The following is a 141,521-nucleotide window of genomic DNA, read 5'->3' as shown; positions in this document are numbered from 1 at the left end:
CTCACAAGTCTGTTTCATATCCCACACCTGGTATCAAAACAAAAACATTTCCATCCCTACAGACTTGCTTTTCATGGCTTAGTCAGCCTGCTTTCTTACACAAAACAGGGCACTGTCCCACACCAACTGTTAATGGAGAAAATTCCCTACTGTAGTCTTTGATTTTTTTAAACCTACTTTATTTGGGGTTCCTAAATTCCTCTGCCTCCCTTCAAATCCACGACCCTAGGTAGGAAAGAAAAAAAATTTAGTAGGGACAGGGAATGTAGACCTCTTTAGACTTAGTCCAGCTAAACAGCAAACAGCAAACAGCCTCCTAGAAAGCATTCTCTGGAGCATTTCTCTCTATGAGTATCTTGAAGGGCTCTCTCTCTCTCTCTCTCTCTCTCTCTCTCTCTCTCTCTCTCTCTCTCTCTCTCTCACACACACACACACACACACACACACACACACACACACACACACACAGAGAGAGAGAGAGAGAGAGCAGGCACAAGGAACCCAGAGCTGGCAAAGATCACATGCACTCTCTAGAGGCTTTTATCAGCCGTGGATAAACTTAAAGCATTCCTACTTCCTACACTTTGGATTAAAATAAAAACATATTTACATAGCACAACTGAGCTTTTAAAGAAACCAAAACTTCCACTACACCCTACAGACTTGCCTACAGGCAATCTGGATAAGGGCATTTTCTCAGTTGAGAGTCTTTCTTCCCAAATGACTTTAGCTTATATCAAGTTAACATAAAGCTAACCAGGACAGAGCAAAAGCTACTGTGCCCATCAAAGTGCGTTCTAAGTATTTATTTAGCCTACATACTGGTGCTATTCTCAACCTTCGCCAGAGAAGCTTCTTCTTGCAGTGGACAATAGTATTTACAGGTGTCCATAATTGGTCAAAGTGATTACAATACATGATGGTTGAATACTCAGTCATAAATGGCATTTGTATCACCCCCCTGCAAGGTTCCAGGAACATCACAAAAGAAGGGCCAGGGGGCTATAAGAGGCAGATAAGTGACTGGAGTGCTGTGAAATGCTATCCTCCAAGCGGCTGCACTCTTGAACTCACAGCAGCTATGATTAGCGACCTAAGACCAGCACAAAATGGGTCCTGCCAACATCCTGCCGTGGAGTGGGAGAGACGCACAAGGCTTCACCCTTTCCTGATGGTCTGTAGGCAGTAAATGGTTGCTGGGAGACGGGAGACAATTTCTTTAGAGGTGTAGCCTAGGGTAATGTGCACACGCTCTCATAAATAACCTCTCACCCACGCTTCTGCATTCAGCCCTAATAGAAGCCACCAGAACACACACAAAAGACACGACAGGCTAGCAAGGGAGCTCAGCAGGTGAAGGTACCTCCTGCCGCACCTGGAGCTGAGTTTCCTGCCTGGGGCCTCCGTGGTGGAAAGAAAGAACTGGCTTCCACAAGTTGGATCTAACCTCTGCACACATGCCACAATATGTGCATGCACACAAACAGATAAGTAGGTAAATGGATAATCCTTAAAGGCATGGAAGAAGACTAGCTAGGCAGGGGGAATAAATGAGAGAGGGACAATGGCAAGTAACGAAGAGTGATCATGTCAAAATACATTATATGTGTATGAAGTATAACAATGAAACCCATGAAACACATAACCAACATTCTTCAAAGCAGTCAGTCAGAGCGTTATTCAGTAGCTGGCATGTGGAGGTTAAGGCCTGAAAGAAGAGATGCAGTGATAGAGAGGGCGGGTCAGTATTGGCTAAGAGGGGGGATGCTAGAGATGTAAGGGATGGGGCTGGAAAGCCACGTGACTGGGAGAGGCAGACCAGAGCAAGAGTGAGGTTGAGATGTATCCAAACCTGGAAAAAAAAAAAACCTCATCCTGAGACCTGCAGGAGTAGAACTGTTCTGCAGAGAAAATTTAATTCAGAACATGGGTCTGCTAGCATGGGTTCACATCCAAAGACTTTCTAGGTCTGTGTGATCCTAACGGAATACAAACATGCCTTTAATCCAGGAGACAGAAGCAAAGAGATCTGAGTTCAAGACCAGCCTGAGACAGAGCAAGTTTCAAGTAAAGAAAAGCTTGGGAACAGCCATGTTGGGACATGCCTTTAATCCCAAATGATGGAGGCAAAGTGAGTTTGTGGAAGAAAGCACACGTGTTTGAAAGTGATGTCTAATTGAGTGGCAGGAAAAAGTGACAAATCGGAGAAGGATACACCCAGCTCTCATGAAATCAGAGAGGAAAGGGAAGCTATTTAAGAAAGCAACACAGAGATGTGTGTGTGTGAGAGAGAGAGAGAGAGAGAGAGAGAGAGAGAGAGAGGCAGTTTTACCAGGACTCAGGCGAAGACAAAATAATCCAGAGAGTGAGTAGGAGCCAGAATATTAGAGCAGATTTCTGGAGTTATTTTGAGTCCAAGCAGAGCATTCAGGGCCCAAGAGAGAAGCCAGATTGAATAAGCCAGCTCAGAGAGGAGTTTCAGTCAGAACAGCTGAGTTGAACCAGCCAGCCCAAAGCTCAATAAGAACAAGTAAGGGTGAGCTTATTCAGCAGTAAGTCTCAGAGGTTGAAAATGCTCTAGGCCTAGGTTAGATTGTATGAAGGCTAGAAGCTTCCAGGACTAGGCCTTGGTTAGCAGACAGAGCCAGCAAGCCTCCCAGACAACAACTAAAAGGTGAATAGAAGTTCCTCTTACACTGTTCCCTCCTTGCTCGGGGCCTGAATGTCCCAGCACACAAAGCCTGTCTGGCCTCCACCTCTGCCACCCTTGAGGTAGTCACCCAGGCTGCAGGTTAAATCTCCTATCTCACCTGAAGCATTCCCAGCATGTTGGCTCCAGCCAAGAGTGTGCACTCACCCCCAATACCTCTACCTACTCCCTAAGGTTTATATAACCTTTATGCTCCCCCAATAAGGAGAGCAGTTTCACTGAAAACCTTCTCCAGAGAAGGCTGTTTCCTCAGACCCTTTGTAGCCCACCCATCTGGCTAAGCTTCATTTCTCCCAGCCCAATTCACAACGATGCATAGATACCCCAAGGCCAGAAACAGACCTGGATCAGCAGTTAGGACCTTTGAAGAATGTTGAGCAACTTCCTTTACGGCATCTATATACAGGGTTCAAAAGAGTTGGGTATAGGGGGCTGGAGAGATGGCTCAGAGGTTAAGAGCACTGACTGTTCATCCTAGAGGTCCTGAGTTCAATTCCCAGCAACCACACTGTGGTTCACAATCATCTATAATGAGATCTGGTGCTCTCTTCTGGTGTGTAACCTCTGTATTTTGATCATGTCTGGAGACAGTTGTGATGAATGCTATAGTAAGTTAACCAATGACTCCTGTCTCCCACTTGGGGTGCCACCGGGTCCTCAATTAGGATACAAAATTTATCATTCTGCCCAAAAAGGTAGTATGCTTTCCCGAATATGCATCGTGTCTCCGGCAAGACCACTAAGGACAGCATCCGTTAGTCTCTGTCCAACGTTGACAGTAATCCCTAGTGTGATCATAGAAAATAAATAAATAAAAACAAGCATGGGGCAGGTGTTTAGAAACTGGCTGAGATTTTATAGGAGTTGACATCTCCCTTTAGCAATCTGCTGGTGAGCACTCTCCAGGCCCTATCTAGAATAGTCTAGTTGAACCATTGAGTATAGGCTTCCTGAACCTCAAATCCCCAAGCATTGTGTTCACTAACGACGGGAGCAAGCAAGAGCATGCACGAGAAGCAGTAGGGCAAACCAATAGGGTTGGTCTAGGGTCTCAACAGATGTGCAGTGCCTCATTCTTCTGCCATTGGAGGCAAGCTGTTCGACCTTGCTGTCTTCTGAAACTTAAGAAAGCAAGGTCCTCTTGGGGTTGAGATGTAAAAAAAAAAAAAAGAGGGTTGCCTTGAGGTAATTGAATAAAGGGCTTTGAGATGAGAAAGATGAGGGAAGACATCAAGTTGGTTGCTGTTGGGGTAGTACGGATGACTCTGAAGGGGGCCTGACCATTTAGAAGAAAGAGGAGAGGGGTTGTGACCAGGAGGAGAGAGGAGGGCCAAGTCCCCAATGTTGACTGAGGAGGACAGGGTGTCAGGATGAGGCTGAGGCAGGTAGCCGTGAGTATAGTTCCAAAGGAGGATGCAAATAGGGTGTAATGAAGGAGTAAGGAGGTGATCAGGGAGAAGTGATGGTCCAGACATGAGGCCAGGAGGCAGGGCCACCTGTCCACACGTGGCCTGGAAAGGCACGATAGAGAGAGGCTTCTTTGAGATGGCTCTCATTCTCAGGCGAGCCAAAGGCAGAAGTTGTATCCCATTGGCATCAAGTTCTTGGGAGAGTTTGAGAAGACTGTTCTTAAGAGAGCGGTCAGTGGGGCTGGAGAGATGGCTCAGAGGTTAAGAGCACTGATTATTCTTCCAGAGGTCATGAGTTCAATCCCCAGCAACCACATGGTGGCTCACAACCATCTATAATGTGATCTGATGTCTTCTTCTGGCCTGCAGGTGTGCATGCAGGCAGAGCGCTATATATATAATAATAAATAATTTTTTAAAAAGAGAGGGGGGGCAGTCAGTTCATCCAAGCTTGCCTAAGGACTGGGGTAGTAAGGGATGTGGAAATGCCATGGGATATTAAGGGCTTTGGCTAAGGTTTGGGAGATTTGAGAGGTAAACTCAGGGCCATTATCTGATTGAAGGGAGATGGGAACTCCAAAAGGGGTATCATTTCTCTGAAGAGGAGATGAGAGATTGTCTGTGATCTTTATGTATCTACCAGGACCAAGAAGTATTTGAAATGCTTCACTGTAGGCATGTGGGTGAAATCAAGCTGCCAGTCTGATCCAGGGAGAGATCCGGGACCTGGTGAGTGGCAAAGGGAAATTCTGATGCTGTGAGGTAGGATTAAAAGTTTGGCAAATTTTGCAAGAGGCGGTGATGTTTTTTAGGGAAGATAGATCCTCAGGGGTAGGTTTCAAATAGGGTTTAATAAAGTGAGACAGAGCCTGGCTGTTAGGGTGAAAGATCTGGTGCAGATAGGGATCTGTCAAGTGTCCAGAGATGGTAGTGAGGAGGCACGTTGTAGAGCAAGTGTGACTTGTGGCTTGTGGCAGGAACTCAGGCTTCCGAGAGCTGCGGCTCCAGCTGCCTGGTCAGCTTGGCTATTTCCTTTAGAGATAACGGAATTGTTCTACAATGTGTGTTCTACAATGGTGAGAGGCTTTTGGCGGGGCCAGAATTTGGTCTGAATTAGTATGGGCCCTCTTTTTGTTGTTAGTGGTCCACATTTCTCCCAAACATCTGCATGTGAGGAGAGGATGTGGAAGGTATATTTGGAATCTGTATAAAGGTTTATGGATTCTCCTTTTACGAGTAGGAAGGCACGAGTGAGTAAGGGCTATTGACTTGGCCTGTTGATCCATAGTTTGGGCTGAAAGGGCCTGTGTTTCAACTGCCATGGTATCAGATTACAAAACACATCCTGCTTTTTTGTGTTTCCTCACGTAAGAAGGAGCCCCCATCTGTGTACCAAGTGCAGGTGGCGTGAGGCAGTGTTCCCCTCAATTCCTGTAGGGTTTCAATCCAAGAGTGAGATGGGACATATTCAGGGATTGGCAGGGGTAGATTTGAAATGTTGAGAGGTGGGCATGGTTGAAAGGTAAGTGTAGTGTCCTCTGTCAATGCTTCGGGGGGGGGGGGGGAAGAGAGAGAGAGAGAGAGAGAGAGAGAGAGAGAGAGAGAGAGAGAGAGAGAGAGAGAACTCAATATGGGGGTAGTGTTTGGAGGCTCTTGGATGTTGTTAAAAGGTAAAACAAGTGATGAGAAGAGAGGACAAAATAGATGGCCAGAAAGTTAACTTCTTTGACTCAAGACCCAGGAACCACGCAGCTCAGAGGGGAGAAGGTATCCCCCAATGGAAGTGGTATAGCTCTGAGGAAGGTAACCCAGGGACTCAGGAGGCCAGGCACCACACAGCTCCCGGAAGAAGCCTCCTCAGCAGAGGTGTTGCAGCCCTGAAGGGTGTCCTTGGCTGAGCTGGAGTGCTACAGTGTAGCACTGGTCCCAGGGGAGGGTATCTCCAGCTGAGCTCAGGAGCTCAGGAGTCGGCCTCCCCTCTCCTCCTCTTCTTTGTTACTTCGCTTCATTGCTTCTCGACTCCTTCCGAAGAGAGTCGCACCAGGCAACAAACCTCATAAAAGATATTTATTGTTAGGGCCAAGGTGTAAATCTGGGATGGGAAAGGGAGACAGGAGGTAAAGGCAGCTTGAAGCAAGTTTGCACTCTGGATAGGCAGTGTTCAGTTCTGGACAGAGACTCATCACATCCAAAGTGAAGACCCAGGGCTGTCTCTGGAGTGTGAAGCCTGCACTACAGTCTGGGTCAGGCCTGGGTACTGGGCGGGGAGCTGTGACGCCGACAGTGAGTACAGGTGGCGCAGATAATTGCAGGCACAATCAATGGTGTTTCTCCGGCTTTAGCACCAACGCTTGCACACACACACAGCACACATATGCACGCATGCACATGCACAAATGCACAGACGATGAGATGCGTGCCGGCCCCTCACCTAGACACATTCAGGGTCACTGGTGCACACAAGCCCTGGCAAATTGGCAGGTGTTCGCAAGAAACATGGGAATTCTAGGAGGAAGAGCTGGTGTCTCTGACCAGCAGAGGGAGCCTCTCACACACATATGAGAGGAACAGAGCGCCTCTTCGCCAGGCTCATTGTCTTAAAATAATCGGTCACACAAACTGTGTGTGCCCAGGCCTAGTGATGTACTCCTGTAATCTCAACACGTGAGAGAATGGAGGCAAGAAATCCAGTTCAGGGTCCCCCTTAGTGGCCATATAGACAGTTCCAGCCAGCCTGTTTGAAGAAAGAGGGTGAGGACAAGTTTAAAGATGTGACCTCAACTGTGTCCCCATCCCTTCCCTCCTCTTTTTTAGTCACCTTCACAAGGTTCATGAATTGCGAAGCCTGTAAACTCATGGTACCGGGGGAAAATCGAGGAACAAAGAGGAGCCGTCCAGTGCCCATGGCCATCTCTAGGAAAGGGCCCTACCAGGATTAGATCTCACAAATATTGGCTCCCTAGACCAAAATGGTGTGGTTGCTTTGTTTCGTCATGTTGCTGGAATAACACCAGGTTGAATAGGGGAGAACAGAGAAGGTCTTGGAGGATGATGAACGTGTGAAGCCATCCTTCCCGCCCCCCCCCCCCCGCCCGCCCCCATCGTGGTGAGAATGTGGGACCAACAACAAACACTGTTTTAACACAGTTTACCACTCAAGTACCGCGGACAGTGGACATCGGCCGACGATCCCACAACAGGCCATCAGGGGTCGCCCTAGGACAAGAGGCTGCGCTGCCGCTGTCCCCGTCCTCAAACTCAGTTCAGCAGATAGATCCTCCAGGCCCCTGCTGACCCTGGATGTTAGACAGAGCTTTGGCCATCCACCCTGCCTGAAGAATGTTATGGTAAAGATCTTAGGATCTGCGCTGAGACCCCAAGATAACCAGAAGTCATCTAAACCGTGCGGCAGTGCTTAGATTAAATGAGAGCACGTGGGAAGACAATGGAACCAAGAGGCAAGAGTCATTCCGTCTCGAGTTCAAGGCCAGCGTGGACCAGGTGGAGACCCAGTCTCAAAGGACTGGGGATGTGTTCCCGGTAGAGTACTTGCCTACTTGTACCAAGCCCTGGAAGAACACACGGGAAGCATTAGGCCTCGTTTGAACTTCAGTGCATTAACTGTGGAGACCTCCAAGGCTTATCTTTGAACCCTTCTTCATGCACCTGGCTTGTGTGTGCCTTCCAGTGCACTCACCAATGTAAGTACACACAGACACGTGCACACACCGGGGCGCTAACAATCTTGGTTGGGGGATGGTTTGTTGTTTCTTGCAACACAGGGATCAAACTCAAGAGCTCAGATATACAGTGGGTCAAGTGCAGTGCGCCTCCACTGAGTTACAGCCCCCCCACCCCTGCACCCCCTCACCCCCTCACCCCCTCACCCCCGGCCACCCTACCTCCTTAGTCCCTTTTTTTTTTACTTTATTTATTTATTTTTACTTTTTTTTTTTTAAGATAGATTGTCTCTATGTAGTCCTGGATGTCCTGGAGCTCCCTATGCAAACTAAGCTGGTCTTGAACTCAGAGATCCTTCTGACTCTGACTCCACGGTGCTTTGATTAAAGAAGATATGTGCCACCAAGCCCAGGCTCCCTAAATCTTTAGATGCTATCTAAATACTAGACTTCCAGAATGTGTATCCCAGCCTGGAATCCACCCACATTTAACCTCAAGAACTATTATGAAATAGGGGGATAGCTCAGTGGCTGAGTGTTTGCCTAACACACATTAGGTCCCAGGTTTGATTCCCACCCCCCACACTACGCTTCTAACAGCTGCTTCATATTTTAAAAACTGACATCCGGATCTCACCAATACCATCTCCTTTGCTCTGCACCCCACGTCAGCCTGCGGCAACAGACTGAGCCCAAACCTACAGCCCTTCCACTTGCCAGAACTTCCTTCGTGGACCGGTAGTTCCTGACTGGGATGCTCTCACCCTCATCAACTCTATAGCCTCATCTTGGTTCAGCCACCATCAGAGCCAATGCAGCCTCCCCACCTGAATACTTTTGCCTCGTGAAGTCTCTGTTAACCACAGCAGCTGGCAAATTGTGTTCCACCTCTGTGTAAACTCCTCCATAGCTTCCCCATTTTTTTTTTTCCCTCATGAGAGAAGATAACATCTGTACAGTGTCCTCCAGTGTGACTAGTGGATTTGCTGACTCCTTTACATTTCTATTGTAAATCATCATCTTGCCCTCCAGATGTCACATATGCAGAGTCATATTAGAGATGGATTTGTCAAAATCGTCATCGCCCCATCTTTAATATTCTGCCTGTCAGCGATTCCTGCACAGCCTGGCTCCCTCAGCCAGGCCTGGGCGCCTCCTTTACTTCCTCCCTCCTTTCAGTCTCCACAGCTAGCTAACCCTGACCCAGAGCCTTCCTGCCTGGACCTCATTTCCATCTTTCCCAGGACCCTGACTCACAGGACGCCTGGGCTAATCCTGTCTTTCCCTGGCCACGCCTCCTATGACGCCCTCGTGCTGTCTGCTCTCCGTCCCTACCGTTCCCCCATTCTGCTCCCACCACCCAGATGCAAACACAGTCCGTGTAATAACAAGATTCCGACGAGGCCTAACGCTTCCTGTGTGCTTTTCCCAGGCGTGGCAGAAGTGGGCAAGTATGCTACCCAGAGCACATCTCCAGTCTTTTTGAGACTAGGTTTCCACCTGGCCCACGCTGGCCTTGAACTCAAGACGGAACGACTCTTGCCGCTTGGCTCCATCATCTCCCCACGAGTTTTCATTTAATCCAAGCACTGCCAACCCCTCTCCCTCCCCTCCCCTCCCGTCCCCTCCACCCACCCCCACTCCACTCCACCCCCGCCGCCCAGTTTGGATGACTTGTGATGCTCTCACTTAACAGCTGCTGACACTGCTGTGAGTTCCAGAACTCTTGATGCTCTCTCCCAACCCATGCCTCTGTTGGCATTGCTCCTCTCTGCCTGGAACACTCTTCCCTCCCCACCATCCACTCAACTTCTGCTTTACTTCAGCCTCAGACTTCCCCCTAACCCTCCACTCCCCACACCTCTGTCATGTTCACACAGAACCAGGGGTGTCATGTTTGAAGCCTATGTACCTCATGTACCTATGTACCTCAGCGGGTACCATTGCTCAACATCGGCTCCTCCCCCCGCTGAGGATCAGAACTAGGCTGGTCTGTGCTCCTGATCCCACACCAGCAGACACTCAATCAATATTCAATCTATTGACCAAATAAACAGTGCATAAACTGTCCTCCCCAAAAAAATCTGAGTTTAGTTCCAGAACACTTTGCCCCGGTGGCTTCCCAACTGCCCACCTCCCCACCAGATCTGGGATGGGGTGAGGGGGAAGATGTCTGCACCGTCTTGCTGAGCAAAGGGGCGGTGACTAAGGAGGAAGGGACTTGCAAGGGTCCAGGTTTACAAAACAACAACAAAGCAAACGGCCTAAATCCTGAGATTCAGCTGCAACAGTCCTTCCACGTAGCTGTGGGTCTCGGAAAGGTAATGTTGAAGATTCAGGGCTGCAACCTCAGGCTCCAGCTTTTAAATCCTCAGTTTAGAAGCTAAGGATCAAGTCCCAGCGGTGAGTCTAAGGAAGTTACCGCGGGCCCGACCTAGGGACCGGAATCCTCTGGAACAGGGTAATCGGCTTCATCTTGAGGGCGTGGCCCTAGTCCGAATGGGCGGTGCCTAGCGTGATTTCCCTCACGCAGAAAGGCAGGTGAGGGTAATTCAAGGTGGAACTTTGACCTCAAGGGGTGGAATCAGACCCCGAGGGGTGGGGCCTTGTCCTGCGGGACGAAGTCAGCATCAGCAAGATGCTCTCCACAAAGCTTCCTCCTCCCGTACTTTGGAGGAGCGTGGTCTTCGCCCTCAATATCTTGGGGGCGGATCCAGGCCATTATAGGCGTGGCCTAGGCCTGGGTGAGCGGAACCCGAACCCGGGGATCCGCGGAGCCCGGGCGCCCTTAGGCCCGTGGAGGTAGCGGCTCCACGTTGAGCCAAATGCCGTTCTCCGTGCGCAGGATGAGCTCCGGCTTCCGCCGCACCTTGCGGGTTCGGTCCACGCTCAGGCGGAAGCGCAGGAGTGTCAGCGCCACAACCACTCGCATCTCTGCCATGGCGAAGCTCTGCCCGATGCAGTTCCTGCAAGGAAGGGTTCAAATGAGATGCAAGAATTCTTAGGACGTGCCACCCCGGAATCAAAGGTTCTACCCAGCACAGCCTGCCACTATCATTGCATTCTAATGAATGGTGGTCCGAGCTTCATTCCCTCCTCTGCGGAACAGGATTGACAGCAGCATCCCACAGCTGTTGAAAGTATGTGAGCCCACAACACGGGGTCTGACGTACAGGACAGGTACCTTGTTCTCAAGGACACAGTTGCAGTCTGATTCCAAACCTCTTGGTTCAGTCAAGAGTGCAGAGGGAATTTGAGTCGCCAACTATTACTCGTGGGTGGGGCTTGGTCTCTGCTTCTATGGGACACTCCTGCCTTGACACTGGCCCCGCCCCTCCCATTTGTAGGAAAGGCCTTACCTGGGGCCTGCTGAGAAAGGCACGTAGGCCAGCGGGGAGCGCTGCTGTGGGTTGTCCGGGTCAAAGCGGTAAGGATTGTACACCTGGACAAGAATTGCCTGGGTGAGTCGAGGACTGGCCCAGACATCCAGCCTGGCCTGCAGCTCAACCTTTGAGGACCCCCTGTGTCTGGAACACCTTGGAGACATCTGTTCTAATCTGCCACACACACTACAGCCTGGCCATGACGTCACCTCCTGTTGTCAAGCACCCAGGCTCTTTTTTTTTTCCCCCCTATATCAGGGCTTTTGTACTTGATGTCTCCTCAGCCTGGAACAGGCTTCGCCCTGTTCCTCACTATCTTATCTTCAAGACCTCTCCCGATCCCCTGAGCTTAGTGCCCCACCCCCACCCCATCTGTTTTTACTTCCTTGGAACATTTAGCAATGCCCCAAATTATCTGTTGGCTTGTTGCCAGGAGTTTCACTTCAAGGCCCATGAGGGCAAAGGCAGTGTCACTATAGGTTGTCACTGCTGAGCTCAGAGCGTGCCACGCAGTAGGTGCTCAATGACTCTCTGGTTGGGAAGTAAACGAGTTAACAAGGACTGGGTGAATCAGTGGGTCAGTCCCTCCACACAGCCCTGAGAAAGAGCCATGGCCAAAGGACAGCGAAAGCAGAAACTTACTTTAGAGTCGGGCCACACTGTGGGGTTGTGATGGGTCCCATAGATGCTGACCAGGCAGATAATTCCTGGGGAGGAACATTTGGAATCAGTGGGGCCCAAGGGAGTCTCTGGAAACACACACACACACCACCACCACCACCACCATCACCACCATCATCACCACTACCACCACCACCACCACCACCATTATCATCACCACCACCACCACCACCACCACCACCATCACCACCACCACCACCACCACCACCATCACCACCACCACCACCACCACCACCACCACCACCATCACCACCACCATCATCACCACCACCACCATCATCATCACCACCATCACCACCACCACCACCATCATAGTAATATTTTTGTAAAGGAGCTCGCCCTCCACCTCTGTACCTACCCAGCTCCAGCCCTGCCTCGCCCACTCCTTCCTTTCCATCCAGACACAAACACTTCTGCCTCCTCTACACACACCCAGGTTTCCCTCAGGTGATTAGTTTTGTCAGCCTGACACAGTTAGAATCACCTGAAAAGGGGTCTCAATGAGGGGTTGCCTATGTCAGCACTATGGGCTGTAAGTGTGCCAGTAAGAAATTTTCATGGAATTTTTTTTCTTTTTTAAAATTTATTTTTATTTTATATGTGCTTGTGTGTGTGTTTTCACACACACACACACACACACACACACACACCCGCTCACATGACACACATGTGTTGGTGCCCATGGAAATGAGTGTCACATTCCCTGGTTCTGGAGTTATAGGTGGTTGTGATCTGCCTAGCCCCGGGTGCTTAGAACTGAACTGAGGTCCTCTGGGGGAACACCAAGTGCTTTTATTGGTAGGTTTATTTATTTATCGTGTATATGAGTATTTTGTATGCATGTATGTATGTGCACCTCATGTGTGTCTAGCGCCTGCAGAGTTAAGAGCAGGGCGTTGGATTCTCTGGAACTGGAGTTACAGATAAGTTGTAAGCCACCACTGGGGGCTGAGAGCCAGTGCCCTTGAAGTGCTGAGCCATCTCTCCAGGCCCCATAAAAAGGTTTTCCTAAGCTGGATTACTCAAGGTGGAAGACACACTGAAGGTGGGTGGCACTGTTTCATGGCCTATGACCTGGACAGGATAAAAAGAGACACTGAACACTGGCGTGCATGTGCTCATCCACTGCTCTTTGCTCTTGTCTGTGGCTGCAATCTGACTAACTACTTCAACTCCCGGTCTCCCTGACTCCTCTGCCATGATACACTGTAACCAGGAATCATGAACCAAATTAACAACCTTACCCCTAAAGTGTGCTTTTGTTTGGTTATATTATCACGTTGACAGGAAATGAAACTAAGAAACCCTCATCGCTCCAAAGGCAACACACAAACAGGCATGGTCTCCATCAATCATAGGGATCCTCCCCATCATAGGGACCTTGTCCCCACAGCAGGCAGGGCCAGACCCCTCTGTGATCCACGCCACAGTGGCCAAGGGAGAAAGAGCGAGCACCTTTGGGAATGACGCGCCCATCTGGCAGTTTGATGTTCTCAGTGCAGCGACGGGAAATGAGGGTCACCGGCGGGAACTGGCGAAGGCTCTCCTTGATGCACATGGTGGTGAAGGGCAGCTGAGTCATGTCGTCCCTGAAAAGAGAGCAACTGTGACTCCCTGAACACGTGCCCCACGTGCCAAAATGGCCCCACAGCTTCTGCGGTTTGCGATGTTCCCGGCAGGATCCCCTGTGTGTGACTGTCCAGGAAAGAAGGAAGATAGTCATAAGAAACACTGCACCCCTCACTCTGCACCCCTCATTCTTACTATGGGACGACTGAAGCAATGGAGTCCAGGAAACTGGGACCCCCCTCACCCCCACCCCTGCAGAGATCTAATGCTGGGAGAGAGGGAAAAATATAAAGGCCGGGCCATGCAAAAGGGAAGCTTCTCTCCCAGAAAGAGACTTACAGCTGATAAGGCCACCTTGCAGAGGACACGATGGACCAATCTCATGTGGGGCCACACTTGACAGGGACTGCTCAGACACGCATAAAGCAGGCCTCTACTTAAACCTTAACCTCATGCCAGAACTCGAAAGATGGAATTGGGAAAAGGTCACTGTTACTCTTTATCATGCCCCCCCCCAACCCCTTCCCAATATGGCCACACTGAATAGATTTCCTTTCTCAGTTTTCCGTTAGTAACTGGGCTACCTTAATTGCCTAATTGGTGGCTTGAATTAGAATGGGACCCTATGGGCTCCTATATTTCAATGCCTCATCACCAGGGCGTGGCACTGCTTGACAGAATGAGGAGGTGTAACCTTGCGGAGGAAGTGTGTCGCTGATGATAGACAGGTTTTGAGATTTCAAGGGCCCAAACCGGGCCCGCTGTCTCTCTCTCTCTCTTCTTGCTGCCTGTAGATACAAGTGGACAACTCTAAGCTACTCGTCCGGAACCATGTCTGTCGGCATGGTGCCATGCTTCCCACCGTGATGAAAATGGAGTCACCCACTAAAAATATAAACCAGCCCAGTTAAATGCTTCCTTTTAGAGAAGTTGCCATGATCATGTTGCCTCTTCACAAAAATACAACACTGACTAAGACATGGATTTTCTTTCATGTTGCAAGGCAAGCATCTGAGGCATCTCCTAGCCTTCTTTTTTTTTTTTTTCCAATAGTGGTTCAAATAGCCCAAGCTTGCCTCAATTCAATACCTAGACAAGGCTGGCCTTGAACCCCTGATCTTCCTGGTCCAGCCTTTCTAAAGCTGGAACGGCAGCTGAGTCACCATGCCTGGCTACAGTGCTGTGCTATCTGCATCACTCAGAGTCACCTTACATGTTAAGACCGTCTACCCGTTCTCTAATCTGCAATTCTTCTCTACATCCGGGTCACCCTGGCATGCCATTCCTTCCATATTGAAATCTACCATCCCACAGGGCAATGTGTCTTTGAGCATCGTTTACAAGACAGTAGGCCCTTTCTGGCCCCACTCATGTTGACCTTCACCATGTGACTTACCTCCTCCACAATGTGTCAGTGCACACAGAACTTTTTCACACTTCTGGAATCCTCACTGAGAACATGCCACAGAGTAAACACGTGCCCCCCCCCCAAATCCTAGGAGGTTACTGACCAAAAGTTTGGAAGCAGCCCCACTTCACTCAACTGAGCCTAGTAGCCACAAAAATCGTGTGCGCGAGTAAACGCTGTAACTAAGTGCTTGCCACAAGCCACTGAACTTGAGGGGTGTTTGCTATGTGGTGGACCCCAAGAATCGCTGGTGAAGCTGTTCTGAGAGTTGCTGAAGTCTGGATGGGCACCCCAGTCATCCCCATGGCGTGAGTTGGAGTTCTCACCGCTTAAGGGGCTTGTCTAAGACCGCATAATCAGAAAGTGGTAGAGCAGAGATTCACGCCCAAGATGCTGGCCTCAGTTTTCTCCCTTCAACCCTCCTGACCCCCCAACCTGACCAGTCCTGACCCTCCAAACTGACCAGTCCAGTTCTTCCAGCTCTCGGCCTTTCATGACTTCTTGGATCTCCTCCCGGCACTTCTCCTGGTACTCTGGATACTTCGCCAGGTTGAACAGCGCCCACGACAGCCCACTAGATGTTGTGTCGTGACCTATGGGCAGAGAGGTGTTGGAAGGCTACCACCTTCAGGCAGATTATAGTGTTCCCGCGGCGTACCCAGCAAGAGGGCAATGGTACCTCTTCCCACCCGCCCTCAGCCTCACTTGGCATGCTTACCTTCAAACATGAAAGTATCTGCCTCAGCCCGGATGTCCTCATCAGATAACTCTTTTCCATCTTCATCCTGAAGAGGACAGTGAAGGATGCTGAGCCTACTCTACCCCACTCCCTATATCCTCGGAGTTCCCCAAAGTCAGATCTACCTATTTTCCCATTTGTCTTTTTCTTTTCTTTCTTCTTCTCTTTCTGCTTTTACTTTTTACACTTATTTACTTATCATATGGACACATTTATTTAGTGTATGGATTTAGTACATACACATGAGCACTGTGTACACATGCATACACTATGGTGCACATATATGAATCAGAGGGCAACTTGCCAGGGTCATTTCCCTCCTTTAAACATGTTGGACTCAGTTTGTCAGGCTTTGCAGCAAGCATTTTCACCTGCTTAGCCACATTCTCACCATGTCCCTTCCACCCCCACTCTCTCAGGGACTCTATATGCAGCCCAGACTGGTTGCAAACTTGAGGTCTTCCTACCTCAGTCTCCCAAGAGCTGGAGTTACAGGTGTGCACCGTAGTACCTGGCTTGCCACCCACCCCCCTCTGAAACTAAACTGGGTATAAATATTCCCCGCAGAGTAACGGATGCAACATACTATTATTATATTAGAAAAACAAAAGGGAGAAAGGAGGAAGGAATGTCAAAGGATGTGCAAGCATCACTTGATTAAAAAAAAAAAAAAAAAAGAATTAGGGGAACAAAAAGATGGATCAATAGGAAAGGGTATCTCCTGCTCATGCTGGTACACTGACTGCAGTTCCCAGAACCCACATGGTAGGAGAGAATCAACTCCTACAATCTGCCCTCTGAGCTCCGCATGCATGCTCATACACTTCACTGACTCATTAAGTAAAGAAACAAACAAATAAATGTAAATAGAAGAAGAGGAGGAGGAGGAGGAGGAGGAGGAGGAAAAGTACTAGGCAATTTGACCATTCTGTGACCATCACAGAGTGTATTTTACATAAACCAAGATAGATATGATGTCACTAAGTGATTAGAAGTGTGTGTGTGTGTGTGTGTGTGTGTGTGTGTGTGTTGCTGCATATGGAGCCAGGACTGTGTATATCCTAGGCAAACCTACCACTTGAGCCTCTGCCTGGTAGATACTGTCTGTGAAGGGCAGAGAACAATTTTCAGGAGTTGATTGTCTCTTTCCATCATGTGAGTTCTGGGAATGGGGTCAAACGTGCTGAGACGTTTCCTTAGCCACCTAGTCACCTAGCCAGCCTTTCTCCTCTTCTCCCTCTTCCTTAGTCATTTCTATCCTTTCCGGTTTTTCCACAGGTTATGAAGCCCAGAATAGCCTCAAACTCACAATCCTGTTTCAACCTCCCGAGTTCTGGGAGTATGTGTCGCCACACCCAGGTATCTGAGTTACCTAGAGATGACTTAAATCCACACAAGGACCAGCCTCATATTTGCACGCTGCCCATCTGTATTTAGTGAGCAGCTCCTGTCAGCCGTTTATCCTGCTGGATATCCAACAACTCTGTCCTCAAGTCTCATCAGCCCCCAGAGACAAGAGACAAGGACCGTGATCTCAATCAAATACCCTTTAAGTGTCAGCACCATGGCTGGAATATAGGAAGAGATGGGAAAACCTCACACAAGAAGCTGGGCGTGGCGCCACACCCCTGTGATGCCAACACTAGGGAGATGGAGGCAGGAGGACCAGAAACTCAAAGCCATCCTCAGCTCCACAAGGAGTTCAAGGTTAGAATTAGCTAGATGAGACACCGACACACACACACACACACACACACACACACACACACACACACAAACCCAAACTTTCAAAGATGACAACAACAACAAACAAGGAAGACTGGGAAGACAGTTAAGAGTGCTTGCTCTTCTTGTACAAGACCTGGGTTTGGTTCTCGGCATCCACATCCAGTAGCTGACAGCTGCCTGTAACTCCAGCTTCAAAAAGCTTGACCCTCTTCTGGACCCTAAGGGCGCCTGTACTCAGACATGTACATACCCACATGTGTAAATGTAAAATAAATGTAAAAAACAAGGGGTTGGAGGGAGGGTTCAGCAGGAAGGAGCACTTGCTGTGCAAATACGAAGACCTGAGTGTAGATCGCCACCATCCACATCAAAAAGGGGAAAAAGAAAGAAGAAGAAGGAGAAGAAGAAAAAGAAGAAGAAGAAGAAGAAGAAGAAGAAGAAGAAGAAGAAGAAGAAGAAGAGCAGAGCAGCAACAGCAATGGCTTTCGTGCATTGGGGACAGAGACAAGCAGCTCTCTATTGCTGGGTGAACAGCCAAACCAGATGAAATGACAAGATGCCAGTCCCATGAGGCGACCTACCTTAAGGCACTAAGTCAGAAAGCAAAGAAGAAGACACCAGACTTCCTGCTCTGGCTGCCAAATCCAAATGTGCCTACCTTGACACAAACCTTCACTCACTTACCCAGCATACACACAAACCCAGAGAAGAATGATCTGTGGCTGAAAACTAGGGCACTGGCCTAGTATTCTTTATGTCCCCTGTTCAATTCTCAGAACTCCAATTACAATAAAAATAAGAGTATTTTAGCTGGACTTCTGTTCAGTGGTTACAAGCCCTGGTTCTTCTCCTAGTGAATCCTAGTTCATTTCCTAGCACCTGTGTCAGGAGGCTTCCAACTCCCTGTAACTCTGGGGTATCTACTGCCCTCTTCTGACTTCCAATAGCATTTGCACTTGTATGCGCATACCCACAAATAGAGACACGATTAAAAAATAAGAGTATTTGCACAGAACCTACAAAACGTCTTCTTGCATACTTTAAGCCATCAGTGGAAACAGAACAGCTGAGCATGGTGGCATACACCTGTAATCTCGCCATCCGGGAGGCTGAGAAGGAGGAGTGTAGAGTGTGAGTTCGAAGTCAACCTGAGAATTGGAGCAGGACAGGAAGGGAATGGGGGTGAATAGGTTCATCTGGCAAGATGGCTTAGCAAGGGTCGACACCTGATGGACCTGAGTGTGATCCCCGGGAGCAGATCCACATGGTGAAGGAGAAAACCAACTCCCACAAGTTGTCCTCTGACCTCCACAAGAGCTCTCTAGCATTCATGTGCACCCCGTACACAGATAGAACACACACACACACACACACACACACACACACACACACACACACACATCCAGTTGTGTAACTGTTTTTTGAGACAGAGGGTCTCAGAATGAAGCCCTGGCTGTCCTGGATCTTGCGTGGTGGACTCCTCTGGCCTCTCACTCATAACACTCTTCCTGCCTTTGCTTCCTGGGGAGTGGGATTAAAGACATGCACATTCTTAGCCAATCACTGTGATTTACAGGTTTTGTTTTAGCCAGCCGTGGTGGCACCCACATGTAACCCCAGCACTCAGAGAGGCAGAGGTGGGCTGAGCTCTGTGAGTTCGAGGCCAGCCTGGTCTACAAAGCGAGTCCAAAACAGCCAAGGATACATAGAGAGTTCCTGTCTCTACAAACCAAATATTTTTGTTTTAAAAGAAAGAAGCTGTGCATGTGTCCAATACAGACCTTACTGTTCTGACATCTGTTGTCCGAGCAGTACTGACAGCCTACTTTCTTTTTATTTTTTATTTTTTAAATAATTTATTTAGACTACATCTCGATCGTTATTCCAATTACTGTGTAGCCCAGGCTGGCCTCAAACTCATGATCCTCCTGCCTCCGCCTCCTTCCGCAAATCCTACCAGCGTGTGCCACCACAACTGGCCAGCCTGCTTCCTTAAGCTTACACGAATCTTCTACAAGACAGACCACGCTCCAGACTATAATGGATCTCATTTAAATTAAAAGACTGAAATACTCTATTGTGACATCTGAAAGAACCCACCCACATTATGTGCCTACCCTTGACTCCTTTCTGTAACTCCTACGAGTTTGAGAACTTTTTCCCCCCAGCGGTGGTTGCAATTCCCATGCCGGCCTTTAGGGGGCAGAAGCCCTCTTCCACCAAGCCTCACCTTGGCCAGCAGCAGCACGTCTATGAAGTCCAAGGTCTTGCCCTGCTTGGTCTTCAGCCATTCCTCGGCGCCCAACTTGCGCAGCGCCCGCCGCCGCTCCTGGATGACTTCGGTGGTGAAGTTGTGCACCGTGTCGCAGGCCTGGCGGAAGCGCCGCCCGTCGGCGGTGAGGTAGTAGATGAAATCCAAGTAGTGATGCAGGCGGTACTGGCGACGCACCACCAGAGCGCTCAATTCGATGATGGAAGAGATGTAATCGCTCATTCTCCTGCAGAGAGGAAAGGCAGTGAGCCCCTACCCGCGCTGCCCAGAGACTCACATGGGGCTCAGTCTCCGGGGCAAAAACGACAGAGGCCTTGTATTAACCGTATTTTGTTACATTTTAAAGTATTTTTATGTCCTGTGTTTGCCAGCATGAACGTCTGTACACCAGCTATGTGCAGTGCCTGAAGAAACCAGAAGGAAATCTGTCCACTGGGGCTGAAGTTACAGATGATAGTGAGCTGCCATGTGAGTGTCTGAACTGAGGGCTGAGGGCTCTCTCTGTCTCTCTGTCTCTCTGTCTCTCTGTCTCTCTGTCTCTCTGTCTCTCTGTCTCTCTCTTTCTCTCCCCTCCTTCCCTCCACCGTGTGTGTGTGTGTGTGTGTGTGTGTGTGTGTGTGTGTGTGTGTGTGTTTTGCTGGAGATGGAATGCAAGGCTTTGTATATGCTAGGCAAGCACTGTACCAACTGGGCTACATCATCAGCATTTTCTCCTTCTTTCTTCCTTTCTTTTTTTAATACAAGGTTTCATGTTGCCCAGGATGGACTCAAACTCACTATGTAGCAAAGAATTACCTTGAACGTCTAATTTTTCTCCCTTTACCCACCCACCAAGTACTTGGATTACAGGCATATTCCACCACACATGGCTTGTGTCATTTAAAGGGTTCTTGTATCATCATCATCATCGTCGGGTTTTTTGAGACAGGGTTTCTCTGTGTAGCCCTGGCTGTCCTTGACTCACTTTGTAGACTAGGCTGGCCTCGAACTCACAGAGACCCACATGCCTCTACCTCCCTTGTGCTGGGATTAAAAAGCGTGTATGGGGGGGGGGTGAATGTTTTGCTTGCACTTCTGCGCACCACATCCATCCCTGGTGCCTTCAAAAGTCAGAAGATGTTGGATCCCCTGGAGCTAGAGTTACAGATGATGGTGAATCGCCAGATAGATGCGTCCTCTGAAATAGCTTAATCACTGAGCCACCTCTCCAGCCGTATTTTCATTATTAATCCTGTTGTCTATGTGCTGGGGGTATGAGTTTATGCGTGCTTGCCACATGCATGCAGGTACCCTTGGAGGCCAGAAGAGGGCACCAGATCCCCTAGAACTGGAGGTAGAGTTGTTCCGTTTTTAACTGCCCATCCTGAGTGCTTTAGAACCAAATTCTGTTCCTAGGCAAGAGTATCATGTTTTTGTAAGCACTGGATCGTCTCTTCACCCCTCTACCTGCCTTATTTTATTTTGCTTCACAAGACAAGAGATGGAGTGGAGAGCTTTCTACATGGGAGGCACACCACTTCAGAGTCATACACCAGATGCTGAGGAACACAAATACAAACAGCCCCAAACCAAATACTGAAGAATGAGTGAACCCAAGTCATTGTTATTTTATTAGCTCACTCAACAAATATTCGCTGGGCATGGTGGCATACGGCTTTGATCCCAGCACTTAGAAGGCAGAGGCAGGAGGATCACTGTGAGTTCGAGGCCAGCCTGGTCTACAAAGTGAGTCCTGGACAGCCTACGCAGAGAAACCCTGTTTCAAAAAAAACAAAAAACAAATAAGCAAACAAAAGACAACAAATATTCACTGAATGTTTTTTACATGCCAGGGAAAGTGCTACATCATTTTATCCTTAATGAATTTCTCAAAGTCAGGTATTTTCATCTTTGCCTGATGAAGAACTGAGTGCTGTGGCAGCCTCCTGTAATCCCAACACTCAGAAGGCAGAATCACGAGGATCAAGATGCCGCCCTGAGGACAGTGAGATAGCCTGTGTCAGAAACCAGGTGGGTAGGATGGAGGTTAGGAGCATGTGCTGTTCTCCCTGGGTATTCAAGTTCAATTCCCAGCACCCCTGTTGGACAGCTAACAGCTGCCTGTAACTCCAGCTCCAGGGTACCCGACACCTCTAGGCTCTAAGGGCACCTGTACTCAGTGTGCACATACCAATGCACGGACACACAGGCATAATATTTAAAGATAAAGTAAGCTTTTCGTATATATTTTAAGGAAGAAAATGAAGTGGGAGAAGGAAGGAGAAGGGGGAGGAAAGGGATAAAGAAAAATAACAACACAGGAAGCAGATGAAGAAAAAGAAGAGGAGCCAGGCGGTGGTGGCGCGCGCCTTTAATCCCAGCACTCGGGAGGCAGAGGCAGGCGGATCGCTGTGAGTTCGAGGCCAGCCTGGTCTACAAAGTGAGTTTAGGTCAAGGCTACACAGAGAGACCCTGCCTTAAAAAGGAGGAGAAGAAGAAGAAGAAGAAGAAGAAGAAGAAGAAGAAGAAGAAGAAGAGGAGGAGGAGGAGGAGGAGGAGGAGGAGGAGGAGGAAGAGGAGGAAGGAACAAGAGGGAAGAAAGGGGTTGGGAAGGAGAGGAGCGGGAGAAGAGAAAAAAGGAAGGAGAACTGTGAAACGAAAGAATGAGGTGAACATTTCTAGGCCAGACCTCTCTGTGGAGAAATGGGGAGAGTAGTGTTTCCTGAGCGTGTAACTAGTGCCAAGACACCAGTTAACATCCTTCTACTTACTTGATTACGTATGCATTTGTTTTTGTTGTGATTTGTATTTGTTCGTTGTTTGTTTGTTTGTTTCTTGCTTGCTTGCTTTTGAAACAGGTTCTTCTGAGGTGGCCGAGGCTATCCTAGAACTCACTCACGCAGGCTGACCTTGACTCAGAGCAACCTGCTCCATAGCGCTGAGATCAAAGGCGTGTGCACCACGCTGTCTGGGGTTTTTGAAACATGCTTTCACTAAGTTGTCAAGGTTTAACTGAAACTCGGGGTCCTATCGTGTCAAGCTCTCAAATGCTGGGGTTATGGATCCAGGCATGGACTACCACACCCAGCCAAAAATCTCACATAATCCCTTTTATAAGAGAAGCCGAAACTGAGAGAAGAGACGTCACCTTGGGGGCCACCCAGGAAGAAAAACCAAGGCCGAGGGTGCGATGGTCCTGGCTTCTCCCCTCCCGCACCCATCCACCCCGAGGGCCACACTCACTCCTGGCAGTCACTGTTGTAACTGAACACGCATTTCTGAAGGCTGTCCAGGGTCATGAGGCTGATGTGCTCGAACATGTCAAAGGAGGCCACCGAGGCCCCTGCCAGATGCCGCCGCCATTTAGCCTGGAAGGGAGACAGACACGGCGCACCCAGGCATGAAGAACACAACCACGGGCTGGTCAGACAGGAACCAGGCAGGGTCCTCACTGCCAATCCCAGGTCACACATAGCAAGGGACATTGCCTCCTGCTATATGTGGAGGCCTCCCCAGCTAAGGCCAGCCTCTTCCCACCAGCCAGTCTCAGGACTCACGTGCATGGTGTTGGAGCACTGGTTGAAGATCTTCATGTAAGGCTTGAGGATGTCAAAGTGGAAGGCGGGCGTGAGCAGGCGCCGGTGCCGACTCCACTTGTTTCCCTTGCTGATCAAAAGTCCATCCCCTGAAGCCAGAAAAAAAACAAGGCTGAAGGCCTCTTCCCCCGCTGAAGCCCTCCAAGGAAGCCCAGGCCCTTCCCTCATTCCCCTGTGTGAAAGATGACCAGTATGCCTCTGCTTTGGGCATGACGTGTGTTTAGGGCCCGTTAGAGAATCACACAGAAAGAGGAGGCACGGGCCCCGACTTCCCCAACTGCTAGCTGGTGCCTGCTTTATACGATCTCAGGTCACCCTGAAATTGAAAAGTTATAGGAAGTCTAGGCCCAACTATCATAAACAGAGGGAATCTTCAGTCCCAGGATGTACATCAGACAGGGCTTAGGAATGTGAGGAGAGGACAATGCTAAATACCAGAAGAATAGTGCCTCCCTGAGGAACTCACGCAATGAGGAATGTTAGAAATAGAAATGCCAATTTGGGGATCAAACTTAGGGGGTGGGAGGGGGTAGGGGCAGCCATTTCATCGCTACTCTAGGCTCACACCCAACTTTGCCCAGTTGTAGAATGAACTGGTTTGGTCTCCCTGCTCGGAGTCGTTGGCACCCTTTTCATGAAGTGAGGTTCCTTATTTCTCACACCAGAACCTCCAGCTTCGTCCTCTGCTTCAGCACTCACCTAACCAAGGCTTCAGGAAACTGTAGAAAAATTCATCCTTGGGCGCAATGGCAGCTGAGGAGAGAAAAGAGGCAATGCTGATTACAGGCAGAGTTCTGACCCTTGACCTCTGCTTATGACTGCCTCGGACCTCTTCTCTGGGCTCCTGCCTCCCACCTCACCCCACCTTCGCATCTATCCCTTAAGAGATTTATAACACGCTGATCTAAACTTGAGTCTCTCCTGCTCAAACCCCTTCTATGGCTCTCCACTGCTCCTGTAAAAGAGCTTTGGAGTTGGCCACTGTAAATTTCAGGACAGCATCAGTTATATGCAGAGTGAGTTCCAGACCAGTCTGAGCTGCTGTGTTTTCTTGAGAAAAAAAAACAACAACAACAAAATCAAGCTTGTGCCTGCGAGATCGCTCTGTGTAAAAAGGTGCTTCCTACCCAGTCTGAGGACCTGAATTTAATACCTGCCGTTCAGAAGGGAGAAAAAGAAAACTGATTCCCACAAGTTGTGCCCTCTGCCATCCTCATACATGATGTATACTCATCATGTGTGCAATGTATACTCATGCTAACACACACACACACACACACACACACACACACACACACACTAAAATAATACATATAAAAGAAACCATAGCCGGACATAATAGCACACGCCTTCAATCCCAGCACTCAGGAGGCAGAGGCAAGTGGATCACTGTGAGTTTAAGACCAGCCTGGTCTACAAAGTGAGTCTAGAACAGCCAAGGCTACACAGAGAGACCCTGTCTTGAAAAAAAAAAAGAAAGAAAGAAAGAAAAAAGAAAAAAAGAAAAGAAACCCTAGCCTTAGGAAAATACTTATTTATTTTTTATCTATCTATGTTTGTATCTGTAGGTACACACATACCCTGGCACTTGTATAGAGGTCAGAAGACAAGTTCTAGGAATCAGTACTCCCCTTCCATCTGGGTTGCAGAGATCAAATTTAGTCTGTCAGGCGTGCCAACAATCTCCTTTACCCGCTGAGCCATCCCGCTGACCCTCAATGCTGGACTTTCTCATATTAACAAGTAAAACTAAAAAAATAACTCACTCTCGGCCTGCCACCGATGGCTCTGTCTCATCCAGTTCCCACATGCCCCTTCCACTCAGCCCTTCAAAAACCCCACAGCACATCAGTCACTCACACAAGCACCCAGGCTGTGTTCTATAGGAAGGAAGGTACCTCATAACCCTCCCTGCTCTTTGTTATCAGCTCTGGCTATCTGAATCACAGCTGTAAGCCTACAGCCAGCCTCACCTTCCTTGTGTGTCTGTCTGCCTACGCTGGCCCCAAAGGGATCTAATCTGTCCACACTGACAGAGTCTCTGCCCAGCCACACACTGTCACCCACCAGCACCATGACAGGGCTCATTTTCAAAGCCAGCAGTGATCAGTCCTGGTCCATTTGCTCCAAACAGACAGCTCCACCCTCCAAGCCCCAGCCACTCTGTCACACAGGACCAATAGCGCAGAGCCCCTCTGACCCTATACAAGGTCAGGTGCCCCTGGTTGTTGGGGTGCATGCCTGTGTTCCCCAAAGTCCAGATACTGAGGCAGAAGCTTGAAGTCAGCTTGTTATAAATACATAGTGAAATTCTTTCTGATTTAAGCCAAAAGCTGGTTGGTAAAGCACTTACCTTGCAAACACAAGGTCCACAGAACCCATATTTAAACAATAACAACAAAACCAATGAAGTTGTGACTCAGCAGGTAAAGACTGAAAACCCAAGTCCCCATCTTGGGTCCCACAAGGTGGAAAGAGCCAACTCCTGTGGCTTCTTCTCTGACCTCCAAACATGTGCTACGGCACCAGAGTGCCTCCACTCCACTCCCCACATACAAAATTTAAAATGTATTTACCTTTTTAAACTGCATTTACTATCCCAGTTATGTAAGGATTAAGAGAAGTAAATGTCTGGGGCTCATGGGCCAGCCAGTTTTGTTCTACTTGGCAAGCTCCAGGCCAGTGGGAAATCCTGTCTCAAAAAATAGGGTGGACAGGCCAGGAATGGTGGCGCACGCCTTTAATCCCAGCACTCGGGAGGCAGAGGCAGGTGGATCGCTGTGAGTTCGAGGCCAGCCTGGTCTACAAAGCAAGTCCAGGACAGCCAAGGCTACACAGAGAGACCCTGTCTCAAAAGAAAAAAGTAATAATAATAAGGCAGACAGAACCTGAGGAATGACAGCTGAGCTTGTCTCCAGGCCTCCACATGCACACATGCATGTACACACGCGCACACACACACACACACACACACACACACACACACATACACACACACACAAGAGCTGGACACAGGTTAGAAAATCAGGAAGACCCCCATTCTCCTTTTCTAAGCTTTCTGGCTGGATTTGGCTACCATGATGGCCAAGGGGCTCCCGGGAAAGTGACATGGCAGCTTTAGGAGGCCAGACTCCCAGCAGTTCTTCAAGGGAGGAGACACCAGGGTGTCCTGCACCAACTGGATGTCAGGGTGAGTTTCCTGTGACTGGTGGCTTTGGTATTTCAGTGCTGTTTAGTTTTGTGGAGTGGCAAATCATAGGCTTTGTGATGAAATCTAGGAATGAACCCCATGTCACTGTGGGACACCATGTTCCCCAAGAGCTTCAAAGAGGGTGGTGTTATTTGGCACTATGAGCTTCAGAATACCAAGTGTGGATCCCAGCTCTTTGTAGATGATGTTGCAAAGACTTCTAGCAGAGGAAACCCAGAGAAATCGAAGATGATGCAATGAGCTGGGCTTGGTGGCACATGCCTGCAATCCCAGGAGGACGCAGGAAGTTCAAAAGTTCAAGATCACCTTAGGCTATACAGTGAGTTCAAAGTCAGCCTGGGATACCTGGGACTCTGGTTCAAAAAAATACTTTTTCATTCAGTCTATGAATGAATCAAAGGGTGGATGGATGAAAGAAAAAACAGGAGCTGGGAAAATGGCTCTGAAGGTTAAAAGCACTTGTACAGACATAAAGACTGAATGCCGGTCACCAGAACCCAGGACAAAAGTCAGGTGCCCGTGATGTGCTTCAGTGGGTAAAGGTCACCAGGCCTAAAGACCTGAGGTAGATCCCCAGAAGCCCATGGTTGAAGGAGAGACCAACTCTTGCAAATTGTTTCCTCACCTCTGCCCATCTGCTGTGGCTCACACCTACCCAAGCACACAAAATAATACAGAGTATACAAAATAAATACATAAAAATTGTAATTATAAAAAAAAAATAAGCCAGACATGGCTGCATGCACCTGTGACCCCAGTGCTGGAGAGTGAAAACAATATCTGAGGCTCACAGGCCACCAGCCTAGCCGAAAAAACATCAAGCCTCAGGTTCAGTAAGGACATACTCCTTGGACTACAAGTGTGTGTGTGCACATGCGCTCTTGTTGTTAATTTAAAAAGAATAAAGCAAAGGAAGCAAGGAAAGGAGAAGCGGATAGTTGGATGGATGGATAGGTAGACGGATGTGTGAGTGAAGGAAATGGGAAGAGGGATAGGAAGATGGGCACATGGTAGGTGAATGTTAGGTAGATGGATGATTGGATGATGGAGTGGATGGATGGATGGATGGATGGATGGATGGATGGATAGATGGATGGACAGATGGATATATAGGAAGATGAATGGGTTGGAAGTGGGTGGATAAATGGGTGAATGGATCACTGAGTGGGTGGGTAACTGGATATATAAATAGATTGATGTATGAATTTAAAGAGGGATAGGCAGATAGGTGAATGGACGTATAAATGCATGGATGCATAGATGGGTGGACAGTCGGGTAGGTAGATCAACAAATGGATGGATGGACGGACGGACGGGTGGATGGATGGACGGGTAGATATACCCTCCTTGTACACCATAGCAATATTTGAGTAGAGAAGCACCCAAGAAGGAGATACATACACCCAATGTGACTCAGCCACCAACGCACACTCCCCTGCATTGGCAAACTGTGTGCACAGTCATCCTTCATCAGCACACCTTTCTGTTGCCTTTCTGTGCCCAACCCATGCAAGGCGATGTTAGTGATCCAAGGATGGCTCAGCTCCACTCCCTGACTATAGGTGCTCCAGGGTAGGGTGGGAAAGGGAGGGAGTAGTCCACATAAAGCCAAAAGGCAGAAGGTGTGCCCTGTGCTAAGAAAGCCACAGAGGAAGAGCTACTGAAAGGCAGAGGCGGCTTCCTAATGGAAGTGGCACCAAAAGCAAGATGGCAGGATAGTCACCTCTCTCCTTTCTTGGGTTTGGAATCCAGGCTGAACTAGTCAGGAGTCTTACTGACACCCAGATCTGGCCAACTGCTGCCTGGCTCGTATACCCACCATTGTCTCTAGCACCCTGGGATACAGTGCAAGGCCAGCTTCTTTCCGGTCCAGCTTCTGCTGAACTCTCAGCCTCATTTCCTGCTTCCCCCTGCGCATGCCATCAACTTCACCCAACCCGGCGCACCTGGGTCCCATTGGTGCCTTCCCACATCGATAGCTCTGGATTGACAGGCCTCTCTGGCTTGAACTCTACCCTTGACTAACTCCTACACATCCTTCAAAGCCCTGCCTTTATTTACCCTTTTTTTCAGGAAACTTTCTCCCCGATGAACCTCTGCTTCCCTATCATCTGTCCCTTCCCCAATTTACCGCTTTTCCCTCCGCGGTGGTCATGCTAGAAGGGAAAACTACCTCTACCAGGCCGGTAAAGCTACTTCAAAAGAAGGGGCTTCAGAAAGGCTCCTCTGACATGGCAGCCACATCTTTCCTGCCAAGCCATATCGCTTTCCCTCCATCCTGGCACATGGTGGATGCTCCTTAAGTCTGCATATGTCTTAGTGACTGAAGAACCGACAGTTGGCTGACTTGTTACTCTGATTACAATGGTCACTTATTTGTGAGATGACTAATCGGGAGGTAATGAACAATGAATGCACTGCCACTGTGGAAAACACAGGGCTGGGGAGTGTGGTTCAGTAGGTAAAACACTTGGCCCACAAGTGTGGGGCCCTGGGCTCAGATATCCTGGAGCCTTTTAAGGCCAGCCAGGGTACCTACAGTAAGATGGAAGGTGCGAACATTGTTCATTGCCAACAGCAATGAACAAGAGACCCTGGGCCCGAAAGATAAGTCAGCAGATAAGTGTGCTTGCTCCCAAGCCTCACACCCATGCTTACACAAATAAAAAAATAAAATGACAAAACATTTTTAAAAGTCAGCTCTAGGACCGGGGCTCAGTAGCAGAGTGTTTTGGCTACCATGCTCAAGGCCCTGGACTCTACACCTAATATCAGGCGTAGAAAGATAAGAGAAAGGCCAGTAAGATGGCTCAGTGGCTAAAGGCACAGCCGAAACACAAATAGTCTGAGTTTGATCCCTGAGACCTACATGGTAGAAGGAGGACTGATTCCCACAAGTTGTCCTCTGACAGCCACACACACAAATAAAAAATAAATAATAAAAATAAATAAATAATAAAAATTAAAAAGTACTTTAAAAAAAAAGTAGAAGGAGGACTGACTCCCACAAGTTGTCCTCTGACAGCCACACACACAAATAAAAAATAAATAATAAAAATAAATAAATAATAAAAATTAAAAAGTACTTTTAAAAAAGGAAGGGATAAAGGGACAAAAGGCAGGAAGGGAAGGAACGTGAGAAGGCATCCCTGTGTCTGAGTGCTGGCAGCAGCCAGCAGGTAAGTGAATAAACAAAGTGTGACCCACCTATACGATGAATCATAAAAAGCACTGATCTGGACAGTGGTGTGGCAAACCAGGAAAACCAGAGGCTGAGAGAAACCACACACCAAAAAGTCTAAAAGCACCCAGCCCACCGAGACAGAAAGCAGGTTACGGGAGCCAAGAGATACAGCAGGGAGGAACCAGAGGCAAAAATTGCCTTCCAGCACACGCTGTCTGTGGGATGATGAAAAAGCTTTTGAGACTAGAGAGAGCACGTTGTTGCACAACCTTGTGAACACACCCAACCATCACTGAGGGTTCACCTAAAAGTCCACTTGGTGGGTCAGTTCTTCCTCAATAAAGAAAAAACACAGCAGGGTGTGGGGGCACCCCGGGCAACAGTGGCAGTGGCAGATGGGCAGGCCCACAGGAGGGGCAGAAGGGTTGGAAGCTACTGAGGCCCCACACCCCCTCCAGGCTGACTCAGCTCCATTCAGTCCCTCTAAGCTCTCCATCCTGCTCCTCCAGTGGGGGCAGCCAGGGCTCTAGACCTGAAAGCGGAGGAAAGAGAGAGATGAGAACCAGACCTGTTTGCCAAGAGCCTGAGCGCCAGTTGAGGCTCTATTTGGAGAATTAAAACCGGTCCAGAAACTTGAGGAGGAGAGGAGGAGGAGTATCGGGGAGGAAGGGAGGGAGAAAGAGAAGAGGAAAGGCAATAAAAAAGAGACAGGAAAAAACAAAACAGTGAGGTGGCTCTCAGGGTAGAGGTGCTTGCTGCCGAGCCGGAGAGACTCACCTCTACCCTCAGGACTCAGCGTGGAAGGAGAGAGCAATTTTATGGATATATGTACGCATGCACGCTAAAATGTAATAACAAACTTTTTAAGGCACAAGAGAGCATGGTGGTGGCACACACGTGAGAGGGTCGTTGGTGTGAACCAGACTGAGCTATAGAGAGAGACTCCGTCTCCAAGTACTGAACGGGTCCTCTGTTGACTGTGAAGATGACCAGCTCCACCCACGCAAGGTCACTCAAGGGCCTAGAGCAGGCCAGCCTCACCCACCCTGCAGGATTAAGACTGAGAATGGTACATCTAGAAGTCAGAGATCCCCGAGTGACTAGGGAGGGCTTCCTGGAAGAGGAAGCCCTTGGAGCTAGGAGGTGAGAATGAGTGAGAACTCACCAAGCACACTCGGGGGGTGTGGGGACAGCGGGCAGGGGTACCGACATCTGCCTCCCTGTCAGCAGCTGCTCTCTGGGCCACTGAAATGCTTGGTCAAGGTAGGCATGCCACAGGTTTTGGTTTTTTGTTTTGTTTTGTTTGTTTGTTTGTTTGTTTGTTTAAGGCTGTCCCGGACTCACTTTGTAGACCAGGCTGGCCCTGAACTCACAGAGACCCTCCTGCCGCTGCCTCCCGAGTGCTGGGATTAAAGGCGTGTGCCACCACGCCCTGCTTAAAAAAAAAAAAAAGAGCATGTCACAGTCTTATTGAAGGGACTGTCATGGCCTAAAATTGATTGAGCAGCACTTACTTACCAAAACCTTGGATGAATAAACTGCTAAGATGTGACTTCCGCTATCACTTTGCCCCTGTTGTTCTCACAGCCTCCGTTGCCTGGCCTGCTTTAGTGAACTTTTATCCATCCCTCAAATCCCTACTGAGGAGCGCTTCCTTTGGAGCACCCATATATCTATAACCCTGGGTGGGGGTGAGGGGAGGGAGTTCTGGGAGTTTAAAGCTGACTCATCACTCTGAGGTCCAAGCTGCCTACCTGAGGCACCCAACACAGGCTTGATGTAATCAGGATGTACAAGCACCAAGAGAGGCAGGAAAGGTCCAGCCCACGCCAGGACGATGTGGTGCAAGGTGTCCAGCACTTTCTTCTCATTTTGAAGGCCCTTCTCATTGGGAAGATACTGTGACAGATAGAAAGGGGCAATGAAGACATGACAACTCAGCTTATTCCAGTCCTCCCTCCTTCCCTCCCTCCTTCCCTCCCTCCCTTCTTCCCTCCCTCCCTCCTTCCCTCCCTCCTTCCCTTCCTTCCTCCTTCCTTCCCTCCCTTCTTCCCTCTCTCCCTTTACTGCCTCTCTCCTCCAGAATAGTGAAGATGTGGTCTCCCTCCACTAAAAAGAGAGAAAGGAAGGAAGGAAGGAAGGAAGAAAGAAAGAAAGACTCAGCTCACGGCTCAGGGATAGAGCCTCTGAGGAGAAGCTCCAGTGAGGGTTTGGAAACAAGCCTGAGGAGTACAACTCTTTCCTAGTATGTGTGAGAACCTGGATTCCAAAGCCAGAATAGCAGAGGGGGAAAGAGAATAGTAACGATAAAAGGTGACATTAATCAAATATTTGATATATGTCACCTGGACAGCAGAGAAGACTTGGGGGATTGGCCAGATCTGGCTGGCCTGTAACTATGTGTCGGGGGAATAATTGTCTTTCTTGTTAATTGTTGTAGCAGGGCCCACTGTGGGCAGTACCACCTCTGGGCAGGTGATCCTGGGTTACACGAGAAAGCTCCCTCACACAGGGGGAACAAGCCAGTAAGCTGTGCTTCTCTGTGGTTCTGCTTCGGTTCCCGCTCTGCTTCCCTCAGCGATGAACTGTGACCTGAAAGTGACGTCAGATAAGCCCTCTCCTCCCCTAAGTTGCTTTGCATCAGAGTGTTTTATCACAGCAAAAGAAAGGGAAAACAGAATACAGTGCTAATAAACAACAACAACAACAACAAAAATACTGTTAAACCATGTATGGTGGCAAATGTCTGCTCTACCAGCACTGGGCAGGCAGAGGCAGGAGGACCAGAAATTCCACATCATCTTTAGCTACATAAAAGGTTTGAGATCAGATGATGTTGTATGAATTTTGTGAGGCAGAGAGAAAGAGAGAAAGACAGACAGAGACAGAGAGAGAAAGAGACAGACAGACAGACAGACAGACAGAAAGACAGACAGAGAGACAGCGCACACACAAGCTGGGCGTGGTATTGAACACCTGTAACCCCAGCTCTCAGGAAGGTAATAATAGCTGTTGTAACTCAGGTTGCAGAGTGAGTCCCTGCAGAAATCCTCTTGGAGATTAGCATGAAAATTCATCTAGAAGATAAAGATATTTGGAAAGAAGATGCAATTTCACAAAGGACCAGAGAGAGAGAGGAAAGTTGGAGGTGAGAAACAGGAAGTCAGTTCTGGAGACTGCAGGGGGGTGCAGGGACATGTCAAGAGGTTGGGGTTCCCAGTTCAAAAGGCTTTGAACCCTACCCTTCTTCTAGATCAGTGGTTCTCAACCTTCGGGAGCTGCGACCCTTTAACACAGTTCTTCATGTGGTGGTGGTGGTGGTGACCCCAACCATAAAATTATTTTCGTTGCTACCTCATAAGTGTCATTTTGCTATTTTTATGAATCATGATATAAACGTCTGTGTTTTTCAATGGTCTTGTGTGACCCCAGTGAAAGGGTCATTCGACCGCCAAAGGGTTGTGACTCACGAGCTGAAAAACCACTGGTGATGGGGAGGGATGGCGGTGTGTGGGGAGGAGAGGGTCATGATGAGAACCCAGAATTTCTCCGGAGAGTTAGGAGGTCGCAACCTCAAAGCCAGCCTAGGTGCAGAAGACGAGGTCTTCCAACATGAGCTCCTGTGTTCAGATGATCATTCTTACTCAGCTCCCTGAGTAACTTGGACCAGAGGTGTGTCATCATACAAACCAGGCTTTATGCCTTGAGTGGGTCGTAGGTGTGGCCCCAAGCTGGCCCTCTCCATTCGTGCTTAGTTCCCCATCTTTTTAAAGAGACTTTTGCTGTCTCAGATATGGTTGCTCACAACTGAAATTTCAATACTCATGAGGCTGAGGCAAGAGGATTCACTGTGAGCTTGAGGCTAGCCTGGGCTACATAGGAATTCCAGGCCAGGCTGAGCTACAGAGCGAGACAACCTCAAAGTAAAAACTGAAGACAAAAATGGATAAGTCAGGCATGCTGACGTATGTCTGTAATCCCAGCACTCAAGGGCGAAGGCAAGAGTGTCAGGTTTGGGTTAGCCTGACCTACATGACAAGACTTTGTTTTTTAAATCAAATATAAGGAGAGAGTTTGAATCCCAGTGAGTGTCATAGTGTAGCCAGGTATGATAGTGTACATCTTTAATCCCAGCATTTGAGAAACAGAGGCAGGCAAGTCACTGTCAGTTCAAGACCAGCCTGGTCTACATAGCAAGTTCAAGGGCAGTAGGGGCTACGTAGACAGACCTTGTTCAAAACAAACAAAAGAACAAGAGAAAGCCAACCCCAACAGGTAAGGTTAAAGAAACAAAATCTCCAGTAGCCCCCTCCCTGACCCCACTCTGGGCCCTGGGACTCAAATATTGTGGGTATCAGTATTTCACTGCTTCGTTGGTAGCTCTAGAACTACAGAAAGAACTCATCGTTATTTTTATTTGTTTTATTTTTTTTAAATAATTTATTCTTAGGGATGGGATAACAATTTAGATGTAATATGAATAAATTAATAAAATGTATTTTAAAATAGTAATAATTTATTCTTATTTCATGTGCACTGGTGTTTTGCCTACATGTATGTCTGTGTGAGGGTGTCGAATCTTGGAGCTACAGACAATTGTGAGCCACCATGTGGGTGCTGTGAATTGAATTCTGGTCCTCTGGAAAATCGTTCACTGCTCTTAATCACCACTGAGCCATCTCTCCAGCCCCATGTTGTTGTTCTAGGCATGGATAATTTTCTGCTAAAAGCAATTGGTCACGCTCATAACTGTAATGCATGCCACAACTGCACAAGTGGGTCCACGAAGTGCCTGGTATGTCTCTACTGTAACAGTCGGCTCTGAGTACGACACTGATGGCACCACTCAGCCCTCAGCGACCTGCATCACAGCTTCCAAGACTATGAAAGCTAGCCAGCTGACTTAGCATTATAGTTAGCCCTGCCTCCTCCCAACGGTGTGCCCCTGGGAAAATTGCTTGCCCTACTCCACACAGAGAATCTGCTTCTAACCCGGTCTTCCCAGCTCTGTTCCTGGACACTCACCAAGGTCATATGGCCCAGCAGCCAGTGGCGGCCGGGAGGTTCCGGGAAACAGCTCAGCCTGCGACAGGTGACTCGGAAGTCCCAGAATAATTTGAATAACTTCAGCAGCAGGCGGAAGAGGAAGAAAAGGAGGGAAAGCAGCAGAGCTGACACAGCATACACTCGGAAGGCCGTCTTCTCCAGTCCCAGCAGGTGCAACAGGTAGTCCGTGATGGGCAGCATCCTAAGAGACACACCAATCAGCGCAGGCGGGAAGGGAGCAGGCTCCAGCTTGCCTGCCTCATACACAGGAAGCTCCTCAGAGTCTCTCCCGGCTCAACCACAAACTTCACTTTGTCACCACAAACATCTTTCTTTAACAAACAAACAAACAAAAACAAGACTGGCGTCCAGCAATGGTGGCACACACCTTTAACCCTAGCACTTGAGAGGCAGAGGCAGGCAGATCTCAGAGTTCAAGACTATCCTGGTCTAAATCGTGAGTTCCAAGACAGTCAAGGCTGCACAGAGAACCCTTTTCTCAAAAGAAAGAGAAAGAAAGAAAGAAAGAAAGAAAGAAAGAAAGAGAGAGGGAGAGAGAGAGAGAGAGAGAGAGAGAGAGAGAGAGAGAGAGAGAAAGAAAGAAAAAAAGAAAGAAAGAAAGAAAGGAGCTGGAGAGAGAGAGCACGGTCTATTCCTCCAAAAGTCCTGAGTTCAATTCCCAGCAATCACATGGTGGCTCACAATCATCTATAATGTGATCTAATGCTCTCTTCTGGCAGGCAGGCACACATAAGGGAGAATACTGTGTAAATAATAAGTAAATATATCTTGAAAGAAAGAAAGAAAGTTAACTTTTAAAAAAAGGTCTTAATGTTTAATTATGTGTATATGTGGGGTGAAGGGGTTATGCCTTTGAGTGTGGTGCCTCTAGAGGCAGAGTACTTAGCGGTTGCAAGGTGTTGTGAGCCACCTGTAATGGATGCAGGGGGCCTCAAACTCAAGTCCTCTGGAACAGAAGCAAATGCTTTTGACTGCTGAGCCATCTCTCTGCCCCTACTTCCCCCTTATTTTCTTTTCTATTTGTTTGCCTATGTGTTTGCGTATTTATGTATGTGTTTATTTGTTATTTATTTTATAGTACTGGAGATGCTGTACCCAGCAGGTGCTCCCACCTCCCTCCATGTCCCTTGCCCCAGAGAACCCTCTTGATCCTCCTGTCACAGGGCTTTCTCTGCCTGAACACAGATAGTCAGAGACCTGGGAAGCAGCACACACACAAAGTAGCACTCAACCAACGGCCCAAGGGTCTTGGCAAATCACACTCCAGAACTCCCTCTCCCTCTCTCCCTCCCTCCTGTCTGGTGTGTGTATGTGTGTGTGTGTGTGTGTGTGTGTGTGTGTGTGTGTGTGTGTGTGTGTGTGTGTATTAGCACTGAGACGTGTATTCTAGCATATTCTATGTGATGGAGTTTCCAGCAGGATTAACTCCAGCAGGCCAAAGCAAGAACTTTCCCGATTGGCTTTCTCCCTTCCCTTTCTTATTTTTCCCTCTTAACTTCTTTTCAATTAAAGTGAACGTTCATAAAATACACAGCATCATTGTTCTTAATTTTTGGAAACGTAAATGTTTGACTGTGTGTATGTGTCTGTGTGTGGCTATGTGCACTCTTGCACAGGTGCCTTCGAAGGCTAAAAGTAACGGACTGCAGGTTTGTGGCACAATGCAAGGGAAATAAGTCAAACGCAGAAAAATAAATAAGTGGCAGGCCAAGCATGGTGGCTCACGTTTATATTCCCAGTCCTCAGGAAGCTGAGGCTAAATTTTCTCTGACAAGAGAAACCAGCAAGAAGACAACACGAATTCTCTCTCATATGTGCAATACATTTGGTTTGAAGTTCATTGAAATATAATAGCGATACGTTAGAGTCTGAGAAGGAAGTTGGGCATGGAGGCACAAGCCAACAGTCCCTGATACTCAGAACACTGAAGCAAGAGGATTTTTTTTAAAATCCAAGGTCTGAGGGACTGGATAGACCGCTTAGTGGATAGTGTTTGAAAAAAATTTTTTGAGACAGACATAGTCTCCTGTAGCCTCAGCCTCTCTGTGTAGCTAAGGCTGGATGTGATCCTCTTGCAGGACAACCTCCTAAGTTCCGGGATGACATGGCAGGCCATCCCACCCAGTTCTCTCAGTGTCTGGTCTCCCTCACGTTTCGATGGGCTTCTTCTCTTTCATATGAATGGCCCCAATCTTGCTTGGCTTAACCCCTCTACCTGCTCCACGTCAGCCACACTTGCAAGGATGGTCTCTGTGGTCTTTGTACTGCTGAGTAACGTCCCATTATCTGGACGAGCCACACTTTGGTTCACCCACTCATCTGTTGATGGATATTTGGTCTGTTTCCATCTCTAGGAATGGGGGAAAAAATGTGCTGCTCTTGGGCAGGTTCATACTCGTGCTCTTTTGAGTACCTGCTTTCAATTGTCTTGACTTTTTTCTTTCTTTCCTAGAATTTGCTGAAATTGTTCTCAGAGAAGTTACTGGCACTCGGATTGTTGACTTTGGGTCAGCACCTGCAGGAGGTAAAACAGTGACATGAACTGGAGAGTGAGGAGGGCGACAGTGCTCTCCGTACATAGCACCAAATGCCACAGGCCTGTCGGGCCATCATCTCACCCAGACCAGGAGGTTGAATCCCAACTCATTTCCAATTCAAGGAAAAAATGAGTCTCGAGATCACGTATTAGCTGTAGAGTGTCTGCCTAGAATGTCCCAATAAGAGGTGGGGGAGGCGGTGTGTGGCTCGGGGTGGAGGGTCAGTGGCAAGGCCGCTGCCTCACCATGCCCAGAGCTCTCAGCTTAATTCCTAGCCCTGCAAAAATAAGGTTGAATAAAATAAAATGTCAGTGAGGAAGTGGAGAAACCGGAACCTGTGTGCACCACGGAGGAGAATGTAAGCAGTTGAACCACTTTGGAAAGCCCGCCAACTGTTCCTTTGAGCACTAAACAGAAGGCCACGTGCGGTGGTGGCACCTGCTCTTTTCAGCACTCAGCAAGTTGAGGCAGGAGAATGAGGAGTTCAATTCCATACTCAGCTGCTAGCCTGAGGGACATGAGACCTTATCTTTTTATTAAACACACATGTGCATGTGCACGCACCCACCCCCCCCCCACACACACACACAAAGAGATGACTCCATGAGTAAAGACACTCAAGATCAAATCTAATGACTTGAATTTGATTCCTGGGACTCACAAGGAGGAAGGAGAGAATCAAGTGCCATAAGTTGTCCTCTGACCTCTGCCATGGCATGTACACAAGCACACGCACGCGCACAAGCACACACACACACACACACACACACACACACACCATACACACAACTGATATAAACCTAGAACAACACAATCCAGCAAGTCCACCTCTGGGTGTATATCCAGATGAAAAACATCACAAAGAGGTCTTTGTACAGCTTGTCCACAGCAACTTTTCCACAACAGACAAAAAGCACAAAGCACCGTACAGTTCATAGACAGGGGAATGGATAAGTAAGAGATGCTATATGCGTTATTCGGCAAAGACCAGGAAGGAGAAGTCAGGCATGTGCTTGATACGGATGAATCCTGAGGACATGACACTCAGCGAAATAAGCCCATTGCAAAGAGATCAACAGCTAGACATCGTAGCTCATGACTATAACCGCAGCATTTAGGAGGCTGAGGCAGGGGGATTGTGTATTCAAGGTCAATCTGAGCTGTATAGTGAGACTCTATCTTGTAAAACAAGCAAGACACAAACACACAGGAAAGCAGACCTGTAGTGCCGTTCTATCTATAGAAGGTTCTAGAGTCATTTGAGGTGTGGAGACGGGAAGCAGAGTGGAGGGGTCTAAGGACAAGGGAGAGCCGAGTGCTCTGAGTGTGTAATGGGAGCAGCATTTTCACAGCGTGGAGATGGCGAATGGGCGAGCGGTCTCTGTGCTTCTCAGCTCTGCCCCAAGCCAGTTCCAAAGGGAAAACCTGCGTGGATTGCCTTCGGCTACAATTTGAAGCTGTTCATTGGACATGCTAGGTAATAGGTCAGATGCTCTTGAAAGCCTGATGGCCTAACTTTGACCCCAGATCCCATTGTGGAAGAAGAGAACCACAGCAACAAGTTGTCCTCTGGCATGTCACCCAGGAGCCATGGGTAAATGCACATACACAAAATAAGTGGCATGAAATAAAAAAGAAATAGAATGTAAAAAAAAAACAAAAAACAAAAAACCCCAGCTGTGACCATGTGAACCTATAACCCCAGTGTTGGGGGACAGACACAAACACGGGGCTAGAAATGGACAGAATGACAAACTCCAGGTTCAGGAAAGACCCCGCCCTCCCCCCCAAGAAGAAAGTAGAGAGCAGGACAGACAAAGCCCTCTTTTGGCCTCCACATGCACTTACCACACTCAGGCATGTGTGCGCGCACACACACACACACACCTACACACACACTTTGATGACAGGCCCTGGGGCATGGGCAGAATGGAAAAGTAAGCAGCTTCCCAAACTGAAACACGGCAGCTCTGCGTTTCAAGTCCCAGGCTCAAGAGGGGTCATGCTAGCCAGACACGATGGCTCACGCACTGGTCATGCCAGCAGTCTGGAAGCTGAGACAGGTGAATCATTCTCAGCTTAAGGGCACTCTGAGCCTGGGTTACAGAGTGAGACTCTGTATAAAAAAATAAAAATAAATAAATAAAAAAAAGAGGGGGTTGAGACTGCAGCTCAGTTGTTAGAGCGCTTGCCTAGAGCGCACGAGGCCCTGGGCTTCATCTCCAGAACTGCACTACAGGGTCGGTCGGACAGAGGGGTCAGTTCCTGTGGGCATAGCACTTTAGGCAGGAAGGTCAGGGTTCCAAGGCAATCCTCAGCTACATTGTATGCTAAGGCAGTGGTTCTCAGCCTTCCTCCCACTGCGACCCTTTAATACAGTCCCTCGTATTGTGGTGACCACAACTATAAAATTACTTTTATTGCTACTTCATAACTGTAATGAATCATAATTTTTTTAAAAAAATCTGTGCTTTCTGATGGTCTTAGGGGACTCCTGTGAAAGAGTTATTCGATCTCCAAAAGGTCACAACAAAATAAATAAATAAATAAATAAATAAATAAATAAATAGCTAACAAAAATAACTATGAGGGCCATACTGCTTTTCCATAAAACCTGGGTTTGACTTCCAATGCCAGACAGCTCACAACCATCTGTAACTGCAGTGCCATGGGATCTAATGCCTCTGCCTCTGTGGGCACCTGTATTAACAAGCACATGCAGACACAGACACAGACATGCATACACACACATAAATTTTTTAAGTGATAAAAATAAATATTTAGCCGGGCATGGTGGTGCATGACTGTAATCCCAGCACTCAGGAGGCAGAGGTAAGAGGATCGCTGGGAGTTCAAGGCCAGCCTGGTCTACAAAGTGAGTCCAGGACAGCCATGGCTACACACAGAAACCCTGTCTTGAAATAAGAATTTTTTTTAAAAGTAAAATAAATCTTTAAAGGCGGGGTGGCTGGAGAAATGACTCAGAGTCTTAATAGAGTGTCAGCTGCTCTAACAGAGGACCTGGGTTCACCTTTCAGCACATATATGGTGGCTCCCAACTGTCCACAACTCCAGTTCCAGGAGATGCAATGCCCTCCCTCTTCTGACCTCCTTGGATGCCCGGCATACATGTGATGCACAGGCAAATATGCAGGCAAAATATTTATATGCTTAAAATTAACCTTAAAGAAAAGAAAAACTGAGTAGCATTTCACCTGGCCCGCTCCCAGGGGCACACACCCCTAAGACATATCCATAACTCTTTATTTGTCTAATAACTTAAAAGGAGCTGATGAGAAAGTCAGAGAGTAATTGATCCCATCCATTGAAACCTTTCCCAGAGTGCCTCCGCCCACCACACCCTCACTAAGTACCCCACATGTTTTTCTTCAGAAAGCTGGTTAGTTTTCAGAAGCCCTGCAACATGTGTGACTCAGTTCTAGGCGTCGGGATTAAAGTGATGAACATGAAAGACATAGCCCTGGCTCTTGAGGGAGGAGTCAGACCACTTACGGCAGTGTTGCAGCCAAGCACAAGGTTGCCAAGTGAGGCTGCCAAGAGAGCAGGGAGCATGGCATTTAGGAACATTCTTTTGGTATGTTGGTTTCTGTTTTGTTTTGGTTTTTGTTGTTTTTGTTGTTTTTTTTTTTTTTGAGACAGGCTTTCTCTCTGTAGCCTTGGCTGTCTTGGACTCACATAGTAGAGCAGGCTGGCCTTGAACTCATAGGGATCCACCTGCCTCTGCCTCCCAAGTGCTGGGATTAAAGGCATGTGCTGCCACCATCGCCCGGCTCTTTCGGTAAATTTTACACATATTTATTTATTTGTGTGTCATGGCTCCATGCTGAGGTCAGAGGACAGTTTGCAAAATTCAGTCCTCTGCATGCACCATACAGGATCAAGGGATCAAACTCTGGCTACCAAACATATATGGCATGTAGATTCTCCTGTTGAACCATCTCTCCAACGTGGTACTTTCTAATCCCCGGAATCTGCCTTCCCTTCTTCTTTCCTTCTTCCCTTCCCCTCCCTTCTTCTTCTGTCTTTGTCTTATTTTTAAGTTACACATATTTATTTCTGTATTTACTGAGGAGGCAAGTACACCACCACCATGCGCGTGTGGAGACAGAAGCCAGCCTTCGGCAGCTGCTTTTCCCTGGTCAGCCCTAGGGAGTGAATTCAAGTGGTCAGGCTTGGCGGCAAGCGCCTTTACCCACTGAGCCGTCTCCCAAGATCCATTTCTTGTGTGTTCATTTATCGGCTTGTTTGTTTACTTTATGTAGCCCAAGCTAGCTTTCAACTACAGCTTCTGCTTCTTCGAAGTGTAGGGATCACAAGCATACACCGCCACTGATAGCTTTCTCTTTTCTTTCTTTCAGCTCCTGTGTGTGTTTGTGTAAAGCGCATCAGACTTCGTTCTCAGTTGTTCTCCATCTTCCTCCCAGGGCTACCACTACCACTGTTTCTCGCTGAACCTGCAGCTCGCCGGTTCAATAAGCTAGCTGGCCAGCCAGTGTCATGGATCCTCCTGTCTCTGCTTCCCCAGAGGGGAAGACTCAGACTTTGGTACCCAGCTTTTCCTGTGGATGCTGAGAACTGAGCTCAGATCTGCATGCCGACCAGCTAAACCCATCTCCCCAGCCCTACATTACCAGCTTCCTAAATGCTTGCTCTAGCACCCTCCATGGATCCGCACCATCTTCAGTCTGGCTCCAGAGCCCCGTAGGTGTTCCCACTTGCAACACTCTCTTCCTCACCCAGGGTCCTGTCCCCCAATCCAGTGTACAGTCTTCTTTGTCATACTAGTCATAGATGTTGGGACTTCTTAGCTTTATTCTCTCCCCTTCTTCCTGTGCACATGTCTGGGGAACCCCACACCACTCCCAACCCCACACCATTCCCAGGCCTCCAGCAATCTCATAGCAGAGCAGATTCCCATGCCTTGGTACCCAGCAATGAGTTTTTCCCTAATGTGTTTGGGAGAATCCCAACTCTTAGATTTCACATCACCTCCTTTTTACATTCAAACTAAACATGATTTTATTTAAAAAAATAATAATAATAAATCTCTTGGGGCTGGGGAGATGGCTCTGCAGTTAAAAAAAAACAAAACAAAACATTTGCTCTTACAGAGGACCTGAGTTCAGTTCCCAGCACCCACAATAACCAGCTCACAACCCCGTATAACTCCTGCTCCAGAGGATCCCCACACTCCTGGTTTCTTTTATTTTATTTTTTAAAGATGTATTTATTTATTATGTATACAGTGTTTGGCCTGCACACCAGAGCCAGAAGGGGACACCAGATCTCATCATAGATGGTTGTGAGCCACCATGTGGTTGCTGGGAATTGAACTCGGGACCTCTGGAAGAACAGCCGGTGCTCTTAAGCATCTCTCCAGCCCACACCTCTGGTTTCTAAAGGCACTGCATTCGTGTGTGCTTGCGCGCGTGTGTGTGTGTGTGTGTGTGTGTGTGTGTGTGTGTGTGTGTGTGTCTGTGTGTGTCTGTGTGTGTGTGTGCTTGTGTGTATCTTTAAAAATGAATATTTAGCCATGCGGTCGTGGCACACACCTTTAATCCCAGCACTTGGGAGGCAGAGGCAGGCGGATCACTGTGAGTTCGAGGTCAGCCTGGTCTACAAAGTGAGTCCAGGACAGCCAAGGTTACACAGAGAAACCCTGTCTCAAAAAAACCAAAACCAAACATACAAACAAACAAACAAAAATGAATATTTTAAAATACTAGAAAAAAATCATATATAGCAATACAATTTCCATAATAAACACCACTACAATAGAATGCTTTTATATAGTTTTAAGCAAAAGGAAACGGAGGACGTTTTAGGTTACAAAGCCCCCTCCTCAAAAAAAATTCTCTTTTTTCCAAGTAGGTCAACTCAACAAATGTATTCAGTGACTAGTCTTGATCAGTTCCAGTTGCATCAATGATCAACAGAAACGCAAGTTTCACAATCCTCACCTCAAAGGCATGTGATACGTGATATCTACGCTTGCAATGCGGAGCGGTTCTTCTTCATGTTCATCTTCCCACTCCACAGCTGCCTGCCACAGTGGCGCTCTCCCACTGGTTTGCCCTTGCTCCCACAGTGCTCCGTGCTACACACAGAAGCTAAAAGCATCTTCTGGAAATAAATTCAGGGGCCGGCAAGATGGCTCAGCAGATAAAAGGGCTTGGGGCTAAACCTGACTACCTTGGGTTCTATTCCTGGGACCCACATGGTGGAAGACAATCAACAGCCAAAAGTTGTCCTCTGATCTCTATACCTGCTCCATTACACACACACACACACACACACACACACACACACACACACACACACACACGCTACATATGTTTTTTAAAATATAAAATTTAAATCAAATCATAAACACCCCCTGCTCAAAATCCTCCCCTGAGTGACATTCAGACACCTTGCCTGGACCATGACACACTGTATGACCTGGCCCCTGTTTTTCCTAATTCTGTCTTCCACCCCCTCCTCTTTATTCATGGTACTTGACAACTCCTTCCCACTCCAGCCTCAGGCCAAGCTGGTTCTTACCTCTAAGCTTTTGGATAGGCTGTTCCCTTCGCTCACATGCCTTTCCCCTGCTCTGCCCACATCAGCTCCTTCTCCCTGCCAAGCCCAGCCCCATCAACATTGCCTATTTCCTTTCACCCCAGTCAGCCTCCGCCCTCCCATCACTCTCAGAATGAGTGAGCACCAGCCGTAGGCTGTAGCTTTTACACTCATCCATTTCCTCTGGCCAGGAGCCTTAGGAGGAAGCCAGCTGACAACTCAGTGCAAGCACAGCAAAAGCCACATCAAGCTGAGGTCTTGGCCCTGGAAACCCAGATTGCCATGTGAAGGGATCTTGGCTAAAGGACTCCTGGCTTTGGCTCTCGGGGCTGGGTACACCAGGGGGCACTCACTGCACAAGGGTAAGAAGGGTTCTGCAGCCCTGTGCCTGCCTCACCTCATGCCATGCCAAGTGTGGGCTCCAGCCCACCTGAAGTCACACTCCCAGTTCTACCCCTGGGAGGAGGAGGAGGTGCTGTGCTCTCCAAGTGAGCCTCTTGTGTGAGGTGGCTCCTCATCTGAAAAAGTGTGAATGATGGCCATTGTTATGGACAGTCCAAAAAAGGGACATTGTATGCCCAGGAAAGGCCTTGATAAACAACACATTCAGGGGCCTGGTTCAGCAGATAAAAATGCTTGCTTCCAAGTCTGGCAACCCAGCCAGGCAGTGGTGGTGCACACCTTTAATCCCAGAACTTGGGAGGCAGAGGCAGGCAGAATGCTGTGAGTTCAAGGCCAGCCTGGTCTACAAAGAGAGTCCAGGATAGCCAAGGCTACACAGAGAAACCCTGTCTTGAAAAACCAAAAAAAAAAAAAAAAAAGAGAGAGAGAGAGAGAGAGAGAAAGAAAGAAAGAGAAAGAAAAGAAAAACCGAGTCTGGCAACCCAAGTTCACCCTCCCAACTCCACATGTAGAAGTAGAGAATCAACTCCTGCAGGTTGTCCTTTGGACCCCACATATACACCAAGGCATATGTGTTACCAAAGCAATATAAATAGATGCTTTGCTTTCGTCTTGTTGGATTGTTTTTAGATAGAGTCAAAATATGTCAAAATAGAGCTTACTCTATAGACCAGGCTGGCCTTGAACTTGCAGAGATCTGCCGGCCTCTGCCTCCCAAGTGCTGGGATTAAAGGCAAGGGCTAACAAATACAATAAGAAATTTATCTATAATTCTAGGACAATCATGACCTCCAACCAAGCCTGGGCTACAGATTCAGACCCCATTTCAAAAGAAAGAAAGAAAGAAAGAAAGAAAGAAAGAAAGAAAGAAAGAAAGAAAGAAAGGGCTGGGGAATAGCTCAGTGGGTAAAAGCACTTTATAAGCAAGTATGAGAGCGCTCAGATCAGGTGTCTAGCCCCCACAGCTGACATGGCTGCATAAACCTAGAGCCCCAATGCACCCAGGAGGGTAGGTGAGGCTTGTTGATGGTCAGTCTATCCCAACATTAGTGAGCCCCAGGTTTAGCAAGAGATCTTGTTTCAATTGGAAATAAATTGGAGAATGAGTTCCTTCTCTGGCCTCCACATGCACACCTACAAATAGATTCTCAGGCGTGCATTCATACGCATGTGTGCACATGAGTGTACACACATACACAAAGTTTTGAGGGTCAGCAAGGTGACTCACAGGTAAAGGTGCTTGCTGACAAGCCCAACAACCTGCTGTCAATCCCTGGCATCCACGTGGTGGGAAAAAAAATATTCTGTCAAGGTGTTTGAATCTTTCAATCTTCCCGTGGGCCTTTAATCCCAGCACTTGAGACTCACTCTGTGAGTTTGAAGCCCACCAGGATTGTATAGTGAGTTCCAGGTGAGCCAGAGCTATCCTGTCTTTAAATTTAAGAAAATCACCAAGTGTGATGGTGCACACGTGTAATCCCAGCACTCAGGGAGGCAGAGGCAGGCAGACCCCTGTGAGCTCAAGGCCAGCCTGGTCTACAAAGGAAGTCCAGGATAGCCAAGGCTACACAGAGAAACCTTGTCTCAGAGGGAAAAAAAGTTGTTTTGAAATATGACTACCACAGGAAAAATTTCATTGGTTCTCATAAAGTTAACCCTTAAATTAGCATGTAACCAAGCAATTCCATTTTTAGGTGTATACCCAAAAACTGTAAGGAAGTATCCAAAGAATTTTCATACCAGTATGATTTACAACTGTCAAAAAGAGGAAAACTCTAAGTGCACACCAGAGATGAAAAGATAGATCACCTATGACATAATCATACAATGGAATGCTATTCAGACATGAAAAAGAATGAGGCTTTTCTAATGCTAGAACATGAGCAGGCCTGAAAACATGATTCTAAGTGAAAGATGCCAGACATAAAGGCCACACATGCCATCTATGACCCTAGAGGTAAGAAATGTCCAGAATACAAAAACCCACAGAGATGAAAAGCCGACTAGTGAATATCGGGGATGGGGGGGGGAGGTGGGGGGATGGGGGGATGGGAAATGACTGCTAATGGGCAGTGCCCACCACTTTTCAAAGGACTAGAATCACATGTCTGTAAACTGTGCACTATAACAGAGGTCTTTCTCTCCACAATGGAGGAATACAGATAAGGGGTAGAGTGTGAGCACAGCATGTGCAAAACACATGACAGATTGTGCAAAGGCCTAACAGTTATGTGCAAGGCCATGGATTCAGTCCTTAACATCAAAAAAGTTCATTTCATAGTGATTAACTAAGCCTCAATAAAAGATACACATGTGGGGGCCAAAAAAGATAGTTGAGTGGGTAGAAGTGTTGGCCACACAAGCCTGATGACCTCAGGGCAATGTCTGGGACCCAGATTAAAAGCACGTACTACTCTTCAAGAGGACCAGAGTTCAGTTCCCAGCACCCACGCTGTGTTTCTCACAAGTGCCTATGACTTCACTACAGGGGAAGCCAACACCCCTTTCTGGCCTCCACAAGTACCTACACTCATATGCACAACCACACGCGCTCGCACACATCATTAAAAAATGGAGGGGGGGAGGGGGAAGGACACAGCAGCACAGTGGCCAGGTGTGGTGGTGCAGGCTGCAACCGAAGCATTTGGAAGGCTGAGGTAGAATGCAGTCTGACCAAGAGTCTGAGGCCAGTCTGGGCTATACAGAAAGAAGGCTCAGGCTCCATGTGTAAAGGCACTTGCCAACACCACACACACACACACACACACACACACACACACACACACATGCACACCTATAAATGAATGTAATAACATTTAAGAATTTTGGTCTGGGTTCACTCAGAAGGCAGAGGCAGGTATATCTCGGTGAGTTCAAGGCCAACCTGGTCTACAAAGTGAGTTCCAGGACAGCCAAAGCTACATAGTGAGACCTTGTATCAAAGAAAGAAAGAAAGAAAGAAAGAAAGAAAGAAAGAAAGAAGAGAGAAGAAAATATAGCAATATTAACAGCAACTGGGTTTATCTCTTGAAGTTGTTGGAGAGAGTTCAGTGGTTTGGTATTGAGATAGTGTCTCACTGGACAGTGGTGGTACACACTTTTAATCCTAGCACTCAGAAGAGAGAGGCAGCCAGATCTCTGAGTTCAAGGCCAACCTGGTCTATAAACCAAGTTCCAGGACCGCCAAGGCTACAAAGAAGAAGAAGGAGGAGGAGGAGGAGGAGGAAGAAGAGGAGGAGGAAGAGGAAGAGGAGGAGGAGGAGGAGGAGGAGGAGGAGGAGGAGGAGGAGGAGAAGAAGAAGAAGAAGAAGAAGAAGAAGAAGAAGAAGAAGAAGAAGAAGAAGAAGAAGAAGAAGAAGAAGAAGAAGAAATAGAGTCTCATAGCTCAGCCTAGGCCAAACTTTATAATCCAGGCTGGCCTGGCCTGGAACTCAATATCCTGCCTCAGCTGCTAAAATGCTGGGATAGCAGGCATGAATCTCCTCCCACAGCTTAGTAGCTCAGTTGGTGGGATGCTCGCCTAGTATTCGAGAAGCCCTGGGTTTATTTTAGAGCATCATAGAAAACCAGCCGTAGTGGCGTATGCCTGTAATCCCAGCACCTGGGAGGTAGAGGCAGGTGGATCAGAAGTTCAAAGTCATCCTCAGATACTCGGTTTGAGACCAGCCTGGGCTTACAAGAGACACTCAACAAAATACAAGTTGGAACAAAGTCTAAGCCTGCACCCTAGGAAGGCTGGTAGGGCCATTATTTCCCTGAACCAGCCCCTACTGTCGTTCCAGTGTCATCAAGATGCCCAGCCTGCCTTGTCACAACGCTCTGCCCATTCTGCCGACACTGCCTTATCTGGCATCAGTAGCACCAGCAACCAGCCTTACAGCCCAGCCCAGCCCACACCCAGGGAGCACTGGTTTGTCAGGTTGGGCTGGCAAGCTGCCAGCCAGGAACTTGTTATACAAGGTGTGTGGACTCACAAGAAAACTCGGGATATGGACCCTAGCCAGTGCCAGATACTGCATACATGCCTCTTCCTGAGTGCCAAGCATTGGCCAGAGCTTGACATAGGAACATCCTGAAGTTGATACATCACCCCACAAACCAGCCTCCCTCTCCAGGCCAATAGTCAAGGCAACCTGCTTCCTGTCTCACTCAGCCTACCCTTGATTCCCCGTAGGGACTCCTCTCCTTCACCAAAGAACCAGACTCCAGGACTGAGTTGAAAATAACTGTTTAGGTTTGTTTCTCCACACTGGGTGCCCCAAATTTCTGAAAATCTGGGGAAAAGCTCAGGATCAATGAGGACAGAACCAAGTTGTCAAACTGAGTAGAGAAGAGTCCCATAAAAGTTTGAAGCTTGTGAGCCGGGCGTGGTGGTGCACGCCTTTAATCCCAGGAACTCAGGAGGCAGAGGCAGGCAGATCTCTGAGTTCAAGCCCAACCTGAACTACAATACAAGTCCAGGACAGCCAAGGCCACCCAGAGAAACCCTGTCTTGGGGGGAAAAAAATGTTTGAAGCATATGTATTCTTTGTCCCAAAATAGATCCTGCCTTTAAAAGAAGTTTTAAGGTAGTGGCAACCTGGGATGTGATGACCTCTGCATGCCATTGCTAACATGGCCACACTTGGACATGAGCCATAGAAAGGATTTTATAGAGCTTTCTCCCTTGTAGCTGTGTGGCTTGAGGCAAGTGTCCACACCTCTCTGAGCCCCAGTTGCTTCAGACAGAAACCACATTTCTCCACCTCACAGAGATATGATGACATAGAGAATATTTATGAGCCACCACAACGGCTCAGTGGGTAAAAGTACCCGCTGCCAAGCCTGACAACCTGGGTTCAGTCCCTGACACCCACATGCTTGAAGGAGAGAACAGACTGCCAAAAGTTGTTCTCTAGCTTTCACACTTGTGCCGAGACACACACACACACACACACACACACACACACACACACACACACACACACAAAGTAAAACAACAATAACAACAAAAAACACTGAATATTTAAAGTGCTCACTCACTCTCAAGCAGAGTCTCACTTGTTACTGTCAACATCTTTATCCCTGCTACCTGAACATCTGGGATTTGCAGAACAAAGTCCAAGGCTAGTTAGGGAGGAGAGATGAAGTCTCATTTTCTGAATGTCTCCCAGGTCATCCAAGCCACTCTGTGGTTACCAACTCTGGTCACAGCCAAGACATGAGCCCACAGCTAATGTTACCCTCAGAAACCCAAGCTGGCCTCTATAGAGATGCCGGGGCCATCAGAAAGTGGCCCAGGATTTTGAGGTCAGCCAGGGTTTGTTTGTTCCAATCCCAGCTTGCCCACTGAGTGTCCACAGATATGTGGTCTCTTTCTCCAGTCCTCAGCCCCACCCCCCACGTGTGTGTGAGACATTAGACATTTCAAGCTGTTCCTGGAATCAGCTCCGAGGCACAGAAACTGGGAGAGGAGGGAATGCATGGAAAGGGAACTTAACTGTGTGGCAAGGGACACACAATGAACTGTGGAGGCAGATCAACCAATAAAGGGACTCTGAGTGGACCCCCTACTTGCCCATGCAGAGGCCAAAGACAGCCTGTCCCTCTCTATCTGTCACTCAAGCCAGAGATCCTGCAGGTAGTAAGCCACACAGCCCCTTGCAAGGACCAAGCTGACCAGCCCATCAATGGTTCTAAACGGCTGTGAGCCAGGACCCTAAGACACCAGACAACACTTATGGAACAAATGCCACCTTTATCCGACTTCTAGAGCCAAAAGCAGAGGGGCTGAGCCGCGATTTTATTTTCAAAGAAGGGAACTTGGAAATAAATGTTGACATGTCTATGGATGGACACAGCATTCCTACTGGAGTCTGGACCACAAGCAAAGAACCATTGGCAAGATAGACAACTTCAAGTATGCTGAAAAAAAAAATTTTACCACGTAACTAAAGCCCCAGCTCGGGGCCTCCCCTTCAAGACAATATTTCGGAGACTCAGGCAGTCCCTATAGGGAGGTGTCCCAGAGCAGGAATCTTTGGTCCAAGAAGCATCCCACCTCCACCACCAGCACTCAAAAATAAGTCACTCCCAGGACATCAGGGCTCACTCGGAAAATTAAAATGGTCATAACCCCAGCAACCTTCGGGGATACACCGGCATCTCCCTACACCTACTGTCCTGGTCATTCAACCTCAGCGTTGGTTGTGTCAGTGGGGTCCTGGAATTGGCTGTGCCCTCAGATGTTTGCCCCACCCGGCTCAGGCCACAGCCGCTGGACCCACACACTCACCCAAGACACTCACCCAGGTTTCAGCCTGCCTCGCTCAATCCAGATCTGCAGGTGCTTTGACAGTGCAGTCTGACAGCTCCAGCCCTTTAAACTGCCTGGCTGAGCCCCAAACCTTTTATAAGCTCCAGGCTGAGCCTTAAACCCCGCCTCACAACACGGGGCCACGCCCATACATGCAATGTCCCTGCTCTTTCCCAGGCCCTCAAGACCCAGTGTTGCTTACTGGGACAGGCACAGAAAGAAAGAGCTTTACAGACAGAGATGCAGACATGAAAATTCAGACAGCTGAACCTTCAGACTCCTGAGTCTTGACTCCTATTGGAGCCTCATTTCCATTCTGGGTCACTCATCTCTCTCATCAGCCCCTCAGACCCCAAGGCAGGACAGGTCACCAACCTTGCATACCTCTGAGACTCTCACTGTGCCGCAGAAGTGTTCTTTGGGGACTCTTGAGAGTTCTCATACTCCACTAGGGCAAGGTGGAGGACTTCCTGCTTTTCCTGGACCCTGCCCTACCTGCCCTCCTAGGTAGCATTCTGAAGCTGTTCATCCGGTGTCCCCAACCTCTCAATCCTCCAATCCCGCCCTATCCGTTTTCCCAGTACTTGGAAGCAAAAGAATCACAAATTCCAGGCCAGCCTGGGCTACTTAAGGAAACTCTGGAGAGAGGGAGAGGGAGAGGGAGGGAGAGGAGAGGGAAGAGGACAGGGAGAGGGAGAGGGAGGGAAGGGGAGAGGGAGAGGGAGGGGAGGGGAGAGGGAGGGGGAGGGAAGCAGAGAGGGAGAGGGAGAAATTGGGTGCTGGAGAGATGGGTCAGAGATTTAAAGCACTTGTTCACAGCTGCCTGTATGTTATTCCAGTTCCAGGGCGTTGGAGGGGCCAGAGGCTCTGCACTCATGTGTATACATATATTCATAGTAAGAAAATGATAAGAGCAAATCTTTAAATAAGAATAATAAAAATCTTCAAAGGGAGAAAGGGGGTCGGCCAGATGCCTCATCTGGTTAAAGTCATTTGCTACCGAGCATGACTTTCTTGAGTTCAATTCCCAGGACTCACATGATAGAAGGAGAGGACCAACTCCCACAGACCAACTCACCACAGACCACTGTGACCCACATCCTACATAAATAATATGGAAATGTAGAGATGACTCGGAGGCTAAGAGCACATGTTGCTCTTGCTAAGGACTCAAGTTCAGCTCCTAGTACCTACACAACAGCTCACAACCATCTCTAACTCCAGCTCCAAATGATGCAACACCATCTTCTGACCTTGAGAGCATCAGGCATGCATGTGATGCCCATGCACACATGCAGGCAAAAACACTCATGTACCCAAACTAAAATAAAAACAATAAATATAAAAATAGATGAATATTTAAACGAGTACATGCAAAATAAAAAGGTACAGGGAGGACTCAGAAGCATTAGACCATTCAGTTCCCATTTCAACCCAATCCACCCACTCACAGGCACGTCGATCTTGCACCAGGATGTTGTCCTTGGCCAGCCCATCTGCTCCAGAAGTGTCCAGTCAGACCTACCCTTGAATGTGAAACAGACCTTATGGCTGGTCTGGGCAGGCAACTGACTTGGATCAGTGAGCAGAGAGAGGAGAGGGACAAGTTAGGAAGCCCCACTTGGCCTCTGCTCCAAAGATTTCGGTCTTCAGTAACCTCTCATTAGGCACTCTGCCCTGGGAGGGTAGGGATTTGAAGCGAAGAACCAGAGATGGAGCTAAGGCTAAGTGAAGCGTTCCTGCATGGAAGCCTCAGAAGGGAGTGCAGACCAGGTGCCCTGAAGCTTGTGACATTCGAGGAGGCCCGTGGGGAGAGGTTGAATTTCACCAGGTCCATCAGAGCAGGGGGGGTGGGGTAGGGCTCAGAAGGTATAGCCTAGCAGGTAGCTTTTCCTGGCCTGGGGAGGGCTGTGAGGGCCAGTTTCAGAGGCTGGGGGTTGATCTGGCTGCCAATGAGGAGTCATGGAGCTGTCTGAGCAGGGGAAGAGCCCCATAGTTTTAAAAACATCTTAGAATCTGCTTATCTGTTTAGCTGCGTGAATTTAGTTTTGCTGACGATGGTAACAAAGACCTCGTTGGAAGCCAAGTGTGGTGGCGCATGTCTGTCATCCCACCACTCGGGAGGCAGAGACAGGCAGATCTCTATGAGTTCCAGACCAGCCTGGTCTACAAAGGGAGTCCAGCACAGCCAAGGCTACACAAGAGAAAACATGTCTCATAAAAAAAAAAAAGAGCCAAGAAATTCCCAAAGGTGGAAAGCTTGGGAAGGATCTATCTAGTGGCTGAAGGTGGGTAGTGGAGACCTGGCAAGGGTTGGGGGGGGGGGCAATTTGATGGAGCTAGGCTCAAGACCCTTTGCCACCTCAGTCACAGGCTAGATATGGGACTGGGAGAAACAGAAAGATGAACAGCAAGAAAGAGACTGGGGTGTAGAGGCACTGACAGTAGGCTTCCTGGCTGTGTGATGTTGGGAAAGTCACACAGCTTCTCTAAACCACCCATCCTTCTACAGATGAAATGATGATGAGATGAGGTGCTGTTTTCAGGATGCTTAGCCCTCCATCTGGAGCAAATATTGACTCTTTGAGCTTGGGGACCATTTGTGCTAGATTAACAGTTGCCAGAGCAGGCACGGACAGCAAGTATCTCTTGATACTTTGGGTCATCACATTGGGGTAAAGGATGCCACTGGCATGTCATCGGTGGAAATCAGAGGTGCTGTTTGATGTCCTACCACACGCAGCACACCCCAGCAACAGAGAATAATGGGTCACAAATGTCAGTAGTGCTGAGGAAAACAGTGTGGGTCACCATCAGCCCACAAAGGCCGTGGGATGTTGATGTAGGCCGCAGGATGCATGTGAAAGTATGAATCACTTGCACTGGAAAGAAAGTAGACAACCTGGCAGTGGGTGGATGGATCACTTGGTTGAAGTAAGAGGACAGAGCGGTTGATGGAGACAAGTGTGGGCGACAGCACAATTACAGTGAGGACAGGCAGAGGCAGGCCTGGAGGTGGAGATTAAGGAAGGGTAGTGACCAGTAACATCACATGAATGGTCCATCACAGGACCTGGGCCTTCAGAAAGTGTAAAGCTATGAGGTTACCAGGTCACAAAAAGGCTCCCTATGCTGAGCCCCTCACTTTCCGCCTTCTGTCAAAAGCCTGCTGTGGCTCCCTAGTGCTCGGATGCAATGGGAGAGTCACAAGGCCCACACGGAGGAGTTCACATTGTCACTTCCCAGTTCACAGAATCGGGGTGGGCAAAAGAGAGGAGACGGGGATGGAAGAGAGGCCAGAGAATTGGATGAGGCAGAAGCAATGACTAGACTCAGGAGATGGTTCGGGACAACCGTGTGGGCCACAGAAGCAGAACATAGCAGGGTCTTTCAGTGCTCCAGAAAACAGCATCTCCCCAGCACATGCTTATACAAGAAACCCTTATTAAATCATAGAAAGGCAAGAAAGTAGGAAGATTGTTGGTGAGAAGGAGGTGAGAATAAGATGGAGGGATAAATATGCTCAAAATATACCATACACATCTATGAAATTCAAAGAATTAGTTTAAAAATAATTTTTGAGTCAGGGACTTACTATGTAGACCAGGCTGTCCTCAGACTTCCAGAGATTCACCTGCCTCTGCCTTCCATGGAATAAGAAGCATGTGCTACAATACCTAGCATCACTTTGTTGTTGTTCTGTTTTGTTGAGACAGGGTTTCAAAACCCTGGCTGTCCTGGACTTGTTTTGTAGATCTGGCTAGCCTCAAACTCACAGAGATCTTGCTGCCTCTACCTCCCAAGTGCTGGGACTAAAGGCATGTGCCCCCATGCCCAGCTGCTCCATTATTTTTTTAAACCCTTTCCAGGGTCTAGAGAGATGACTTAACTGTTAAGAGCACTGCTGTTCTGAAGGAGGACCCAGGATCAGTTCACTGTCCTCCTGCTAAGCAAATCACAGCCATCTGTAACTCCAGCTCCCTCTTCTGGCCTCCATGGGCCCTGCACTCATGTGCACACACATACTCCATCACATAAATAAACATAATTAAAGATTTTTTTTAATCTTTAAAAAAAATAAAGTAAGAGATAGAGGCAAGCTGATCTCTGTGAATTCTAGGCCAGTTAGGCTATATAAAAAGGCTGTGTCAAAAAATCTTTTAAAAGTATTTTTTGGGTCAGAAAGAAGACTCAGTGGGTAAAGGCACTTGATGACAAGGCTGTTGCCCTGAGTTTGATCCCCAGGGCCCACATTGTGCTGGCTAGTTTTATGTCAACTTGACAAAAATTTGAGTCATTAGAGAAGAAGAATCCTCCATTAAGAGAATCCCTCTCCAAGATCAGGCTGTAGGCAAGCCTGCAGGTTGTTCTCTATAATAGTGACTCATGGGGGAGGTCCCAGCCAATTGTGAATGGTACCACCCCTTGGCTGGTAGTCCTGGGTTATGAAGAAGAAGAAGAAGAAGAAGAAGAAGAAGAAGAAGAAGAAGAAGAAGAGGAGGAGGAGGAGGAGGAGGAGGAGGAGGAGGAGGAGGAGAAAGAGGAGGATGTGAGGAGGAGGAGGAAGAGGAGAAAGAAGAAGAGGAGGAGGGTGAGGAGGAGGAAGAGGGCTGAAAAAACCAGTAAGCAGCACCCTCACCATGACCTCTGCATCACCTCCTGCCTCAAGATTCCTGACCTGTTCGAGTTCCTGTCCTGACCTCCTTCAGTGGTAAACAGTGATGTAAAAGCATAAGCCAAATAAGCCCTTCTCTCCTAGGCTTGCTTTTGTTCACACTGTTTGACCACAGCAATCGTGACCCTAACTAGGACACACATGATTAAAAGATAGAACCAATTCCTGCAAACTATCCTCTGACCTCCAATACACCTCTTTCAATAAATAAACATAACATTAAAAATGAAATTTAAACATTTCCCCCCCCCCGGGGCTCCCAAAGCTGACATCAGATGAAAATGAGAGCAAGGGTTTGCCCTCCTCTGACACTGCTGGTAGGAATGTAAAAGTGGAGCAGCAGAAACTCCAGAAGTTCAGCACAGAATTATCATGCTACTCAGAGACACTCGTAAATACTGATCCCAAAGAATTGAAAACACAAACACGTTGTTCCCTTTTGTACTTACAATAGCACTTTCATGATCGATAAAAAGATGGAAGCAACTAATCTACCTATCAAAGGAAAAAGGAAAGCAGCTTGTCCATGTGATGGAATAGTCACCAGTCAGTCATAAAAATTAATCATCTGTCTTTCTGTTTTTGAGACAGTGCCTCATGTAGTCCAGGCTGACCTCAAATTTACTATGTCTCTGAGAACAATCTTGAACTCTGCCTCCACCTCTCATGTCCTGGAATTACAGGCCTGTGCTACTACATCTAGCTCCAAACTCTTTCACTTGTTTGGTTGGGTTTTTTTCTATTCTTACATTTATTTATTTATTTCTATGTGTGTATATACATATAAGTTGAGGAGGGAGCAAGTGTGCATGGAAGTCAGAGGACAACCTCTGGAATTTGGTTCTCTCCTTCTACATGAGTTCCAGGGACCAAACTCCAAGCGCCTTTATCTGCTAAGCCATCTCTCCAGCCTTTTTTTAAAAAATGTGTGTGAATGCTATGCTTACATGCATACTTGTACACTATGTGAATGCTTGGTGCCCAAGGAAGTCAAAAAACAGTGTCAGGTGTCCCTAGAACTGGACTTACAAGCACCATGTGAGTGCTGGGGACTGAACCGAGTTCTCTGCAAGAGCAACAGATGCTTGTAATCACTGAACCAACTCTTCAGCTCTCATTCTTTTCTTTTAAGACAATATCTCAGCCGGGTGTGGTGGTGCACACCTGTGATCCCAGCACTCAGGGAGGCAGAGGTAGGTGGATCTCTGTGAGTTCGAGGACAGCCTGGTCTACAAATCGAGTTCAGGACAGCCAAGGCTACACAGAGAAATCCTGTCTAAAAAAAAAAAAAAAAAACAATAACAAATCTCCCACCTGCTCCCCCTACCCCCCAAAAAAAGACAGTATCTCACTTTATATCCCATACTGGCCCTGAACTGATCTCCCTGCCTAAGCATCCTGAGTTCAGGCATTAGATGTATGCAACACCATGTCTGATTTAATTTTTTTTTTTGAGATTTTTATCTATTTTGTACATTGAGGAAATGCTTCCACAAGACCAGATCTCGCTGGAGGGCACTTTCTTATTTAGAGATTGATAGGAGAGGTCTCAGTCCATTACAGTTGGTACCACCCCTGGGCTGGTGGTCCTGGTTCTGTAAGAAAGCAGGCTGTGCAAGCCATGAGGAGCAAACTAGTAAGCAGCATCTTCCAGGGCCTCTGCATCAGCTCCTGCCTCCAGGTCCTGTCCTGCTTGAGCTCTGGCCCCAGCTTTTGAAGATGAAGTTATATGGAACTGTGTGTGAAATAAACCCTTTCCTCCTTGTGTTGCCTTTGGCCATGATACTTTATTGCAGCAACCATAGCCTTAACCAAGACAAGATGGAAGGGACCTGGAGAGTGGGGTATTGCCGTGACAACCCTGACCGTGTTGGTCAGGGGAGGATTGTGGAAGACTTTGGAACTTTTGGCTAGAAAAGCCATTGAGTGTTGAGAACTCAGTGACCTGTTCTGTAGGAGCTTGGAAGATAAGACTGTTGAGGGCAAGACCAGGAGACCAGGGATGGGGGGTGGGGTGGGGTGAGGTGGGGTGGGGGCATTGTACACCTTTGTTCCCTGCGCTCAGGAGGCAGAGGAGTTCAGATCGCTGAGTTTTCAAGGCCAGTCTGGTCTCAAGAGAGAATGTGCACGCTCCAGAACAGCCAGGGCTACACAGAGAAACCCTGTCTCAAAAAAAAAAAAAAATCAAAAACAAACAAACAAAAAAGAATGTTGAGTACAATGCAGACAACAGAGGCCTGCCTAGTGAAGTTTCATAGGGGAGCAAAAAAAAAAAAAAAAAACTTTCCCAGTTCTGTGGTGTCTGGTCAGGTGGAGCTGTGACTAACAAGAGACCAGAACCACTGAAGTAAAACCTTTGCTTTGTTGGGTCAATGGACGCTGGCATGTGGAGCGGAAGAATCAGCTGTGATTAAGGTGAGGCCAGGATCATTAGCATGAAATCTGGGAAGTGTTTCCTCAGAGTCAGAACACAGAGGCCAATATTGTACGTCCCGCTGGCAGCCAAACTTGGTAGGCTAAGAGTCACCCATGTGATACTGGCTTTGAAGTGGTCATGGAGAGCAAGCAGCTAAGGTTTGCCACTGGGTGGCAGGGCTAGAATCCAGAAGAACCCAAGAGAGGCTACTGGTGAAAGTGCAGCCCAATGGCAACAAGGGACCCCAGCAGTTTTGCAAATGGTAGGGCCACGGGGTGACCACCAGAAATAGCAGCAGGAGTGGAGTGGAGCCAGCTGGACCCTAGAAGCCAGCTGTGTGTGCTGCAGAAGGTGGAGCCAGAGAGGTGACCCAAGCCCTAAGGAGGAGCCCAGAAAATCCTGAGTAAATCCCAGATAGTTTGACACTGACTTACTTAACACTCTTGGAGTCTGGTTTTACTTTGTTCAAACTGTGACTGAGCCACGGTTCTTCCATCTTGAAGTAAGAACATATTTAGCTTAATTTTGGTTTTTATGGGAGCCCACAGTTGAAAGGCTTTGAACTTTTAGAAGAGATTCTGGACTTTTAAAGAGACTGGATCTTTTAAAGAAACTGAGCATTTCTTTAAATTTGTGCTTAGATTTGTAAAGAATGTGGGACTTTTAAAGGGATATGTTTTACAGTGTGATATTAATATTAACATGGCATCTTTGAGGAAGGAAAGGTTTTAATTGAAAAGTGATGTGCTTGTGTGTCAGGTTGCCAAGGGGTCAGTGGTGCTGGCTAGTTTTATGTCATCTTGACACAAGACACAAGCTATAGTTATCTGAAAGAAGGGAACCTCAGTTGAGAAAATGCCTCCAAGCTGGGTGGTGGTGTGACACACCTTTAATCCCAGCACTCAGGAGGCAGAGGCAGGAAGAACTCTGTGAGTTCCAGGCCAGCCTGGTCTATAGAGTTAATTTCAGTATTATCAAGGAGAGAGAGAGAGAGAGAGAGAGAGAGAGAGAGAGAGAGAGAGAGAGAGAGAGAGAGAGAGAGAAACGATAATTTATGCCTCTATAAGATTCGGGGTATAGGTAAGCCTGTAGGATATTTTCTTATTTGGTGATGAACGGAGGAAGGCCCAGCCCATTGTGGGTGGTTCCATCCCTGGTGTGGTTGCCCTGGGTTCTATAAGAAAGCAGACTGAGCAATCCATAAGGCAAATCCAATAAGTAACACTCCTCCATGGCCTCTGCATTAGCCACTGCCTCCAGGATCCTACCCTCACTGCTTTTGAAGATGAACTGTTTTACAGCTGTGAGTGAAAAGAACCCTTTCCTCTCAAAAGTTGCTTCTGGTCTTGGTGTTTCATCACAGAAATAGTAACCCTAACTAAGACACCTCCTGAGCCATCTTACCTGCCCAGGACTGAGATGCTCACTCTGGGGACTGCAAGCGCTACACAAGGTTCTCAGTGGAGAAGGCTCTAGGCAAAGGTTGTAACAGGCGCCCTCTGGCTGCAACATTATGAATAGGTTGAAAGAGGAATAGGTGCTCACAGTGCCTAACCCTGGGCTGGCTTAAGCACTGGGAAAGGAGTGAGTGGAAGTTTAGTTTGGGGGATTGTTGTGGTTGGTTGGCTGGCTGGCTGACTGGCTGGCTGGCTGGCTGGCTGGCTGGCTGGATGGATGGATGGATGGATGGATGGATGGATGGATGGATGGATGGTTGGATAGATGGATGTTTGGTTGGTTGGTTGGTTGGTTGGTTGTTTTTCAAGACAGGGTTTCTCTGTGCAGCTCTGGCTGTCCTGGAACTCACTCTGTAGACCAGGCTGGCTTCAAACTCAGAGATCTGCCTGCCTCTGCCTCCTGAGTTCTGGGGTTACAGGTGGGTACCACCACTGCCTGCCTATCTTGGTTTGGTTTGGTTTTTTTCCCAGGGTTGAAGGTGGAACCCAAGGCCTCGCCCGTGTCAGGCAACCACTCCACCCCTGAATTTGCACAAAGGTGAAACAAATGAGATCCCTGACAAATAGAATGCAGGGATCAGAAAAGAACTCATAGTGATAAAAAAAATTTTAATTTTTTAAAAATAAGCTTTTGACCTTAAGAATATATAGGCTGAAGCTTTTGAGAGGAGATTAAAAGAGAAAAGGTTAAGAAAGAGGAACAGAGAGAAAGGGCAGAGCGAGGAGAGGATGGAAACGTTTCTGGGTGAGAATCACAGCAGCAGCGAAAACCCAGGTGAGAGCTGAGCATGTGGGACTTGGTGAGCTGGGGCAAACAGGGGAGCGTTCTAGGCCAGCCTGGACTACACAGTGAGATCTGGAAGGGACATATAAGTGTTCCTGGAGGAAGTGCTATTGTGGGTGGGATCCGACGGTTTAATGAGAGCCTGCATTGGGGGAAAGAGCAGGGAGGTGCAGTAAGGCCTTGGGATGGCAGGCCTCGTCCTCAGAAACCACAGAAAGGAGCTTGAGGATAATGGTGGCTAGAGAGGGGCGTCAGCCCCACCCCATCTCCCATCTGAGAAGTCTCACTGGCCTGTGCTGCTGAGCCGGGGAAAGCCCTCATCTTTTATAAACCCATTTAAGAGGAAAGAAGATCCATATTTAGTAACAAACTAACCTGAGGGAACTGTGGGTATTGCTCAGATGGAGGAACATCTGCTTGGGGTGCATGAGAGACCCTGGGTTCAATCCTCCAACACAGAATATAATAAGTACAGATGGTCAGTCAGTCAGTCGAAGGACAGTAGACTGCTGGAGAGATGGCAGGTGGCTCACGTTCAGCTCCCAGCGCCCACATCAGGTGACTCACAACAGTTTGTAACTCCAGTTCCACAGGATCCCATGACTCTTTTTGGTCTCCAAAAGCACCAGTACACAACACACACACACACACACACACACACACACACACACACACACACAACCTCTTTTAAAATTAAAAACTAAATTCAAAGTTGTCCTGCAAGAGGCCTTACCTATTCATTAATTAATTGATTTTTAAAAACGTCAGATAAGGATCTATGTAAATAGGATGAGGTCCCCCAGGAAGACCCAGAAATCTAATGTGGAGTATTGTTAATGTATCCAGTCCAGGCCAGTGAGAGAACAGCATCCTCAAGAAGACTAGAGTGAGCAAAGCCTGGAGGAGGAGACAGTGGAAGCCGCATTGCCAAGGTTCTTACACGATGCCAGGAAGAAACAGGAGGGAAGCGGGTAGCAGGAAAGGGCACTTGCTGCCAAGCCTGAGGATCTGAGTTTGATCCCTGGGACCCACATAAAGGAGGGAGAGAACCAACTCTCGTAAATCGCCCCGTGACCTCCACACAAACGCGGCATACAGACCCAGTGCAGAACAGACAGATAAAATGGAATGACAGAAAGAGGAGAGAAATGGAGGGAGCCAGAGCAGAGCTGGGGCTTGCAGGAACACAAGCACCTGATCTATTGCCCCATCTGGAGTGCCTGAGGTTGCTGGGCTGTGGCTGGGCAGATATGGACAGGGAGGGGGAGGGAGGAGGTTGTGGCTTAAAGCCACCCAGCACCTCTGCCAGGGACACAGCCTCTGCTCTTCACAGTCAAAAGCTACTCTAGGCAAATCTGCTAGGGTATGATGTCAAAGGTCAGCTCCCAAAAAAAAAATTATACCAGGACAGTAGCAAGTCCCCTTGCTGGAGAATCTGGCTTCCGGAAGGGTTGGGAGGATTCTAGATATCGGAAAATACTTGCAGGGTGAATGCAGGTTTTGTCAGTTGCTAAGTAGCTTTAAAAAAAAAAAAGATTTATTTATTTACTTTATGTATATGAGCGCTCTTTTTGCATGTACACCTATATGCCAGAAGAGGGCATCAGATCACACGATAGATGGCTGTGAGCCACCATGTGGGTGCTGGGAATTGAACTCAGGACCTCCGGAAGAGCAGTCAGTGCTCTTAACCATTGAGCCATCACTCCAGCCCCTGCTAGGTAGCTTTTATCATGTTACTTCACCACACTGGGTCTCAGTTTTTGCTCATCACTTTGCTCACCATTTTTTGCCGATCAAATACACCCTCCACCTCCATCTTTAATCTCCTGCCCTGGCCGGGGTTTCTGTTGAGGTAGAGAAACTGCTTTGGCTCTGGATAGAGACGGTGCTTGCCTAACCCTACTAGAGAGTGCCAGACCCCAGGAGGAATCGCAAAGAATCCCAGAAGTTGAAGTGGTTTACCCAGGTTAGCAGTTAAACTCAGCTTTGTTGTCTCCAGGGACCAGGACACTTTCTGGGGACTGGCCCTAAGATCCTTCCCAGCAAGAGGCTGACACACAGTCTCAGGCTGGCATTGGGGTCACCTCTCTCCCCCTCAATTGCCTTGTCTGCAAAATGCAGTTGTAAAACAGTCTCTACCTAGTGCTCTCCCACTTTGCCTGGGAGACAGCAGGGATACAAATTGTGTAAAAACTAGATGGTAGGCCTCACTAGTTCCTCAGAGTGTATGTCGCACATGGGGACTACACATCCCAGCAGAGCCTCTCTTCCATGCCTCTCTTCCATGCATGCCCAAAAGAACTGAAAGCTAAACCCGGTGGTACACACCTGTAATCCCAGCACTGGGAAGAAGCAGTTGAGTGATCAAGAGTTAAAGGTCATGCTTGGGTACATAGTGAGTTCAAGGCTGGCCTGAACTACAAGAGAGCCTGTCAGTAATAGTAATAATAATAATAATAATAATAATAATAATAATAATAATAATAATAATATATTAATAATAATAATAGTGGTTGAGTGGGTTAAAAAAAAGCACTTGCTGCATAACCTTGACAACTTGAATTCAATACCTGGAACCCACAATGTAAAGTGAACCAACTCCAAAAAGCTGTCTTCTGACCTCCAAAGATATACCAAGATACATACACGAGCACACACAAATATAATAATAATAATAATGTTTAAAGGCAAACTTGGCAAAGCAGCACGTGCCTATAATTCTAGCACTCGAGAAGAATGAAGCTGAGGGGTCAGGGTTTGAAGCCACATTAGGCTACATGGCAAGTTCAAAGCCAGCCTGGGCTCCATGAGACTTGGGCTCAAGAAACAGTAGAAAAAGAAAAAGAGGTGGGGGAGGAGGAATGAAAACAAACAAAAAAAGAATAAAACTAGGGCCTGGTGGCACATTTTCATTTGGTTAAACAAGCACTTGGGAGGGTAAGACAGGAGGATTAAGAGTTTCAAGCCAGTCTAGGCTACCTAGTGAGTTCCTGTATTTAAAAAAAAGAAAAAAGGACCAGCAAAATGAGACACCTCTGCCAACCCTTAGAATCTGAGTTTGATCACCACAACTCTTCCTAGAAGGAGAAGACCAACTCCAAAAGTAGTTGTCCTCTGACTCCACACACAGGTGCACACACAAGCGTTCTTACACGCACACACACACACACACACACACACACACACACACACACACACATACACACACACACCCTGTTCCTGCATCCCCTTCCAACACGCCCCCCCCCCCCGGGTGTTGTGAGAACCTGTGTACATAGCACTGCTCATCGATGCACAGTTCAAATGAGCAAGAACTCAAGTGAGCACCCAGTAATGGGTGAAAACAGTCATCAAGCCGTTCAGTGTGGCTGTGCAAAGGAGCATCACTCTGCCGTATAAAGGAACGTGCCAACACGCCCCGTAACATGACTGAACCTTGAAAGCACAATGATGCTGGAAGAAGCCAGACCCAGGAAGCTAGACCGTGTACAGTGCCATCTGTATGACCTGTCAGCACAGGCAGAGCACAGAGCACAGAGCGGAGGCTGCCTGAGGCTGGGGTGATGGGGACAGGGAGCAGTATGGCTGGGGTTTCTGCTAGGGTGGAGAAATTGCTTTTGGCTCTGGATATAGATATGGTGCTTGCCCAACTTGACTGGTGTGCTAAATGTCACTGATTGCTCAGTTTACATGTTCAAATTGTTTGCTTCACACTGACTAATTTTGGTGAGCATGGTGGCACACACTTGCCATCCCAGCAGTTAAGTAGATCAGAAGGTTCCTTCGAAAGTTCAAGTCCAGGCTGAGCTCCATGACGCTCTGTCTCAAGGAAACAAAATAAGGCAGCAAAATCGCTCAGTTGGTAAGAGTGCGTGCCTCCGAGTATAACAACTTGACTTTGATCTCTGAGACACATGGCAGGCCTCCACATGCACACACACTAAATAAAATATCATTTCTATGTTATTCACTTATTTAGTGTGAGTATGCAGAGGACAACGTTTGGGAGTCAATTCTCTGCCTCTATCATGTGGATCCAGGGTGTGGAGGCTGAAATCAGGTTGTGAGGTTTGGCAGCAGAGCCTTTATTTCCCTCCTCCCCGCTTCCTCTCTCCCCTTCCCCTCCCCAGCCATGGTACCAGCCAAAATGTAAGGTCTTTAAATAAAATAGACTGAGTATAATGGTTCATGCCCATACATCACAGCACTTGGGAGGCAAAAGCAAGATCAGTCTCAGGATATATTAAGCCAAAGGTCAACCTGGATTTTATGAGCTCCTGTCTCAAAACATAATTAATTAATAATTGATTAACAATAATTGATCATTAATTAACTAATAATTGTCCCGTGAAGTTTTCTCAGTAAATAGCAGGTAAGTGGTGGGAAATGAGTTGATAGCTTTACACTCCATCAGTTCCTTTGCCACATCCAAGAGATAAGCACACTACTGTACCCACTGTACAGATGGAGAAAATGAGGCACACAAAAAGGAAGGGCTCCACCAAGGCACCTGGGAAGCCTTTATTGTAACTGGGGTCTCCTTGAACCTTACACACACATTTCTTCTGGCCAATGAACCGCACAGGTAACATACACCCACGGTGAAGCCACCGTCCAACACAATGACTCAGAAGAAGGACAGAGAGCAGCATTCAGGAGGCCAGCCATCTTGACCTAGAACTTGTTCTTTGTCCAGAGGAGCCCAGTCAGGGAAGCCCACAGCTCAGACGGAGGCTGGCCCTTCATCCTGGAGATAACACTCTACAGTGTTTCCCACTCCATGTCAGCCTTGTCCAGAGCACTCTCAGCATCGGGCCCGGGCTGCATCTCAAGAATCTTAGGGTCTGGAACTGACAAAGGTGACAAAGTCAGAAGGTCTCAGGTTCTCAGGGTCGAGGATAAGAGCCTTTCTCAGAGTCTCAGGGAACAGAGGAACTGGGAAGACAGAGAGGAAAGGAAGGCTTTCTGGAAAAGAGGATATTGTCAAAGGACTTTGATGAATATATAGTATAGAAGCCTACAAGGTTTAAGTTTTAAAAAGCTTGTGGGTATGTTTTGAACTTTTCTTAGCACATATTTTTATTCAGCATATTGGAAACATTATAGGATATGCCATGTCGATCACTCAAGTCAATCAGGTTCTTTGACTTTATTCACCACCATTACTGCCTTTTATCCATCCTCCTTCTTCTTCCCAAATAGCCCTTCTACACACACACACACACACACACACACACACACACACACACACACACACACTTTCATTGTCTATTCATCTACTGATGCACACCTAGGTGAACTCCATTTCCTAGGTACTGTGAATGCAGCTGCAGTGAACATGGATGAGCAAGTGTCTCTCTGCTATATTGACTTAGGCTTCCTCTGATACATGCCCAGGAGGTGAATCCTACGGAAATTCCTCTTTCAGTTTGTTGAGAGAGAGATTTTTTTTCAAATTTCCGAAAGTGGCTGCGCCAGCTTAAATCCCCACCCCCCAGCAGTGTATAAGGCTCCCCTTTCTTCTTGTCTTCTCCAGCATTGGATGTCATTTATTTTCCTCTAAAAATTAGTTAACTAATTAACTTAGAGTATATGCACATAAGCATTGCCTTGGTGCTTGGAGGTCAGAGGAAAACGCGTGGGAGTCCAGTCTTTCCTTCCACCATGCCAGTTATGGGTACTGAAGTCAGGTTGCCAGGCTCGGCAGCAAGCATGTTTACCCACTGAACAATCTTGCCTGCCTCTGTTTTCTTGATGATTGGCATTCTGACTGGCATATGATGGGGAGTGGAGGTATTTTACACACTCATTTTATTAGTTGGCATATAAAGTTATAAAAGCTATGAGGAAAGGAAATTGGTATTATCTGGCACAATTCATTCACGTAGCCACTTATAAGGATATAAGCAGTCTATCATAATCATACTTTATTCCTATAGAGTTCCACTTTAAGTAGCAAAAATAAATAAATAAATAAAAGAATATATGCTACGTCGGTAAGATGGCTCAACAGGTACAAGTACTTGTTGCCCAAAGCTGATGGCCTGATTTAATTTGTTGCACCAACTCCACAGAGTTGTCCTCTGATCTTACATGTATGCTATAGCATATGCATGCTCAAACACACACACATGTACACACAAACACACACATACACACACACATAAAAAACTTAAGACAAGGTCCAATTATACAGCCCTGCTTGGTTTAGAACTTGCTATGTAGACTAAGCTGGTCTCCAACATATAGAGATCCTCCTGCCTCTGCCTCCCAAGTGTTGAGACTGAAGGTGTGCGCCACCATATCCAACCTAAATAAATAATTTCACATCTGCAATTCCTTGTACTCACTGAGCAGAAGCAAGAGAATCACCCACAAATTCACGGGTGGCCTGGGTGATGAAATAAGTCTAAGCTAGCCAGAACTACCCAGAAGATCCTGCCTCAAAACAAGTAACAAACAAACAAACAAAACCCAAAACAAAAAGAGAATTTACACCAATGATTCGCATGCAAAAACACACATTTTACTTTTTAATTTGTTTTTTATATTATGTGTATTGGTGAGAGCATTGAGTGCCAAAGGCCAGTCTGGGCTACGCAGTGAGTTCCAGGCCAGATCTGCTACTGTGAGACTCTGTCTCAAAAAACAGAATTCAGGAGTTCTGGGTAAGGTGGCAGACTAGAGGCTTTGCCACTTAAACTCTGTAAAACACTGAAGAGAGCGCCTAATAAGCGTCTTCTTGGCAAGAGACAACATTAAAGTTCCTTCCACTGTTGGCCAGAGAAGATTCTTTCTGCAGTGGGCAGCAGTTAAAGCAGAGACTCAGCCCATCAGAAGGCAGAGAATAAGTGACTGTGACTATCCAACTCTAAATGGGGCATCTGCACAAACCCCTCCCACCAAGGCTGGGGGAACCTCTCGGAAGGGGGGGGGGGCAAGAAAAATGTAAAAGCTGGAGGATGGGAAGGGAGTTGTCCTCTGGATGTGACATGTCCGCTACACCCATGCACTCACAGCCATGGTTTCCTGCACAAGATCAAGCCAATTAGGAACTCCATCATGAAAGGAGGAGGGTCTATACTGCAGCTGATGGCTCTAAGGGAGAGAAAGTGGGGCTTTTTTCAAGGGTGTGGCCTCACACAAACCAGGATGGCAATGAACTCTATTTGTAACTGAAGCCTGCCTTGAACTTCTAATCCTTGCGGCTCCACCTGTCTGGTAGTGATGGCTCTAGCCTGTGGGCATGGGGTGCTATTCGCCCAGGGAGCATCACCATCCAGGCCCACTCACCTCACCCAACCCGGGCCCCTAGCACTCCATCAAGGGCTGAGCTCAACACACCTGCACAATGCGCCACATCTTCAAGGACAAAACTTCTTCTCAACTCCAGGAGGAGGCGCCTGGATATTACATCTCTCCTCTCCCCTCTAGAAACTCCTCACAAGCCACTTAGTCCTTGCTGGTGGCTGCTGGAGACAGAGTGGCAGCAGCTCAAAGCAAACAGCTGTTTTCCCTTTGGCACCCTGGGCTCCTCTAATTCCTGGGCTGGGCCTAAACCAGCTTAGATGGCTTGGCAGCTGCTCTAAATGGGCTCTAGTCCCAGCCCCAAGGCCCGGCAGTCCGCAGGAATCTGGGGGTGCTCCAGATGTGGAAATAATGGAAGTCTGTGAGCCTGGATTTGCCTGGGATGTGGGAGACATCCGGTAATTAAATTAATTACTCCCATTAGCTAAACCCTGCTGTAATGGGGCCTTCGAGACAGGTGTGTAGGACACAGATCCTTGCCCACACTCTCCCGGAGCTCTGCTCCTCAGCTACATGCCACACAGGGTTTGACCCCTATGTTACGTCCTGATTTCACCTTCACTGTGACCTGTAGGAGGTCCTCTCTCCTTCCATCCTCAAGGCGGACAGAATGAAGGCAAGGCATGAAACTACTTACTAGAATTAGACGCTGACTAGAATTTGTTAAATTTTTTTATTTTTATTTTTTACCTGTTTAGGAATTTCATATATGCATACAATGTGTTTTGATCAAATCTCTCATTCCATCCAACCCCTCCCTTATCCTTGTACTCAGTTTTCTCTCAATTTCATGTTAATTTCAAATTCTCCCAATTTTTTTTGTCTTGTTTTGGGTTTTTGGGTTTTTGTTTGTTTGTTTGTTTTTGTGTTGTTGTTGTTGTTGTTGTTGTTTCAAGACAGGGTTTTTCTGTGTAGCCTTGGCTGCCCTGGACTCACTTTGTAGATCACACTGGCCTCAAACTCACAGCAATCCTCCTGCCTCTGCCTCCCGAGTGCTGGGATTAAAGGCGTGCACCGCCATGCCTGGCCCAATTTCTTTTTAACCCAGTGAGTTAACACTAAATGCTCCCTGTACCTGCATGGATATAGGGCTATTTGCTGGAGCGTGGGAAGCCTCTCAGATGCCACAACCCTAAAGAAAACTGACTCACCACCTCCCAACAGCCATCAATTAGCTATTGGCAAATAGCCTCGCAGCTAGAGTGGGACTTCCTGGCCATCACTTCTTGCCGGGATTTTTGTCTGGCTCTCTTGTGCGTGCATTCCAGCCACCATGACTTCATGTGTGTCAGGTGTCCCTCTGCTGTGTCCACTTATCCACGACCTCTGCTTCTTGCAATCTTTCCACCCCCTCTTCTGCCAAGATCCCTGAGCCCCGGGAGGACGGTGTGTGGCCCATTTAGTGCTGAACACTCTGCTGTCTCTTATTCTTCCCACGTTGACTGGTTATAAGACTCTGTATTGGCCCAGCATAATGGCACGCGCCTTTAATCCCAGCACTTAGGTGGTAGAGTCAGGCAGATCTCTGTGAGTTCGAGGCCGGCCTGGTCTACAGAGTGAGTTCCAGGACAGCCAAGGACTCTGTATTAATACTTTTACGTTTTCTTTCATTTACGTATTGGGAACGGCATGCACATGGGATACATAATGAGGTCCGAGGACAATTTCAGGAGTTCCTTCTTCCCTTCCACCATGTGGGTGGAACTGAAGGCTTCAGGCTTCAGAGTGATCCCTTTACCAACTGAGCCGTCACAAAAGCCTCTATATACATGACTTATGTATTTTGTTTGTATGGGTATTCCCCACCCCCCCACCCACCCCCCACCCCCCCGCATGCATGTCTGTGCAGCACATGACTGTCTTGTTCCTGCAGCGGTCGGAAGTAAACATCAGATCCCCTGAAACTGGAGTTACTGATGTTGGGAGGCAGCACGTGTGTTCTGGGCATCCCAAACCCAGGTCCTCTGCAAAAAGCAATTGTTCTTAACCTCTGAGCTACCTCTCCACACCTGAAGGTATCTTTTTAAAGGGTGTTTGTTTGCATGAGTGTGTGCATACTTATGGAGGTCAGAAGGCAGTGTGAGGGATTAGTTCTCTGCTTCTACCATGTGGATCCAGGGACATGGGGGGAGGGATTAAAATCATGTTGTCTGGTTTAATAGCGGGGCCCAGCATATGCTAAGCAAACACTTTACCACTGAGCTATATTCTTAGGCCCCCAGAGCAAATTCTTGTAGTGGAAGTTTTGGTTTCTTTAAAAAACATCTTAGCCATATTCTGCATGTCTCCGGGGTTTTTGAAGACCTTGTCTTTCTATAGAGTCATATCTATCTGCTATACCTAAGATGTATATTCTTGTGATAAAAGTAGACTAGCAATTGAGATGACCATGATTTAATCTACTAATATTTAATTTGTATAACTTGTTTCTCCTAAGCAGCTTGATAGCACTTTCAAAGCATTGGAAGGAAACCTTGTTATTATAATTGAGTTATATGAGTACAATAACTCATATTAGAGTAGAAATATATATAATGTGTGTGAAGAATAACTTATTTTGCATCTTATATAAAATTCTATATCAGTGAATTAAAAATATCTTGTGAGTGACAATTGAGGAAGATTCATTGACAATGAGACAGGTTAACTCCTGGCAACACCCAGCCTACCTCAAAAAAGATAATGAGCATCAAAGAACCTTCTTATGGAGATGGCTTCAAATGTGGCAAAGTAGCCACTGGGCAAAAGGTCCTCATTTTTACCATAGACAGAATTCTGGCTTTAAAAAAAGGGGGGGGGCAAACTTTGATGCATGCAGAGTCAATGGCCAAACTCTGCCAAAACAGGGTAAGCAAGTCCTCAATAGTTCCTGCCTCGCAAATATGTCTGTCAGATATATTGGACCAGAAGGCTGAAGAAGATGCTCCAACATTATGGAAAGTTTTGGGTGGCTATTCAGGTAGAAAACTGTCTCTGTCATCTTTTTATTTGGAAAGCTACTAACCTCCACTCTCAGCATACTCAGAAATCAAGTTTACTCCTTCTCGAGTCTCTGAGGGAGTTGAAGACCAGGTACCTTAGTTTTACAATGAACCTTAGTTGTTTAGGGGTTAAGATGTTTTTAGGTCTAGATAGGTGTTCTAAGTTGATAATGACAATATGTCATGGAGATTGATTTACGTTCAGAAATTTAGATGCACCAAGACAGGAAAGATGTCTTCTTCAAGGCTGTCAAACAGAAATAGCCAAAACACTAAGAATGTAACATTTATATAATTCCTGATTGTGTCACGGTTCTTCTTGCCATAGGTAATCTATTGTGCATATGTGTAATAACATAAATGTATATGTACAAAAATAAAATAAAAATTTAAAAAATCTTAGCTGAATCTATAAGTTCTAAGCTGATTGAAAGATCCTGTTTCCAAAAGTAATGTGAGAAGAACTGAAGCATAATCCATGTCAACCTCTGGCCTCTACATGCAAGAGCACACATATGCATGCACATACACACATGCCTACATCCATATGAACACATCCATATAAAATACACATTCACAACCATTTTTTTTTTAAAGAGAAGTTCTCACTATGTAGCCCTGGCTGGTCTGGCACTCACTATGTGGACTAGATTGACCTTAAACTCACAAAGAGCCAAACGCACTGCCTTCTGAGTACTGGTATTAAAGGCCGTGCCACCACACCTAAGCAGAAATTGTTTTCAGTTAAAAAGACCGAGAACACGGCTTAGTGGTAGATCACTTGCTCAGCATAGGTAAAGCACCAAGTTCCTAGTACTGATGGAGAGACGGAGGAAGCAAAAGGAGAGAGGGATGGAGGGAGGAAGATAGGGAGAGATAAATTAAGCATTGTGGTGCATGCTGGTAATATTTTGGAACTCAAATGGTTTATGCAGGAAGATTGTCATGAGTTTGAGTCTGTGTATCAAGAACTAGGCTAGCCAGTTCTCTGTAATGACACCCTATCTCAGGAAACCAGGAAGCACCGGGTGGAGCACATGCCTTTAATTCCAACACTTGGTGGACAGAGTCAAGCAGATCTCTATAAATTTGAGGCCAGTGTGTGGTCTGAGAGTGAGTTACAGGACAGCCAGGGCTATGTAGCAAGACCCTGTCTCAAGAAACCAAAAAAAGAAAAAGGTGGAGGAGGAGCAGGGAGAAACAGAGAGAGAGAGAGAAAGAGAGAGAGAGGAAATGTTGGCCTTTAACCTTCATACAAGCACACAGGAGTGCATGCAACTGCATATACCAATGTGTATACCACATGCATGCGTGTGTGTGTGTGTGTGCGCGCGCGCGCGCGTGTGCGCACACACACACACACACACACACAAATAAAAAGAAATAATTTGGGGGGCTGGAGAGATGGCTTAATGGTTAAGAGTACTGGCTGCTCTTCTAGAGAACCCAGGTTCAATTCCCAGCACCCACATGGCAGCCCACAACTGTCTGTAACTCAAATTCCAGTGGATCTGACTCCCTCACACAGATATTCATGTACAGCAAATGCCAAATGTATATAAAAATAATTAGATAAAAATTATTTTTTTAAAAAAAGAAATACTTTTTAATGAAAACATAGGGAGTTCCTTTCTATTGGGGTTTAGCCCGTAGGTTAGCGAACACTTGCCTAATGTGTGAGGCCCTGGGTTCCACCCACAGCACAACAAATAGTAGCTTTGATATGAGTCCAAGCGACCAACACCAGGAAACACTGTACTGTAGACTGTGGACTCAGAGTGCCTGATGTGTAAATAGAGGCTCATCGATTCTCGCCACTGTGTTACTCTGATGTAGGATGCTGACGTGTGGGGGCTGGGGCTTATTTAGGGTGCTTACAGAGACTCTATACTTTGTACTCAGTGTCGCCATGAACATAAAATATTTGGGGGAAGCCAAAGCAGGAGGATCACTAGGTTGGAGCCAGCCTGGGCTACACAGTAAGATCTTGCATCCAGTAGTTTAAAAAGTAAAACGGGCTGAGAATTATGTATTCCCAGCCATCAGGAACCTGAGGCAGGATTATAAACTCAAGCCAATTTAGCTACATAGTGAGGCCTTGTTTCAAAAGATGGTGGGGAACTGATGATGTAGTTCAGGGGTAAGACCACTAGGCCAGCATGCTCCCGAACCTATCTGTTAAGTAAATAATAAATACACTCTTTTTCTTTCTTTCTTTCTTTTTAAATTTTATTTCTTATGTATACAGTATGCATCTGATCACATCATAGGTGGTTGTGAGCCACCATGTGGGTGCTGAGACTTGAACTCAGGACCTCTGCAAGAGCAGTCAGTGCTCTTAACCACTGAGCTATCTCTCCAGCCCCCAATAAACTCTTTTTCAAATCAAGTTATCTTGGTAACTGGGGTTATCAGCTTTACCAAGGCAGAAGCTTCACCCAAGTACCTGCCCTGAAAGAACACACAGCCCATGTACTTTGTTTTTAGGTAACATTTCTTTATCTATTCTTTTATTTTGTGGAGGTACATGCTCACGCGGAAGTCAGAGGGCGACTATCAGGAGGCTGTTCTTGCCTTCCATCCTGTGGGTTCCGGGGATTAAACTCAGTTTTGGTAACAAGTCGTGCCTTAACCTGCTGCCCCATCTCACTGGCCCCAGCCCACATACTTTAGCAGACAGAGCCTTCAGTTCCTAAATCTTTGAAAACCTGGGCTTGACCGAGAATATTGCTTCTAACTCCCCCTGAGAAGCACAGCCTGTTCAATCCCTTGCCTCAGCGATCTGCTTTCTGAGCTGCTTCTGTATACCTGACTTGGTCCTGGATGCTCAAAGGTCACTAGGAAGAGAATAACTGGGTCTGAAGATGCATCCATTGGCGGAGTGATTGCCTGGCACGAGGGAATGCTTAGGCCTGATCCCCAGCACCCCATAAGCTAGCTGTGTTGGGGGCACGCCTATAATCCTAGCATTTGGGTGCCAGAGGCAGAAGATGGTAGGTTCAAGGGCATCCTTAGCTGCATAGGGAGTTACATAGCCTGGGCTACATGAAACTCTGGAGAGAAAGAAGAGAGGAGTGGGGGGAAACCAGGAAAGACACAGATCAGAATGCCTGGTAGGTGAGCAGACACAGGGGTGGCTCCCTGGGGAATTCCAAGCCTGGCTCAGTCTGGGCTTCCCCAGCCAGGCCAGGTACCTGTCTCATTGCTGAGTCCCTAGCCTGGTGGGCCTCTTAGAAAGCTGTAAGGCTGGTTTGAAGGTGGGAGGCCGAGGCCGAGAGGGAAGCAGTTTCCATACAGCTCAGCCTCGGGGATCCCGCCCAACCTGATACCAGAATAAAGGAGAGCTAGATCTAGTCTGGACCTCCCAGCACTTAGGAGAAGGCGGGAGGTCAGAGAAGTTCTAGGCCAACCTAGGCTACGTAAGAGATTCACGGACAGCCCGGAAGAGAGACAGGACCATTCTGCAGGACTCGGACATCAGCACCCAGAGAAGGGGACGGATCCCCTACTACAAACCTAGGTAGGCTCCTGGAATGAAACCAGAGCCCTGCTCTTTGTTTATCCACGGGGCTGGAACTGGGCTGGGAGACAACTTCCAAGAGCCAGACATGGCGGCTCACATCTGGAATGCTAGCCCTTAGCACACTATGGCGGCTCACATCTAGAATTCTATAGCACTTAACACACTAAGGCGGGAGGATTGCTTTACGTTCAAAGTCAGCCTCAGCTACAGACGGAAGACTGGGAAGATGGCTCGGTGGGTCAGAGCATTTGCTGTGTAAGGATGAGGGCTTGAGCTAGAATCCCCTCCCACCGTGTTAAAAAGGGCAGTAAACCCAGCATTTGGAAGCAGAGAGAGATGGCAGAAGCTGGGAGGAGATTGCAGGCAGCCTGAGACGCAAGCAATGATCTTCTGGTTCAGGGAGGGACCCTGTCTCCAGGCAGTAAAGCAGACAAGGATAGAGGAAAACACTGATGCACTTCTTGCCTCTGAGTGTGCATACATGGAGGTGTGCACTGATGTACATGCACCACACACACACACACACACACGAACATGCACAGGAACACGCACATGCACAGTCTCAGATTTTTAAAAAAGCGGGGCCAGTGAGATGTCTCAGTGGGTACAGGCACTTCCCCACCACCACCACCCCCCCCACAGCCTGATGACCTGAATTTAATCATAGGAAGCCACATAGTAGAAGGAGAAAACTGACACATATAGCACACACACCAAGGACTTGGTGTATAGAAGCACACACAGAGACAGGAAGAAGTTGAAGGGAAGGGGAGAGGAAGGGAGGGGAAAAAGAGACTAAAAGCAGAGGAGGAAGAGGAAGACCCCAACCTTTCCAGCATCCTGGGGCGGGGGTGTGCAGCACAGGAGACAAGGGTGGTGGTACTAACCGCAGGCTTCCTCTCTCTGCTTGCTAGAATGCAGATGTGGAATGTTCCTGGAAGGCCCATACGTTAAAGGCTGGGTGCTCAGCATGTAGTGCTAGAAGTGACAGAACCTCTAAGACACGTGGGCTATCGGAAGGAAATCACTCAAAGGGACCCTGACCCTTCGCTTGTCTGTCCTTGCATCTCAGCTTTCTCCATCGTAAGAGCCTCTCTCCTGACAGGACCAGAGCAGCCAGGCCAACGACCGACCGACTGAGGACTACAGCTGCTGAAACTGTAAGCCAAAAGGTATCTTTCTTTCTTCCTTTAAAAAAAAATGATTATGTCTCTGAGTGTGGTGTCTCATACCTTTAATCCTAGCACTCGGGAGGCAGAATGAGCAGATTTTTGTGTTTGTAGGGCAACCAGGTCTACATAGCAAGTTTTGGGATAGCTGGGGCTACATTTTTTTTTTTAAACAAGAAAGGAAAGCAAAAAGAAAAAAAAAATCTCAGCTCACAGAGACAAGCTTCCATCTTGCCCAGCTGTCTTACCAGGCAGCTGGGAGGGTCCTCTAGTGGCAGGGGGCAGCCACAGAGCTGTCATTTCTGAGACAGGGCAGAGTTTACTGGATTGACTTCAAAGCATCACTCCCAAGAATGAGCAAAATTTAAACTGGCTGGAGTAGTATCTCCCTAAAATCCCAACACTTAGGAGTCTAAGGTCAGAGGACTCCGAGTTTGAGGCAAGCCTAGGCTACTTAGCAATATCCTGTCTCAAAATAAGATGTAGAAAGATAGCATCATGTGGCACGCATCTGTAATCCCAGTCCTGTGGGAAGATGGAGATGGGGAGGAGATTAGGAGCTCAAAACCAGCCTGGGCTGCGTGAGACTCTGTCTCAAAAGGTAGATGATAGATAGATAGATAGATAGATAGATAGATAGATAGATAGATAGATAGATAGATAATAGTCTGGAGAGATGGCTCAGAGGTTAAGAGAACTTACTTGTTTGCAGTGGACCTGAATCCAGATCCCAGCACTCACATCAGATAGCTCGCAACCGTTTATAACTCCAGTTCTGGGGACTCCAATGCCTACTTTTGTCTTTCATAAGTGTTGCCCTTGTGCAAAAACCCACGTACACAGAATCACTTATATACAATTAAAAATAAAAGGACTGGAGAGATGTTTTAGTGGTGGTGGTGGTGGTGGTGGTGGTGGGTTTTTTGTTTGTTTGTTTTGTTTTTTGTTTTTTTTTCAAGGCCTGACTACTTGAGTTCTCTACCTAGCTCTCAAAGTGGAAGAAGAAAACTGACTCCCAAAAGTTGTCCCTTTACCTCAACTTACACGCCGTAGCATGTACACATATCCACACTCATCTTGTGCATACACACATGCAATAATAATGTGTTCAAATTTAAATGTAAAAGTATATATATATATATATATATTTTTTTTTTTTTCAAGACAGGCTTTCTCTGTGTGGCCCTGGTTGTCTTGCCATTCACTCTATAGACCAGACTGGCCTTTAACTCAGAGATCCACCACTCTCTGCCTCCATCACCTGCCTTAAACATAGGAGTGGGGTTTTTTAGGGGGGTTTGTTTTGTTGTTGTTGTTTGTTGTTGGTGGTGGTGGTGGTTTGGGGTTTTTTGTTTGTTTGGTTTGGTTTGGTTTTGGTTTTGGGTTTTTTTTTTGTTTGGTTTTGGGTTTTGGGTTCCTGGAGGTTTTTTGAGTCAGGATCTCTGTACATAACCTTGGCTGCCCTGGAACTCACTATGAAGACCAGGCTGGCCTTGAACTCAGTAAAGTCTTTTAAGGTATATTGTAGAGGGCCAGATGTGGTAGCACATGCCTTTAATCCCAGCACTCAGAGAGGCAGAGGTAGGCCAGCCTGATCTATAAAGTGAGTCCAGGATAACCAAGGCTATACAGAAAAACCCTACCTAAAACAAAACAAAACAAAACAAAACAAAGAACTATATATTAGAACAAATAAAATAAGATAAAATGGAAAAAGGGAGCTGGCAATATAGCTCAAAGGTACAGTGTTTGCCTAGCATACATAACACCCTAGGTTTAATCTCCAGTACTGAGGAGGAGGAGGAGGAGGAGGAGGAGGAGGAGGAGGAGGATGATGATGATGATGATGATGATGATAAACAACAATAATAAATTATTTTTTAAAAAATATCTGGAATTTGAACTTCAGTCAACAGGTTTCTCTTGGCATAGACCTGTCTAATTGACCCATCATGTCACTCTGGGCGGGGACAGGACATGATGGAGGAGACTTTGACACCCAGATAACCTTGACCACACGCTCTCTACTCCCACACTCACTACTTCCTGCCCTTAGCTCGACTGGGCGAGTGTGCTGTGCAGCTGTGCTCTGGTAGGACATTTAAATGCCCCTCTCCTCCTTAGCACCTGTGCCCTGGAACTAAACAATGAAGGCCCAGGGCGTCCTCTGGATCCTGCTGGGATTGTTGCTGTGGCCAGAGCCAGGGACAGGTAAGTCCAAAGGCAGAGGCCTGGGGGGAGGGGTACTTGCTTTATTCAACCCGAGTGGTGAAAGACCCCAGAGCCCAGCAAACTGCCACACTGGCACCTCACATGTCCCCAGCACCATAGAGTCAAGGACGGGATACAAGGGGCAAGACCTGGGGACCTGAAGGCAAAAATTAAGGGTGATGGGAGGAAAGAGACCTTGGTTTGGCTGAGAAGCAGCAGAGACAGAAAACAACAGTCACAGAGCGGATTGCCCGAGGAAGAGCCCCGGTTCCAGGCACTAGGATGAAAATGACTTGGAAGCCCTGGGTGTAGAAACACCTGTCAGTATTTCTAGACCATGGGGAGCTGCGAGAGGAAGCTCCTGAGTTTGAGGTCAGCCTGAGCTATATGATGTATTAGAGGCCATCCTCCAATAAACAGCAAGGCCTGGTAACAGATAAAACAACCTACCTTCCTATATTCAAATCATACCTCCTCCGCTTCCTGGCTGTGTAGCCTGGAGCAGCTAATATGACATCTCTGTTTCAGACGCTTCATCTGCAGCAGAAAGGCTAATGAGACATACCTCATGATGTTTTATGAGGATTAAATAGGTTATATATCATTAATAATGTTGTCTGGTACATAGTAAATGTTCAGACATTGGCAGTTATTCAACAAACCCTAACTCCACTGTGGACCTGGTATCCTAACAGCTCTACATTCCACTTACTTACTTACTTACTTACTTACTTGAGACAGGGTCTCACTATATAGCTCTGGCTGTCCTGGAACTCATTCTACAGAGCAGGCTGGCCTCAAACTCAGAAGTCTGCCTGCCTCTGCCTCCTGTATGCTAGGACTAAAGGCATGCGTCATTATGCCTATCTTAGATTCCCTTTGGGGTTTTTTGTTTGTTTGTTTTTTGGTTTTGTTTTTGTTTTTTTGAGACAGGATTTTTCTGTGTAGCCTTGACTGTCCTGGACTCCCTTTGTGGACCAGTCTGGCCTTGAACTCACAGAGATCCACCTGCTTCTGCCTCCCGAGTGCGGGGATTAAAAGTGCGCGCCACCATGCCTGGTCGATTCCCTTTGCTGAAAAGGGGAAAATCCATTCTCCTCTTCCCCGTTGGCTGTCTGTTTGTCTGTCCATCTCTCTGTGTATCCATTTGTAGCTAGAACGGCCTGGAACTGTGCAGTTCAAGCTAGTCTTGAGCTTGTGGTGGTCTTCTTGCCTCCGAATTTTTGAATGCTGGCCTGAGCCACTGTGTTCAGCTTCCTTGGCATTTGTTGGATGATTACTTCTGAGGCAGCAACAAACATCTTATGTGCCAAATAAGGCACTAATGATGGACCAAAGAAATTATCCCGTTCAAATCTAGCTCAGTAAACCAGGGAGTTTGTGGGGGGTTCCTTATAGGAATATGGGTGACTCAAATGCAATGGCATCACCAAAAAAGCCCATCCCCAGCATGGATAGTGGCTCACACAAGCTGCATCTCTGGAGCCCCCTACTGAACTTGCAGGCAGTGTGGCTGGATGGAGAGTCTCCACTTCCTTACAGATGCTATTGCTTGTATAACCTTCCGAGAGGAGCCTCCTGCATTTTGAGTCTTTAGGAGTAGGTTTTAGGAATTTCTCCGAGACTTCTAAATTAGAGGCCTCAGGTTGGAGGAAATTGCTACATAGCACTTGTATGTCCTTCAACATCTCTTTCTCTCTAAAACTGCCCAGTTCTAATCTATCACCAAAAACTGTCTGTCTGGGCTAAAGAGATGGCTCGGAGTTTACAAGGATGCACTGCTCTTACAGAAGACCCACGTTCTGTCCCTAGCTCCCACACTGTACCCACACCTACCAATAACTCCAGCTCCACTGTATCCAAAACCTCTGGCCTCCAAATGCACATACCCAGATACAGCCACAGCCACACTCTTTGTAATAATGAAAATAAACCTTAAAACAATAGTGATGCAATTATATGTCTTTATTCCTACACATGCAGTCATTCCCCCTGCTTTTTGTGCGTTGCCACCGCCAGCTACCTCCCTCCCACACCTCTATACTGTCTGCCCCTCTTTCGTATAGTAGCCCAGAGAACGATCTCAGAATGATGTCTTAATCTATTGCTATGAATAGACGCCATGATTACAGCAACTCTTATCAAGAAAAGCTTTTCATTAGGGCTGGCTTACAGGCTCACAGGTTTAGTCCATTGTTAGCATGGTAGGAAGCAAGGCGGCACATGGACAGACACGGTGCTGGAGGAGCTGAGAGTTCGACGTCTTCATCCACGGGCAGCAGGAAGAAGATGGAGAGCCACTGGATCTGTCTTGGGCTTCTTCTGAAAGCCTCAAGGCCACTCCCAGTGACACACTTCCTCCAACCAGGCCACACCCACTTCCCAATCCCTCTCAAGTAGTGCCACTCCCTAATGACCATGCCTATGGGCGTCCCATTCCTATTTGACCCACCATCAACGCTATCTTGTCCAGGCTTCTCTCCTGCTTATAATCTTGCCAGGGCTCCCCAATCCTCATAGACAGTCCGACGTCCTTAACTAAAAGGCAGTGGTCTGGTTGCCTCAGTTTCCTTTTCTATACAACGGTAGTGCTGGCCACGGTGATATCACTATGATGGAGAGCTAGGAAAGTTAGGAGAGTGTGACATAAACAGTAGGCGGTTTGGGAACAAATGTAGCTGGGCAGCTGGGTTGACGCGCTCTCTTCTCCTGCAGCCTCCTCCCTGCCCCTGGTCATGGACTCCGTCATCCAGGTACTTGCTGAGCTTGAGCAAAAGGTGCTGGTGGCTGAGGCCAGCGGCACTGCCTCGGCATGGATTCTGTCAGGCAAGAACTCCAGCCCCCACAATTCCCTTCACCAACACCTGCTGCTCAAGGCGCCAAGGCACAACACCACAGAGCCAGATCCCCACTCACTGAAGCCAGAGTCTCAAGCCCTGGTTTCTGAGGTGGCCCAACATGATGTGAAGGATGGGCAGGAATATGGAGTGGTGCTGGCACCTGATGGCTCCACTGTAGCTGTGAAGCCTCTACTGGCTGGGCTGGAGGCTGGCCTGCAAGGGCACGGGGTTGTCAACTTGCCTTCAGATGGCCTGGAAGTCACGGTCGCCTTCACAGAAGCCTCTTCTCCAGATGTTGGAGCCACTTCACCAAGCGGCATTCCCAAGCCTCCCACCGCTGTGGACAGACTCCTGACAGTCACCTTGGCTGGAGACTTGGGTCTGACCTTCCTACATAGTCCCCAGACTCAAAGTCCTCCTGGCCTGGGTACTGAAGGATGCTGGGATCAGCTTTCTGCCCCCAGGGCCTTCACACTGTTGGACCCCAAGGCCTCCAGGCTCACCATGGCTTTCCTCAACGGTGCCTTGGATGGAGCTCTCCTTGGGAACCACTTGAGCAGGATCCCAGAGCCCCGGCCACCCCTCAGCCACCTGCTGAGAGAGTACTACGGAGCTGGAGTGGATGGAGATCCATTGTTCCGAAGTAACTTCCGAAGGCAGAATGGGGTTGCTTTGATTTCAGCCCCTGCCCTGACCCGGCGGGTATGGGAGGCCCTTGTCCTGCTACAGAGGCTGGAGCCAGGACATCCGCAGTTGCAGAACATGAGCGCAGAACAGCTGGCTCAAGTAGCCACCTTCGCTACCAAGGAGTTTAATGAGGCTTTCTTGGGTAAGGAGTTCCCCTGGCCCCTCATCAGCAGGATCCAGAGCCCAGGGAATTTGGGGGTGGGAGTGTACAAAAGAGCCTATAGAATAGGCAAAGAAATGCCAAAGTTGGTCCTTAAAGAATAAATGAGAATTTATCTGACTTACATTGGGAAAAAAAAAAAAAAGAGGGGTTGGAGGTGTAGCTCAGCTGGTAAAGTTCAGTGCATGCATAAGACCCTGTCTTCAATTCCTACCACCACAGTAAAGTGTGCATAGTGGTGTATGCTGGCAATCCCCACCCTTGAGAGGTAGAGGCCAGGGAATTGGAAGTTCAAGGTCATCCTTGAATATATATCAAGGGCTTCATGAGACCCTGAAACACACACACACACACACACACACACACACACACACACACACACACCTGAACTCTACCCACCCACATACACATACAAGAAGTGGTAACACACAACTGGAAGTCAACACATGGGGGATGATTCTTTTCATCTGTTTATTTGAGACAAGGTCTACAGAGCCCAGACTGATCTTGAACTTGAAAGCCCACTTCGTTAATCTCTCAAGAGCTGGGGTCAACAGGGATATACCACCAAACTCACACTTGTGGGTTTTCTCCTGGAAGTAGCAGGACACATAGTGGAGTCTGTCTATCTATCTATTTACCTACCTACTTATCTATTTATTTATCATCTATTTGTTATCTATTTTTCTGTTATCTTTCTATCATCTATGTTATATTTCTATCATGTTATATATATTTCTATGCTATATTTCTATCATCTATTTCTCTGTTATCTATCATCCGTCTGTCTGTCTATCTATCTATCTATCTATCTATCTATCTATCTTGTGTATGCCCTCTGAGCCATCTCCCCGGCCTAAAACTAGACTCTTGTCAATCCCGAAGGCCGGAGGGATGCCCACAGGTTCGTTTTAATAGAGATTAGGTCTACTAGAAGGAAATGCTTAATGATCAGAGTCTGGTGTTCCCTTGCTCCCAAAGGCTGCCCAGCCATTCACCCCCGCTGCCGCTGGAGAGCAGCGCCCTACCGAGGCAGACCAACTCCACTCCAGCTACCCCTTGGATTTTTATATGTACATCACACATACGTGCCAGCGCCACCCTGTACCACCTTCGATCTCTGTGCCGCCGACATGCGCTCCATGCAGCGTTTCCACCAGGATGTGCGCCGCTGGGATGACATCGGCTATAGGTGAAGCAGTAGGACTTGGCCTAGTCCACTGTGGGAGGGGATGGAAAGTAGGGAGTAGAGCAAATGGGCAAGGAGTTTGTAGTGGGATGTAGGGCTGGGGAGATGGCTCAGAGGGAATTAAGAGCACTGCCTGCTCGCTCTTCCAGAGGTCCTGAGTTCACTTCTTAGCAACCACATAGTGGCTCACAACCATCTATAATGAGTCTGGTGCCCTCTTCTGGTATTCAGGCACATATGAAGGCAGAACCTTGTATATGTAATAAATAAAAATTAAAAAAAAAAAAAAAAAAAGAGCCAGCGAGGTGAGGTCCAAGATTGGGGTGAGACTATGAATCTCAGCAAGGGAGAGAAGAGTGAATAGGGGAGTCACCACTTCTTAGAGATAGATTCAGAAAGGGAGAAGTTTTGTTTTGTTTTGTTCGAGACAGGGTTTCTCTGTGTAGCCCTGGCTGTCCTGGAACTCTGTAAGCCAGTCTGACCTTGAGCTCCGGGGAGTGCTTCTTTCGCCACCATCGACCCATCAACCAGATGCTTTTTTTTTTTTTAAAACGAGACAAGGTCTCTGGAACTCGCTATGTGAAAAAAGAAGCTGGTCTCAAACTCAAAGAGTTCTTCCTGATTCTTTATCTGAATGGTACCATTCTGCCAGAGGTACCGGTTTCTGAGGTTTCACTTGGTGTTCAAGTGATACTGAATTGAGTGAAACAGAGGTAGTGTGCAGCACTTGGTGTCACATGGCACCGGAACAGAATTTAGGGCCGTGGCCTTGTTGAACCTTCTGTCCCATTCCCCTCCGCAGTTTCGTGGTGGGCTCCGACGGCTACGTATACGAGGGTCGCGGCTGGCACTGGGTGGGTGCGCACACACGCGGCCACAACTCCCGCGGCTTTGGCGTGGCCTTCGTGGGCAACTACACTGGATCACTGCCCAGCGAAGCGGCGCTGAACACAGTGCGCGAAGTGCTCCCTAGCTGCGCCATACGTGCGGGATTCTTGCAGCCAGACTACAAGCTGCTCGGCCACCGCCAACTAGTGCACAGCGACTGCCCTGGGAACGCGCTCTTCGACCTGCTGCGCACCTGGCCTCACTTCACAGAGGTGAGTCTGCCCGTGCATATGCCCGAGCTTAGTCTGTCACCCCTGAACCTCCGAAGCATGAATCAGGTCTAGCCTTCAGTCGCTCTCCACGGCAGCGTTTGTCCAGTCTATTCTGACTACACAACTTCTTCAGCCATGGCCTTGCCCCAGTTGTCTTTTGCCTAACTCCTAACGCCCCTGCTGGCACCGCTCTGATTTACAGAACCTCAGTCAGGCCTTCATTACTTGTACTCTTAGATTACAGACCTCCAGCTGCCCAACTCCCTCCCCCCAAACCAGGCCACACCCACCCAAAGTCTCTCTGAAATTGTCCAGCGGTCCACTGTTGCCTTTCCGGCCCCTTCCTCCTTACAGCTGCAGGCAAGCCCAGCCCTCCTGAGGCTGACGCTCCCATCCAAGTAGTATGCAAGATTTCCTGGGGGGTACATACCTCAAATAGAGACCCTTCGAAAGTAACAAGTCTCTACAAAGTCCACAAAGTGGCTGTTTTTATTGGGGTATGGATGTGGGGTTAATTGCAGGGCAAGGGATGACTTAAACGCAGCTGCATCATGGGAATGCCCACCTCGACATGGGTGATGACCCCTGAAAGCTGCAACCTTGGCGTTCTCTACATGACTCGCAGGCAGCTCACTGGTGGCAGATCCCCTCTGGGCAATTTTTGGCAACTGGGTTGGTCAGTCTCGTCCCTCACCTTGCCTCCCAGCAGTTGTTTAAGCTTCCATTTAACCAGCCTTGATGACGTAGCCCTAACTCTTTCCTTGAGGGGATACTTCAATTCATAGGAAAGAGCTATACAACACCAAAGCAATCTCGAATTATAAATTTACCCTTTTAAAAAAAGATTTATTTTTTTTTTTATTTTGTGTGTGTGCATGTGCATTACATGTGCGTCAATGCCCGAGGAGATCAGAAATGGAAATCAGATCCCCTAAAGTTAAAGTGTACCCTTGTAGACATGGGGCCTGAGAACAGACCCCTGGTCATCTGCAAAAGCTGCAAGCACTCTAAACTGCTGGCTGGCTCTCCGCCCATCCCCCATTTTGCCTTTTTTTTTTTTTTTAATCCCATCACTCAGCAGGCAGAGGCAGCCAGAACTCTGAGTTTGAGGCCAGACTGGCCTATAGAGCAAGTTCCAGGATAAGCAGGACTACACAGAGGAACCCTGTCTCTGAAAAATCAACCTTCTTATCTGACCGATCTCCTAACTCTTTGTAGCAGACCACGCGGTGTGAATGCCCACCCCTGCCTCCCTAGGCCCTGCCCTTACCCCTCAAGCCTTACGCCTGCCCCCAAAATATGTAAGAGCCAGGAACTCCTGAGGCGTTTTTTGGAACTGAAGTTTCTGTCTCCTCTCTCTTCAGGGTTCTCTCATGATTGTGGCCTGTTGCTACTCAAAGCTCTCATCTGAAGAGCAATTTGCCTTAGGTCTTTACTGCCAAACTTATTATGCTTTTTATTAATTTATGACAATACCCAAGACAAAACCTGTACTATCTTATCCCAGGCCCCCAGACTAGAACTCGATCCAGCCTCCCATCCTGAAGTCTTCCGCTCATACAACACTAACCTAACCTGTGACCCTTCACCCCAAGTGATTTTGGTCTGCATAACCTCAGTCCAGTCCCTACCCCTGTGTTGCTCTCCTCTGCTTACCTCACCCCTGAGGGCCCTTGATAGCCTTTGATCCTGAAGAGTCTCACGTGAGAGCCGTCTAGACAAAGCCAGTACAATCAGCCTAAAGGCCTCACTCAGCCTCTGGCTTCCCATACTACCTAATCACACCAGGACAGTCGCATTACCTGTTTTGTTTTGTGCAGAAAAATCTTGAGTTCTAGCCCAGGCTAGCCTTGAACTCCGCTGTGTAGCTCAGGCTGGCCTCCACTTCACCACCTTCCTGCCTCTGCCTCACGTGCTCGCATTAGAGGCTTTCCAAGTGCATCACACCCAGCTGCTACTTCTTTTTTCTTCTTTTTAATGCATGTAGGGGTGTGTGTGTTTGTGTGTGTGTGTGTGTGTGTGTGTGTGTGTGTGTGTGCGCGCGCGCGATCTTTCTTATTAAGGACAACTTCCGGTGTTATCCTCAGGAAAGCTGTCTACCTCCTTTGAGACAGGGTTTCTCACTGACCTGAAGTTCCACCAAATAGCCTAGTTAGGCCCAGGGGGGGGGTCTTCTTGTCTCCAGACCCCCAGTGCTGGGACTAAAACGTGCCACTTTGCCTAGCATCTTTGTGTGGTTTCTGGGGCGGGGGGTGGGGGGGTGGGGGGGTGTCAAGCGCAGGTCGTCACACTTGCAAGGCAAGCACTTTGCCGGCTGAGCCACTTCCCCCAGCCTTTGTTTTGGTTTTGAGACAAGGTTTCTCCATCACCCGGGAGGGATGATCTTGAACGTCTGGTCCTTCCGCTGCTCCATCTTCTACTCACCTGCATCTTGCCTCCCCTTTCTCATTAAGCTGTTTACCTGCCTGCCCTTTGCCTGCAGACAGGTTTGAGTTTGGTTTGGTTTGGTTTAATAGGGGAAGACTTGTTGTGTAACCTGGATTAGCTTTAAAACAAAATGAAACGGAGGAGTTTCCACAAGGTAGCCTCAACCTCACAGAGACCTGCCATCTCTACCTCCTAAATGCTGCATTAAACACTAAAGGCATGGACCACCACAGCTGGCCCAAGGTTAGCCTTGAATTCCGCAAATCATTTGGCCTCAGACTCCCAAGTGCTGGCATTGTAGCTGTTTCCCCATCACGTCGAGCTATAGTCAGCTTTGTATCCTTCACTTTGGTCCCCTGTCCTGTATCCAAGATTCCACAGCAAGGCAGGCAGACCCAACCGCATACACACCCTAAGTCTCATATTCTCTTATTTCTTACAGGTGAAAAACTAAGAGGGACCCTTGGAGATACAAGAGACACTATCCCTGATGAGCCTTTGAGCAACCACAGGCCTCCAATAAAAGGACCACTGAAAACAAATCTCTTATGAGCATTGTCTCATTGCTTAAAAAGCCAACTCAGAGACCAAAAAAGAAGAAAAGTGGGTGTGGCTCAGTGGTAGCACACCTAGTTGACAAACAAAAGTCTTTTTGTTTTGTTTTGTTTTTTTATTTTTCTGGACTTGGCTGTCCTGGTACTCACTCTGTAGACCAGGCTAGCCTAGAATGCATAGAGATCCACCTGCTTCAGCCTCCTAAGTGCTGGGATTAAAGGTAGGTACCAACACTGCCCAGCTAAGGGTTTTAATCCCTACTCTAACATCACAAAATAAATAAAGCCGGGTATGGGAGGAAGGAGGATTTCTCTGAAGCAAAGGCTATTAGGAACTGTCACCGCACAGCAATGAGTACTGGACAATCAGAGTGACAAAAATGGAGGCAGTTTATTTGTCGAACTTGCAAGGTCAAGTGCCAACAAAAATGGCAAGTATGCCCCATTAAGAGAAAAATAGTCATTTTTTTTTAATGACCCTGATGAAAATTCCTTTCCCCCTCTTTGCTGCATGTTGCCTAAGTTTCATTCTCCATCCCTTCCCCCCTTTTTCAGTGTATGCTCTTAGTCATGATGTAGCAAACTGCCTGTATCCTCCCATCACGAGAGAAATAACCTTTGGTTTGAAAAGAAGGTTAGCCGAAAGACTCAACAAGAAACCACAAACTGTTAGGGCACGAAATCCAGTGCCTCCTACTTAACCTGAATGTAAGCCCATCTAAGGGACTTTTGTATCAAAAATAGACCATTTGTATTTTGTTTCCTGCCAAGGCTAGAGGCTAGCCTCTACTACAGAATCAAGAAAAATAAACAAACAAACAAACAAATAAACAAACAACTCTCAGTACAAAATGATGATTTGGAGGCAACCCTAGAACCTCCCTGTTGGGGAATGCGAGAGCAAAAACCTGGAGGAAAAATGGCCAGAGAAAGCAGTGCTTGAAAATACCTTCCCACTGCAGACAGGTAGAACTCCGTAGGAAGACAGCAACAAATATACCCTTCACTGTCATCTCTGAGCCTAAGAGGCAGAGAACCTGTATCACTGGCAGATGGCCACTTTCAAGGAGTGTTAACTCGATGGCACTTTGGGGTTGTTTGTCACATAATCAACAGATTGGGCCCCATTTCCTAAAAAGAAGTCTTGTATCAAAATTGTAGCCTGAGGCTGGGCATGATGTTACATGCCTATAATCCCAGAACTCTGGGAGGCAAAGGCAGGTGGATTGCTGTGAGTTCGAGGCCCACCTGGTCTACAAATCAGAGTCCAGGACAGCCAAGGCTACACAGAGGAAAACCAACAGCTAACTAACTAAATATATAAATAAAATAAATCCTTTTTAAAAATGTAGCCTGAGGCCATAGCTCAGTAACCCAGCACTTGCCCAGGATACTGGGGGCCTGGGTTTTATCTCTAACACTAGAAAAAGAAAAGAAAGGAGAAAGTAAAAAAGGGAAATGTTGGGAGAAGGCCTGGTATGCAGCAAACTAAACTAATAAAACTGAAGAACTTTGAGTTTGAAGCCAACCTGGTCTACAGAGTGAGTTCCAGGACAGCCAGGGCTACGCAGAGAAACCCTATCTCAAAAAAACAAACAAACAAACAAACAAAAAAACCCAGCTGGGCAGTGGTGGTACACGACTTTAATCCCAGCACTAAAGAGGCAGAGGCAGGTAGATCTTTGTGAGTTCAAGGCCAGCCTGGTCTACAAAGAGAGTCCAGGACAGCTAAGACTACACAAAGAAACCCTGTCTCAATAAAACAAAACAAAGCAAAAAAATTAATTCTGTATATCTGTGTCTGGGTTTATGCACTTGCACTGTTGAGTGTAAGGACACTCAAATGCCGCCAGAATGGCCTTCAGGCCCCGTGGAGCTGACATATGGATGGTCGTGAGCCACCCATGACATAACATTTCTTGCTTAACCTCAGAGCCACCTCCCCAGCCCTTGACTGTGAGCTTTTTGAGACTGATATCATCATCCTTTACAAATACGGAAGCACAGAGAGAGGAAATGACTTGTCTGAAGTCAAGAAGATGGCCAGCACTCCAACCTGGGTCAGAATCCTGCTGACTCATTTCTGCCCGAACATTCTTTTTTTGTTAACCTTTTATTGCATTTTATTTGTTTTGTGTGTGCATAGCATGTAGGAGTCTGAGGACAACTTGTGAAAGTCTGTTATCTCCTTCTACCGAGTGGGTCCCTGGGAAGTACTTTTTATTCATTGAGCCATCTTGATGGCCCCATCTCTTTCTCAAGTAAACATTTATCAAAACATAAAAGATACTGACTAGACAGCACACCAAAATTGACCTCAAAGAGATTTCACAACCAAACACACCTATGTCACCAGCACCAAAACTCAACAGCAGAGCATGTTAACTTTATGTTGTATGAATTTTACTTGCATTTAAAAATAAATCTGGGGGCTGGAGAGGTGGCTCAGTGCTTAAGAGCACTGCCTGCTCTTCCAAAGGACCTGAGTTCAATTCCCAGCACCCACATGGCAGCTCACAACTGTCCGTACCTCCAAGATCTGACACTTTCACACCAATGCACATAGATTAAAACTAAATAAAATATTTTTCTAATTTAAAAAAATAAAATAAAAATAAATCTGGAATCCTCTGTGTAGCCTTGGCTGTCCTGGACTCTGATTTGTGGACCAGGTGGGCCTTGAACTCACTGGAGAAATGGCTCAATGATTAAGAAAATATATTCTGAAACCCAAATTGAGCTCCCAGCACTTATATCAGGCAGCTAACAAACACCTGGACTGTAGCGTCAGGAGAAGCCAATGCTTCTGACCCCTAGGGTACTCCCTCCCCCCCCCTCTCTCTGACACACACACACACACACACACACACACACACACACACACACACGGAGTGTACATTATAAGTACTGGTCAAGATGATTAATCCCAGCATTCAGGAGACTTGGGCAGGAAGATCAAAGGTTTAAGGACAGCCTAGGCTCCATTCAAGCCTTGTGTAGATCAACTGATGAAACCTTTGTCTAACACAAATGAAACCCTAGGTTTAAGGGTGGAAATAAAACAAACAAAACCAACCAATAAGCAAAGAGGCTAAGAAGCTTGATATCTGGATCACACCTGTAATCCCAGCACTCGAGGGGAGGCAGGAGGATCAGAAATAGTCTACATACCAAGTTCAAGGCCAGCCTTAGACACAACACACACACACACACACACACACACACACACACACACACACACACACACACACCCCATCTTACAAAAGTCTCCTCTAGAGCTGGAGAGATGGCTCAGAGGTTAAGAGCACTGACTGTTCTTCCAGAGATCCTGAGTTCAATTCCCAGCAACAACATGGTAGCTCACAACCATCTGTAATGTGATCTGATGCCCTCTTCGGGCCCGCAGGTGTGCATGCAGGTAGAGTACTGTATGCATAATAGATAAATAAATCTTTTTTTTTTTTAAAGTCTCCTCTATGTCCTCACTCAGCCACTAGCCCCTCTGAATGAATTTATCCCCTGACCTTTTAAAAAGATTTGTTTTTATTGTTTTTTTAATTGTGCTCCTGCCAAACAGGTACAGATGCCCAAAGAAGCACGGGATCCCTTAGAGCTGGAATTATAGGCAAGTATTTATTGTAATAGTTTTAGGGAACTGGTCCTTTGCCAAAGCAGGCGCACACTTCAGTACTGAGCTGTCTCTCCAGCCCCAATTCCCTGACTTGTAGAATAATCATATGCTTGGTCTGAAGTTTTTACTTCTTTTTTTTCCTTGTCTTTCTTTGTTATTCTTTGAAACAGGGCCTTGTAATAGAGCACTGGCTGCCCTTGAACTTATAGAAAATCTCCTGCCTCTGATTCCTAAGTGCTAGGGGTTTTGTTTTGGTTTTTTGTTGCTGTTGTTGTTGTTTTGCTTTTCTCTTCGAGACAGGGTTTCTCTGTGTAGTCTTGACTGTCCTGGACTCGCTTTGTAGACCAGGTTGGCCTCAAGTGCTAGATTTTTTAAGTGGGCGTTACCACCCCCAGCAAGGTTTAGAGCTCTATGCTATCTGAACGAGGCTCACACAATGTCTGCTCTTTAGTTTTTGCTTTTGTTCTGCACCATGATTCATCCGCCATTATCAGTTACAGAATTTACTCATTTTCCCTTGCTCTATGATACTCTTAGGTGTGGCGAAGCCACCCAGGTCTTGTTCTGCCATCAGTGGACACCTGGATTACTTGGAGTTATCAGTTGCAGTGTTGTGGGCGTGTCTTGTGTGCAGTGTTGTGGGCGTGTCTTGTGGATGTCTACACAGCAGGAGAAATGCTGGATCAGACGAGACTAGATAATCATGCTAGGAGAACAGGGACTGGAGGTATGACTCCACAAGTGCCACCGCACATGCACAGTCTTTGCTGCCAACTTATCACGGAGGAAGGGGGAGCAGGGGGGGAGAGCCCAGCCAAGTTGTAGATTCAAGAACCAAGAGTCTAAGGCCAGCCTAGGCTACAGCACACACGGTTAGCTCACGGCCCACTCTGTACAATAAATAATTAAAAGAAAGCTAGGTATGTGGCTCAGCGATAGAGCATAGGCCTTGCATTCTCAGGCTCTAGGTTCTGACCCTAAGGTCTAGGGGCTGGTAATGACACCTGCCATGTAAGATCTGGAGTTCCATCCCCCAGATAAAGACAGAAGGAGGGAACATGGCTGTCCTCTGATCGCCGTATGAGGTGAGCACTATGGCACCCGCACACAATAATAATAAATAAACGTGTGTTTTACATTTATTCCAATAAAATCGTGCCTGCTTCCCTACACAAGTGAATCTTCCCACATTCCGGCCAGGAGGAGAGTTCAGAGGGCCCTGTATCTTTGCTAGGCAGCATTTATCTAGAATGCTCCCATTTCACAGAAGGCAACTGAAACTTAAAGACGTTAAGTTATGTACAGCCTCGTAGTCCTCGCCAGAAGCCAGAACTGCCACCTCTCTTCCACCCCCCCATCCCCACCTCTGCATCCTGTCCCCATCATGCCCTACCAGCCTGACTGGGGGGGGGGGGGGGGGGGGCGGGGCGGGGGAGACAGACAGGGTCACGTGGACCGAGGTTCTGAGAAGGAAGCTAGCTAGGCACAGTGCAAGACTGGCTGCTGGTTCTGGGACTGGCCAGGGAGGAAACCAAGGTAAGAGAGGGTGTATGTACGTGTGGCACCCTCAAAGTGTGTTCCCTGGAGACAAAGCTAAGAGACCGGGCAAGATGAAGACAGAATGTGGGCAGACAACGGCCAGAACTGTCACCTTCTGGTCTCGCAGCAGAGACTCCGCCATGGACCCGGACCCACCGATGCAGAGTGAAACTTCCCAAACGCAGCCACCCTCTCCGCTGACATCCTACCGCTGGCACACTGGAGGTGGAGGGGAGAAGACTGCTGGAGGGTTCCGCTGGAGCCGCTTCGCAGCCTGGGGAAGGACCCTGAGCCATCAGGAGCCCATGGTGAGCAGCCAACCACCTGCTAGATCACTGTTTCGTCGGGTCCTCTCTGCACCCCCTAAGGAGTCACGGCCCAATCGCCTCCGGCTTTCCAAGACCCTGTGGAAGAGGCACAAGAATGTGGCACCGCTGGAGCTCAAGCCAGATGCCAAGGCCCCAGGTACATTCTCTCCGCCCCACCCCCCACCCCGCACCCCAACCCAGCCTGGGTTAGCCTAGGTGGCGGGATGCCTGGGTGTTTGTCTGTCAATCAAGCAACAGTCCTCTAGACACAGGAAGTTGTGGGGAGTGCGAAAGCCCAGCAGGAAGCGGCTGGGGCCCCCAGCAACCCTCTTCTCTCTTTCTGCCTAAACTGATGTGAGGGAGACTCATTGGACCTGTAGGCAAGCTGGGATTTAGCCTGAGAAAGGAGCATTGAGTGGACGCGCCTTAGTGCTGTGTGGGTGTCTAATGGTTCTTGGCCCTGACGGTTGTCTCTGGAATCCAGTAGACCAAGCCCATTGACTGGATGTGCGTTTCAGCGGTCTTCCATATAGCCTATGCCTTACTTTGTTTCCTTTAGTGTGAAATCCCCCATGTATGCCTTGAAGAGCACACTCACTCATTCAAGCTGATGGTTATTCATTCAGAGTCTCTCTGTGTCTCTCTCTGTCTCTGTGCGTGTATGTACGAGCCAGTGCGTCTGTCTGTCTGTCTGTCTGTCTGTCTGTCTGAGTCTGTGTGTGTGTGTGTGTGTCTCTGTATGTATGTGCCTGTCTGATTGTGAACACATCTCATTTCTCTTATCACAACAGATGTGTTGAGGTCAGTGGACAACCTGCATGCATTTATTCATTTATTTATTTATTTATTTATTTATTTATTTATTTATTTTGGGAAGGAGGTAAGCAAGCCATGGTTCCAGTGAGGAGGTCAAATGGCAACTTTCAGGAGTCAGTTCTCTTCTTCCATCACGTGGGTCCCAGAGATCAAACTCAGGTGGTTAGCCTTGGTGGCAAGCACCTTTACTTTCTGAGCCATCTTGCTGGCCCAAGCAGAAGTGGTTTTTTTTTTTTTCTGTTTTTGTTTTTGGTTTTTTTTTTTGGGGGGGGGTTGTTTGTTTGTTTGTTTTGAGCATTTAATTGATTCTAGTCCCTGACTGAGGCACTAAGGACAGCTGTGAGCAGAGCGGATGACATTCCCTACCCTGTGGAGTTCACAGCGTAGAGGATGGAGGAGAAGTTACAGACAGAAAAAAAAAAAAAAGAAGCAAATGTGAAGGTGACAGATGGGAGAATAGCGGAGAACAGCGTAGACAATGAAGATTAGACACCGGAATGTAGTGCCAGCCCAGGGCTCAGCATACACTAAGGCCTTAGGGCTGCAGATGTGGCTTGGTGGTGCAGCACTTGTTTAACATGAGCGGCTGTGGGATTGTGGGTTTTATACCTATCACCAAGAAAGAAAGAAAAAAGTCGTGTGCGTTGCCCCTAGTGGTAAAGCAGGCTAGAAAGTAAACTGAGAAGATTTGAGTCAGCCTTTGTTTCCTGGACGATTTCCTAGCAACTCTGCCATCCATTTCAGAGCTAGGAGTAGTAACGCGCACCTAAAAGCCAAGCACCTGGCAGGCGGAGGCAGGAGGACAATCTCCCTTGATTTCTGGGCAGCATAGACTATAGAACAAGACTTTCTTGTTTTGGCAAAAGTCATTTGCCAGACAAATGGGGGTCTGGCAAGGTGACTAGCGAGTAAAAGCGCCTGGTGGTCAGCCCCACGTGGTAGGAGGAGAGAGAACACATTCCTGAAAATTGTTCTTGGCAATCACAGTAACAGTGCTGTATATTCCCACTTCCCACATAAATAAGGAAATTCGGCTTGTCCTCTGGCCTTCATTAATGCCATGGCAAGTGTGTGTCAAACACAAACTAAATAAGTGTCAAAAAAAAAAAAAGGTGGTTTCCTAGTGTATTGGTTTTTTTTTCCTAAGACAAAATCTTGCTATGTAGACCTAGCTGGCCTCAGACTCACAGATCTGCCTGTTTCTGCCTCCCGTTTGCTAAAATTAAAGGTGTATACTATACCATCATGCCCAACTATCTCTTTTTGTCCGCTTTTAGGGACTCACACACGAAAGGCAAGTGCTCTACTATTGGGCTAAGCTCCCTGCCCTGCAGAATCATTCTCTGGGGCCCTACAGAGTGCCAGAGGTTGCCTACCATATGGTTCCAGGCAGCTTTTTCTACCAAGTAAAGCTGCTCCTTCCTAGCTCAACATCTCCTGTGACTCACTGCTACTCCCATGATGGGGTTGGGTGTCACCCACTGGTGGAGGGTAAGGCTTCCTGAAGCCAATCCCCAGCACCACAAACAGTAAACCCGAGTCCCCAGCTGGCTGCCGACACCTTCCCTCCAAGCCTTGCTCGCCTTTTCCTTTATTGGCCTGGGCTTTGCCATCTTCCAGCCTGTGTCAGACTCTCCAGACACTTTCCCTTCCATCTTGGCAGGGTGAAATTCAGTTCAGAACCTAGTACAAATGCACTGTTTGTGGGGGGTGGAGAGTCGTGTCCTCTCTGACCCACTCCCCACCAGCACCACCTCCCCAAGAAAGAAAACTCCCATATACTTACAAATTTTTCAATACCTTTCTACCTTAGATAAGTTAGTGTGTATGTGCACACGCACGTGTGTGTGTGTGTGTGTGTGTGTGTGTGTGTGTGTGTGTGTGTGTAGCATGTGGAAGTTAGAAGATAGTTCTGTAGAATCAGTTCTCTCCTTCCGCTTTTATGTGTGTTCACATCAGGCTTGCATGGTTGGCACCTTTACCTATTAAACCACCTTGCTGGCCCCAGATTAGTTATTTATCTACAAGGTCAAGGTTCCTTCTCTCTCTCTCTCTCTCTCTCTCCTTCTTTCCTTCCCTCCCTTTCTCTTTCCTCCTCTCCTTCCCTCCTCTGCCTTTGGAATGAGGTCTCAAATCAGTAGCCCAAACTGGTCTGAAACTCATCCTCTTCCTAGCTCAATATTTTGGGTTAGAAGCCTGACTTAACCACTCACGAGCTGTGTGATTCTAGGTCAGACACTCAGTCTTCCAGGGCCTCAGTTCTAATGTTCTTTAAATAACTTTTGAATGACTGAGTGAGAGAAGGCACAATGAGTGATAAACATAATACTGGACACAGAGCTGGGCGGTGGTGGCGCACGCCTTTAATCCCAGCACTCAGGAGGCAGAGGCAGGCGGATCTCTGTGAGTTCGAGGCCAGCCTCATCTACAGAGTGAGTCCAGGACAGCCAAGGCTACACAGAGAAACCCTGTCTCGAAAAATCAAAAAAAAAATTAAATTAAAAAAAAAATAGTGGGCACAGAGACAGAAGGCTGTGTCCACTTCTGGGGTTAATGAGAACAAATCCCAGAGAGATAGCGATTTACACAATGATAGCAAAGCCTAACAGGGCTGCTGAAGCATGCCCCTTTGCTACATGAAGAAAGATGTCAGAGGGGAGATTCTGAAACCAACACCTGCCCCCCCCCTTTCCCAGAGCCAGAGCTGGAGTTGGAAGCAGCCCCAGAACTACCTGTTGCACAGATCCCTGAGGCCCCCACCCCTGACATGCCTGTTTGGGACATTGGGGGCTTCACCCTGCTGGAAGGAAGGCTGGTGGTGCTCGGTGAGGAGGAGGTAAGAATGAGCAAGGGAGGGAAGGGAACAGGACAGAGGCAGTGGCAGAGGGGTAAACACCGGAAATACATGTGCCTCTTCGTGTGTCCCCCCCCCCTTTTCTGACTGCCCACTTCTATGGGAGGACAGGGTCCTCGCCAAATCCGGCTCGGAAGCGCCAGCTCAGAGAGCAGTATGCAAGCAGCCCTGGGGAACCTCCGGGATCCAGGTAAATTTGGAAGGTTGGGGAGGCTGGAGGATTGGGGAGCCTTTCAGTGTGGTTCATAATTCACCATACTTCCTGCCCTTAACGTCCTACGTCTGACCACCCACAGATCGGACCCCTGGAAAAACTGAGCCGGAAGCTACTGCTTCCAACCAAGTCCACAATGTTCGGGTAAGGCAGCCAGTGTGACAGGGTGGGGGTGCTGCAGCAGGGATGAGCAAGGTCTCCCAGACCTGGACCTCATCCATGCTCTACTATCTAACTATATCTGCAGACCTTAGCTAATAACACTCACAGACACACACACACACATACACACACCCCACAACAACGATGATGACGACTATTTTAAATTTTGTGATCTTCCTATCTCCGCCTCCTACGTAGCTGGAATTACAGTCCTGGGCCCAGAAGGGCCAGGGAAAAGGGGATCATGGTTAGGTCACTGGCCAGCTCCCGGCCTCTGTGTCTATTGATAGAGCTAATGAGAAATTCCTCTCCGTTTTTGTTTGACATATATGTTTCACTTTGGTTGTGTGTGTGTGTGTGTGTGTGTGTGTGTGTGTGTGTGTGTGTGTGTGTTTGCCTTGGTTTTGGGGGTTTTTTTGTTTGTTTGTTTTCCTTTTGCTTTTGACAGGGTCTCTCTGTGTAGCTGGCTGTCCAGGAACTCACTGTGTAGACTAGGCTGGCCTTGACCTCACAAGGCTCCAACTGCCTCTGCCTTCGGAGTGCTGGGATCCAAAATGTGCACTACCACACCTGGCACAGGCTTTAACAGAGTCTCATACTGTAGCCCAGAATGTCCTGCAAGTTGGTAATGTAGCTCATGCTGGCTTCTAATTCTCGGCAATTCTCCTGCAACAGCATCCGAGTGCTGGGATTGTAGAAGTGAGCCCACACCCTGTTGCCTCTCTGTTTCACAAAGGGTCTGTAGAAATTTCAGAAAGGTGAGTGAGCTTGAGAGATGCAAGCTGCCAGGGTTGAGGAGGTGAGGCAAGTTAGCATGAACCCGAGTTTGGATCCACAGGACGCATGCAAATGCTAAGCTGAGTGGCAGCCTGCCTCTAATCTGGCACTTGGAAGGGAGGCAAAGAGAAGGAATTCCCAGAACAAACCAGCGGCTGCCAAATCAGTGAGTTCTGGGTTCAATTGAGAGCCCCTGCCTCCTGGTGGAGAGCGCCTAAAGAAGAGTCTTGATGTCTGTGCCTCAGGACTCCACCTGCACCTGTGCACACCTGCTCACTCACACACATAGACATCACACCCAGGGGCACGTGAGAAAGCATTGTAAAAGTCAGAAATGAAAGCCTGTCTGCTTTGCTGAATTCGAAAAGTATAATGTTTCTTTTTTTTTTCTCCTTTATTAATTTATTCTTGTTACATCTCAATGGTTATCCCATCCCTTGTATCCTCCCATTCTTCCCTCCCTCCCATTTTCCCCTTATTCCCCTCCCCTATGACTGTTCCTGAGGGGGATTACCTCCTCCTGTATATGTTCATAGGTATCAAGTCTCTTCTTGGTAACCTGCTGTCCTTCCTCTGAGTGCCACCAGGTCTCCCCCTCCAGGGGACATGGTCAAAGGTGAGGCACCAGAGTATGTGAGAAAGTAATATCAAAAAAAAAAAAAAAGTAACAGAAAGAAAAGGAATTTTTCACATGCTTTCCTTGACACTCTGGGCTTTTCCAGCAGCTTCTACTCCTTCTACCGTGTAGACCCTTGCTGACCTCTGTTTCTGAAGGTGCTGGGTTTCTTGGATACTAAGTCAAAACTCGTGACGAAGGAAGGAAGGAAAAGAAGAAGGGAGGGACGGAGAGGGGGAAGAAGATAGGAAGGGAAAGATGGAGGGAAAGAAATACAAGCTGTTGGGCAGGGGGAGATAAAGAGCATTTGCCCCAGTATTGCCAAACATGGATATAAATGTCATCTGCGGGTTACAGATATTAATACAGCCTGGACTTGGGTTTGAGCCACCAAGATCTCAAGGACAGAGGTCAGTGGGGACAGAGCTGAGGGTTCTTCCTGGCTCACATACCTCTCTGCCCACTTAGGGGTTACTCAAGAGGCTGAAGGAGAAGAAAAGGGCCAGGTCAGAGCTGGGAGCCCACTCCACTCGAGATGGGTAAGAGTCTCAGGGAAGTTGGAGGGCTTGGGGCTCAACCTTGCTTCAGTCAGCCCCCGCGTGGGTTCCTTACCCTCACTGTCACCAGGTGCCTCCCTTGTTCTCACTGTTCTGCTCCATGCTGGGTGAACTTGGGACCACAAAGACCCCAGCCAACTTGGTGGGGTCTCTAATGGGATAGAAGCTAACAGAACACTGTGGTCCTGGAAGCTCCAAAGAATGCATGAAAATTAAGCCATTAGGGCTGGGGAAAAGGAGACAGCAATTCAAACGCTAAGATACCAAAAGGGGGCAGCACTTAGGGTGACTAGTGGTTAGAAAGCTTAGTTCTGAGTGAGCGAGGAATGACGCCAAGCTCCTCTTTTCCTGGTGCCAGACCCCCCAGTGCTCTGGGTTCCAGAGAATCACTGCCCACACTCTCCGAGCTTGACCTGGGCGCTGAGAGGAATGTGCAAGTCTGGCCGCTGCATCCTAGCCTCCTGGGAGAGCCATACTGCTTCCAGGTAAACGACGATCCTACCTTAGCCTCTACTAAACCCCTGGCTCCATCTTAGCCTCTAGTAAACCTTTGAATGCCTCTCCCAATAGGTAACCTGGGCAGGCGGGAGCCGATGTTTCTCTTGCCGCTCGAGCGCTGAGAGAGACCGTTGGATTGAGGACCTTCGTCGGCAGTTTCAGCCGAACCAGGTCATTGAGGGTGAGGGGACCGACACAGAAAGGCCTTCCACAAGCCAGGCCCTGCCCGTTCCACGCCACCCAAACAGTTTGCTCCCAAATCTCCTGTACAACACACCGGCTTAGTCCACATCTATCCAACCTATTCACTGGCCCCATAAATGGACTACTAGCCCCAGTAGTCCAGGGCTATTCTGTATCCTAAACCCCGATTTGTGCGATATTCCCCAAAGCTAGATGTGTTCTGGTTAGTGGCTTCCAGATATTGTGGCCCCAGCCTCTTCCCTCACTGGGGCGTGCAATAGCCCCGCGGGCAGGGCTCCGGGATCGAGGTGCGCACCAAGGAGCCACAGTGCGCGTCTTGGAGCGCAGACATCTCCAAATCATCCCTCCCACCCTACTCCTACACTTAGGACAACCTGGAACGGCAAGAGACCTGGCTGACAGTGTGGGTGCATGAGGCCAAGGGGCTGCCCCGAGCAGCTGCACCCGGAGTGCGAGCGGAGCTGTGGCTGGACGGTGCTCTACTGGCGCGCACTGCGCCCCGGACTGGCCCAGGCCAACTCTTTTGGGCGGAGCGCTTCCACTTCGAGGCGCTGCCACTGGCCCGTCGCCTGTCGCTGAGGCTACGCGGAGCAGGCCCTGCCGGGGCAGCCGTGGGCAGGGTGGCGCTGGATCTGGAGACGGTGAGCATCCCCCGCGCACCTGCCACGGGCCTGGAGCGCTGGTTCCCGGTGCTTGGGGCGCCAGCGGGTGCAGTGCTACGGGCGCGGATCAGGGTGCGACGTCTGCGCGTGCTGCCGTCGGAGCGCTACAAGGAGCTGGCTGAGTTCCTCACCTTCCACTACTCGCGCCTGTGCGGGGCGCTGGAGCCCACACTATCTGCTCAGGCCAAGGAGGAGCTGGCTGCAGCCATGGTGCGAGTACTGCGAGCCACCGGCCGGGCGCAGGTGAGGAGCGGTGACTGCACAGACAAGGTGGCCCGAAGCGGACAGATAACGCTTTCTAAGTTGTGCTGGAGAGGAAGGACCCGGGCTATGTCCAGCGGGGCGGGGCCTATACTTTACCAATGAGGGACGAGTCCAGAACTTCAGCTGTTAGGGGCCCGGCCTTCACTTGAACTGTGAGAGTCAGACCCTGAACTTCGTCTGGGATTCTGAACTTCAGCAAGAGGGGAGGGGGTGGAGGTGAGGCGAGCCTCGTCGCTACTGTCCTTTTCTGCTGTAAGAGGCGGCGGGAGCGGAGGGAGGGGAGGGACTTGTGGCCTCAGAGAAAAGCTGAAGGCTGTTGCCTGACTATCAGCGAAAAGGGACAAGGCCTGTGCCTGGGTATGAAAGATGAGCTAGGATTTCCAAGTTCATTCCGTGTGATCTCTGTCCTCCACAGGCACTGGTGACAGACCTAGGCACCGCAGAGTTGGCGCGCTGTGGGGGCCATGAAGCACTGCTATTCCGAGAAAACACCTTAGCCACAAAGGCTATTGATGAGTACATGAAACTGGTGGCACAAGAGTACCTCCAGGAGACTCTAGGTAAGCAGGGAAATGGATTGGTGCCAGAGGTGCAGGAAGCCCCGAGTCACCTGCCTTCTGGAGTGAATGGTCTTTTAGGATGCTACGATTTTGGGAGTGGGTGAAGTGGAGTTGCTATTTTCCCCAAAGTGTTAGGTGCTTCCAGAATAAGTTGGAGATAGGGTATGTCTTTTGGGGAACGGGGTGGGGGCAGCTTTTTTTTTTTTTTTTTTTTTTTTTTTTTGGTTTTTCAAGACAAGGTCTCTCTGTGTTAGCCCTGGCTGTCCTGGACTCACTTTGTAGACCAGGCTGGCCTTGAACTCACAGCAATCCACCTGCCTCTGCCTTCCAAGTGCTGAAAATAAAGGCATGTGCCACCATGCCCAGTGGGGGCAGCTTTTCGAGACAGGGTTTTTCTTGTAGTCCTGGCTGTCCTGGACTTGCTTTGTAGACCAGGCTAGTCTCTAACTCACAGAGATATCTGCCTGCCTCTGCCTCTGCCTCTGCCTCTGCCTCTGCCTCCTGAGTGCTGGGATTAAAGGCATGGGCCACCACACCCAGCGAGATAGGGTTGGTCTTAGTTGGGATTTTTATTTCTGCAACAAAATACCATGACCAAAAAAGCAAGTTGAGGAGGAAAGGCCTTCTTCAGCTTCTACTTCCACATTGCTGTTCATTATGGAAGGAAGTCAGGAATTCAAACAGGGCAGGATCCTGGAGGCAGGAGCTGATGCAGAAGCCATGGAGGAGCGCTGCTTACTGGCTTGCTCATCATGGCTTGCTCAGCCTGCTTTCCTAAAGAACCCAGGACCATCATCCCAGGGGTGACACCACCCACAATGGGCTAGGCCCTCCTTTATTGATCACTAATTAAGAAAATGCCTTACAGCTGGATCTCATGGAGGCATTCCTCAGTTGAGGCTCCTTCCTCTCTGATGACTCTAGCTTATGTCAAGTCCACACACTAAACCAGCCAGTTACAGGCTTGGAGGCTGGGTGTGGGGTGTTTGGGTTCATGACTTTAGACAGTCTATACTGGTCTGCAGGGCAGGTTGTGCGGTGTCTCTGCGCCTCCACTGAAGACTGTGAAGTGGACCCCAGCAAGTGCCCGACACCAGAGCTGCCAAAACACCAAGCGAGACTCCGAAGCAGCTGTGAGGAGGTTTTTGAAAACATCATCCACTCTTACAGGTGAGAATCAGAGATCCAACTTCCAGGTCCAGCCCTGCCTCTCTCGGCCACTAATCCATCCCGACTAGCCAAACAAAATACGGGGCGCTCAGATTTGATTTACTATTTGAGATATGCCTGTGTCAAAGTCAAATTTAACTAACTGTCCTGGTTGTTTTTGCTATATCTGGCTACCTACACTCACACCGTGCCGCCTGACCCCTAGCAGCCTAAGATACACTGCCTTTGCCTTCAGCCACAATTGATTCCATACCACCTAACTTTGCTCAACATAAGATTTTTTTTAAAGATTTATTTGTTAAGTATACAGTGTTCTGCCTGCACACCAGAAGAGGATACCAGATCTCATTACAGATGGTTGTGAGCCACTGTGTAGTTGCCGGGAATTAAACTCAGGACCATTGGAAGAGCAGCCAGTGCTCTTAACCTCTGAGCCATCTCTCCAGCCCTCAACATAAGATTTTAATTCCAGATGATGCATATTCCTAGTCCCATGATCCTTGACCTTAAGAGACCCTGTAGCCCAAATCTCATGGAATTGATTATAGGAAACATGAGCATCCAACCCCTTGGCTTCTGACGCTAAGATCATTTGATTGCTTAAGCCTGTAACTTATGGTCCTAGGTAACACTGTAACCCTAACCCCATCTTAAGTCATATGACACTCAGGCACCTCACTTTCATGTACAATTATAACTAGACCTGAACTCATGACCCCTGTTCCCACCTGATCTTCTCTGCCCAAATCTAAAAGTACAGGCTCTGGAAGTTGCCACAATTATGCTATAAGTTCTTAGCCTCTAAAACCTAAACCACTGCCCCCCCTCCAGATATCCCCAACCCCAAAACCCAAACCAACAGGTTCAATGAAAAGAAAGCACACACAGGCTTCATGAGTCGTAGATCACAGATAAAGCCATGTGATGCTTCCTATGCACCTGACCTCTGGATGTATGACCTTGAATGGCCACGCCCTTTTTGTCTCTAGCCCCTTCCTCTAACTATTGCTTCTTCTGCCCCAGCTGTTTCCCAGCAGAGCTGGGCACCGTCTTCTCAAGTTGGCGTGAAGCATGCAAAGCACGTGGCTCTGAGGCACTGGGCCCCCGGCTGGTGTGTGCTTCCCTCTTCCTCAGGCTCCTGTGCCCTGCCATCTTGGCACCCAGTCTCTTTGGCCTGGCACCAGAGCATCCAGCCCCCGGCCCAGCCCGAACCCTTACACTCATCGCCAAGGTCATCCAGAATCTCGCCAACTGTGCCCCGTATGTACTGGGAGGATGTGGGCCAGCGATGGGACCGGGGAGTAGGGGGTTGGCAGGTGTCTGTCGTCACTCAACCAATTTGGCCCTAACTCAGGTTTGGGGAGAAGGAAGCCTACATGGCCTTTATGAATAGCTTCCTGGAAGATCATGGACCAGCCATGCAACACTTCCTGGACCGGGTAGCTATGGTGGATGCAGATGCCACACCCAGTGGCTACCAGGGCAGTGGAGACCTGGGCCTCCAGTTGGCAGTTCTTCATCTCCAGCTCTGCACGATCTTTGCCGAACTTGACCAGGTGCGGCCTGAACCCACAACCCTGGATGCAGGGTAGAAAAGGCAAGAGAAACCGGTGCCGGAAAGTTCTCAGGGTGTCTTCCTTGCATGCCTTGACAGACAACCCAAGATAGCTTGGAGCCACTGCCCACCATACTGCGAGCCATTGAGGAGGGCCGGCCTGTCCCGGTGTCTGTACCAATGCGTCTTCCCCAGATCCCCACCCAGGTCCATTCTAGGTAACCTCAAGGCTGGCCTGGGTTCTCATGGGTGGCAGCAAGGGTTCATACGTTAAGATGAATGATGTCAGGGGCGAGATCATTTTGGAGGTCAGAGGCTGGGGATGGCATCATGTAAAGAGGGAGGCAAGGGGAGTGGCCCGCTGTGTGGTCAAAGGACAAACATTCACAGAGTCAGGAGTCTCAGATTGGGACGGAGTCAGGTCAGAAGTCAGGGAAGAGTCACCCCACCCCACCCCCCAGGTCAGAGAAAGTAGCTTTGTGGTAAAGATGAAGGGCGTGTGTCAGAGGTTGTGGATGGGGTCAAATCAGGGGTCAGATGGAGACAAGATGTTACAAAGGTCAGAGGAACAGAAGTCAAGCTCAGGGCTTAGGGTAAACAGGACTAGTTATGGCGTCACGGACTGTAATCAAAGTTATGGTCAAGGTCAGAAGTCAGCGCTAGAGAAAAAGATTAGATTGGGACGGTAGTCAGAAGTTAGGGAGAAGCGTGCCTCAAAGTCATGGGTCAAAGTGTGATCCTAAGAGAATTTTACTGATGTAAAAAGCGGGGTCATATCTGGCTCTAGTTTGGGGTGGAGTTATCTCTGGGGCCAGTTGAGGGCCTGACCTTCCACATCCCACCTCCAGCTTCCCTTCAGGGGAGAAACCCGGCTTCCTGGCACCTCGAGACCTCCCCAAGCACACTCCTCTTATTTCCAAGAGCCAATCTCTGCGCAGCTTTCAAGGGGCAGGAAGCTGGACCCCTAGGCGGCCGGAGGAGGAGCGGTCCCAGCGGCGGTCGCGGCCAGTGCAGCGCACACAGAGCGTCCCTGCCAGGCGGCCTGCCCGCCGCCGCCCTTCTGCGGGTCCCAGGCCGCAACTCCAAGGCTCTCTACGCACTGGTCCGGCGTCTGGCAGACGGCCCTGTACTGGGGCTTCCGCCTCGCTGCCTCGGAAGCCATCGGTGCCATGGCAGCGCCAGCTGAACCAGCCCGTGGACCGATACCAAGCTCTCGGAACACACCGACCAGTAGGCAAGGTGACGACTTGCGGCTCGCCAGGGCGTGGGGCAAGCCACGGATAGGAGTGGGACTAAGAAAGGACCTTAGGGCTCGTCTAACCAACTCTGACCCAACAGGATAGAAATATGGTAACATGAGGAAGGGACCTGAGGATCGGTCGGGTGACTGCTGCTGTCTTCCCACAGCTAGCAGAGATACAGTGCGAGGTGGCTGCGCTCCGCGAGGAACAGAAAGCTCTGTCCCGTTTGGTGGAGTCGCTGAGTACCCACATCCAGGCTTTGACGGAGCAGCAGGAGCAGCTGCGCTGTCAGCTGCAGGACTTGGACTCCAGATTGGGAGCTGGGTGAGCCCCCCGCCCCCCCCCCGCCCCCCCCCCGCTTTCACCATAGCTTGGATCCAAGCCTTTCCCCAGGGCGGACCAAATCTCACCCAGAAAGCCCCTCCCCACCTAAACCAGCCCGACCCCCAGGCCTTAACAGCTCTACCCACTAGATGAGCCACCCCCCCCAAGTTAATAGCCCAGGCCCTGGGAGCCTATCTCATACCTGTCTTTGACTGGTTCTTTGACTTAACACCCCTCAACCAGGCCCTCCTAACTCCATTGGGCCACCTGGGCTCTTCTCTCCCATTGGTCAGTCTCCCCCTTCAAATGCTGATTGATTAATCCTTTCATCTAGCTCCCCCCCCCCCCCGCCCCCTCTCTCTCCTCCTGTGAAGCAAGATTTAGCTATATAGTCCAGGCTAACCACACTAACCATAGACTCTCCATCCTCCTGCCTCAGCCCCCTCCCTCCCCATCCCGGAGTTACAGGGTTGCACCCCTACACTTGGTTAGTCTTTGCATCTTAGCTGGGCCAGGCTCTGAATCAGACCTACTTCAGACATACACCTTGTCCTCTAATCTGAACAAAACCCCAACTCCACTCCAAGCCCCGCCCACTGGGTTCTCTCCTGTCCACCCAAGATGGAAGGGACTCTCTCAGTTTCTGACCTGCCCCCCCCCTCTCTTGCCCCTGACCTTCACAGGCTCTCAGAGTTGGATTCTGAGGATGGTCTTCCAAGCAAGGGAAGCCACAGGCTGAAAAGTCTGGTGAGACCTTTGCCTGAGACTGGAGGGGAGTGGTGAGACTGTTTAGTGAACACCACACACACACACACACACACACACACACACACACACGACCCCCACCCCAACCTCAAACCCACTTCCATCCATTGCCTTCCCAGGAGCACCGGCTGGCTGAGATGGCACGTACTCAGGAGCAACTGAGGGATACCCTCCAAAGCCTACAGCTTTCTTCAAGGACACCAGAAGCCAGGAGCCAGCCCCTGCCTCTCAAAGCACCATGTGTCAATGGAGCTGAGCTGTCCGTGGGCACCTGAGAGTCGCATCCCACTCCGCGTGGTCTGGAAGCCAAGAAAACCACTACGGAGGGTTTTCTGACTGCCTCGGCCTTCATAGCCTTTAGTGGCGGGTGAAGTAGTAAGTGCTCATCACTGTGGTACTAAGAGGTTGCCCAGTAAGTTTCCATTCCACTAAGCCCATTGCATTCTCTGCCCCTACAAATAATTAATCCAGAAGCATACCCAGTTCCCCATTGAGCTCTCCCAAGTTTCTTCCCTAATTTGAAATCTTCTGAAGATGGAAATAACAGATTCTCACTCTTGGCGTGATCTAGGTCACTCTGGAGATCCCATTCTCTCATCTGCAAAATGTATCTAAAAATTCTCTACAGAGTGGACAACTCTTAGTCAAATGGTATTCAATAAAAAAAAAAAGTATTAATCAGTGTTATGGGAGTACTAGCTTTCCCAAGAAACACAGACCTCCCACTCACCTGTCCCACCTCATGCCCTGCCAATACCTCAAGCCCCGAGTGACAGAACCTTTCTAGACTCCAAGTCACATTCCAGGTACCTTATGGCAGGGAGGGCTGGAGTCTGGGAGGCAGATGAAGGAAGGGGTGTAGGTGAGAAAGCAATCGAGTTATATGGCTGGTTGAATAAATGGACAGGCATTTGAATAGGGTAGGGTGGATGAACCAATAGGCAGCTGACTAGGTTAGCTAATTCACTGAATGTTTGCTGTGGTTTAAGGCAGGCCACTAATCTTAATGGATAGGTCTGTTTAGAGAAAGCTGACTCATAATAGGAAATTTACTTAAACTAAATGAGTAATCAAATATACATACACGCACATATCTCACATTTATTGAGGTCTTTTGGGACTCCCAAAGGAGCCATGGGAAAATAATAGTAGATAGACATGAACTCCTGTCTTCTTCACTTGGAGAAGACAATGCAATTGATGGATGACTGTATGGATGGATGTTGTTGGTAGGATTGTTGAATTCCTTGATTGTGGATAAATGATACTTGGTTGGGGAAGCAATGGGCTGGTACATGGGATATGGGGTGGATAGGTTGATTGGATTTTTGAATAGATGAGTATAGATTGATGAGTGGCTGTTCAATTGAACATGTGGAAAAATGGGTGGACAAATAGTGATGGGTAGGAGAAAGCAACCAGCTTTGGATTTGTGTGTATGGACTAATTTGGAGGCTGTATCCTGAAGACTACATGGTGGAGAGCTTAGCATTCGGGACAAACATAAAGTAGTTCTAGAGTCTTGGAGATGTTGAAGTCCAATATAAACAATGAGGAAAGACCAGTGACCGTGTGGTTAGAAAAAAACTGGAAGCTAAGGACTAGAGTGGAGTCTTCAATGGTCTATGAATGACCCAAGGGAAACCGTCTATGCTTCCTTCCCACTCACCTTGTGTTATTAACAAATCTAGCATAGGAAGAACCAGTAGAGTGAAGGAGGACAAGATATTGTCATGGTAACAGAGCCCCTCCCTCGATGCTCAGGTCAGGTGGGCCCTTTAAGGGTGACCTGCTTGGCCACTCCCAATATGGCGGCGTGCCCGTTGGATTTCCACCCCCCCCTCGAGAGACACAAGGGGGGGCAGACCTCCTCATCATGGCGGCGCGGCGGGGCTGTCGCGCTGAGGTCACGGCGGCGCGCCGGGGGGAGGGGGGGCGGGGCGGGGGGGGGGTAAGCGATTTAAAGGGACAATGTCCCCCGAGCGGTGGAGACAGCGGCGGCAGAGGAGGCCGTGGCACCGGCACCAAGAGCAGGAGCGGCGGTAGTGGCAGCGACGGCCGCACGAAGGAGGGGACTTCCCAGCCAGCGACTACGCCTCCCCGGTGAGGCCCGACCTAGCCTGGGAAGCTTGCAGGCGGGGCGTAGCTAGTGCAGGGAGGGGAGGCCTGGGCCCGGCCCGGCCGGGCGGGACCCCCTGGGGCGGGGGGCGGGGCGGGGCCTGCAGGGGCGGGGCCTGGTCAGGGGCGGGGCCGTACAGGTGGGGGGAGGGGCGGGGGTCTCGAGGCAGGTGTCTCCCCCCACCTCAGCTCGTCCCGCGGGGTCTCCCGCCCCGAGGTGCACGGGCGAAGGGCGCATCCCGGGGACCCTCGCTCCCCTGCAGGGTGCGTCCGCGCAGCGCCGCCCCTATCTCTGCGACCCCTGCGGGGGTGGGGTGGGGAACGACCATCTGGACTGGAGCCCCCTCCCCAAGCTGCCAAAGTGCTCCGAAGTTGCGGTCCTGCCTGATCTCCGCCAGCAGTGCCTACCCCAGTGGGCACCCGCAGGTGCTTTCTCCAGGCCTGGACAGGGACCTCTCCAGCCGAGACTGTCAACCCACCCTGTATTGCCCCCCAGCCCCCCGGGAGCCCCCGAGCCCCCGAGGGCAACGCCTGCTACCAGGCCTGGAGCCCCGGCCCCGCCCCGGTTGCCTTGGCCGGGCCTCACCACCATCTCCCAGGGGAGAGCGCCTCATTCCTGCCCTTCACTTTCTGCTCTACTTGAAGGTATTTATAGGTGGAGAGGACAGCCGCCCTCCCTCCCCTCAGGGTCCTTATTTCTGAAATAGGAGCCCCATCGGCCCCTTTCATCCTCTGGCCAGAGCAACCAATATCGGTGGAGGATGCAACCAATATTATTGGAAGGTGGCAGGGTGGAGGAGCCCAGGCTTGGTGTGCATGAGAGATCATGCTGAGATGGGAAAGGGTTAATTAATGGTGGGGTCACTTGAGGTTGTGGAGAGGTTAAGGGGTTAATTCTAGATAACCCTACATTCCTAGGTAGGGAAAAGGGTGTTGGAAAAGTGGAGGGGTAATTGATTATGGGGCAGCAGAAGTGAGAAAAGTAGAAGGGCAAAGATGGGGGTACTTGAGACAGTGTATTCGGGAACCTCAGAGGGGCTGGGGTCCTGGAAACTGGAGGCAAGGGCAGAGGTTACAGTCACAGGAAAGCCAGGAGGCAGCTGGGAAGGGCGACGCTGTGGGTGAGCAACGGGAGGAATAGGCCGAAGGAGACGGTGGTGTGTGCCCGTGTAAGTGAGGTAAGTGGAGGCTGTTAAAGCAGCTGGGAGAAGAGGTTTAGTGCACCGAGGCACGCTGGCAGTAGAGGTGATTGGGGGTGAATGGGCCGTCCGCACCATTAACCTCCCTCACTTCAACTGAGAGGTAAACTGAGGCAGTGGGCCTCGAAGGTGAGGACTGCGGTTTTGAGAGAGGATGGGGGGGAGGGGGGGGAAACAAACAGAATTCCTTTCTTACTCTCCTAAGGTCTTTCCTGTCTTTGTCCCCAGGCCCACAATGTCTTACTGAGTCTGCCAAGTACTGAGTGAAAATCATCGCCTAACACCCATGGAGGGGTTACTGGCAGGTGGGCTGGCTGCCCCGGACCATCCTCGAGGCCCGGAGAGACTGCCTGGGCCAGCTCCCAGAGAGGACATCGAGGGTGGGGCGGAAGCTGCTGAGGGGGACGGTGATGTCTTTCGATCTCCTCATTACCTGCCCAACACCAAGGAAGGCCCCCGAGGAGACCTTCTGGATGGCAGAAGTGGCATTTCTGGTAAGAGGGCTCTGTGGCCCTAACGAAGCATCCCACTTAGTCCCCGAGGCTCAGAGAGAGCTAGACCGCCCAAACCAGCAGGGGCTGAGTTGGAATTCGAATTCTGCTTGACCGGCCAAAACTTTCTTTAGTGCTCTGTTTAGTTTTTCATTTTGCCCTTATGATAATAGTTGCCTTGGGAGCCCGTGACAGTAAGGAACTAGGATTTATACTTGTCGTGGCCTGGTTCCTGGCTCTGAGCTAGACACAAGCTGTATCCAAATACCCATAATCAGCACCTAGTGCTCTTTGCCCAAAGCCCACTTGTTCCTCAGATGCACCCAATTCCCGCCTGTTGTCTCAGCTCCTTCTCCCAGGCTCTATGGAGTGTAGCTCTTGAGCTATGGGCCAAAACCCACGTGTGCCCTCTAGTGGTAAGGTAAAGACTGAGGCAGCTGAGATCTGGGTCCCGGCTTTCTGCCTTGGTTTACCCCATCCAACGGTAGCTCTTATTAAATACTGAGCACCTGCTGCGTGCGTGCCAGTTTCTGTTCTGGCCACTGGGGAAAACAACCATAAGCTAGGAGGAAAGAGAGCCTGTCTTCCAGGGGGTGGCATCCTAGAAAGGAAGTTGGGCAACAAACAGCTGAATAAATGTCACAAGGGCAGGTGATGATGGAGGCTATGTGGATGTTAAGCAGAATGCCAGGATCATGTTTGGGAGACCTGGGAAAAGCCTCCTGAGGATGGGGCACCTGAGGTAGAGCATGGGATGGATGGTGGGCAGTGCCCACCGGGCGGTGGGAAGAACAGTAAGTGCAAAGGCCCTATAGAGGGGAGGGCTTGGCATGTTTCAGAGCTTACCAGGAATCTGGGGTGGCTGGAGAACAGTAGGCTGACCAATCAGACTTCTCCCTTCAGTTCCTTGGTTGGTTCCCCCAAAAACTTTGGCTTCCAACAACGTTCAGGCACCTCTTTGGTGGTTCCTACGTGCCAAATTCTTCCTGTGGACACTTCATTCCATACTTAGAGCCTTTGTAGGGAAGGCCCCCGTTATTTATTACCTTGGTTTTGTTGCTTGCGCTGCTGAGTTTGGAACCCAGGGCCTCAGAACATTAGGCACGTAGTCTCCCACTCAGCCACATTACCATCAACCGCCCTTTATCCAGGGCCCCCTCGGTAAACTGTTGGAGCGCCTTCACCTGCCACTGCCCAGCAGCACTATTTTTTTTTTTTTTACTTTTTTTAAAACTTAATTTAAATTTATGTGCATTGGCATGAGGGCATCAGATCTTTGGAGTTACAGACAGTTGTGAGCTGCCATGTGGGTTGCTGGGAATTGAACCCAGGTCCTTTTGGAAGAGCAGGCAGTGCTCTTAACCACTGAGCCATCTCTCCAGCCCCCCAGCAGCACTTCTTATGATGTGCAGGCATTTATGGACCCATCTTTGTAGAGTTTTTTTAAAAAAAAAGTCATGGGGCAGGGGACATAGACATGAACCAAGAAGTAGCGTGAGGAGGCGAAGCAAGCTGATGGAGAGACAGAGAGCCCTAAGTTGTACAGACTTGGAGGAGACTGCTGGTGCCTGCCAGTATGAGGCATCAGGGGCATGGTGAACAACAAAGTCCCTTAGCAGTCCCCTCCTCAGGACCCAGTGAATAGCAGGACTTCACCCCAGGTCACGAAGCTAGTCAGGACGAGGCCTGGGGTCTTGACTCGGTGGGAATTTGAGAAATCGTCTGTAGATCCCAAGGGACTAGGCACTTCTTCTCCTTGTGGGAGACACCCGAGGACTGGAGAGATGGGGAAGGTAGGTAGGTGTGTGTCTCCACCACCCCACACCTCCACTGGAGCACAACCAGGAATTCATGTGTGCGCCTGTTTCACAGCCTAGGTGGGGGAGGAAAAAGAGGCCACCAAGGGGTATCCAAACCACCCTCAATGGGTTCCCAGAGCAAATGGGAACGCAGGTGGAGATGGCTGCACTGAAGCAGGATCATAGCATGGAGGTTAGAGAAGGCCTGGATCTCTCTCTCACTGCCCTTTCATACTGTTTGACCCGCCTGCGTAGACTAGACACTTGCCCTGGGAGTCTTGTGATGTCTATAAATAGGACCAATCTCTGAGACTGCTATTCCATCCTGAAGCCTGGGCACTCGCCCATCCCTATGCAGCCCTGAGAGCCCCTCAAGGCACCCCCAAACTTTTCTACCTGGACAAGGAAATACCTACTATCTTGCTCTGTCTTCCGTTATGGCTATCAGTGGGGAGCCTGCCTCAAGCCCCATTGCAGTCCCAATATACCTCCAAGGCGAGCTTTGCAGGTCCAGCAATGTCTTGTGGGACTTAGATGTTCCACTCAGGTCAATGAAGAGTCTGGTGCATGCCTGCCATTGTTTGTGGAACAGGGGACCTGCGAACACAGAATTATCCTTTTTGGACTCATGGAGGCAGTGAATCAAAGCATGGAGAAAGCAAGCCTGAGGCTATAAGTGTAGCCTCCAGCTTCCACCCCAGGACATCATCAAGCCAGCCTTGACACCACAGAACACCCATCTCCTCCCTTCTCCCACCATCACTGCTTCTCTGGATGGAACGCTTCCTGTGATCTCAGTGGCGCCCATCAGTGGCCCCTTGAAGCTGGGTTCATGACTGGTTGCACTGTACTAAGGAGAGAACCGAGGTGTGACGCTTGGAAGGCAATATCTGGTCACAGAGCTGGGCCCTGCACTTGGAGCTATCTGGCAACAAGGTATAGATTCTTGGCTACACTGCTAAGCTGCAGGCTGCCTGGCTTGGAGTTTAAGTGGCTCGTGGACACCTTTCCTCTCATTTGTAAGCTGTCCCAGAGACCCCACCTGGCAGGAGCCAGTGAGAGATTCTGGCACTGCCACTGACTCAAGAGTTGCATCCCAGGTGCCACAGGGACTTCTGGATCCCTTCAGTGTGGAGGCTTCTGGGTAAAGCCCCCACCGCCAAGCTGTCTCAAATATAGGCCCTGCTTGGTCTCCTTCCTCCAAACTTGCTGCCACTAAAAATAGGAGCTTCATCGGAGCTGCTCAGACAAAGAGGCCAGTGTGCCCCCCTGGCTCACAGAATTCATAGACAACAGCCATTGCGCACAGCTATCAAATCTGGGACACTCAGAATTTCAGAAACAGGACACCTGGGACCCTCAGACCCACATCTCTAGGCTGTGCTGGGACTGGTTATCCACTAACCGGTCACTCTCTCCTGATTAGCTCTCACTGGTGACTTGTGTCTAGGACAGACCCTGGTTTTTTATAGTTGCTCTCCTAGCCCTCACTAACCTCTCCAGCACCCCATCATAACTTCAGCCCTTATTCCTGCTCCCAGTGGGTCAGCCTCCATGGTTCTCAGCTGGGGACAATCAGGTCCCACAGGGGTCTCACAGGATAGGCAGGCATTACTGTCCTGTGGGCAAGTAGAAGCCAAGGACGTTGTAGGATACAATGTTCAGGACTGCCTCAGCCCAGCGAAGGGACCTCTCCAAGCGTCAAAACTAAAGAAAACCCCTCTGCTGTAGGATATGCAGACTATTGCTTGTACCCCTGCCCCATATTTTAGAGACCATGCCATCGGAACAGCCCTTTTTGTTAGGCTCAGCAGATAGACCACACCTTCCTGATCAGCCCCTCACATTTTCGGTATTCAATCCCTAGTGGTAGACTTTCAATTCCCAGGGAAAATTGGATGGTGGGGGATTGGCAGAATCTGTGCCAGTCCTCGCCCTTTCTGGACTCTCCTCAAATTGAGGGTGATCCAGCAATTGCATCTGTCAGGCCCTGGCCAGGGCACAAGTTCCCCCAGCGTGTTAACCTTGGCCCAGGCAATTGGCTTATTCCCTGCTTGGCATGCTTGCCGTGTCAGGCAAACGTGGTGGGTAGAGAGACGCAGGCCAGGATTCCTGTGGTGGCTCCAGGCATTGGCTCTACAGGCAGATAATGGAGAGTTGGCTCTATCTGTGTTGTCGCGGGGTGGTGGGCAATCCCCAGAAGGGATTCTGTTATAGGATTTAGGCCTCAAAGGGGGTCCAGAAAGCAGACATGGGCCCCGTGTGACTCAGGGTGGCCAGGCTCCCCACTCATTATCTGGCATGTGTCTGTTGAGTTACTTGCATGCCAGGTGCTGGCATGCTGCCAGGAATGAGGCTTCAAACATCCCAGTTCTCAGGGGGTTTATGTGCTTACAAAGGACCCAGGCACACAGCTGTCCACAGAGGGAACCTGACAGTACCTGGGAGAGCTAAGAAGTAAATGAAGCAGGTGTCAGGCATAGTGGCACAGGTCTGTCACCATCGCATTCAGCCGACCGAGACAGGAGGATGAGGGATGTAAGGATTAGCTTGGGCTAAGTAATGAGTTCTAAACTAACTGGAGCTACATAGCAAGATTTGTCTCCAAAGAGCAAAACAAAACCAGATGTGGTGGTTTGTGCCTATCATCTGAGCAGCCAGAATGCAGAGGCAGGGGGATTGTGAGTTTTGAGGTCAGCTGATGTCAAGAGAGGACCCTGGCTCAAAAGCAAATCAAAGACTAGGCGCAGAGGTACACACCTATAGTCCCAGCACATGGGAGGTAGAGGGGTTGGGAGTTCAAGGTCATCCTCAGTTACATATTGAATTTGAGGCCAGCCTGGGCTACATGAGACCCTGTGCCTACCAAAAAAACAAAAACAAAAAAAAACCCAAAAAACTAAAACCAAAACCAAACCAACCAACAGAAACCCAACAAGTAGTACATAAATAAATAAATAAATTAGGTTAAAGGACAGATAATAGCATCTCATTTAAGTAGTCAAAGACGTACCAACTGCCAAAGTCCAGAGGCTGTTGGGTGTAGTGGTGCACACACCCTCAATCCCAGCACTCAGGAAGCAGAGGCAGAAGCATCTCAATGAGTTCCTGGCCAGCCTTGTCTACACAGCAAGTTCCAGGACAACACACACACACACACACACACACACACACACACACACACACATACACACAGTGGGGGGCGGGATAGCTGAGGCCAGAGAGAGCGATGAGGTACTGGGCTGGGGAATGGGGGAGAATGAAATATGGGCAAAGCAGCAAGGATCTAGGAAAGGGAAGGGAAGTTGGAGAAGCCAATAAAGTCGCAGTCCTCACTTGTGTGCCGTTGCTGTGGCAGGTGGGACTCTAGCTGTTTCCTGCAGTTAGAATATAAGAAGCAGATGTGTTTTCCCAGGGTATGGTTTTAAAACAAACAACAGCCTACCCTGGTTGTTGGATGGGGGGCAGACTGGAAGGCAGCAAGTCCTTAGGGTCCCCCAGGAGACCTAAGAGGACTCCTGCAGAGAACCTCTTTTTGGGGTACAGGAATGCAGAGATCCAAAGCCTCTGGAGGATAGGGCTGGGGCCTACAGGGCCCTTCTGAGGTACCCCCCCCCCTCCGCAAGGCTCTTGTAGCTGAGGTTTGGAGGGCCCTGGCCAGGGGAACTCTGGTCCTGGCCAGGGGGACCCCAGCCCCTCAGGGTCTCCCCTCTCTGTTGCAGATGGGCAGCCCCATCCTGGCCTCAGCGAAGTCCTCCCCCGTGCCACCTCCACCACCCATCGGATCAGCAGCTGGTGAGTGCCACGCTGGCCCTGACCTCAGGTAGGGCAGGGGGGCAAGCAGGAGCGTCCAGGCTCCATCAAAGCCCTCTGGGGAATGAGCGTGGGACAGGAGGGAATCAAGAGGCCAGGCAGGAGGAGGTGACTCCCCACATACCAGCCCCTGGGGGTGTCCTGGGGCAAGGTGGGAGGGGTCTAATAGCAACACAGAAGGTCAACTCTCATTATCCGTGCCAGGAGCCAGGCCAGAGAGGGACAAGTCTGCAGGTTGGACCCTTGGAGGCCAAGCTTTCTGTTAAGTGATACTTAGATTGATGCCTCTCTGAACCTCAGTTTCCTCATCTGCAAAATGGAAAGTTACCTTGCCATAAGGTATTTCACAAATTTACCTTGGGAACTCAAAGATCATTGGGAAAGAACAGGAACCAGCGTCAATATTAGGACCCCTACTCTGATTTGTTTGTTTGCTTGTTTGGTGCTAGTGACAAAACGCAGAAGAGAAAGGGCTTACAAACTCTGTCATCTATCCCTGAGTTATATCCCCAGCCCTGCTACTCTTTATTAAAGAGTTTGGTGGGTCTAATATGTAATTATAATAGATTAACAACAGGCCTAGAAATGAATAATAACTTATGTTCTCGCTCTCAGTTCAGTTCACTGACTCTTTGCCTCAGCCCTGAGAGGGATGTTTAATATTGCCCGGCACTGAAGGGGGCTTAGAGAGATGCCACTATGACCTCTACTCTGCCTGTCTGGACTGCCTATTTCTTCACCTGTTCCATGGATGTGATCAGTCCACCCCCTCCCCCTTGTAAAGTAGGGGGAGGCAGCCATACATCTGTATTCCCAGCACTCATGGGGCCGGTACTAGAGAATCAGGAGCCCAGGACTCTCCTCTGTTACACCGTGAATTCAAGGCCAAGACCCTGTCTCAAGGAAAAAATATACATATGTATATGTGTACATGTACATGCACACATACACATATATGTTGGACACAATGGCACATACCAATTATTCCAGGACCTGGGAGTTTAAAACAGAACAGTCCTGAGTCCAACACCAGCCTGGGGTACATAATGGGACCCTGTCTCAAATAAGCAAGGCCATCCTGGCTATACAGACTTATAATCTGCAGCTACTCCAGGCTTTGAAGGAAGAGGATCCTGAGTTCAAAACAAAACCTGCCTGAAGTACAGACTGAGTGCAAAGCTAACATAACTTAACAAGACACTGTCCCAACATCCTGGAGAGGGAAAGGCCTGGGAATATAGGTCTACGGGAGAGTGCTTGCCTCGCGGGAACCAGGTCCATAGTTTAATTCTCAGCACTGGGGGGGGGGGGAGGGCAGAGAGAGAACTAATGAGGAATACTTATATCTCAGCACTTGGGAGGCAGAGGCAGGTGGATCTCTGTGTTCAAGGCCAGCCTGGTCTATAGAGCGAGTTACAGGACAGCCAGAAGCCCCTATTTCAAAACCAAAAACAACACAGAACCCCTGAGCCTGATGTGGTGGCCACACCTTTAATCCTAGCATTTGGGAGGCAAAGGCACTGTCAGTTTGAGTCCTGTCTGGTCTACCTGAGTTCCAGGTCAGCCAGGGCTACATAGTGAAACCTTGTGTCCCCCTGAAAAGAGTCCCATCAGTCCCACGGCTTACCAGGCAGCAGGTGAGGTAAAGTGCTCCTGACTCCTACGCACTTGGATTACACCCATCTTTACCCTATATCTTGATGCAGGGTCATAGTCCCCACTTGAAAGGTTGGCAAGCTTTTCAATGCACACTTGCTTTGTTTGATAGTTTTCTTTGGTGACAACTGTCAAGAAGCTCCTTAGACATTGTATTAGGAAGACAAGATCCCTGACTCTTGGAAATCATCTCCGTTTTTAGGATTGGAAAACTGAGGCCCAGAGACTTTTCCTCATCTGCTCTGGCCTCCCAGCCCTACCTATCTCCCACCCAGGAAGGTCAGGGTCACTGGAGCCATTAGTCGCTCCTGACTCTGCCCCTCCAAGAGGGGAGGAGGTTCATCCTTTGAGCTGCCCTGCCACAAAGTTGACCTTCACCAAATTTGGGGGAGAGATGTGTCTAAATCGCCACAGTTTGGGGAGGACCAAGACAGAAGCAGCCTGGAGCCCAGGTCAGAGCCTTGGATCCTCCTCCCTGGGGAAAGGTGAGAGTTGACTGTATCACCAGGTTTGGGGATGCTCTTTTGAGGCTTTGTCCCCCAACCTGTAGTCTCTGCACACTTTCCCAATGATGCAACAGGGCCGCACTGTATGGACAGGTGCACCCTAAGGGTTGAACCTGGCTTTGACCTCTGGGAAGGTCCACTTGGACTTCCTTACCTTTGCCCTATTACTCCCAACCTCTCTACAGCCACCCTTTTGCTATATCTCAAGGAACTAACTGCTCCAGCCAGCCTGGGAGGACTCTCTATCAATACTACCGTAGGGAGGGAAACCAAGGGTCACTGCTAACTTATCCCCATTGGCACTTCCTTGCAGCTACTGGGATGGAGACAGCCTGGACTTTCAGCTGGGCTCCTCACCACCCCATCTTCTGGGCCCCTTCCCTGCACCCCGTGATGTTCAGGGGTCTTGGGAGCACCCTATGGTCCGGGAAGCCAGGGAGGGCACCCCGCCTGAGCAGAGGTTCGAGGACTCAGTTATTGTGAGAACTATGAAACCCCATGCCAAGCCCAAGGGCTCTAGAAAGTTCTTGCACCACCAGGGTGAACTGAAGTTTTTAGAGAAATACTCTCCAAGCCACCACAAGTTTGATTGGCTCCAAGATGCAGATGAGCAGGAGCCCCTGAAGGATACAGGGTTGCACCTGGACCTCCCTGCCCAGCCACCAACTGTCACTTCCTTCAGGAGGGTAATTGTGCCAGTGGATGACACTCCCAAGACATTGGACATGGAGGTTATGGGTACCAGAGAGGACCTAAAGGACTTCGGAGGGGTGGCCCAGCCTTCTGAGTGGGGCCTTCACACATCAGCCTCAGAAGTGGCCACACAGACCTGGACAGTGAACTCTGAGGCATCCGTGGAGCGTCTGCAGCCCCTGCTGTCCCCGGTCCAGACAGAGCCATACCTGTGTGAACTGTTACAGGAAGTAGCTGATGGGGTGGACAGTCATGAAGAGGAAGAAGAAGAAGAACCAGCTGTGTTTCCATGCATTGAGTGCAGCATCTACTTCAAGCACAAGGAGCACCTCCTAGAACACATGAGCCAGCACCAACGGGCACCAGGCCAGGAGCCCCCCGCTGACCGGGCGCCACTGGCCTGTGGCGAATGTGGCTGGGCCTTCACAGAGCCTAGTGCCTTGGAGCAGCACTGGCAGCTGCACCAGGCTTCCCGGGAGAAGATTATTGAAGAGATCCAAAAGTTAAAGCGATTTCCAGGTGACGAGGGCCGTGGGGCACGGCTGCAGTGCCCCAAGTGTGTCTTTGGCACCAATTCCTCTAGAGCCTTCATGCAGCATGCCAAGCTGCATGTGCGTGAGTCACCGCCCAGCCGGCAAGCCAAGGAAACTTTCAGGGGTGGCAGCCCAGTCGTAAATGTTAGCACCCTTGTTTATCCCTCCTATGGAGACTCCTCAAACCTCAATACTTGCATCTACTGTGGCTTCACAGCACCTAGCAAGAGTCTGCTCAGGGAGCACATGAGGCTAGTACATGCCTGTGCCCATTGGGAGGAGGAGGGTGAGGCCTTTGAGGACCTCACTAGCCAGCCAGGCACTAGCCAGGATGCATATACCCACTTACCTGACACTGCCACCATGGACTATTTTGGCAAATCTAAGCCCCTCTTGGCCTCTGTGTGGCAGGAGAACCCTGCTGGATATGACCCTGGCCTAGCGTTTGGCCAAGACTATCAGCAGCCAGACATGAGAGAGTTCCCACTGTTAAATTCAAGCCAGCAGCCTTTTGGAAAGCTTCCCTTTCCTTCCCCTGGGGCATCTGCTTCCTTTTCTATACAGTTCAATAGAAACAAGAGCACTGTCCACCTGCAGAAAACTCAAGACAGGAGTCAGCCTTGGAGTGAAGAGGAAGAGGAAGATGAGGAAGATGTAGTACTGACTTCTGAAATAGATTTTCCTCCTGAAAACGGAGCCTTTCCACCCGCAGCCATCCCTAGCCTCATCCCTCAAGCAGCCTTAGAGTTGAAGCAGGCTTTCCAGGGCGCCCTGCAGGCAGCTGAAGCCTCAGCGACTCAGCAGCAGCAGCTCCAAGAAACGGTTCCCATTGTTCTGCTGGCAAGGCTCAGACCCCAAGGCTTGGCTGCAGCCAGCCGGGCATCTCCAAAGCTGCCGCCTGAGGAGCTGGAGCTGAGAAGCACCCACTCCCTGGACTTCCTGCTCCTAGACACACCTTTGGGTGGCTCACTGGGTCTGGACACACTTCTAGAAGGGGATCCGGCCATGGCTCTGAGGCCCGAGGAACGGAAATGCCCCTACTGTCCTGATCGCTTCCACAACGGCATCGGGCTGGCCAACCATGTCCGGGGCCACCTGAACCGCGTGGGTGTCAGCTACAATGTTCGGCATTTCATCTCTGCAGAGGAGGTGAAGGCTATTGAGCGCAGGTTTTCCTTCCAGAAGAAAAAGAAAAAAGGTAGGGCATCAGCCTTGCTCTGGGAATCCATCTCCCTCTCTCAGTGCCTGGGAGCCACAAAGCTGGACAGCAGAGTTCTAAATGTGCCCACCCTTACTCATCCTGCAGGGTGAAATTGGGGGCCTCCCGTCTTGAGAGACCTGGGAGCCACTGGTAAGGTCACCACTAAATGTTAGTGGATGTGCAGGGATGGATGTCCACTGCCCTGGTCATAATGGCAGCTGGAGGAAGACGTTTGGGCACAGCAATCAGCCACAAGCAGATGATTCTATTTTATTCTTTAATGCAGTACATGGGTGTTGAGCTGGGTCATCTATGTTCTGGGCCCTGGGAGGCCCAGCAGTTTTGATCTAGACAACAGTTTTGCTCTCTCAGAACTCACAGCCAAAACCAAGAAACAGTGGGCTTCACCACCTGGGGCCACCTGGGCAGCACGGAGAGTTTCAGGCAAAGAGGTTCTGATTCCAAGGGTTTACCTCTAATGAGAGCACACTGGGTAGTTCTGATGCAAGGCTGGAGCCCCTACTCTTCCCCAGGTGTTCAGAAGGATGGATGGGCGAGTTGGAGGGTAGCCACTCTGCTTTCACAGCCCCCTTGGGGAAGGTGCTAATATGGTGTGTAGCGCTAAAATGTGGGGTGAGTGGTAGACAGTCAAGAAACTAGGCAGTTATTGATATTAAGTGACCAGGGCTCTGATTCTGGGAGGCGAAACTGTAACTCTACCTTGAAGGCGCAGAGAAGGCTCCCAGATGTTAGTATCCCATCCTCGATTGGTTCATTTCTTCATATAACCTACACTTAATTTGTAGCACGGAAGCAATGAGGAGCAAAAATAGACGTGGAAAGGTGATCTATCTAATCCTCTGATATTGCAGATCCAGAGAAGCCTCTTCTAAAAGATGTTCCTAACGCTCCCTGATGTACAAGTGGGAGTTAGAGAAGTCAGGCTTTCTGGAGTGTCTGGTTTGGGGAGGGTGCACAAGCTGAGAGTTTCAGGGCAGGCAGAAACGTCACCACCAGAAGGGAAGGCAGGCGCTCCAGGGTGCTCTGTAGAGCCGAAGCCCTGGGAAGGAGGTAGAGTTGGGTGGAGAGTGGCTTCCCTCACCACTACCCCAAACCCAGAAAATCCATGTCTTCTTTCTGCAGTGGCCAACTTCGACCCGGGCACCTTTAGCCTGATGCGATGTGACTTCTGTGGGGCTGGTTTCGATACTCGGGCTGGCCTCTCCAGTCATGCCCGGGCCCACCTGCGTGACTTTGGCATCACCAACTGGGAGCTTACCATCTCACCCATCAACATCCTACAGGAGCTACTGGCCACCTCAGCAGCTGAGCTGCCCCCCAGCCCCCTGGCCCGTGAGCCTGGGGGGCCACCTGGAAGCTTCCTGACTTCACGACGGCCACGCTTACCTCTCACCGTGTCCTTCCCACCTACCTGGGCTGAGGACCCTGGGCCACTCTACGGAGATGGTAAGGGGAGGGAGCAGGCCAGGCTGGAGTCCCTACCCTTCCCTGGGAGTTCAGAGGGGTGGATTGGTGAGTTGGAGGGTGGCCACTCCGCTTTGCTGGAAACATTTATCTGCCTGCACTCGAGGCTTAGACAAAAGGATCAGGGTCAGCCTGGGCTGCATAGCAAACTCCAAGCCTGAGCTAAGTAAGCTACACAGTCAGACCATATATTTTTTTAAGTATATTAACAAATTTTGTCACCACTATATTGCCACATAGGGGTAATTTCTGTTTTATTCAAGCGCTGGTTCGTGGCCTTTTCTGAACCCAATTTCTCAGTGAGTTCTTTCTAGAAGCAATGGCACTTTATAAGCATAGCGCCATTGAACTGCTTTCAACAGCCCTATTAAGGCGGGTGTTTCCGTCATAACCATTTTACAGAGGAGGAATCTGAGGCACAAAGAACTTAATTTCCCTGTCAAGAGTTAGGTAGCCAAAGAAAGAGAAGCTTTGCAGTCCAGGTAGTTGGGCAGCAAATTCTTTGTTCTGGAAAAATCTTCTATGTTGGACACCATGTCCAATAGTGTCAGAAATAGTATTTAACAACCTGTGGTGGCCTCGAGGGTGCCCTGGGTACATGTGACCATTGACTTCTTGCAATATGGCTAGTACTGAGTGACCTTCCTGTTGATCTTCCTGCGCAGATCTAGAATACAGGCTCGGGATGGTGGACTACGCGCTTAGCGCGAGCAAGGCCCTTGGCTTGGTTCCCTGTACTCACCACACAAAAGAGTAGAACACGAACTGTAGATTCAACCACTTCTGTCCAGCAACTCTGACAACCCCCTTTCATACTCAAGCAATTGCATTTACTGAGGTTTAAACCCTATCATCTCAGATCTCACACACACACACACACACACACACACACACACACACACACACAAAGCTAGGGCAAAGGATTATTTTATTTTTCATTGATAGGCTGCATCAAACCCTGGGCCTCATGCATGTTAGGCAAATGTTCTTGGCGCTGAGCTATGCTCTTCTCCTTAGGAATGTTGGGTGCTCATCTTACAGAAGAAGAAATTCTCAATTGTTTGCTTTGTCCCAGCCACACATAGGCAGAGCTGAACTTCTGAGCATCTTGGTTGGTAGTGTCTTGAAATCTAGAATCCATACTTGGTATTAGATTGCAGGGATGGTCACAGCAGAATTAGAGAAAGAGTGAAGGGCCTGGGCCTTCAAATAGCTGACTTTCTGGGAGCTTCTAAAAGGTGGAGAGCTCAGCTGGTCATGGTGGTGCACACCTTTAACTCCAGCACTTGGGAGACAAAGGCAGGTAGAGCTGTGGGAGTCCAAGACCAGTATGGCCCCTCATAGTGAGTTCTAGAACAGACAGGGCTACGTGAAGAGATCTGGTTTCAAGAAACAGAAGCAGGCAGTGGAGGTGGGCAGAGAAACAGGAGGTGAGCCGTAGCTGAATGGAAATCAAACTCCTTAGCTTTGAGGAATGAAACCCATCTAAAGTGAGAGAATGCATGCAGAGTGACTGAGACTGGCCTTTTTTTTTTTTATGGTTCCTCTACCTACAGTTTCCAAGATCCTGCCTACAAGTGCATGTTAGACTTTGCTGGACCCGTCCCATCTGTAAGCCAGGTTGAGGCACTTGAGAGTTTTCCAAGGTCTGAGGCACTAACAGCTTGGTGGCTTCCTGGAGGCACACCTCAGAGGGACAGAAAAATGGAATATGGGGCTTCTTGCCTTTGGTAAATGATTGCTCACCAGGGATTCAGCGTTTCAACCTAATTTAGTTCATAATTTCTCAGGGATGACTGGAAGGTAGAGCCAACTCTAAGGATGTCTAGGTCTGTAAAAACTAGTGTATGAGAGCTCCAACTCTGACCCTTTTTCTTCTGTGCTGTCCTAGCACCAGGCCTCTATACCATGTTCACATTTCTTATCTGGCATTTGGGCCAGACACTCCCAAGGACGAGACAAGTACCTAACAGCCAGCTTCACTTATGACTAACCTATTTCCATTATTTAAAAAAAAAGGGGGGGGGTATGTGTCTCTCCCTGGAGGGAGCTGGCCCAAACCCTAAGTTGTGAGGAAACGGAGTCAGCTTTGCCTTGGCTCTGTCTAGAGGGAGGAGAGAGACATTTATGACCTTTTCAGGGAACAAATGGAGATGAGGGGTATACCTGAAACATCCTAAAACCTTTGCAAAGTAATAGTGTCCCAAATTTGGGGCAGGTTGGGGCAGTGGCCCCGTGTGGCAGTTCTTTTTGAAGGTTCTTCCCTTTTTGCTAAGTGAGCCAAAAGGGGAGGGTATCAAGTTGGGGGCGGGGTATCGGGCAAATTCTGGCTCCACCCATCTGTCAAGGAACAGCTGGAAGCGGGGTTTAAAGTTGGGGCGGGAGGAGTGTGCTAGAAACATAGGTGAGGAGGGACTAAGTGTCTTGGATTTCCAGACAGCATTATCCAAAAACAGCTAGATAGATACGAAGGTGATGTGGAGGCTGGGGAGGGTCATCGTGGTGGAGGAGTTAGTGTCTTTCAAGGGTTGTTCTAGGTTTGCCTTGAGGAAGGATATTCATGATCAGGTCGAGGTTTGTCTACCTGGCGAGAAAGACTTACAGAAAAAAAGAATGGAACAGGGTCTCGAGGCCGGTCCTAGCACTGCTGTCAGCGTTCTAATGCTGAATGCTAATATTGAGGTGGATGTGTGTGGCTAGAGGTTCCCTTTCTAGCTGTAGAGATGTGCGGATCCTGGACTGGGCTGCTAGAGGCGGCTAGCAGCTTGGCCTGCCTGAGCGAGCTGAGCTGTAGCGCTCCGGGCAGCTCCTAAAAGCTTGCCAGCAGGCTTTTCACCGCCCAGAGCATTTCGCTCGAGGCGCTCGGCGCTCCTCAGGTCGCCCTGGGTGCGCCCGGAGGGGCGGAGCAGAGCACGCTCGGAGGTCGCGGTGCGCGGCGCTCCGCTGCTCTCGCCTGAGGCTGCCGCCCCGCGTGCGCCGGAGCCAAGATGGCCGCCTCCACCGCCCAGTGCCGAGTGACAAAAGCGGAGAGCAAGGCGACGGCGGGGCCGCGCGCGGGGGGCGCCCGGGAGCGCGCGCCCACGGGGGCCCCCTCGCCAGGCCCCCCGAGTCCAGGCCCGGTGGTTCTGCCGCCGCCGCCGCCGCCGCCGCCCCTACCCCCGCCGCCGCCGTCGCGGGACGGGCCCAAGGCCGAGCCGGAGCCGGAGCCGGGGCCGGGGCCGGCGCCCGCACCCGCACCGGCACCGGCACCCGCGCCGGGTAAGAGTTGGCGGAGGGGAGGGTCCCGGGAGGGGAAAGTCGGCGTCCCTCCCGCGTGTGCCGCCGCCACCCTCAACACCCGCCGTCCGAACTCTATGGCACCCCCCACCTCGGGCGCTCGGGCCCTGGGCCTCCCTCAGCCTCCTGGAGGGTCCCAGGCTGTGGGAACACTCTGCCGCCGCTCCTCGGGACTCTTCGCCGCCTCTGACAGAAGTCCCCTGCTTCTTTTGGAGTCTCAGAAGCTCCCAGTTGTCACGGTTCCGATCCCCCTCGGTGCTGGAAAGCTACTTTTGGCCCTGCCCCATCTGACAGACGCGCCCACTTCCACCTGGAGACTTTGACAAAGTACTCTGTGTCATGATCTCGGCAGCCTCCCGGCTTGTCTTCTTGCCCCTGTCGGACTCAGATTGGGCAGGGAGCGCCCTTCCTACCTCCCTTGCCCTGTTGTTTGGTACTGGTCGGCTCCGAAGCCCGTCTGACACCCAATATTTTCATCCTCGGAGCTCTTGTTCAGACTCCGACCCTTCGCCTCCCAGTGTCCCACATCCCCAGGTGTAATGAAAACTTTAGACTAAGAAAGCCACCCTTGACTCCTTCTCCTCTTGCCCCACACACCTCTTCCCGGAGGCGGCTTCCTCGCTGCATGGAAGCTTAAGAAACTTGGGGTAAACTTCTGCCGTCCCCACTCTGCCTGTCCCTGGCTCCAGGTTCTTCTTACTTTGTCTCATTTACAGTTCAGCTGGTGAGGAATTGCTTACTGCTGGACTTGTCTTTGAAACTCGAGCTCCGTTGTCTGGTAGAGATTTTTCCCTCCCTGTCCTCAGCTTCTTGCTTTTTCTGCTTTGCCTTTCTGGCCTCCAGACTCTGGTCTCTGTCTCCTTTAACAGCTCCCACCTTCACTCCCTTCTAAGTTCTACCCAGAGAGGCATTTTCTCATAAGTTTCCTCTGATGGAGAGTCTCAACTCGAACCTGCAATGTGTTTTCAGACCAGTGAACCTTCTACTGGACTGAAACTACTGCTTGTCTTTCCTGTCACTGGACAATCTCAGTGTCCCTGCGTTGCGCTGCCATGAGGGCTTATGGGTAGAGCCTCGGCTCTCATGAAATGAGTGGCTTCCAGAAGTGAGAGCAGATGCCAAGGATAGGAAGAAATACTGTTCTTTCGGTCTCCTTCTTGAGGTGGACAGCCTGACTCTTGATTGGGCTGAGCCTGTCTCCTCCACCCCACAGGCCTGTGTTCTGAGGAAAACACAATGGTGGCCATGGACTTGGGGTCTCCCTTACTCCCAAAGAAGAGCCTGCCTGTCTCTGGGACCCTGGAGCAGGTAGCCAGTCGGCTGAGCAGCAAAGTGGCCGCAGAGGTTCCTCATGGCAGCAAACAGGAGCTGCCAGACCTCAAGGGTGAGTGGCCTAAGTGACAAGGCAGGTGTGCGGGCCAGGATAGTGATGCTCACAGAAGTACTCTCTGGCCTGGGATTAACGTCCTTAGGGTGGCACTCATTTTTCTTTTAGCACTGTAAGGAACCAAGGAGATAGATACTCCGCTGCCTTCTACATGAGTTTCGATAGCTTTGGCCATGTGTGTGGTCGTCAGCTACTAGGAAGGGACATCCTGTGAAGCAGTGGGCAAGGGGGGCAAAGGATCACAAACCGAGGGCACTTGCCAACTTTGTTAGGGCTGAGCTTACATATGTTACATAATTGGTTTTTCTGTAGACTACAAGGTTGCTGAGAGTAATGCTAATTCCTAGAGAGAAGCAAAAACCAACCTGATCTTTGCATCATTGAGGGCAGGGAGGCCAAGAAGAAGATGGGGACTGGGCCAGGACTGTGGCTAGAATCTGACTTAGCGTTTAAAGAATGTGTTGAATTGTAGAGACTAGGTTAGGTATCAGCTCCATGTATGATATATGTATTGCACACACACATTTGTGTAAGTAAGCAAGCATGTTGCCAGGGTACCCTGGTATGTTGCAGATCTGAAAGACATCCCCACCGGCTAGACCACAGAGGGTGGTGTGCGCCCTTGGGCACACTATGTTCTTCTCTGAGCCTCAGTTTCCTTACTTCCAAACCAGAAATAGTAAACCCCCACCAAATTAGAATTATTGTCAAGATCAAAGGGATTTGACAGAAGCAGAACATTTACTTTGAACCTGGGTAGCGGGAGGAGAATGGGTTAGCTGTATCTGCAAGGCCTCACAGCTTCCCATCCCGGCCTCCATTTCGCCCTCCAGCCCAGAGCCTGACCACCTGTGAGGTCTGCGGTGCCTGCTTTGAGACACGAAAGGGCCTGTCCAGCCACGCACGTTCACATCTGCGGCAGCTGGGGGTCGCAGAGTCTGAAAGCAGTGGTGCTCCCATCGACCTCCTCTACGAGCTGGTGAAGCAGAAGGGCCTGCCTGATGCTCCCCTTGGGCTGCCCCCTAGCCTGACCAAGAAGTCCAACTCACCAAAGGAGTTGGTTGCTGGGGCTGCCAGGCCTGGTCTACTCACCCTGGCCAAACCTATGGATGCCCCTCCTGTCAACAAAGCCATCAAGTCACCTCCTGGCTTCTCAGCCAAGGGCCTGGCCCACCCATCCAGCTCTCCACTCCTCAAGAAGGCCCCACTGACTCTGGCAGGATCCCCTACACCCAAGAATCCTGAGGACAAGAGCCCCCAGCTGTCCCTGAGTCCCCTGCCGACTTCCCCAAAGGCACAGTGGCCCCAGTCTGAGGACGAGGGGCCTCTGAATCTCAGTGAGTGTGGGTACTGGGAGCTGAGGGGGGTGCTGGGGTGTTATGTGGTCCTCAGATGAGGACGACCCTGGGTAGGAATTGAGGCCTATAGCTCCCAGATCCTGGGCCATCCCGGTCAGTGCTGGTTGAGGCACTCACTAGGTCTCCTATTGGGCTGCCCTGGAAGGATCACTTTTTTCACATTCTGCTGATCTGGAGGCCTGTTACGGGTCTGAGCCTGCCAGGGGCCTGCTTGCCACTTGAGAAGAGCGTTTGTCCTTCTCTGAACTGATGGTGGGGGTGGTGAAAGTAACCAGGGTGCCTGTGGACCTAGCCTTCCGGTGGGAGTTCGGGATAGCTTAGATCGCACGGGTAGATGGGGAGTCAGTCTCCCATACAGGACGTCCTTACATTGGCCCCTTCTTTTCATGTTTCCTGGCCATTTCTTGTGAGGCATCTCTCTGTGCCCAAAGGTAGAGACCCTCCACTATGGCTGCCTTGCACATGGCAAGTAGGGCTTGAGCAGCAACCCTTCAAGTTCAGTAGTCAGGTTGCTGGGCTTCCCCGCATGTTGGCAGGTGTTAGAGCCTGGTGATACCTGTTTCCTGGTAGCCACTTGCATTGAATCTGCTGTGGTTTTAGGCGTAGGAGTCCTGGGTAGTCTGGTGGTACCCCTGATCTTCACCTTCCATCTTCCCTTGTATTTTCCCTAGCAGAGGTCTCAAGGGAGAGGGCCTGGGAGCATCAGGATTTGTTTGCCACAGAACCGCATCCTTAGCTCCCTACCTTCACTTGGAGCCAATGGGCTAGGCAGGGAACAGGCTGCCCTGCTACCTGCAACCTCTAAAAGACAACCCAAAACCTATCTAAAGCATGAAACATGTACTCCTAACCACCCCGGCAACTGAAAATCACAGCAGACCCTCCTGCCTTCATCCCCTAGGGCCGACCAAGGTGGCGGCCGTGAACCCGCCCCCCTGTGTTTTGTCTCCGCAGCTTTAGATAGTGACGGGGGCAGAGAGCTGGACTGCCAGCTGTGTGGTGCCTGGTTTGAGACCCGCAAGGGCCTGTCCAGCCACGCCCGTGCCCACCTGCGCCACCTGGGCGTCAGCGACCCGGATGCCAAGGGATCCCCCATAGACGTGCTCCACGGGCTCATCAGGAGGGACGGCATCCAGATCCGCCTCCCACCCGGGCAGGGAGCCCTGGCCCAGCTGGGGCGGCCTCCTTCTGCCTCCACAGCCCTCTCCTTGCTCCCTTCCCCACCGCCGGCCAAGAAGGCCAAGCTGAAGGCCTCGGGTATGGCCAGCCCCTGGGGGAAGCAGGACCTCTCGGCCGCCGGCATTTTCTGGGCCTCTGATGTGGAGCCATCTCCTCTCAACCTCTGTAGGTTCTCGCTTCAGCTGCCCTTCCTCCCTGTGGGCCCTGGAGCCCCTCCCTGGGGGGTCATGGCCCCCTCCCTACTCCCTCCCTGTTGTAGTAGGGAGTAGACAGGGGCCCTTGGCAGTGGGCTGGCTCAACCCAGAAATTTTGTTAGCAGTGGGCTGCTGGTACCTCTCTCTTGGCCTTGACCTCTATTACCATGACCCTGCCTGAGAATGAAGGCCAAGGGGAAGGTCCTACCTTTTGGTGTGGAAGATGCCCTGGGTCTAGACAGTATGTGGCACCTAGGCTGGCTGCGTCCTGTCTCCTGCCCTGTCCTTATTGGGACCCACAAAGCTGTGGAGTGGTGTATTGGTACTAATGTCTGCCAGGACAGAGGTCCTATTAGCTCTCTGGAGCTTCCCCCTTCCCCCACCTTGCCTCTGCCCAGTGTCTCACCCCACCCCACTTAGCTCCCTCACTCAGACCTGCCATCCACTACCACCCTAGCTTATGGACACACTGCTGCCCATGCCTAGCTGGCCAGGATACTCCTACAGGTGACTATCCTGATGATGGCCATAATTCTAAGTGCCCCCTTTTTTCCCCTGCTGTAGCTTCAGGCCCAGAGCCAACAAGAGATATCCGCTGCGAATTCTGTGGTGAGTTTTTTGAGAACCGAAAGGGCCTGTCTAGCCACGCGCGCTCCCACCTGCGCCAGATGGGTGTGACTGAGTGGTATGTGAACGGCTCACCCATTGACACACTGCGGGAGATCCTGAAGAGACGGACCCAGTCCAGGCCAGGTGGACACCTCCACCCACCAGGGCCTAGCCCAAAAGCCCTGGCCAAGGTAGTGGGCAGTGGAGGTCCTGGCAGCTCACTAGAAGCCCGCAGTCCCTCGGATCTTCACATCTCACCCTTGGCCAAGAAGTTGCCACCACCACCAGGCAGTCCCCTGGGCCACTCACCGACTGCTTCTCCTCCTCCCACGGCCCGCAAAATGTTCTCAGGCCTTGCTACACCCTCCCTGCCCAAGAAACTGAAGCCTGAACAAATGAGAGTGGAGATCAAGCGGGAGATGCTGCCAGGGGCCCTTCATGGGGAGCCTCACCCATCTGAAGGCCCCTGGGGTGCGCCTCGAGAAGATATGGCACCTTTGAACCTGTGTAAGTGTGACCCTGTGACAGGGCCGGTAGAAAATTGGCTAAAGCTCCTCTCTGTGCCCCTTTAGGAGTAGCCATAGATGCCAGGTCTGAAATGGAAGAGATCCCAGAGAACTCAGAACTTGCTGGTTAGACTCCTGCACCCAAGCTGCTGCTTATATTTCTCTGTTGTTTATGCAGAAAGAGGCAGAATCATAGAGTTATATCTAATGCCTTCTTTAACCAGTTGGGAGTGGCTGCCAACCAGATGCCTAGGGAGAACAGCTGCCAAGATCTGTTAGTGTTGTCTGCCACTGGCTGGAATAGAGGGGTGACATTAAATGTTTGAACTGTGTCTAACATTGCTGGTAATTGAGTGTTTTACATTTGAAGTCAAGTTTTGAGTCAAAGTCTCTATTCGCCATGTTACTACTTACATAATGTAAGTTGGACAAGTTTCCTCATTTGGAAGATGGTGGTCAGCATAATCTCATGTCTCGTGTCTATACAGTTTTCTTGATAATTAAGTGTGATGAAGCACTTAGCATGGTGCCTGGTTGCAAAAAGTTCCTTGTATATCAAAGTTGCTATCATGTCTTCCCTGGCAGTCTGTCACACTATGTCTGTTCTTCTTGGGTTGATAATTTGCTATACTCCAAGTAGGCAAGCATGGCTGAGGCATCGCCTTAGGGCTCACATGCCAGCTCCATGCCATGTGCTCTGAACCCAGCAACCCAGGGGTTTTCATCCCCATCTTGCAGAGAAAGGAAACTGAGGCTCAGAGAGAGGAAGTAGTTTGCCCAGCCTCACTCAGGGAGACCTTGTCAAGCCAGCTAGAATTTGAGGCAACAAGACAAATAGAAAGGCTGGATATCTGAGGCGCCTCTAAAGGTGCAGGTGAAGTAGTAATTCACTGGAGTCCGGAGGGAGGGCCGGGTGGGTAGGAGCATCCAGAAATCTGGCACAGTCTTGGGTCTTGAACTTGGAGGCTTCTGCCCATAGCTGCTGCCTCCTTCTCTTCCCCCAACCCTGGACCCCTTGCAGCATCCCGGGCAGAGCCAGTGCGTGACATCCGATGTGAGTTCTGTGGTGAGTTCTTCGAGAACCGCAAGGGCCTGTCTAGCCATGCACGCTCCCACCTGCGCCAGATGGGTGTGACTGAGTGGTCTGTCAATGGCTCGCCCATTGACACACTTCGGGAGATCCTGAAGAAGAAGTCCAAGCTGTGCCTCATCAAGAAAGAGCCTCCAGCTGGAGACCTAGCTCCTTCCCTCACTGAAGATGGCTCCCCCACAGCAGCTCCTGGGGCTATGCATTCCCCACTGCCTCTGTCACCCCTGGCTAGCCGGCCAGGAAAACCAGGAGCTGGGCCAACCCAGGTTCCCCGGGAGCTCAGCCTGTCGCCCATCACAGGGGCTAAGCCTTCAGCTACCAGCTACCTGGGCCCAGTGGCAACCAAGCGGCCCCTCCAGGAAGACCGCTTCCTCCCGGCAGAGGTCAAGGCCAAGACCTACATCCAGACTGAACTGCCCTTCAAGGCAAAGACTCTCCATGAGAAGACCTCCCACGCCTGTAAGCAGTGGGTGGTAGGGTCTTGGGATGGCATTTGTCAGGGCAAGCAGGGCCCCTGAGGCAAGGTCCCTGTGGGAGGGGGGGATTAGCTCCTGACCTTGCTTAGGCCACCTGGGTATGCCTGCACTCTTAGAATAGCAACCTCCTCTGTCTGTAGCCACCGAGGCCTGCTGTGAGCTCTGTGGCCTTTACTTTGAAAACCGCAAAGCCCTAGCCAGCCATGCGAGGGCGCACCTGCGGCAGTTCGGTGTGACGGAGTGGTGTGTCAACGGCTCTCCCATCGAGACGCTGAGTGAGTGGATCAAACACCGGCCGCAGAAAGTGGGTGCCTACCGAAGCTACATCCAGGGTGGCCGCCCCTTTACCAAAAAGTTCCGCAGCGTTGGCCATGGCCGTGACAGTGACAAGCGGCCACCCTTGGGGCTGGCACCTGGGGGCCTGTCCTTGGTTGGCCGAAGTGCTGGGGGTGAACCAGGGCTTGAAGCTGGCAGGGCAGCTGACAGTGGTGAACGGCCTCTGGCAACCAGCCCACCTGGGACTGTGAAGTCTGAAGAACACCAGCGGCAGAACATCAACAGTGAGTGCTGGTGGAGGAGGGTTAGGAGGGCAGTAGACGCCTTTCTAGGGCTTACCCAACCGCCACATCTCAGTTGTTTAATCCCCTCTCTGTTTCCATGTGTCATTCCACCTGTGCATGCGGTTGGTATACAGTCTTGAGTCTTAACAACCTCTGTCCCATTTTGCTCACTGAAAGCAAGGGTGTCTTCGGGTCCCTAGCCCTCCTGTTCATCACCTATCCTTTTCTCTGCTTTAGAATTTGAGCGCCGACAAGCCCGCCCCCCAGATGCTTCAGCAGCTCGGGGTGGTGAGGAGGCCAATGACCTGCAACAGAAGCTGGAAGAGGTTCGGCAACCCCCACCCCGGGTCCGGCCAGTCCCCTCCCTGGTGCCTCGCCCCCCCCAGACATCACTGGTCAAGTTTGTGGGCAACATCTATACCCTCAAGTGCAGGTACGCCAACACCTAAAGGGCCTTGGCTATTAGAACCCTGAAAATGAGTCAGCCTCTGTGCAGGTTGGGAGGTGGGGTTTCATGGGCTATTCTGAGGGATAGTAGGGCCCGGGATGACGGCTTCTTCTCATGGGCAGTGGAACTTCAGAGTATCAGGCTGAGACCCTGAGCTCTGTAGCCAGTCAGACCTGAATTCAGTCCTAGCTAAGACACTACACAGCTTAGTAACCTCAGGCAAGAGCTTACCTGTTCCTTGCTTCCATTTTTCCACCTTTAAAAAGAGTTAAGCATGGTGTGGTGGTACACACCTTTAATTCCAGCACTCAGGAAGCAGAGACAGATACATCTTTGTGAGTTCAAGGTCAGGCCAGCTAGGGCTACAAAATGAGATCCTGTCTTTAAAAAACTTTCATACAGACCTAATTGATAGAGGTGTTGTGAGGCTTGAATTTAATAACAAAGCCCTGAGAACCCGTCACCTAGTAAGGACTCAAGCTGTATTTTCCTGCTAAGGAAAAAAAGTCTCAGTTAATTTTTATGAAAGTACGTGAAGCCGGGCGTGGTGGCGCATGCCTTTAATCTCAGCACTCGGGAGGCAGAGGCAGGCGGATCGCTGTGAGTTCGAGGCCAGCCTGGTCTACAAAGTGAGTCCAGGACAGCCAAGGCTAACACAGAGAGACCCTGTCTCGGAAAAAAAAAAAAGAAAGAAAGTACGTGTATGCACACACACACACACACACACATACAAACGATACCAGGAAATAGGGATTTTTAGAAGTCTGAGGTAATTCAACTCAGGCTATATAATACAAGCCAAGACACAAGTAACAGTCAAGCTGAGTGTGTTGGTTCACGCCTACTGTCCTACCACTTGGAAGCTGTGACAAGAAGATTGCCATAGTCCGGCTGAACTACATAATTTCTGGACCAGCATTAGCTACAAAGTTAAGAGATTGTGTCTCCCAAAAGTGCAAGGGAAAAACGAGTAGAATTCCAACCCAGGTCTCTGGAACGCAAGCTTGAAGCCTGTGTTCTCTGGAGCCTAGCTTAAGGCCACCACAAGAGAGAGGAAGGATGGTTCCTGTGAGAGTCAGACAGGCTTTGCTCTTTCACCCACCACCATCTCAGCGCATACACATGAGTTGGCAAAGGCACTTGGGGAATCCTCTGCTTATCTAGCATAAAGACTTCATGCCCGGGCTGGAGAGATGGCTCAGAGGTTAAGAGTACTGACTGCTCTTCCAAAGGTCATGAGTTCAATTCCCAGCAACCACATATTGGCTCACAACCATCTATAACAAGATCTGTATACATAATAAATAAATAAATCTTTTTTTTAAAAAAGTCTTCATGCCCAGGAGACCCCGACACGACTGCACAACAGTAGAGGTGGCTGTTCGTTGGGAGACACTTCTTCCCTTGAGTCCTTTTCTTGACATATCTGCACTAAATAGTGGTGGATACGCCTAAGCACTTGGACTAGACTGTGCTGCTTTTCCTCAAAGCACTGGCCACTTCTCTCTGTTTTCCTGTGCAGGTTCTGTGAAGTGGAATTCCATGGCCCACTCTCCATCCAGGAAGAGTGGGTGCGGCATTTACAGCGGCACATTCTGGAGATGAACTTCTCCAAAGCAGACCCTCTGCCTGAGGAGCCCCAGGCCCCACAGGCACAGACAGCAGCTGTAGAGGCACCCTAACATACAAGCATTCCAGATCCCCTTTTGTGCCACCTGTCCCTTCCCATTTCTCCTCTGTATTCCCCCCCACCCCCTTTCTTTTCCGTTTCCAAAGGAGCAAGCCAAAACCTCAAACCGGCGCCCCTTGGGGGCCGGGCACACTACAACCTGGGCGCCGGGAGCCAGCTAGCCACCCTACCCCCAGCCTGAGGACTCTGGGGCCACAAGGGTATCTTCCTGGAGCCTGCCTGGTTGGTCCAGCAGGGGCAGTAGCCAGGCCCTTGGTGGTGGCCAATCTGGTTACAGGGAAAAACGACACTTCCCTGTGTCTAGCAACCAGGCAGGGCTATGTCTGCCATCCGTGGCCATTTGCAAAAACCCCAAAGACCCCTGTTCCTTTTGCCCCCATGAATATCTATTCTCACTCATGCACAGGCAAACATACGCACATGCACCTCGTGAGACCTGGGATCTGCCCTAGCCCCCTCAGTTCCCAAGTCAAACGACTACATCACGCCACGGTGCTTGCTCAGGGGAATCCATGCTCCCTCTGCTAACCCACTAGGGCTTGGGAGCCCCCACTGAGCCCACAATGCCACGGAAATTCTTGTTGGCTCCCCCCCCCCCAAAAGGGGCCTTTCTAGCTTGGAAGAGCTCAAAGCTGACAGCTGCCTCCTGCCATGTCAGAGCCTCAGGGGCTCCAGGGCCGGGAGGGTAGAGTGAGGGGTGGGACTCTCCTCCCCCACCCCTGCCACCCTCCCCCTTTTCACTGTTGCTTTCTATGTATAGCTCCCTAGATCTTTCACTTTTTTAAAAAAAAAATGCGTTTTGTGTAGAGAATAAGGAACGTGAATCTTTTTATTTTGCAATCCTGGTCCAGCTAGATACCGGGAGCTAATTGACCTTTTAACCTTTTTCAGTGGCCACCTTTTGGTTATCAATGTACCTAGAAATATGTAAATTAGATTAAATTTCTCTCTGGAAACACCCCAGGGCAGGCAGCCAGTGTGTGTTTTTCTGTTGAGTGGACAGGCTGGCACTGGTTGACAGCCGGGACTGGGGATCAGGATTGTGGCTGGCTAGAGGCCCTGGGTTCCCTGTTGGCCACCAAAAGACCAGACACAGCTGGTGATAAATCCAAGTTCTTAGCTGTTGGCCCTTGGTACTATGGCTGATGGGGGGTTCTGGTTGCCTGGGGCAGTGGAAGTGAGCCAGGACAGAAGGGCTGGGTTTAAGCAGCAGCAGTAGCAGGTCAGCGAGAGTGGTCCCTGCCTTGGTGCTTTTACCCCTTTAGGGTGTTGGGCAGAAGCATACATCTGCTGGGACCCGTGGATGGGAAAGACGTTCAAAGCTGGGACTCGGCTATCTTTAAGAAAGGACTTTAAATGATGTGCTGGGGACCTTATCATAGGCTTGACCATAGCAGGCAAGTGCTCTGCCACTGAGCTATACCTTCCTAGCTCCAAGATGTCAGGAGGAGACTTCTGAACCTAAATAACAAGGGGGAATGGAACTACTGAGTTTGTTGGTTTGTTTTTCAAGACAGCATTTCTTTCTGCAGCCCTGGCTATCCATGAACGAGTTGTGTAGACCAAGCTGGTCCTGAACTCACAGAGATCAGAGTGCTGGGATTAAAGGCATGGGCTACCACTTCCCAGTCTGGTTTTTTGTTTATTTAGTTTTGCTTTGTATTTTGTTTTTCCGGACAAGATTTCTCTGTCTAGCCTTGGCTGCCCTGGAACTTGCTCTGTAGACTAACCTGGCCTCAAGCCCAAGATCCACCTGGATCAAAGGTGTGCTACAACTGTGTAGCTTGCCCAGCCTGATTTTATTTTTTTTAAACAGTGCTATTTTCTTGCTCAGCTATTTACTGAACGTTTCTGAGGTCCTAAGAGTCTTCTGTTGGCTCCTCCTACTTTTTTATTCCATGTGTCTTTTCAGTTCATTATTTTCACTAACGAGCCAAGTGCTAGAAGGTGACAGCAGCAGGTGTGGACATCAGCAGGCTCCTACCCAACCCTGTTTTTTTCTGCCTCCCTACTGTGTGTCTGTGCCTGGGGAGGAAGGTTTAACAGGCTCCTATGACAAGCCTGCAGGGCTATTCTTGGCCTAGGTATCTGTTCTTTTATCTGGTGGCTCTTCTCATCCTCTATTGTCATTGGTCATATGCAAGACAGGAACAAAGTGGGATTTCTCATGGTAAGAACTGACCCAAACATGTTTCTTCTTAGCAGGATTTTTAAGTATAAAATCCTTTTTTTTTTAAATACAAAAGCAACAGAGTAGATTTTGAAAGTTCCTGTGACAGAAACAGTAACATGTACCCATTACTGTACACTGATAGCTGTGTTCTTGGCAAGGGTCACCTATCATTCTTACAACAGAGACCTTTTCCTAAAACTCCTGAACATAGCTTAAATCTCTGCTTAAACTCCATGGTCTCAGAAGAAGTAGCCTTAACCTTTGGCCTGAGCTCAGCTGGTGACATCAGAAACTAAGCAAGACCTTGGGTGAAGTGACAGCTGTGGCAAATGACACAAAGTAAAAGTGCATGATCTAAAGGGCATATCATGGGTCCCTACCTTATTTTGGATGCCAGGCAGTATGTCACACCAAAGAGGCATGCACATAAAGCAGACTTCTGTTACATGTTCTGAGTTCACATGCACACAGTGCACTGCAACTGGCTTTCTTCCATGGGGCATCAAGGTCTGCAAAAGTCTAGGGAGGGAGTGTTAGTAGGACATTTTACCCTGGACAGATGGTAAAAATAAGCCCTTGTTAATCACAGCAACAACCTAATCTATGCTTCTCTATCTCCCCTTCCTCATCTAAATTATGAAGAAGCACAGTTTTGGCTATCATATCAACTGGGTATCAGTATGGTTTTTTGAAGGACCTAGACTTTTAAAGAATGTCATCATTAGCCAGACATGGTGGTGCAGGCCTTTAATCCCAGCACTTGGGAGACAGGCAGGTAGATCTCTTGAGTTTGAGGTCAGCCTGCTCTACAAAGTGATTCAGGACAGCCGGGGCTCAATTACACCGAGAAACCCTGTCTGGGAGGGAGGAAGCCATTATTATTACTCCTAATGAAACTGCTAACAAGAACTGAGAGATGGCGCAGTGGCAAAGAACACAAAACTCTGCAGAAGACCTGGGTTTACTTCCCAGCACCCAGGCACCACATGGCAGCTCATAGCCAGTAACTCCAGTCCAGGGTGTCCAACACCCTCTTTAGACCTCCTGAGCCACTGAAGATGCATGTGGTTGTACAGACATACATTCAAGCAAAACATACTCTTTTTTGTTGTTTGTTTACTTTTTTTGTTTGCTTTTTGAGACAGGGTCTCTCTGTGTTAGCCTTGGCTGTCCTTGACTCGCTTTGTAGACCAGGTTGGCCTCGAACTTAACAGTGATCTGCCTGCCTCTGCCTCCCAAGTGTTGGGATTAAAGGCATGTGCCACCCCACCTAGCCTTAACCATTTCTTAATACCAATACAGCACCTACTTTACATTTTCCTGAAACCAATACAAGGTGCATACCTAAACACAATAAAGGCATATGGGCAAGCCATAGTCCACATCAAGTTAAACAGAAGGTTAAATCAATTCCAGGGACAAGACAAGGCTGCCCACGCCATATCTCTTCGATATAGTACTTGAAGTCCTAGCTACAGCAATAAAGCAACTAAAGGAGATCAAGGGGATACAAATTGGAAAGGAAAAAGATGATAGGACACAGATGATATAGTATACATAAATGGCCCCAAAAGTTCTACCAGAGAACTACAGCTAATAAACTTCAGTAAAGTGGCTGGATACAAAACTCAAAAAATTCAATAGCACTCCTATATACAAGCAACGAACAGGCTGAGAAAGAAAATTAAGGAAACTGTCATTCACAATAGCCATAAATAACATAAAGTCAAAGACCTGTATGACAAGAACTTCAAGTATCTGAAGAAAGAAATTGAAGATATCAGATGATGGAAAGGTCTCCCATGCTCATGGATTAGTAGGATTAACATAGTAAAAATGGCCCATCTTACCAAAAGCAATCTACAGATTCAATGCCATTCCCATGAAAATTCCAACACAATTCTTTACAGACAGACCTTGAAAGAACAATTCTCAACTTCATATGGGAAAGCAAAAACAAACAAACAAATAAAACAATAGCTAAAACAATTCCTGTACAATAAAAGAGCCTCTGGAGGTATCTCCATCTCTGATTTCAAGCTGTACTACAGATTAACGTGGTGCTGGCATAGAAACATACTGCTGGATCAGTTGGAATCAAATTGAAGACCCAGAAATAAATCCACAAACCTAGGACACTTGATTTTTGACAAAAGAAGCCAAAACCATATAATAGAAAATTGATAGCATCAACAAATGGTGCTAGTCTAACTGAATTTCTATGTGTAGAAAAATGCAAATAGGTCCATATTTACCCTCCACAAAACTCAAATCCAAGTGGATCAAAGACCTCAACATAAAACCAGGTACACTAAATCTATTAGAAGAGAAAGTAGGGATCACCCGTGAACTCATTAGCACAGGGGACAACTTTCTGAATGGAACACCAATAGCTCAGGCTCTAAGATCAACAATTAGTAAATGAGACCTCATGAAACTGAAAAGCTTCTGTAAGGCAAAGGACACTGTAAACAGAACAAAATGACAGCCTACAGATTGGGAAAAGATCTTCACCAACCCTACTTCTGACAAAGAACTAATATGCAAAATATATAAAGAACTCAATAAAGTAAACACCAACATACCAAATAATCCAATTGAAAAATGGAGTACAGAGCTAAAGAGAATCCTCAGTAGAGAAATACTGTTTTTTTGGTTTTTGAAACGGAGTTTTCTCTGTGTAGCCTTGGTTGTCCTGGACTCTCTTTGTAGACCAGGCTGGCCTCCAACTCACAGAAACCGGGCTGCCTCTGCCTTCCAAGGGCTGGGATTAAAGGTGTGCGCCACCACGCCTGGCAGTGGAGGAATACTGAATGGTTGAGAAGCACTTAAAGAAATGCTCAACAGGGCTGGAAAGACAGCTCAGAGGTTAAGAGCACTATCTGCTCTTCCAGAGGTCCTGAGTTTAATTCCTGGCAACCACATGGTGACTCACAACCATCTATAATGTAATCTGATGCTCTCTTCTGGCATGCAGGTGTCATGCAAATAGAAAGCTTACAAATATGAAAGACAGACAAACAGACTGTGGTACATTTACACAATGGGATACTATTTAGCTATTAAAAACAAGCAAATAGGTAGAACTAGAAAAGATCATCTTGAGTGAGGTAACCCAGACCCAGAAAAACACACATGGTTAAGTACTCACTTATAAGCGAACATTAGCCATAGTACAGAATAACATTTCTACAATTCACAGGCACAAAAAGCCTAAGCAACAAGGAGGACCCAAGGGAGGGTGCTTGAGTCTCCCTCAGAAAAGAAAATAGAACAGATAGCTTAAGTGGATGTAAAGGGCGAGTTGGGTGGGAGAGGGGTGGAAAGGGGAATGGGGTGGGGATCAGGTGGAGGGGGTGGAAGAGAGAGACGGGAAATCAATGGGGGCATCTCTGGCACAAGCTGGAGACCTACGATGGGGTAGGTTCCTGGGAGATATGGGGTAGAGTGCTAGTAGTGGTGAATATGGAAACGGAAGTGGCCACCTCCTATACCCAGGCAGGATTTCCACTGGGGTGGGGGTGGGGGGGACACCAACCACCCCACAAAACCCTGGACCCAAAATTTACCCTGCTACAAGATGTGTGCAGGGATAAATGCGGAGCAGAGATTGAGGGAAGGTCAAACAATGCCTAGCCCAACTTGTGACCCACCCCATTGGAGAGAGCCAACCCCTAACACTATTAATGCTATTCTGCTATGCTTGCAGGCAGGAGATTAACACAACTGTCATCTGCATGAATCAAAACAGATGCCGAGACCCACAGCTAAACATTAGGCGGTGTTAGGCAGAAAGGTGGGGGAGGGGGGAGATGGGCTGTGAAAGGATTAGGGGAAGGCTAGAGGGACCCTGAAGAGACAAGAACTCCACAAGAAGACAGAGTCAACTAACTGATGACCATGCAGACTCACAGAAACTGAACCACCAATGAAAAAGCACGCATTGAGTTGACCTAGGTCCCCTCCACATAAATAGCTGATGGGCACCTTAGTCTTCAATGAGGGTCCCCGAGGAATTAGAGCAGAGGCTGTCTCTGACATGGACTCTGTTGCCTGCTTTTGGCACACTAGCTGAGCTGCTTTGTTGGGCCTCAGCCAAAGAGGATGTCCTGATGTGATTTGATGTGCCAGGGTGGGAGAAAGGGAAGGGAGAAAGGAGGAAGAGAGTGGGAGAGTGGGACCAGGAGGAGAGGAGAAAAGGGGCTGTAATAGGGATGTAAAGTAAATAAAATAATATTTTAAAACTTTACTGGAAATAAATGAAGTTGCAGCACAAAATCCTCTGGGAAACATTAAAAGCAGTTCTGTGCCTACATTTAAAAAATCAAAAGGAGAAAAAAAAATGACCTAATGGTGTTAAGTAAAAATTTTAAAAACTACTGGAGGCCAGCCTGTTCTACAGAGTAAGTTCCAGGACAGCCAAAACTACACAGAGAAACCCTGTCTCAATTAAAAAAACAAAAACAAAAAAACCCAACCAACCAAACAAACAAATTTAAACAACTAGAACAAAACACAGAAAATTTGGTAGATTGTAAGAAGTAATAAAAACCAGAGCCAGAATTAATGAAATATAAAAATACAAAGGACCAGTGAACCTTAGCTCTGCTTCTTTGAGAAGAAAGACAAGGCGCCAGGCATGGTGGCACATGCCTGTAATCCTAGCACTCGGGAGGCAGAAGCAGGTGGATCACTGTGAGTTCAGGCCAGCCTGGTCTACAGAGTGAGTCCAGGACAGTCAGTTTACTACACAGAGAAACAGCTACACAGAGAAATCCTGTCTGGAGGGTGGGGGTGGGGGGAGGACAAGACTGACAGACCTTTAGCTCAATTAACCAAAAGAAAGAGTAGACCTACATTGACAGAATCAGAAACATTAAAATAGGTATCAAAGAAATTCAAAAAATTAAAAGGGAATACTTTGCATTCCTAAACGCAATAAAGGAAATATAGAACAAATCACTAGCCAACATCAAATTAAGTGGAGAGGAAATGAAAGCAACTCCACTAAAATCAAGGGCAAGACAAGGCTGCCCACTCTTCGTATCTATCCAACAGAGTACTTGAAGTTCCAGCTGGCACGGTAAGATAACTAAAGGAGAGCAAAGCGATACAACCTGGAAAGGAAGAAATCAAACGATTGCTATCAGCAAATGATATGATCGTATACATAAACGGACCCCCAAATTCTACCAGAGAAGTCCTACAGCTGATAAACACCTTCAGCAAAGTAACCGGATCCAAAATTAACTCCAAAAGTCAGTAGCCCTCCTTTATAGAAATGATAAACGGTCTGTGAAAAAAAAAAAAAATGCAGGAAGCAACGCCCTTCACAACAGCAACAAACAATATGAAAATATCTTGGTATAACTCTAACCAAGCAAGTGAGGACGTTTTTGAGACAAAAGTGACCCTGGCTATCTACAAATTCACCAGCTTAGTTCCTGGAACTCACAAAGATCTGCTTTCCTCTGAGTGTTGGCATTAAGAGCATGTGCCACCAAGCCCAGCTATTTATTTCGGAGACAAGGTCTTATACTCATAGTGTTCCTCCAGGCTCAGGCTCCCACGTGAGTGCTGAAGTTACAGGTGTGAGCCACCATGGCCAGGTTTTGTCTATTTGGAAATGCGTCTTTCATTCTCCACAGTTGAGTGGAGAGTGGGGACTGACTTTCACACGAACTCTGGTGCCCCATATCTGACCATGTCCCCTGGATGGGGAGGCCTGGTGGCACTCAGAGGAAGGATAGCAGGCTACCAAGAAGAGACTTGATACCCTATGAGCATATTCAGGGGGAGGAGGGCCCCCTCAGTCACAGTCATAGGGGAGGGAGTAAGGGGAAAATAGGAGGGAGGGAGGAATGGGAGGGGATAACCATTTAGATGTAATATGCATAAATTAATAAAGTACAAAAAAACAAAAATAAAATTATGTCATCTACATATTTAAAAAAAGAGGAAAGAAAAGAAAGTGCATCTTTCTCTTTTGCGGTTTTGGGGAGCTCACACAAGGGCTTCCATATTTGCTAAGATAGAATGTTCCTCCACCGAGCTATATTCTCAACCCCTACAAATACATTAGTGTTATGTAATGATTAATAAGAACATACTATACTATTTACTTCGTGAAATTGGCTTCCATTCTTTTTTTTCCCCTCCCTGAGACAGAGTCTCATTGTAACCCACAGTGGCTTAGAACTCATACAGCATAATCTGACTGGGGTTACAGGAGTTAGCTATACCACGCGTGACCTGGTTTGTTTATTTTAACGTTATCTCACCTACTGTTTGGCAGGACCTGATTTAGCGGTTAGATATTAATTTTCTCGTTTTAACGTGGTTTTAACATTCTCATTTTAGAGCTGAAGGCCAAAAGAATACATAAATGGGTGTATTTCAGTGGCGGAGCGCAGGGCAGTCGCCTCTGCTCCGGCTGGCGAGGGCCCAG

General features: G+C 49.0%; 4 protein-coding genes across 23 annotated transcripts; 3 read left to right on the top strand and 1 right to left on the bottom strand.

Moving 5' to 3' along the window:
- Positions 1-9,816: 9,816 nt before the first annotated feature.
- On the bottom strand, positions 9,817-50,499 carry CYP4F22 (cytochrome P450 family 4 subfamily F member 22). 2 transcript variants are annotated; one of them, XM_084759403.1, is made up of 14 exons: positions 50,425-50,499; positions 37,030-37,131; positions 34,575-34,797; positions 31,304-31,448; positions 23,854-23,907; positions 23,116-23,243; positions 22,802-22,926; positions 19,538-19,805; positions 15,559-15,625; positions 15,304-15,433; positions 13,319-13,452; positions 11,825-11,889; positions 11,159-11,241; positions 9,817-10,765 (listed from the first exon to the last, which is right to left on the bottom strand). In XM_084759403.1, exons 3-14 carry the CDS (start codon positions 34,794-34,796, stop codon positions 10,588-10,590), a joined length of 1,599 nt encoding a protein of 532 aa, XP_084615529.1. In that variant the 5' UTR covers position 34,797; positions 37,030-37,131; positions 50,425-50,499; the 3' UTR covers positions 9,817-10,587. The 2 variants fall into 2 exon arrangements, with proteins under 2 accessions (XP_084615529.1, XP_084615530.1); XM_084759404.1 differs by having other exon boundaries at positions 50,412-50,431.
- Positions 50,500-76,843: 26,344 nt separating this feature from the next.
- On the top strand, positions 76,844-87,744 carry PGLYRP2 (peptidoglycan recognition protein 2). The gene is made up of 5 exons (XM_084758829.1): positions 76,844-76,959; positions 79,675-80,628; positions 81,628-81,838; positions 82,638-82,935; positions 85,805-87,744. Exons 1-5 carry the CDS (start codon positions 76,896-76,898, stop codon positions 85,814-85,816), a joined length of 1,539 nt encoding a protein of 512 aa, XP_084614955.1. The 5' UTR covers positions 76,844-76,895; the 3' UTR covers positions 85,817-87,744.
- A 3,345-nt stretch (positions 87,745-91,089) lies between these two features.
- Positions 91,090-105,298, top strand: RASAL3 (RAS protein activator like 3). Its single transcript, XM_084758727.1, has 17 exons — positions 91,090-91,551; positions 94,907-95,046; positions 95,176-95,254; positions 95,361-95,422; positions 97,302-97,372; positions 97,749-97,875; positions 97,961-98,059; positions 98,461-98,997; positions 99,434-99,578; positions 100,604-100,748; positions 101,772-102,008; positions 102,103-102,304; positions 102,403-102,521; positions 103,152-103,542; positions 103,711-103,868; positions 104,552-104,615; positions 104,753-105,298. The coding sequence occupies exons 1-17, from the start codon at positions 91,098-91,100 to the stop codon at positions 104,906-104,908; spliced, it is 3,186 nt and encodes a 1,061-aa protein (XP_084614853.1). The 5' UTR covers positions 91,090-91,097; the 3' UTR covers positions 104,909-105,298.
- Positions 105,299-106,580: 1,282 nt separating this feature from the next.
- WIZ (WIZ zinc finger) lies at positions 106,581-133,863 on the top strand. Of its 19 annotated transcripts, XM_084760215.1 has the most exons (14): positions 106,595-106,736; positions 107,248-107,396; positions 108,179-108,444; positions 113,963-114,035; positions 116,529-118,639; positions 119,786-120,109; positions 124,617-124,787; positions 125,624-126,127; positions 127,103-127,492; positions 128,086-128,637; positions 129,658-130,185; positions 130,343-130,762; positions 131,000-131,195; positions 132,733-133,863. In XM_084760215.1, the coding sequence occupies exons 3-14, from the start codon at positions 108,237-108,239 to the stop codon at positions 132,890-132,892; spliced, it is 5,637 nt and encodes a 1,878-aa protein (XP_084616341.1). In that variant the 5' UTR covers positions 106,595-106,736; positions 107,248-107,396; positions 108,179-108,236; the 3' UTR covers positions 132,893-133,863. The 19 variants fall into 19 exon arrangements, with proteins under 19 accessions (XP_084616330.1, XP_084616343.1, XP_084616345.1 ...); XM_084760204.1 differs by lacking the exon at positions 107,248-107,396 and having other exon boundaries at positions 106,581-106,736; XM_084760217.1 differs by lacking the exons at positions 107,248-107,396; positions 124,617-124,787 and having other exon boundaries at positions 106,581-106,736.
- The last annotated feature ends 7,658 nt before the right edge of the window (positions 133,864-141,521 follow it).

The sequence above is a fragment of the Acomys minous genome (assembly GCF_964271855.1).
Source record: "Acomys minous genome assembly, chromosome: 15".
NCBI lineage: Eukaryota > Metazoa > Chordata > Mammalia > Rodentia > Muridae > Acomys > Acomys minous.
This window is presented reverse-complemented; position numbering and strand designations above follow the sequence as displayed.

Coding starts and splice junctions, on each gene's coding strand:
- CYP4F22 (XM_084759403.1), bottom strand. CDS start 34,796: ATGCTGCCCATCACGGACTACCTGTTGCACCTGCTGGGACTGGAGAAG. Junction 23,244..23,853: donor TTTCCTGAAGCCTTGGTTAG/GTGAGTGCTGAA, acceptor TTCTGGCTTCAG/GGGATGGACTTTTGATCAGC. Junction 19,806..22,801: donor TACAACAGTGACTGCCAGGA/GTGAGTGTGGCC, acceptor TCCTCTCTGCAG/GAGAATGAGCGATTACATCT.
- PGLYRP2 (XM_084758829.1), top strand. CDS start 76,896: ATGAAGGCCCAGGGCGTCCTCTGGATCCTGCTGGGATTGTTGCTGTGG. Junction 80,629..81,627: donor GTTTAATGAGGCTTTCTTGG/GTAAGGAGTTCC, acceptor TTGCTCCCAAAG/GCTGCCCAGCCATTCACCCC. Junction 81,839..82,637: donor TGGGATGACATCGGCTATAG/GTGAAGCAGTAG, acceptor TCCCCTCCGCAG/TTTCGTGGTGGGCTCCGACG.
- RASAL3 (XM_084758727.1), top strand. CDS start 91,098: ATGTACGTGTGGCACCCTCAAAGTGTGTTCCCTGGAGACAAAGCTAAG. Junction 98,998..99,433: donor GAGCCACCGGCCGGGCGCAG/GTGAGGAGCGGT, acceptor TGTCCTCCACAG/GCACTGGTGACAGACCTAGG. Junction 103,543..103,710: donor CACACCGACCAGTAGGCAAG/GTGACGACTTGC, acceptor GTCTTCCCACAG/CTAGCAGAGATACAGTGCGA.
- WIZ (XM_084760204.1), top strand. CDS start 108,237: ATGGAGGGGTTACTGGCAGGTGGGCTGGCTGCCCCGGACCATCCTCGA. Junction 128,638..129,657: donor TATGGCACCTTTGAACCTGT/GTAAGTGTGACC, acceptor GACCCCTTGCAG/CATCCCGGGCAGAGCCAGTG. Junction 131,196..132,732: donor ATCTATACCCTCAAGTGCAG/GTACGCCAACAC, acceptor TTTCCTGTGCAG/GTTCTGTGAAGTGGAATTCC.